We start from the raw sequence: 144,179 nt of genomic DNA, 5'->3' as shown, positions 1-144,179 counted from the left end.
CGATTCGGACGGAGTCCAAGTGCCCTGTGCTCGGTGATGGAGAAACACCGCTCCCCAGCCGGAGAGACTGGCATCCGTGGTGAGGATCACCCAGGACGGAGTCAGGAAGGACCGTCCCTGTGAAAGGGAGAGGGGCTGAAGCCACCACTGAAGGGAGTTCCTGGCCTGTGATGACAGAGCCACCAGCCTGTCCAAAGAAGAGATCCGCTTGTCCCAACAGCGGAGAATGTCCAGCTGCAAGGGACGCAGATGGAACTGGGCAAAGGGAACCGCTTCTATGGACGCCACCATCTGACCCAGCACCTGCATGAGATGTCTGATGGAATGACGGCGGTGCCTCAGCAGAGAGCGCACTGCCAGACGAAGGGACTGCTGTTTGACTAAGGGCAACTTGACAAGTGCCGGCAGCGTCTCGAATTGCATCCCTAGGTACAAAAGTACCTGGGTCGGGGTCAGAGTCGACTTGGGGAGGTTGACAAGCCACCCGAATTGGACTAGAGTGGCGAGAGTGAGCGAGACACTCCGCTGACAGTCTACACTGGATGAGGCCTTGACTAGAAGGTCGTCCAGGTAAGGAATCACTGCCAACCCCTGGAGGTGCAGGACCGCAACCACTGCTGCCATCACCTTGGTGAACACTCGGGGGGCCGTGGCTAAGCCAAAGGGAAGAGCCACGAACTGGAAATGTTCCTCTCCGATCGCAAAGCGTAGCCAGCGCTGGTGTGAAACCGCAATAGGCACATGCAGATAGGCATCTCTGATGTCGATGGATGCCAGAAAATCTCCCTGGGTCATTGAGGCAATGACCGATCTTAGAGATTCCATGCGAAAGTGCCGCACCTGAACATGCTTGTTGAGAAGCTTGAGATCCAGGATGGGCCGGGAGGAACCGTCCTTTTTGGGAACTAGAAAGAGGTTTGAGTAGAAACCTCTGAACCGTTCCCGGGCGGGGACCGGAACAATTACACCGTTGGTCTGCAGGGATGCCACGGCCTGAGAGAAGGCGGCGGCTTTGGAGCAGGGGGGGGGTGGACAGAAAAAATCTGTTTGGCGGGCTGGAGGAAAAAGGTATCCTGTAGCCGTGGGTGATGATATCCCGCACCCACTGATCGGCGACGTGTTGCAACCACACGTCGCCAAAGTGGGAGAGCCTGCCCCCGACCAAGGACGTTGCTGGCGCGGCCAGATAGTCACGAGGAGGCTGCCTTGGTGGCAGCGGCTCCTCCGGTCTTTTGAGGACGCGGCTTTGCGCGCCAGTTGGATTTGCGATCCTTGGCGGTAGTGGACGAGACTGTGGGCTTAGAGGATGACCAGTTAGAGGAACGAAAGGAACGAAACCTCGATTGGTTCCTGCCCTGGGTAGGTTTCTTGGCTTTAGCTTGTGGCAAGGAAGTACTCTTCCCGCCAGTAGCTTCCTTAATTATGTCATCCAGCTGTTCCCCAAACAGCCGTGACCCAGTAAAGGGGAGACTCGCAAGGTACTTCTTAGAGGAAGCGTCCGCTTTCCACTCTCGAAGCCACAAGATCCTGCGGATCGCGAGGGAGTTAGCGGAAGCCACTGCCGTGCGGTGAGAAGCCTCCAGGATGGCAGACATGGCGTAGGACGCAAAAGCCGAAGCTCGGGAAGTTAAGGCATCCATCTCAGGAATAGAGTCCCTGGAAAGGGAATGAATCTCCGCCAGAGAGGCAGAGATAGCCTTAAGAGCCCACACCGCCGCAAAAGACGGAGAGAAGGAGGCTCCTGCCGCCTCAAATACAGACTTGGCCAGAAGGTCAACCTGGCGGTCAGTGGGATCCTTAAGAGAAGTGCCGTCGGCCACCGCAACTACTGTGCGGGCTGAGATTCTGGACACTGGAGGGTCCACCTTTGGGGACTGGGCCCAGTCTTTAACTACCTCCGGTGGAAACGGGAAACGGTCATCTGAACTACGTTTCGGAAAACGTTTGTCAGGACAGGCCCTAGGCTTGTTAACAGTGGTCTGAAAGCTGGAGTGGTTAAAAAACATACTCCTAGGTTTCTTAGGAGAGGTAAACTGGTGTACCTCTACCAGAGAGGGTTGATCCTCTGACTCCTGTGGGTTGAGGTTCAGTACGGAGTTAATGGACGCAATCAAGTCACTAACGTCCGCATCACCCCAGACAAATCAATGGGGTACATAGAGGCAGCGTCTGAGCCCACAGTAAAGGAATCTTCCTCGCCCTGCACCTCGGCTTGTGAATCAGAGCCGTGGGACGAGGAAGGAGAAGGGTCCGTGCGTCTCCGTTTAGGGGGACGGGGTCCTAGGACCTGCTCTGAGGGCTCTGCAGAGCTCGGAGCCGCAGAGACACCCTGAGAGGGAGGCTGATGCATAGACAGCAGCGTCTGGGACAGCTGCCCCATGGAATCGGCAAACGACTTGGAAAGAGCCTGTGTATACTCCTGAAACACAAAGCGTTGAACTGGGTAGATTGTCATCCAGGGGGTGTATATAGCCCGGAGGGAGGAGCTACACGTTTGAGTGTAGTGCTTTGTGTGTCCTCCGGAGGTCGCTAGCTATACACCCATGGTCTGGGTCTCCCATAAGGAACGATGAAGAAATTTATATATATATATATATATATATATATATATATATATATATATATATATATATATATATATATATATATATATATATATATATATATATATATATATATATATATATATATATATATATATATATATATATATATATATATATATATATATATATATATATATATATATACACACACACACATACATACACACATACACAAATATATAAATATATATATATACACACACACACACACACACATATATACATACAAATATATAAATATATATATATACACACACACACACACACACACACACACACACATACATATATATATATAAAATAAATAAATATAAATATATATATATATATATTATTTTTAGCAAACAGTTACTCTGGTGGTGCCGATGGCTTTGAAAGGCAAAACACGACGCCACGTTTCTGTTAATGGCGGTTTGGTACCACTTCATCCCCCACTGATCCAGCGCGGATAACGACCCCCTGCATGGCCTAGATGTAAGCGGTGCCCATAGAAGCGTGGCTGAGCCAGGGGTACCAAACGCGGATTTACTCCTAGTTGTCGCAGTGTGCCAATACAAGCCAATAGCATGACGTGAAAAGTACAGGATGGCGTTTAGTGGTCACCCCCGATCAAGTATCAGCCCCCATGTACAAACAGAGCCATATCTGTATACATATGCATATACATAGCCATCTCTGTATACATAGGTATCCCTACCATATACATATCTGCCCTAACCAAAGTCACCAATTATCTACTAACCGCCAAAGCCAAGCGACACTACTCTGTCCTCCTCCTCCTGGACCTGTCCTCTGCCTTCGACACAGTAGACCATTCCCTCCTACTACAGATTCTCTCATCTCTGGGCATCACAGACTTGGCCCTATCTTGGATCTCCTCATACCTAACAGACCGAACTTTCAGCGTCTCCCATTCTCACACCACTTCCTCATCTCGGTCCCTATCTGTTGGTGTCCCCCAAGGATCAGTTCTAGGACCCCTGCTGTTCTCCATCTACACCTTCGGCCTGGGACAGCTCATAAGAGTCCCACGGCTTCCAGTATCATCTCTATGCCGATGACACACAGATCTACCTCTCTGGACCCGACATTACCTCTCTACTAACCAAAATTCCACAATGTCTGTCTGCTATTTCATCCTTCTTCTCTGCGCGGATTCCTAAAGCTTAACATGGACAAAACAGAGTTCATTGTCTTTCCTCCTCCTCACTCATCCCCTCCAAGAAGCCTTTCCATCAAACTTGATGGTTGCTCACTCTCCCCAGTCTCACAAGCTCGTTGCCTTGGAGTAACCCTCAACTCTGCTCTATCCTTCAAGCCACACATCCAAGCCCTCTTCACCTCATGCAGACTACAACTCAAAAATATCTCCCGGATCTGTGCTTTCCTTAACCAAGAATCAGCAAAAACATTAGTGCATGCCCTCATCATCTCCCGCCTCGATTACTGCAACCACCTGCTCTCTGGCCTCCCTTCCAACACTCTTGCACCCCTCCAATCTATCCTAAACTCTGCGGCCCGCTTAATCCACCTCTCCCCTCGCTACTCCCCAGCCTCGCCACTCTGCCAATCCCTTCACTGGCTTCCCATTGCCCAACGACTCCAATTCAAAACATTAACCATGACATACAAATCCATCCACAACCTGTCTCCCCTCTACATCTGTGACCTAGTCTCCCGGTACCTACATGCACGCAACCTCAGATCCTCACAAGATCTCCTTCTCTACTCCTCTTCCCACAATCGCGTACAAGTTTTCTCCCGTGCCTCCCCCATACTCTGGAACGCTCAGTCCAGTACACCACTGCGCAACCAGCTCTGTCCTCACCTATTCCCTATAGACTGAGCCCTCGCGGGCAGGATCCTCTCTCTTCCTATACCAGTCTGTTATGTACTGTTAATGATTGTTGTATGTATACACTCTTTCACTGTAAAGCGCCATGGCATAAATGGCGCTATAATAAATAATAATATACATAGCCATACCGTATACATACATATGCATATACATAGTCATCTCTGTATACATAATGTATCCATACTGTATACATATCCATACCATATACCCACATAGCCATACCGTATACATACATATCCTTTAATACCCGGCACTCACTTGAGTAAGAATCCTTCCGCCATCATTGTAAACAGGATGGAAAAGCGTCGGAGAACAGTAAACATGGGGAGACTGCGAAGAGAGAAGTCAGCGATTTGTTATTCTTTTCCTTTCATAAAAAGGTGATTTTATTGGTTTATGGTTCAAGGAAATGCAAAATTAGGATATTTGTGACCATTCAGGATCCCAGGGAAGCTGGGTGATCATAGGGGGCTCAGTGACAAACTACTCTGCCTTAATCCGCGTAGACACGGCTGTATCTGCGTAATCATTCATTCCTAACTTATCACTCGGTCATATCATAGGACTGAAAAAAACGCACGGGCAGAATTGCTGATCACGAGACCCATTCACTTCTGCTCAGAGAGTGAATTGAGCTCCATGGGAATCTACAGAAACGCCATAAAACATCCCTCAATGATGGACGCCAATCAGAAATGCACAAGGGAAAAAAAACACAAACCACACAAAACAAAAAACCTTTTTGGTCCACAATAATAAATGTTGAAAACAATTAAACAAAATGAGAGAAGGAGCCATATAAAGCGGATCTAGAAAATGCTCCTGCACAGGTTTCTTGAAGTGGGAGGAGGGGGGGGGTGTCACAATTTAATCTAATATCGAGTGCAGCGGGAAGGGGAAGGGGGGGGGGGTCGCTCTTACTTTAGCGCTTTTGTGCTGAACAATCCCGTGATTTGATTTCCAAAATACAGGAGAGGTAGCGGAAAAGTCTGGAAAATAAGAACATAGATTATAGAAAAGACAAATGACTAAGACAATATAAAGTGAATATTCATCTCCCGCTGGGATCATCGGCCGCAGACTATTCAGACTGGTGTGTGAAAGATGCAGATTTAGGCTGAGTTCACACGTCCAGTGATCATCCATTAGATCGGATCCAGCAGAAATCCATTGTGCAGACAGAACTTTCTCTGTTTTTAAATAAAAAACAGATCCAGATGGAATGTGTTAACGTAGAAGTCTATGGAAAATTGATCAGTTAATTAGCCATCCATTTTTCTTACATTTGTGAAGGATCAGTTTTTGTTGTTTTTTTTTTCCTTTCTTACTGGATCAGTTTCAAATGGAAGATAAATTGTGATCAGTGAATGGATCCCAGGGTTTTTTTGTTAAAAAAAAAAGAAAATAAACAACAACAACCCCACACGGATCAAGCTGAAATTGGTTATTTAAAAGCAGACAAAAAACAGTTATGTTTGCACAACTTTTTTGCCCAAGAATCTTTGCAGAATCCGTTCTGTCGAATGATTACTGGACATGTGAACTTAACCTTAAAAGATCCACGTCAGCATTTTATATATTATTTTTCAGTGTTGGAGTGGGGCTTTAAATCCAAGACCCTGGCATTATACTCACCCTCCAGCTTTTTGCTTTTTCAGCGCCATCGTGTAACTAACTTCTGACTAGCCAAAAGTCAGGAGTTGCGTCACAAGCTCCCAATACATCTCTACGAGGGCCAGGACGAGGCTCCCATAGACTTGTATTGAGTTGTGACCGCTGGCTCTATAAAACACTGAAGCTGCCAGTAGATCACAAATTGCCAGAGAGCGGCCAGAGCAACAGAAGTAGAAAGGAAGGAGAGTACAAGGCCGGGAGCAGAAGACTTACTTTGAAAGAACCATTTCAACGCCAAATTATTATATTAGTATAATATAATATAACAAAGTGGAGACATAACAAATTATATCGGGCCAAATACAATCTGTGGCTCCCATATTTTATTTTTTTATATACAGGGTGGTCCAAAAGTAGGTGGACAGAAAATAACGTGGTGTAAAGTGAAACTGACTCAGCTGCCCTTAGCAACCAATCAGATTCCACCTTTCATTTTCCAAAGCGTCTGTGAAGAATGAAAAGTGGAATCTGATTGGTTGCTAAGGGCAACTGAGTCAGTTTCACTGTACACCATGCTATTTTCTCACCACCTACTTTTGGACCACCCTGTGCATAAAAAAATAAAATATACGGGACCCACAGATTGTATAGAAAGTGGAGACATGACAAATCCGGCTTCTCTATACAGATATTACATACCGGCCATATAAACGGTGCTAAAAACTTATGCCGGTTTACAGACCGCTCCCCAGATCGCACCGTACGGTGCGCGGGACCTGGAGGGAAAGGGGTTAACTATACTGGTGAAGACGACAATCTGATGCACTGAAACAGTCACCCCCAGCATCTCCGCACATCCTGCTGGGAGTCATTTCCACCACAATTGAACATTATACAGAAACCATGGCCCGGGTCTGGACTGGGATAAGGACACCTCCAAGGCTCAGAATAAAAGTACAAAGTCCCAATAAATGCCACAGGCGTGGGGACAGGCGCGGGGACAGGCCCTCCATTGTCACCTTGTCTATTGTGTGCAGGTGTTGTCGTCTGCAGGGGGCGCCGGCCATCAATACAGAGCAGCAGGCGGCATCTACATATCTACAAGGCCAGTGGAGACAATGGGCTCCCTGTGGTTATGTACATAAGGGTGTGGGCCTCCAGGCAGGAAAAAAGCCCCAGATCACATTCCAGGGTAAATAGGGAGGTCCCGACCCATCTGCAAGGTCGGCAAAGGAGGAAAGTTTTCTTCACGGAAAAAAGTTGCAATTTTTTTTTTTTTTTAATTTAAAAGATTGTCCGAAGACCTGTTGGGAGTCCATGAGTTTCATTGACTTCAATAGGAGCCAAGTGTATGATCTCCAAAAGGAGACTCCCTAAATATAGAGGGGAGAATCAGAAGTGTCCCAAGATATCAGCCACAACAATTCAGAGGAATGTGGAGAGTGAAACGCTCGGGTGTGATTGAGTAGAGCAGATAGAAAGTCGGGGTCTTTTTATGTTTTGAGCCTGATCATCACCCAGGGTGATTCATCCACTTTGGTTTGAGCGGTCGGTGGACGTCTCCAGAATTTCATCCCCCCGCCATTAGTATTGCTCAGGGGCCATAACATAAAAAGATGTTTAGGCTATGTACCCATGGGACTCTGTATCCGCGTATTTTCCTGCAGCTAAATCCGCAGCATTCCCCCGGAATCCGTACCTTTGCATAGGAGCGGATTTGACGCGGATTTTACTTTTTTTGACATTCACTTGCATGGGCAAAATCCGCAGGTAAATCCGCAGGAATAATTGACATGCTGCTGATTTTTCCACAGGGAAATCCGCATTATTTCCGCTGCGGAAAAATCCACAGCGTGGGCACAGCAGTTCCCAAATGCCATAGAAATGGCTGGGGAGTAGCTGTGCTGCAGATTTTTGAAAAATCCGCGGAATTTCCGAGAAAAATCCGCAGCAAATTCCGCGCATTTTCCGCAGCGTGGGCACATAGCCTTAAAGTGAATCTGTAACCAGGTTTTTAACACCTGAGAACAGCATAATGTAGGGGCAGAGATCCCGATTCCAGCAATATGTCACTTACTAGGCTACTTAGTGTAGTTTTGCTTAATCAGCAGGAGATCATCATTACAGGACTACTTGGCATGCTGCAGGTAGTCCAGCATATTCATGGGCTCTGTATAACTGCTAGATCTGCAGGAAAGAAGATACTGATTTTATCAAAATGACAGCAAACAGCTCAGTAAGTGACATCGCTGGAATTAGGGTCTCTGCCCCTATATTATGCTGCTCTCAGATGGGGGAGCAAAAACCTGGTCACAGATTCCCTTTAAGGCTCTGTGCGCACACTGAGTTTTTTGGTGCAGTAATTTTTTGCACCTTTTGACAAAAAAAAAAAACAAAAAAAAACACCAAAAACGCATGCAGTTTTTTTGTTGTTTTTGTGCCATGCTTTTTTTTTCCATAAAGTCAATAGCTGGAAGGCCTGAAAAATGCAGGGAAAAAAAAAAAAAAAAAATATAATAATAATAATAATAATAATAATAATAATAATAATAATAATAATAATAATAATATGACATGCTTCTTTTTTTCTGCACTCAAAATTGCAAGGAAAAAAGAAGCAACGTGCGCATAGCACTTCAGCATTCTCATAGACTTTGCTGGGATAAGGATTGACATGCAGATTTGGGCCACAAACTGCACCAAAAATTGCACCATGTGCACAAGGCCTTAGGGTACAGTCTCACTAAACAACGTACCAGCGATTCCGACCACGATATGACCTGGTCAGGATCGCTGGTGCGTTGCTACATGGTCGCTGGTGAGCTGTCAGACAGATCTCACCAGCCACCAGCGACTCGTGGAAACGATGCTGCGCTTGGTAACCAAGGTAAATATCAGGTAACTAAGCAAAATGCTTTGCTTGGTTACCAGATATTTACCCTGGTTACCAGCGCACACCGCTTAGCGCTGGCTCCCTGCACTCGTAGCCAGGGTACACATCGGCTTACTAAGCAAAGTACTTCGCTTAGTTACCCGATGTGTACTCTGGCTACATGTACAGGGAGCCAGTACTGGCAGCCTGAGAGCGGCGTACGCTAGTAACCAAGGTAAATATCGGGTAACCAAGCAAAGAACTTCGCTTAGTTACCCGATGTGTACCTTGGTTACCAGGGTCCGCAGCTTCCAGACGCCAGCTCCCTGCACATTCAGATTGTTGCACTCTCGCTGTCAAACACAGCGATGTGTGCTTCACAGCGGGAGAGCAACGAGCAAAAAATGAACCAAAGCAGTGTGTAACGATCAGCGATTTCACAGCAGGGGCCAGGTCGCTGCTTAGTGTGACACACAGCGAGATCGCTAATGAGGTCACTGGTACGTCACAAAAACCGTGACTCCGCAGCGATCTCACTATGCGAGAAGTACCCCTTAGTCTAGTTACCCTTCAATGAGTAAGTGCTCTTACCTATGACAATGAGCTACTGACTTGTTGGGAAAAGGAATAAGGCACGAGACCCCACGATGAAGTGTTAAAGAAATTCTCCAGTTTCAGAAAACCCCTTCCCTCTGGTGCAGTTTATTATAATTAAAAAAAAAAAAATAGTCATGTCAGCAGCGCTGCAGTCAGTCTTGTGCATTGCCACTGAGCTCAATGACTGACTGCAGCGCTGGTGACAGGACATTGACGTTGCAGACAGTAATAGACACCGGAAGCAGAGGTGGAAACTAAGTGCTGGACCTGGGGAGGGTGAGTTTTCTAAAATCAGAATACCCCTTTAAGACTGTGCTAGATATTTGCCAACAGATCCAACCAATCATGGTGCCATCTTCTGACATCAGAGGGTCTATGGCCCACCATTACTGTCTGGAATAGCCCATGGATAGTGACGGTATCATGGAGTAAAGTGGAGCATAAGCCAAGTCCCCGCGCAGTCGACCGTCCTCCAGTGGAGACATCGGCCTCATATAATGGAAGGAGTAGAAACCGCTGCAGGAAAATGCTCCATTAAATAAAGATATCGGGATTTCCTTCTGCCAGATGTCATCTCAGAAAAAAATACTAATTCCTCCACGACGTCTTTAACGCACCGAGCCGCATCTTAGATCAGATTCCAGGCCTTATGTACAAGAGGCCCCGAATCTTCCCCACCCCCACTCTGAGGAGCTGGGCCCCTGGACAGAGATTAGGAGAACAGAGCCCCTCTAATCTGTGCCAAACCCAAGGTTTATCTGTATTTACTAAGCAGATTACTGCATCTATTGTTCTCTGTTATCAGCCATTTCATGATCTGAATGGGAAGATGAAAGGGGAAAAAAAAAAAAATGCACTGTGGCTTGACTGATCCAAGGATGGTGAAGTGGGTTTGGTTTTTTTTTTTTTTTATTTGTCAATGTGTTTCTGATAATCAAGTCTCCTCCTTCATCAGGACAAAAATTAAAAACAAAAAAAAAAAAAAAACAAACCACAATACATTTCATTATTTCATGCAAGAGAAAAGCCATCTATGGTACAGAAAACGTCACATCCCAGTGTAAAGATTTTTTAAAATAAATGCAAAATTGACATCATCCGGTCACCTTCCAATGATGGGGCGCTATTACAAGAAGTGGACCTTCAATAAAGAAAACTGTTAACTGGATAATTTAGTAAAAAAAAAAAAATAAATAAATGGGAAAAGATTCAGTAGAAAAAAAAAAAGGTTTCTTGCTGCCTTTATTTTACCTTCCGAGGTATGTGCCGGTCGATGTCTGGGAAGTGCACCACCCTCAGAGCCTTTCCCACCCAGAGCACGACCACCGTCGCCAGCATCTGCGGGAACAAGAGCGTCCAGTGTTAGCACCGCAACGTCACGGGGAGGAGGAAGCACAAGCGGCGGCTTCTTACTGACCTGGCCAAGTCCAACACATAGTGAGGAGGGGAACCTGAAAGACAGAACAGAGCGCCATTATTCCCCGCTGTGATCAGCCGGCGCGGCGCACACACGGTGCAGCTACATCACATCTGCTGTACACGGATAATTATGGCTGTAACATGAGTGTGAGTCTGCGGGTCAGGAATGTGCCGAGGATCAGATGCTATTTGAGGTGACGACGCCTCGGTGATCTGCAGAGACATGGTCTTTATAAGGGGACGGGAAACGTTCTGCACATCTGGACCAACGTCACTAACAGACCGGCCACAGGGTCAGAAGTGAACGTTACTGTCCCGAGCCTGAGTATCCATGTTCATAAATCCCGGAAAATAATAATAGATGGTCGTCTGCACTGGAGATCCGAGAGAATCATCCAGGATACAAAGCAGACGATGCGGTTTTATCATCAACTGATATTTATTAGCGACCTACATACTGTTACTTCTCTGGTATTTCAACGCTTTAACACATGGGTCTGCAGCAGATGAAAATGTTAAGCTTTTCCCTTGTGCGATACACAAAACTGCACCATGTGAGCTATTCCCTGTACATTACTGTCCTTTATCATCGGATAAGACCATATTGCGCTTTTGCGCCTCATCTTTTTCCTACGTTTCATAACTCTAGAGATATAGGCCCTTTTTATTTGCAGCTACTTTTTTTAATCTTTTCAAAGAAGGAGTTGCCTCAAGGAGGCCCTCAGGGGACGTGCAGCCTCAAAAGGAGGCCCTCAAGGGGGGGGGGGCGCGCAGCCTCACTGGTGGCCCTGGGTGGCGACGGTACGCGCAGTATCACAGGAGGCCCCCATTGCGCAGCCTCACAGGAGGCCCTGGGTGGGTGGGGGGGGGGTTACGCGCAGCCTCACAGGAGGCCTGGGAGGGGGGGGGGCATGGCATTAACTTCTGAATAATAACCCTGCGAGCCATGCCCACTTGCAAGACCTTCAAAATCGGTACTAAAATTAAAAAGCCCATATCTTCGCATCTTTATGTAAAAACAATGAAAAAAAAAAAAGTGAAACAGTGAGAATGAAATAGGAGAAAAAAAAACAAAAAAAAAACTGGACAGTTCTGACCTGGTGATATCCTATTTAAATGCAGAAAGACAGATATCTACACAACTATACAAAGAGCCAGATTTGACATTCTGGAATCTGGGAAAGCTGGGTGACAACCTCGGATTTCTCATGAGAATGTAATCCGGCCTCAAATTACGACCCAAACTAGGAAACGGACATTGTGAATAGGAGTCATTAGATTCGTGATCTGCGATGACTTGTGGGTGAATATGATATGAAGTCGTGAGCTCCCGCATTCAATGTCACCTTGGTGCATGCCAAACAATGACCCCATATTTCACTATACACAGGCGCAGATTACTGGGGACCCTATATTTATACAGGGCCCACAGAACCATTTTACATTACAGTCATTAACATCTCATCAGGAGGCTGCAATCCACACAGGCCACTGCCTCCTAAGGTTATGTGAGTGCAGTCATTTTTGAGGATGTCAAAAACTACAAATTTTCTAGTGGAAATCTCTTTAGGAAATGCTCTTCCTTTGAACATTTTTTTGAACCTTTCCATTTCCCGAAACAGTTTTGGAGACTTTTTGATGTCTTTGAGGATGGTGATTTCAACCAGTTTATTTTTAATTGTACAGTGTTTAGTTTGCATTTTCCATGCATTTTAGTTTGCACTGACTTTGCAAAAATGGTGTGTCGTTCCAAAGTGACTGAAACCCTCCGGCAGCACGTTGTCCAGATGAAGGCCAAAGAGGTGACCCTATCAGCCATAGCAAGAAAAGTTGGTCATTCCAAGTCTATGATTTCTAGAATAGCATCTTTACAACACCTCAAACTCTTTCAAGTGCCCCAAGAAGGCTGGTCACCCTCTAAAGACAAATTAAAGAGAAAAGGATAATGCAGAGAATCTCCAGGGTAATCTTTTCAACACTGCAGCTGGAATTGCTCGCCAGCCCAGCACTGAACAGGGTAAGGATCTGTCTCGTTATACAGTGCCACGACGTTTAAGAGCATTTGGACTGAAAGCATACTCTGCAGTGATCAAGCCTCTCATTGGCAGAAATAATCATTACAAGGCTAGACTCCGCTTTGGTGAAGAGCATGTTGTGGGGACAGAGGAAAACTGGTCCACAGTTCATATTAGTGATGAAAGCAAGTTTAATTTATTTGGATCAGATAGGAAACAACATGTTAATCAACAAACTGGGGAAAGACTGAATCCAAAGTGGGTAAAGAAGTCAGTGACAAGCGGTGGAGGAAGTGTCATTGTTTGGGGAATGTTTTCTACAGGAGGTGGACCTCTCATACAGCTACATGGCAGAGTGACAGAAAGTGTGGATCAGAACCTTCTCCACAACACGTGGTTCCTTACTTGCGTTCATCACTCAATCAGCAGCAATTTTCATGCTGGACAATGCCCCCTGTCACACAGCAAAACGGGGAAAACAGCTCCCGGAAACAATGAAATGGCCTCAGCCTACAGTCCTGATCTAAACCCAATAGAAAACCTCTGGAAAATCCTTGGTGACAAAGTTATGGCCAAGAAACCCACAACAGTAAAAGAACTGTGGAAGTGACAGGAAGAAGAGTGGACCAAAATCCAACCAGAGCAGTGTGAGAGACTAGTGATGTCCTGTGGCCGCAGATGTGCTGAAGTCATTCACAGCAACGACCTATACACGTCCTACTGATTGTGACTGTTTCCTGCAGAACATTCACTGATCATCTCTCTGTGCTACAGTCATTGCTGTTCTCTAATTATCAGCATTACATTTTGGGCAAAATAAAAGGTTTTAGGTTGATAAACTTTGGGTCTTTTGGAAAACCCTGTTCTAGTGGCATGGTGCACCCCTTAAAAGGGAACCTGTCATCAGAAATTTCGCCCAAAAGCTAAAAGATTCCCCCTCTGCAGCTCCTGGGCTGCATTCTAGGAAGGTCCCTGTTATTATTGTGCCCCATGTGAGACCAAAATAAAGCCTTTATAAAGTTCTACCTTTTTGTATGCAGCTTCTGTAAATCTGACACGGGGGCGGGCTCTCTGCCGTCCGTTATTTTGCCCCCTGGTCCTGTATGCCGCCCCCATCGCTCCTTTCCATATCTGATGCACCGCCCACTGCTCCAGCCATCCCCGCGCATGCCCAGTGCCAGTCTCACGGGACTGAGCAGTGTGACCGCTGGTGACGTGTGCGCAGGCAAGTGATTATGGGCGGGACTGTGACTGTTATCAGCAAGTACCCGCCCATAATCTCGTGAGCGCGCAAACCTCTCCAGCGGTCACACTGTGCTCAGAGTAGATGCTAGACTGTATGGGCTGCTTCCAGGGATGACGTCCCTTTGTCATGTGATAGGGGCGTGTTCAAAATACTATCACATGACAAAGGGACGTCATCCCTGGAAGCAGCCCATACAGTCTAGCATCTACACTGAGCTCAGTGTGACCGCTGGAGAGGTTTGCGCGCTCACGAGATTATGGGCGGGTACTTGCTGATAACAGTCACAGTCCCGCCCATAATCACTTGCCTGCGCACACGTCACCAGCGGTCACACTGCTCAGTCCTGTGAGACTGGCACTGGGCATGCGCGGGGATGGCTGGAGCAGTGGGCGGTGCATCAGATATGGAAAGGAGCGATGGGGGCGGCATACAGGACCAGGGGGCAAAATAACGGACGGCAGAGAGCCCGCCCCCGTGACAGATTTACAGAAGCTGCATACAAAAAGGTAGAACTTTATAAAGTCTTTATTTTGGTCTCACAGGGGGCACAATAATAACAGGGACCTTCCTAGAATGCAGCCCAGGAGCTGCAGAGGGGGAATCTTTTAGCTTTTGGGCGAAATTTCTGATGACAGGTTCCCTTTAAACAAAACCTGTTGAACAAAGATGTCATTATTTCTGAAAAAAAGCAACTGATCATACAATGTGCTCTAAGTGTGTGTAATATATAAATAATATAATATAATACATATTGGCAGCACGGTGGCTCAGTGGTTAGCACTAGTCTTGCAGCCCTGGGGTCCTGGGTTCAAATCCCACCAAGGACAATATCTGCAAGCAGTTTGTATGTTCTCCCCGTGTTTGCGTGGGTTTCCTCCCACACTCCAAAGACATACAGACAGGGACTCTAGATTGTGAGCCCGAATGGGGACAGTATTGCCAAACGCTGTGGAATTAATAGCACTATATAAATGAAATTATTATTACACACACACACACACACACACACACACACTTTACAACAGATTTCAATGGAAAATCTTTTAATCATTTGACATTCGCTCCAAACAACTCCACGTGTGCATTCCCTAAATTCCAGCAGTGATTGGAGGCATTGGTCTCCATACATTCAGTGCTTCAGGCGATGTCCTGATTGGGATGGAGCGTTCCTTCGGGTAAGGCCTAGGTCACGTGTCCAGTAATCATCCATTAGAATGGATCCAGCAGCAATCTATTGCAAAAAAGTCAAGTATGAACTGTTAAGATGCATGTACACACAAGGATGTATAGGGTCATATACTGTTACTGTACAGAGGCGTCATACACCAGGGACCTCCGTTACTGCCGTATACTGTGGTCTTCACCTGATTAGACAGGCGCTGCAGTGTCCATCACTCAGGGTAGAAGATCTGGGTTTATAAGAATTTCTCCCGATTCCTGGTCAGATTGCTGTGAACTATGAGGTGTTGTGCAGCAGAGGCCATGGATCGGCTTCTTGAGAGGGGTGGATGCAGTTGGTCAGATGGACCCTTTTTTCTATAGATGTCTTTACTGGGAAAACAAGACGATTGGAAGAACTTTCCAAGATAAAACATTAATGTCTCATGCAGTACGGCTGCATTCTAGATCCCAGACGTCTGCGCCACGATGGGGCCCCCAAGATACACTTCTAGAAGACAATGTGGCCGCATTCTGAGAAAAAGTCTCCACAATCATCACCTTGAAAGCTTGACTGCACTCAGGACAACTCTGAAGCCAATGGCTTACCTCAGGCCAGTAATATATGGTAACTGGGGGTTCTTCCATAGTCTTCCATCGGGACGGCTCCTGTCAAACAGTGGTCAGCTCTGTAGAAGGTAATTCCGAAGGTCCAGAGCGGCTCCGCACAGATGGATCCATCTTCTATAGCCAAAATGGGAAATCCTCATAGACAGGGGATATTGATGTAGATGCCTTGTATACATGTATGTCAGCCATGCTGTGGCCTGAAAAAAAACACGTCCGCCATGCCTAGCAGGTTACACCCAATCATGTACAAGAGCCACAAAGATTTGCCAAAGTATACTCTTCTTTTGGGAGGGATTTGGGGTAAGAATGGGCAAAGTGTTCTAGAATTCTTGTCCAGCGTGATTCAGCATCTGTGACTTCTTCCATATTCTAAGTGACAAGTCGCGTGAAGTTCTAGAAAATGGCTAATCAGGGGCTACTGGTCGCATAAATCCCAACAAATGAGTCGGTGCTGGAATATTGGCCCCAATTCATCATTAGTTGGGAGGTTCCAGTTGTTACTTTTTTTAGTCTTTATTTTTGCACCAACTTCTTCCAAAACTTGGAGGCTCTTCTTGACGTTTTGAGTTTGCACAAAATTGATGAAGTCACTAATCGAGATACAATCATGCCATAAAAACTGGTGAAAGTGCAAGGATTATTGCTGGGCATCGACTTAAGTAGTGAACATTTGCGTCAAGATGCAAATCCCGTGACTTCTAGAACTTCAGATATGGCCACAATAAAGTCTTAATTCTCGCAGTTCCGTAGTATATGTTACAATATTGACGACTCGACCCCCAAGTCCCCGGGTAAACTGAAGGCAATGGTCATCCTGTCAAAAAATTCCCAGAACCTGGCAGGAAACAGATTAAGACCACATGGACAATCACACATGAGACCTCTAAAAAGGGAGTACAAGAGCGATCTAACACAAGGTCACGAACCCGCAGCTCTAATAACTGTAGTTTATAGAATTCCGACAAAATTCCTAGAAGTATTCGTCATCTCGTAAAGTGATTGCACAGTAGAGCGCCCCCTGCCTGCAGATATCCGGGAACTAAACTGGGCTGAAAATAACAAGTAACCAAAGACACTGCGGCCGTCCAATCTACAGCTGATCAGGATCACACCGACTACAACTCCCATCAGCCACCAACACTGGCATCAAACTGCAGGAATGGGTGGAACTAAAAAATCCAGATTCTCAGTCAGGGATCCGAACACAAAAACCTAACCGGAATATTGGGGTCATTCCAGTGGGGGCTATATGGGGCACTCAATGACAACCCCTCATAAGATCATATTACCCCTGTACACACCAGGAGCTCCTATGGCCCGGGTCAGTCCCCAATGACTGATGGACGCAGCGGGGTTTTTTTTGCATCCATCATGTACCGGCCGCACACAAAGTTGTTTGATGCATTATTTTATGCACATCATGGGGTTAAAATTGTTATAACCTCGGAGTATTTAAAGCCTCTATGATCATCCTAATAATAGCAGGGAAGCACGGAGTTAATCCAAGGCCCTCAATAGAGAAAATAGTAACAGATTGTACAGTGCAGAGTATACAGCCCATAATAAATAGTGATACATCATCAGGGAGGTATATTTTATGGTTATAGCACTAATGACATTATACAGCAGGATACAGATATGCGGTAGATTATATGGTTATATTACACTCCTGTACATTATACCGCAGGCTACACATACAATACCAGATTATATCACTCCTGTACATTATACCCAGGATACAGATACAGCTCCAGATAACATTGTGATACAACTCCTGCACATTATATCCCAGGACAGAATATTGGTCAGATGTATATATCACTCCTGTATATTACACTGATGGATGCATTATACGGTTATACGACTCGAGTACATTATACTGCAGAATACAGATACACTACCTGATATATATCACTCCTGCACATTATACTCCAGAATATACGGTAAATATTGGTCAGATGTATATATAACTGTTGTATATTATAACATTACAGTATAACTTAGATGTATTATATCACTCCTGCACATAATACCCCAGGCTACAGACACAGTAATAGATTATATGACACTCCTGTACATTATCCTGCAGGCTACACATACAATACCAGATTATATCACTCCCGCACATTAAACTGAAATATATAAATACAGTACCAGAGTCTACTGTTCAACAACTCCTGTATATTATATTCCAGGATACAGTTCTAGTATTAGATTATATGGCTATATTACAATCCTGTACATTATACTGTAAGATACAGAGTCAGATATATATTATAAAAGTTTATATCACTTGTATATATTATTCCGAAGGATAGTTTCAGTATTGGTCAGACCTATTATATCACTCCTGTGCATTATACCCCATAATATAATAAATCTGCCTGACACATTGTATCCTGGGGTATAATGTAAAGGAGTGATATAATAATACATCTGTCTGATAGTATGTGCAGGAGTGATACAATGTATCAGACAGATGTATTATTATACCACTCCTGCACATACTACCCCATGATACAGTGTATCACACAGATGTATTATTATACCCTCATGCACATACTACCCCAGGATACAGCGTATCAGACAGATGTATTATTATACCACTCCTGCACATACTACCCCAGGATACAGCGTATCAGACAGATGTATTATTATACCACTCCTGCACATTCTACCCCAAGATACAGTGTATCAGACAGATGTATCATTATACCACTCCTGCACATACTACCCCAGGATACAGTGTATCAGACAGATGTATTATTATATCACTCCTGCACATTCTACCCCAGGATACAGCGTATCAGACAGATGTATCATTATATCACTCCTGCACATAATACCCCAGGATACAGTGTATCAGACAGATGTATTATTATACCACTCCTGCACATTCTACCCCAGGATACAGCGTATCAGACAGATGTATCATTATATCACTCCTGCACATTCTACCCCAGGATACAGCGTATCAGACAGATGTATTATTATACCACTCCTGCACATACTACCCCAGGATACAGTGTATCAGACAGATGTATTATTATATCACTCCTGCACATTCTACCCCAGGATACAGCGTATCAGACAGATGTATCATTATATCACTCCTGCACATAATACCCCAGGATACAGTGTATCAGACAGATGTATTATTATACCACTCCTGCACACTCTACCCCAGGATACAGCGTATCAGACAGATGTATCATTATACCACTCCTGCACATTCTACCCCAGGATACAGTGTATCAGACAGATGTATTATTATATCACTCCTGCACATTCTACCCCAGGATACAGTGTATCAGACAGATGTATTATTATATCACTCCTGCACATTCTACCCCAGGATACAGTGTATCACACAGATGTATTATTATACCACTCCTGCACATTCTACCCCAGGATACAGTGTATCAGACAGATGTATTATTATATCACTCCTGCACATTCTACCCCAGGATACAGTGTATCAGACAGATGTATTATTATATCACTCCTGCACATTCTACCCCAGGATACAGTGTATCAGACAGATGCATTATTATATCACTCCTGCACATTCTACCCCAGGATACAGTGTATCAGACAGATGCATTATTATATCACTCCTGCACATTCTACCCCAGGATACAGTGTATCAGACAGATGTATTATTATATCACTCCTGCACATTCTACCCCAGGATACAGTGTATCAGACAGATGTATTATTATATCACTCCTGCACATTCTACCCCAGGATACAGTGTATCAGACAGATGCATTATTATATCACTCCTGCACATTCTACCCCAGGATACAGCGTATCAGACAGATGTATCATTATACCACTCCAGTACATTCTACCCCAGGATACAGCGTATCACACAGATGTATTATTATACCACTCCTGCACACTCTACCCCAGGATACAGCGTATCAGACAGATGTCTCATTATACCACTCCTGCACACTCTACCCCAGGATACAGTGTATCACACAGATGTATTATTATACCACTCCTGCACATTCTACCCCAGGATACAGCGTATCACACAGATGTATTATTATACCACTCCTGCACATTCTACCCCAGGATACAGTGTATCACACAGATGTATTATTATACCACTCCTGCACATTCTACCCCAGGATACAGTGTATCACACAGATGTATTATTATACCACTCCTGCACATTCTACCCCAGGATACAGTGTATCACACAGATGTATTATACCACTCCTGCACATTCTACCCCAGGATACAGTGTATCACACAGATGTATTATTATACCACTCCTGCACATACTACCCCAGGATACAGTGCATCACACAGATGTATTATTATAGCACTCCTGCACATACTACCCCAGGATACAGTGCATCACACAGATGTATTATTATATCACTCCTGCACACTCTACCCCAGGATACAGTGTATCACACAGATATATTATTATACCACTCCTGCACATTCTACCCCAGGATACAGTGCATCACACAGATGTATTATTATATCACTCCTGCACATTCTACACCAGGATACAGCATATCACACAGATGTATTATTATATCACTCCTGCACATTCTACCCCAGGATACAGCATATCACACAGATGTATTATTATATCACTCCTGCACACTCTACCCCAGGATACAGCGTATCACACAGATGTATTATTATACCACTCCTGCACATTCTACCCCAGGATACAGCGTATCACACAGATGTATTATTATAGCACTCCTGCACATTCTACCCCAGGATACAGCGTATCACACAGATATATTATTATATCACTCCTGCACATACTACCCCAGGATACAGCATATCACACAGATGTATTATTATACCACTCCTGCACATTCTACCCCAGGATACAGTGTATCAGACAGATGTATTATTATACCACTCCTGCACATACTACCCCAGGATACAGCATATCACACAGATGTATTATTATACCACTCCTGCACATTCTACACCAGGATACAGCGTATCACACAGATGTATTATTATACCACTCCTGCACATACTACCCCAGGATACAGCGTATCACACAGATGTATTATTATACCACTCCTGCACATTACACCCCAGGATACAGCATATCACACAGATGTATTATTATACCACTCCTGCACATTCTACACCAGGATACAGCGTATCACACAGATGTATTATTATATCACTCCTGCACATAATACCCCAGGATACAGTGTATCACACAGATGTATTATTATACCACTCCTGCACATAATACCCCAGGATACAGCGTATCACACAGATGTATTATTATACCACTCCTGCACATAATACCCCAGGATACAGTGTATCAGACAACTCCGCTCATTGATTGCACTCAGTCCTGCAGCCGCCTCCTCTTCCTCCTCCCCTCCGCCCCGCACAGTGGACTCTGTCCCCGGAGCCTTCATACCTGCGGCCGCTCAGGACATTCTTATTCACCACGACGATGAAGAAGGAGCTGAAGCCGTAGAAGGCGGCAGCCAGCAGCTTGACAAACACGGTCATCGTTTCGGCCGCCATCCCCAGACCTTCCTCATCCCTGTGTGCGGGGGGCCCCGGGGAGGCAGCTCCTTTAACCCGGGCATGCTGACGTCTGCTTACTTCCGCCATGGTTCAGAATGGGGCGTGACTTACGGGGAGGGAGCCAATGCCATGAGAAGGATGAGGCGGAGATGGGCGGGGTTAGAACGCTGGAAGTCCAAACGAGTTAAGAAGACAAGAGGAGGTGGGCGGGGCAGAGCAGGGGGCGGTGGCAAATAGGACGGTTCTGATTTGACTATGGGCGGGGTATAACGGGTCATGTATTTGGTCTGGGTGGGCTTATATTAGAATGTGGGCGGGGCGGGTAGTTGTTACCGCCCACTTTTGGAGAGTCGCAGCCAGCATGTTACCAGGAGGATTGAGGGCCTGCAGCACGTGACTGTGGTGGAACTACAAGTCCCAGCATGCACATAAAATTATTTATAACTTTATTTTTTTCACTAATAGCTCATTTAAACTGCAATTATTAGGGAATATTTGCATCTTAATCTACGCCCGCACTTCTTCCAAGAGCCATGATTTTATTTTATCTCTCCGTGGACATCGCTTGTTTTTGTAAGAACTAGTTGTAAGAAAAATGTATATGATCCTCCTGAATTGTAAAGCGCTGCTGCATATGTTGGCGCTATAGAAATAAAGATTATTATTATTATTATTATTATTAAAAATAAATTAATAAAAAAATCTCCAAGTGCAGCAAAATGCTGAAAACAAGAACAAAAAAACCACAATTCCGCCATTGTTTTTTGACCATACAGGCTTCTTTTTTTTACGCGGTGAGCTATAGTTTTTACTGCTATTTTGGGGTGCAACAATAAAAAAAATGCATTTTTAATGTTTGATTTGTGGTCGCACCCCCAGTGTTGATCTCTAAAGGGGGCTTTACATGCTGCGGCATCGCTAATGCGGAGTCGTTGGGGTCACGGAATTTGTGACACACATCCGGCCGCATTAGCGATGTTGCTGCGTGTGACACCGATGAGCGATTTTGCATCGTTGCAAAAACGTGCAAAATCGCTCATCGGTGACATGGGGGTCCATTCTCGATTATCGTTACTGCAGCAGTAACGATGTAGTTCGTCGCTCCTGCGGCAGCACACATCGCTATGTGTGACGCCGCAGGAACGAGGAACCTCTCCTTACCTGCCTCCCGGCCTCTAGGAAGGAAGGAGGTGGGCGGGATGTTCCGGCCGCTCATCTCCGCCCCTCCGCTGCTATTGGTCGGCCGCTCAGTGACGTCGCTGTGACGCCGCACGGACCGCCCCCTTAGAAAGGAGGCGGTTCGCCGGTCACAGCGACGTCGCCGGGCAGGTAAGTATGTGTGACGCGTCTGCGCGATGTTGTGCAGCACGGGCAGCGATTTGCCTGTGTCGCACAACAGATGGGGGCGTGTACCCACGCTGGTGATATCGGGACCGATATCGCAGTGTGTAAAGTAGCCTTTATCCTATGGATGGGTGGTAAATGCTGTTTGGAGGCAAAGAAACCCTACAGGTCAATCCAGGGACAAAATAATTGAGCCATCAAGGCAGAAGTGTTGTCATTGATATGTCAGGTCAGCTAGTGCTGCCTGTTATCAGCTCCATCAGCAAAGCTCATAGCTCCAAGCTACATGAAAGCTCCATCCAAAGGTAGATGCCTTCATACAAATGCACCAACATTTAATAATTTCCATTTGCTGTTGATAAGGGGTGCTTCACACACAGTGAGATCGCTGCTGAGTCACGTTTTTTGTGACCTCATTAGCGATCTCCCTGTGTGTGACACTGAGCAGCGATCTGGCCCCTGCTGTGAGATCGCTGCTCGTTACACACAGTGCTGGTTCGTTTTTTTATTGTTGCTCTCCCGCTGATAAGCACACGTCGCTGTGTGTGACCGCGAGAGAGCAACAATCCTGAATGTGAAGGGAGCAGGAGCCGGCGTCTGACAGCCTGCGGTAAGCTGTAACCAAGGTGGTTACCCGATATTTACCTTCGTTACCAGCCTCCGCAGCTCTCACGCTGCCAGTGCCGGATCCTGCTCCCTGCACACGCTAAGTTAAGCGGTGTGAGCTGGTAACTAAGGTAAACATCGGGTAACCATACCCGATGTTTACCTTAGTTACCAGTGTCCGCAGCTTCCAGACGCCGGCTCCGTGCAAGCGCAGCGTCGCTTGCACGTTGCTGCTGGCTGGGGGCTGGTCACTGGTCGCTGGTGAGATCTGCCTGTTTGACAGCTCACCAGCGACCATGTAGCGATGTAGCAGCGATCCTGACCAGGTCAGATCGCTGGTCGGATCGCTGCTGCATCGCTAAAGTGTGAAGGTACCCTAATAAAGGTGGCTTTACACACTGCAACATCGCAAACGACATTGCTGTAACGTCACCGGTTTTGTGACGTAATAGCGACCTCCCCAGCGACATTGCAGTGTGTGAAACACATCAGCGACCTGGCCCCTGCTGTGAAGTTGCTGATCGCTACAAATCGTTCAGGACCATTCTTTGGTCCTTTGTTTCCCACTGTGCAGCAAAGTCTCAGTGTGTAAAGCTGGGTTTACACACTGAAACATCTCAAACGACATCGCTGTAACGTCACCGGTTTTGTGACGCAATAGCGATGTTGTTTGCGATGTTGCAGTGTGTGAATCCTATCAGCGACCTGGCCCCTGCTGTGAAGTTGTAATTGTTACAAATCGTTCAGGACCATTCCTAGGTCCTTTGTTTCCCGCTGTGCAGCATGAAGTTTCAGTGTGTGAAGCCTTTTCAGCGACTTTGTTAGCAACTTCCCTTTCAAAAGGCTGCTTATCAACGTCCCCAACAACCAGCTAGCTCGCTCTGCAGGTCCGGATCCGCTCACCAGAGACTTAGCAGAGACTTAGGGAGGTCGCTATTGCGTCACCAAACCGGTGACGTTACAGCGATGTCCTTTGCGATGTTGCAGCGTGTAAACCCAGCTTAAAGGGGACTTAAAACACTGGAAACGAGTGATGTGTCACAATATCTGTCAATCACTATTCTCTGTCAGTCGGTCTCTCCCTCTCAGTCTCTATTCTCTCTCTGTCGGTCCGTCACTATCTCTGTCCCTCTCTCACAGTCTGTCGGTCATTTTCCCCTCCTCTCTCATACTCACCGATCCCCGGCGCGGCACTGCACGGCATTCACACTGCTGCGGCGGCTTTTACTATTTTGAAAAAGCCGGCCGCTCATTAAACAATTTCGTATTCCCTACTTTCCCCGCCCACAGGCGCCTATGATTGGTTGCAGTGAGACACGCCCCCACGCTGAGTGACAGGTGTCTCACTGCACCCAATCACAGCAGCCGGTGGGCGTGTCACTATGGAGTATAGAAATAAATAAATAATTAAAAAAAACGGCGTGGGGTTCCCCCCAAATTTAATACCAGCCAGATAAAGCCATACGGCTGAAGGCTGGTATTCTCAGGATGGGGAGAATATCGCGCTACTCACCTCAGTTGCTGCCTGGAGCTGACCGGAGCGGCGGTGAGTAGCGCGATCAGCTGAGCTGTCAGAGGTTACCCGCGGCCACCGATGCATCCACCGCTGGATCCAGTGACAGCGGGTAACCTCAGTGACAGCTCAGCCGATCGCACGGCTGTCTTCATTAGCTGCGTGGAGGTGACAGGAGCGGCGGTGTCTTCTGCTGCTCCTGTCACCTCCATGCAGCTGAGCTGGAAGCGACCCTGGAGGTCCGTGGATTACGCCGGACAAGGAGGGCTTTTTGGGGCTGATTAAATTGGTGATGAGGGAATTTGTTTGTGTTTTTTATTTCTAATAAAGGATTTTTTCGGGTGTGTGTGTTTATTTAGTGTAATTTACAGATTAATCATGGAAGGTATCTCGGGGAGACGCCTGACATGATTAATCTAGGACTTATTGGCAGCTATGGGCTGCCAATAACTCCTTATTACCCCGATTTGCCAACGCACCAGGGCAAATCGGGAAGAGCCGGGTACAGTCCCAGAACTGTCGCATATAATGTATGCGGCAATTCTGGGCGGTTGCTGACTGATATTGTTAGGCTGGGGGGCTCCCCATAACGTGGCGCTCTAGTCAAAGTGTTTGACTAGCTAGGTCGTTCTGCAGGTCCGGATCGCTGTTGCGTCGTTGGCCAGGTTTGCCTGTTTGACAGCTCACCAGAGACTCTTAAGAGACTTTGTAGCGATCCCGGCCAGGTTGGGATCGCTGGTGGGATCGCTGAAAGTCTCAGTGTGTAAAGGGGCCTTTAAGCTGGGTTTACACACTGAAACTTTCTAGCGATCCCACCAGCGATCCCAACCTGGCCGGGATCGCTACAAAGTCTCTGGTGAGCTGTCAAACAGGCAAACCTGGCCAACGATGCAACAGCGATCCGGACCTGCAGAGCGACCTAGCTGGTTGTTGGGGACGTTGTAAAGCAGCTTTTTGAAAGGGAAGTCGCTGTAAAGTCCCCTTTACACACTGAGACTTTCTAGCGATCATGCTGCACAGTGGGAAACAAAGGACCTAAGAATGGTCCTGAACGATTTGTAGCGATCACAACTTCACAGCAGGGGCCAGGTCGCTGATGTGTTTCACACACTGCAATGTCGCTGGGGAGGTCGCTGTAACGTCACAAAACCGGTGACATTACAGCGATGTCGTTTGCGATGTTGCAGTGTGTAAATGGTTTCCATACACGGCGTCGGAGACTGGGTCTATTCTGCATCTCAGGCTTCATACAGGTTTATGGAGTCATGAGATCCCTTTTTACAGACGTATAACCCCATAAGTCTATACCTCCTAAGAGTGATTGCAGCGGTGCATGAGGGAGCCACAGTGCAGGTCATGCACTATAAACACCCCCCCCCCCCCTTTAAATCAGTGATTCAAAATGGGGGTTCCATTGAAATCCCCCAGGGGTGCCAAATGCTAAAGATGACAACAGAAATACATTGCACGGCTCTAGGCACAAAGCCGCTCATGGCTTCCTCCCGTGCCACTGATGTAATATCTTCTACAACTTTAAAACACAGATATAATATAATAAATTATCAACTCGACAGGGAACTGTGAGCAAATTTATGCTTAGTGCCCTCTACGTAAGGTAACGCTGGTTGCACCTTCATATATTCAGGCGGCACAATGTATGTGTGAGTATATATATAAAGTGAAATAAGTATTGAACACGTCACCAATTTTCTAAGTAAACATGTTTCTAAAAGTGTTATTGACATGTATTTCTCACGAGATGTCGTGAACAACTCATCCAATCCACACATGCAGAGAAATCAAACCATAGATAAATTCAGTTATGTGTAATAATGAAAAATTACACAGGGGAGAAAAGTATTGAACACATGAAGAAAGAGAGGTGAAAAAAGCCACGGAAAGTCCTGACACCAGGTGAAATCTATCAGTAATTAGAAAGCAATCCTGCCACTTAGTAAAAAATAATATCACCTGGTTCAATTGATGGCCTATAAAAAGGTGTCTCTTTACTAAGGTGCCACACAAGAAACATCTTATGATGGGTAAAACCAGTGAGCTGTCTCAATAACTCAACCTTATAATTGCAAAACATACTGATGGCTCTGGTTACAGAAGAATTTCTAAACTGCTGAAGTGAGCACTGTAGGGGCCATAATCCGGAAGAGGAAAGAACATAATTTCCTCATAAACCGGCCACGACCAGGTGCTCTCCTCAAGATTTCAGACAGAGGAGTGAAAATAATTATCAGAAGAGATGTGCAAGAGCCAAGGACCACCTGTGGAGATTTACAGAAAAACCTGCAATCAGCAGGTACAATTATTTCAAATAAAGCATTATGTACTGTCCTCCATGGCCTGTATGCATGCCCACCATTCAAGACTCCATCGCTGAACAAAATAAAGCTGGACAGCAGAAGATACACTGAAGTGACATCTCATGGTGACTGGAATATCTCCATCTGATGTCATCTCATAATCGTATTGCACTTGCGAAATATAAAAGGCCTGGCCAGGCCGAGAAGGGCAGGAGTTGGCGCCAGTTCCTGAACTAGGAAGGACGTGTGGCACTGGAGTGGGCTGATAAGCTGACGGTCACAGAAGGGTCCAAGAGTGGTTATATCCCAGAGACAAGTGGAAGTTTGTGGACACCACTACAGGAAGAACCCACAGACAGAATACCGTTGGTAGAGTGACCTGCACCAAATAGCGTCACCAGAAGAACTCAAAGACCGAATACCGTTACCATAGGAACCCGAAGTCCAAACACTGAATACCAGACGCCAACAAGCGTCAAGCACCGAAGACAGAACATACACCCTGGCACAGAATCTGAGTGAGCAGGACCATGGCTTTCTGTGGAGACTTACGATGTTAAGTGGGGACAGCCTGCCGGTATTGTGAGTGGAAAAAATTCATAACTTGGACTTGAGGCCTAGCGAATAGTATGACCCTGTTAGGGCCTGCACCCTGTTTAGTAGTATTGTTTAGATAAACTGACAATAGCGACCGTACAGTGACACCGACGCCTCCCTGGTAGAGGGATTTAGTTTATGGTCATGTTGCCGGTGACCAAACCTCTGTCTACCAGACACTTATAGAATTGTGAATTTTATCTTTAAAATAACATTGTCACTACCATCACTGGATGAGGAGACACTGCCATTATCATATCAGGGACACAACCTGAGCTCCCAGGGGTCATTGTCCTGAGAAAATTATCTGATCAGGTTGTGTGAGAGGTCTAGTTCAATAGGCAAGGAGGAATATCTCAGCATCTGGAAGAATGACATAAACAGATCACAGAAACTGACCATATACCAGAACTTACAGAGGGAGTACAAACTGGCCCCATATCTGGAGAAACTGGCAAACCCCAAAGAGCAACAAATCCTGAGCCAGTAGAGACTGGGCGCCCACAGTCTACTCATCGAATCCGGGCAGCACCGATAGAACTACAAGCCTCGAGAGAGCAGACTGTGCCAGCAGTGCCCCCAGGAGGCCGTGGAGGCTGAGGCCCACTTCATGCTGAGGTGTCCAAAATACTCTGCAGTGAGGGACACTCACTGCAGAAGACTGTCTGATCTCTTCCCAGACTTCAACTCCATGGAGGAAGATAAACTGCCCATACTACTGGGGGAAGAGGAAAGTGCAGTGGCCATCGTGGCACAATATGTCAGCGCCTATCACAGACTAAGAGGAGCCTGATATGTCATGGACATCTATATCCCACCCTGGAGGAGCCTCCATCCCCCCCACCCTGGAGGAGCCTCTATACCCCACCATGGACGAAGCCCTATCCCCATTTTTACCACTTGCTTTGACAATGCCAACATGGACTTGGACCTTTCAATAAAGCTATTTTGAATTTGAATTAGTAAGAATCTGCGGATGTAGCAGAGCTGTTGGTGTGGGGAATAGCAATGATTGGCCAATCAATCAACACCAATATGGATGTCACTTATTATTGCCACTTTACAATATTCTCGCCTATGAGCCCACATCATTGGGTCATCGTACGCACCTTCCTCCTTGCCTTATAAAAGCTATATCTATCATTTTCCAATCGAGGTGTTGTATTGTCGCTTTTTTTTTTGTTTTCAGCGTCAGCTGTAGTTTTTCTCATCACCATTTTGGGGTCAGTGCGACATTCTGATCTCATTTTATTTTCCCCAAAAAAGCAATTTTACAATATTGATTTCTTTTTCCATTTCACCATACAGGACAAATTGTTGTTTAATAAAGAAAGATTCCTCATAATTATTCATCAGTTCAGGCAGTTACACACGCGGTAATCACAAATCTGTTATTTTGTTTTAGATTTTAATTATGTTTTGAAAAAAGAGGGTGTGATGTAATTTTTTTCATTATTATTATTATTATTATTATTATTATAATTATTAATAATAATTTATTAGTTCCAATAAGGAATTTGATCCAGGGATCACTTGATCTCTGAAAAATGATGGTTCTCCTATGGAGCCCAGCCACAGGCTTCAAAGGTGTACAAAAATGGCTGACACTTGGGCCTCCACTAGGCCTCCTGGCTGCCATGACGATGATATCAGAATAGAGAGGACAGATAAATACTTGATGGCAGAGCATCCAGTCACTGCCATCTTGTACTTCATGTATTGTAATGATACGCTCCATTCCCTGTTATCCTGGTTGTGGATATAATCAGTGCACCACTATATGGAGGGCACCCGGCGGATAACCTGCACTTTTGCCCAAGACTTCTAATTAAAAGCCCGATTTTAAATTGCACCCTATTCTTTTACCTTGCGCCTTTTTCAAAGCTGTATATGCTTTCACCTGTTTTATTGTTTTGATTATTTTTTTTTTTATGTCGGTTATTGTGGACAGGGTTTGGGGTTTCCAAATGATTTTGGCTGATCCATCACAGTCCCCCCCCCCCCCACACACACACTTCTTACCCCAAAATACAGATGCTCACAACCCAACGTCAAGGGTCCTCATGCTTGTGAGTACCTACACTAAATTAAAAGCTAAACTACAAAAAGAATTATCCACAAAAATTCAAAACAAGAAAGGTCAATTTTCAGAATTTTGGGGGATAATTCCTCTTTTTGTGGTTTAGCTTTTCAATAGTGTAGGGACTCACAAGCATGAGGACCCTTGATGTTGGGTTATGAGCATCCATATTTTGGCCAAAATATCAACTAATACCTCATATATTTATCATATATATATTTTTTTGCACTTATATCCTTATACAGGAGGCAGCCAGGCCCATTAATGTAGGCCTTGTAAACTGGGGTCTCCGTTCCTGTGTGGTGCACTTATATAGTGCAGGGCAGCCCACCTAGCCTAATAGTATGGGCATCATCAATAGGCTGTAAGCCAGACACTGTGCTCCTACATGTGTGAATGGCGCCCTATACAAGCCATCCGTGTGCAATTTTAATACTATGCAGTTACCCCATCCATGGAGTGGCAGTGTGTGGGTGGCTGCTCCATCAGTGTTGCTCCTGTTGCCTCCATCTTTATTTAGGGGTGTTGCTGCATCCTGTGCATTGGATTCTGTGGCGTGGGCAGGTAAACATTATTGCCCTTTCTTGCTGTGAAGTTTTCAGAATTTTTGAGGGATAATTCCTCTTTTTGTGGTTTACTTCTTACGCCAATAGCATTATTTTTTTTTTATTCTGCGCTCAAATTTTTTATACAATTTTTGCATCAATTTAGCAGAACATGAGACCTTTTGAGCTAAAAAGTGGCAAAAACACTTAAAGAGCATTAATATTTATTATTAGAAATGTTTTATTTTGCACAAAATTGCAAACCCAAGTGCACCATTTTGAAAAATTTGCTACTAAAAACATAAAAACCACAAGACAAAAAAAGAACAATGTTGTAAAAAAAAATGTTGCCGGCCCAAAAGTTTCTGGATTTTATGGGAGTGCTGGATCCCATTTGTAGGATATCTTATAGGATTGTCACACCGCTTTCCCAGAAATAGACATACCTGGAAAATAATTGAACACTATATGGCTAATGGGGAAGGTTTCTGTGTTAGAGGACGCAGCGTATTTGCCTCGTATGTGATTGCTTGTTACTCATCTGTATGCCAGTTATGAATATACTTAATTATTTTTACCTTATTGTATTTCTTGCACCCGGAAATCTGCTACAAAGTGATAACGTGAGGATACAAGTTCACAAGACGCCACTTCCTTGTATGCCAACGGCCATGGTGTCAGCTCTGTGGCTTTCTGTGCAGATTCAGTCATTTTATAAGGCCAGAAAAGAATCACTGCCAGTAGGGGTTAGTTCTGCATAATTAATATCACAGTAACCCCTAATAATATTCACCCGGAATATACAAGTGCATCTCAATAAATTAGAATATCATCAAAAAGTTAATTTATTTCATTAATTCAATACAAAAAGGGAAACACATATATTATATAGAGTCATTACACACAGAGGGATCTATTTCACGTGTTTATTATATATTATATAGAGTCATTACACACAGAGGGATCTATTTCACGTGTTTATTATATATTATATAGAGTCATTACACACAGAGGGATCTATTCTTATATATTATAAAGAGTCATTACACACAGAGGGATCTATTTCATCTGTTTATTATATATTATATAGAGTCATTACACACAGAGGGATCTATTTCACGTGTTTATTATATATTATATAGAGTCATTACACACAGAGGGATCTATTCTTATATATTATAAAGAGTCATTACACACAGAGGGATCTATTTCATCTGTTTATTATATATTATATAGAGTCATTACACACAGAAGGATCTGTTTCAAGTGTTTCTTTTTATTAATGTTGATGATTATGGCTTACAGCTGTTAAGATGAACTCTTAACCAGAGGTCACTTGTTGCCTACTGCCTGGCCTAATTGGTGTGGATCAAGTGCATGCGTAAGGAAATCACGTCAGACACAGTCGTATGTGAAATCTCTTCTTGATCATAGTAAAGATGGCACCGAACAGAACAAGAAAGACCATGTGGCCTCTGATATAGGGTAGGGGTGTACACAATGCCCATTTAGTGGGACTGTTCATGGGTTAACCAATGGGCAGATCCATCTTGATGCTGATGGGCAGGTCTATGACGTCAGTGGATGGATCCATGGTGTCATCATCTGTGGGTTGGTCCTCCATGTTGGCCACTGGGTCTTTTCCTTATATGGTGGTCTTATATCTGGACATTCCTTGCATTCCAGGCAAGGTGTGGAGAACAGGAAATGGCAGCCATCTTTAGCTCTGTATCATATTTATGATCTGAAAACGGAATTATGTAAGGCAAATCGACATATTTCCCACAATCCAGTCAAGAGGTTAATTAAATATTTAATGGAAAGGCTCTCCTCAACACAGCCAATGAAAACCCAAATGTCATTATCTCAGAAAATTATAATAATTACCACAAAAAACCTACAAAGGCTTCCTAAGCATTTAAAATGGTCCCTTAGTCTGGTTCAGTAGGCTACACAATCATGGGGAAGACTGCTGACTCGACAGATGTCCAGAAGGCAATCATTCACACACTCCACAAGGAGGGTAAGCCACAAAAGGGCACTGCTAAGGAAGCTGGCTGTTCACAGAGTGCTGTATCCAAGCATATTAATGGTAAGCTGAGTGGAAGGAAAAAGTGTGGTAGAAAAAGGTGCACAAGCAACCAGGATAACCGCAGCCTTGATAGAATTGTTAAGTAAATTTCATTAAAAAATGTAGATCCCTCTGTGTGTAATGACTCTATATAATTTATGTTTTCCTTTTTGTATTGAATTACTGAAATAAATGAACTTTTTTAAGTTATTCTAATTTACTGAGATGCACTTGTAAATGGACTAGATGAGATGTGATTTATGAACCCACTTGGCTCTTCAAAACGCCTAAGATTGGGGTCCGAGTGGCTATAAAGCGAGTAATTCTGCTTATAAAGAGATTTTAGGAAGCTAATATTGAGCACTTTTATATTGTGATATTTGGTTCTTTTGGGTTTAGTTGCGGCATACAATTCATAATTTCTAGGACAGCTAAATCCTGCCCCCGCGTCACCTATCGGCTCGGTGATTAACGAGGTCTGAGGCTCTCACCCTAATTAAGATAGCGGACTGACAGACAGACGTCAGCAGGTGGTCGGGAGGTTTATAGTAATTTCTTCAGACTGTCCGATTACCAACATTATCCAGATTATCCACCATCTTCAGATGTTAAAGAGGCTGTAAGTGGAAATACTGACTTCCCCTTCCCCACCCTCTTCACATTACATTTTTCCTCCTCAATTTCCAACCTCAATTATTTTTTTTTTCTAGCCATAGAGTTGTATCAGGGCTTTTGGGATTTATTTGCAGGACGAGCCTTAATTTTTTACATCACCATTTTGAGGTCCATATTAATTTTATTTTTGGGAGTAAAGGCAAACACAAAACACACAGAAATTTTGCAATTCAGATTTTTTTTTTTTAGCTGTTAGAGCATAGGATAAATATTATTACTGATTTATTGTGGTAGTTCAGAGAGTTAAGGCCACTTTACACGCAGCGACATCGCTAAAGAGTTGTCATTGGGGTCACGGAATTCGTGACGCACATTCGGCCTTGTTAGCGATGTCGTTGCGTGTGACACCTACGTGCGATCGAAAAAGGTCGCAAAATCGTGAAAATTCGTTAATCGTTGACATGCTCCCCTATTACCAATTATCGTTGCTGCTGCAGTTATGATGTTGTTCGTCGTTCCTGCGCTCATCTCCGCCCCTCCTCTTCTATTGGGCGGCCGCTTAGTGACGTTGCTGTGACGCCGCATGAACCACCCACTTAGAAAGGAGGTGGTTCACCGGTCACAGCGACGTCACTAGGCAGGTAAGTAGTGTGATGGGTCCGAGCGATCTTGTGCACCACTGGCAGCGATTTTCCCGTGACGCACAACCGATGGGGGTGGGTATGCACGCTTGCGATCTCGCTAGCGAGATCGCAGCGTGTAAAGCGGCCTTAAGAGGCTGAATCAGAGCTGACAGCAGTAGCTAAGACCAAAAAAAAGTGGATTGCAGCACCTGGGTCAAAAAAACTGCATGTGTGTAAAAATACAATATTAGCAGACTAGGGGCGCACATTTACTATCAAGGGATCCACTTGCTGTAGCATACCACATAGTCTAGGATCACAGCGTCCCAATGGGTGAAAAAAATCAGTCCATATTTATTCCATCATGTGTAGCAGTATCTATGAGGCTGAGATCTGAGCTGACACAGTATCTAAGAGGCTGAGATCTGAGCTGATAGCAGTATCTAAGAGGCTGAGATCAGAGCTGACAGCAGTATCTAAGAGGCTGAGATCTGGGTTGACAGCAGTATCTAAGTAGCTGAGACCTGAGCTGCAGCAGTATCTAAGAGGCTTAGATCTGAGCTTACAACAGCACTAAGAGGCTGAGATCAGAGCTGACAGCAGTATCTAAGAGGTTGAGATCTGAGCTGACAGCAGTATCTAAGAGGCTGAGATCTGAGCTGACAGCACTATCTAAGAGGCTAAGATCTGAGCTGACAGCAGTATCTAAGAGGCTGAGATCTGAGCTGACAGCAGTATCTAAGAGGCTGAGATCTGAGCTGACAGCAGTATTTAAGAGGTTAAGATCTGAGCTTCAGCAGTATCTAAGAGGCTGAGATCTGAGCTGACAGTAGTATCTAAGATGCTTAGAAATCAGCTGCAGCAGTATCTAAAGCGGGCTTTACACGCTACAATATATCTTACGATGTGTCGACGGAGTCACATCATAAGTGACGCACATCCGGCATCATAAGTTATATTGTAGCGTGTGACAGCTACGTGCGATTGCGATTGGACGTTAAACGTTCATCGCATGCAGGTCGTTCAATTGCTAAAAATTGAAAGTGAGGTTGTTCAATGTTCCCGACGTAGCACACATCGCAGTGTGTGACACCCCAGGAACGATGAACAGATCTCACCTGCGTCCCGCGGCTCCCGCCGGCAATGCGGAAGGAAAGAGGTGGGCGGGATGTTAACCCTTTAAGCCTGCTTTACACCTTACGATTAAGCATATGATATCGTATGTGATCGTAACCGCCCCCATCATATGTGCAGCACGTTCAGTTTGTTGAACGTGTCGCACAAACAATTATTTGCCGTCACACGTACTTACCTCCCGAACGACCTCGATGTGGGCGGCGAACGTCCACTTCCTGGAGTGGGAGGGACGTTCGGCGTCACATCGACGTCACGCGGCAGCTGGTCAATATTAGCGGAGAGGCGGAGATGAGCGGGACGTAAACATCACGCCCACCTCGTTCCTTCTGCATTGCCGGCGGGAGCCGCGAGACGTAGGTAAGCTGTGTTCATCGTTCTCACGGTGTCACACGGAGTGATGTGTGCTGCCTTGGGAACATTGAACAACCTCACGTTCAATTTTTAGCAATTGATCGATGTGCATGCGATGAACGTTTTAACGTTCAATCGCAATCTCACGTAGCTGTTACACACTACAATGTACCTTACGATGCCGGATGTGCGTCACTTACGACGTGACCCCGCCGACACATCGTAAGATATATTGTAGCGTGTAAAGCCCGCTTTAGGCCCGTTTCACATGTCAGTGAAAAACACTGACGTTCTTCACTGACGTGTAAAGCACGCACATGTCCCTCCGTGTTCCGTGATTCACGGCACACGTGGGTTGTCCATGTGCAATCCGTGATCCGTGATCCCTTGATTGCATATGGACATTACTCACCTGCCTTCGTTCCTGCTGTCCATGGTGCTGAAGTCTCTGGCTCTGCAGCGTCCGCCCACCGCTCTCAGCACCTACTTCCTGGTCAGCTGTTCATGCTCTCATGAATATTCATGAGCCAGGCAGGAGCTGCCGAAAGCAGAGGCTGCAGAGCGAATCGCAGGCAAGGTAAGTTGATAATTTTGAATATTTAATATGTCCATGATTTTCTTGTACGTGTTTCACTGATCACACACGGATCACATCATAGTGTGGTCCGTGGGTCATCAGTGATGCCAGACAAAAACTGACATGTCTCCGTGCAGAATCACGGCCAAGGGTGCACACTGCACGGAGACACGTTCAGTGAAAAATCACTGATGTGTGAGCAGACCCATTGATTAGAATGGGTCTGCGTATGTCAGTGATTCTGGTACGTTTTTAAAAAAGCACATACGTACAGAATCACTGACGTGTGAAAGGGGCCTTAGATTCAGATGTCAGGTGTATAAACTGGTGTTTCTAAGACGCTTGCTTGTCTCTTGTGCCCACTCCATACATACAGTGCACACATCCGCTGTACACGTACAACATGTTGCCAATGGTACAGGTTTGCCGGGTGCTGATGCTAGTCCTTCTGTTATGTATGTATGAAAAATAGTTCTATGCTTATGTAAACATTCCTTATTTTACTTTTTATTTTACCAGTATTCCAGTGTATTCTATGCATCAGCTATAGGAACAGATCTGTGCCCAAACACTGCACCTGGCAGCTCCGTCTGCCTCACTCACAGCAGTAAATTTCGGCACATTCCGAAGTAGCTGCTTGTAATCCTGCCATTTTTCCATAGCAGCTGTTGTTCAGCTTTCATCCACCAGTCCGTCCCCCCCGAATAAGTTTGTAATTTTATTTTTAATGACTATGGGACTGACTTTTCTCAATCAGTCCTATAAACAGTCAGTGGTGCTGTAGCGTGCACAGTTTATCACACAAGTGAGTACACCCCTCCCATTTTCTAAACATTTTATTACATATTTTCATGGGACAACACTTTGATACAATGTACAGTGTCAGTGTGCAGCTTGTATAACAGCGTAAATTTGGTACCCTCTAAATATCTCAACACACAACCATTAATGTGATATGCTGTATATATGGCTACCTCTCCAGATGGGAGTTAGGACCTGTTTTATTTGTGAACAATGGGACCCCCAACGAGCCAGTCGAAGATTATGGAGACACATCATCAATAGGTATTATGACAGTAAACCTCGCTTTTATGAGCCTTCTCACCTTATTCCAGTGTTCCACCTCATACTCCTATATGTACAAGGACGCGCATAGTAATAAAATACTGCAGTATATGAGCATATATGACATCACTATGTTTATAGTAGTTTGCTTTGCTTTAAAACTCCACATAAAACTGATATGATACACCCAAAGATACAGACCTCACACCTGTTATAACAGCTAAAGTACGGAATTAACCGCATCAATGTGACCATGATTAGCGACAGCAGGAGGATGCAACCCTGAAAAGTGTCAGTGTAAAACTTCCACCGAAAGTCATAAAATTAAAGGAGTTGTCCAGGATTACACAGTTCTATGTATATCCAACAGATAAAGAAGAATGCCGACCGCAGCAGCTTCAAGTGCCGGAAAAAACTTTATTGAAGTTTCAGGTGCATTAAAAAAGCAGCATGACGGGACCGAGATGCAGGATCCCTCACCTGGGGACGACGGCCGTTTCGCCTGCAAATCAGGCTTCTACGGGTCCACATGTGAGTACGGACCTCCCTCCCTTAAAAAGGGAGTGCATCAAGACCGCATCATCACATATTAAAAACAGGGGGAATGTCAAACAGTATTTTTTAACTCTTACACCACTCTGTAAGAGACAATACAGGGTACACAGAATTATGACATTCCATTTTTTTTAAAAACAAAAAATACATACAAACAAGAAAAGATATTACAATAGGTAAAAAACCTCCCAAGGAACATACAATTCAAATACTGGGTAAGCGTACAATTCTCTTTTTTGCTTTCACAGGAATACTGCCATATCATTACGATCATTTAATCCTAGGCTACCTTGTGCCCCAAATTTTATTATTAACCTGGCCTCCGCCCTTAATAACAGTTTATGGTGGTCACCTCCCTGGGGGGGTAAATTAACTCTCACCAGGCCAGTAAAGCGTAAGCTGTCCGCTCTACCTCCATGCTCCTCACGTATATGGTCAATTAGCCTCGGGGAGCCTTTTCCAGTGGATATAGAGTTGTAATGCTCTTTGAACCGCACATACATGCACCTAATGGTTTTGCCCACATAAAACCTGCCACACAGGCAAAATATCGCATACACCACGAATCTGGTTTTGCAAGATATGAAATGTCTGACCCGGTGTACGTGCGATCCAATCTGGACAGAGTCACCCGTGAGATGTAGGTTACAAAATCTACATTGGCCACAGCGAAAATTCCCTACAGGGGAATGTTTATCAAGCCATGTGCCTGAACTGGATAACCTATTTCTCACAAGCAAATCCCTCAGGTTGTGGCACCGTCTATAGGCGATTAAAGGTCTACAACGTGTCATTTCATTCAAATCTGGATCTCTCTCCAAGATGTGCCAGTTATTATTCAGCACTTTTCTTATTACATTGTCTAGTGGGCCGAACTTGTCTGTTGGATATACCTGGATCTTTTTCCTTTTCCGACCAGCACGCTCTGACCGGACGGACTCTGCTGGGAGCTGCTTCCCTGACACGTGGACTCACCTTACCAGGTAACGCGGATGATGTGAGTGGTGCAGGGTTCATTTCTATTGTTGCTGCTTACACAGTTCTATCCCTGCAGTAATAGACACAACTTTTATAGAAACTCTAATTCTAATCCTGGACAACCTCATTAAAGCGCACCAATCACCAGGATTTTCCTATATAACCTAAAGCCAGTGCTATACTGGCACTATCATGCTGATTCTATACATACCTTTAGCGGTCAGATAGGATATATAGGTTTTGAAACACAAGCAAGTAAAGTTTGTAAAATCAGCCTCTTTTTGAATAACAGCAGCTACCAATCAGCTGATAGCTGCGGTGGGTATTTATAGTTATCCCCTCACCCTGTTAGTAAAACAATTCTATAATAGAATTAGCATAAATATCTGACTAGAAGGACCTGTGCTGATGTCATACCCATCTGACCAGAAGGGGAGGGGCCTCAGCCAACAAAAAAATAATGTTGCTTCCTGGTATCAGCTATGTTGGCTGAGGCCCCGCTTCTTCTCGTCACATGGGTATGACATCAGCACAGATCCTTCTAGTCAGATAGTAAAACGATTCTATAATAAAATTAGCATAAATAACAGGGGGAGGGGATAACTATGAATACTCACCCCAGATATTAGCGAATCGGCAGCTGCTGTCAATCAAAAAGTTGCTCATTTCATAAACTTTACTTGTTTGTGTTTCAAAATCTAAACATCCGAGCTGACCACTAAAGGTGTGTATAGAATCAGCCTGATAGTTCCAGTATAGCACTGGCTTTAGGTTATATAGGAAAATCCTGGTGATTTGAGTGCTTTAAATGATAAAATTCTGGCTGCCTGCTCCACCACTAGGGGTAGTGTGATATAAATTCACAAACAGTACATTCCCTCCAGTGGTGGACGCCAGCAGACATGAAACTGCCTGATAATATACTGTAAAGAAGAGTATGCACAATCATATATTTCAGCCTCATGTAATCATTTGAGAAGAATCCGATTGTGTGTTTGAATATATTATAATATTTCTGATTAAAGTGGCCCTATACAGTGGAGATGAAGTTGAAGCAACTCTCTAATAAATACATAATATGAAAGACAAAGTTTTTTTCCACACACTCATGGAAAAAGCCTGTGAGTCCTGCTTCCCTCGTTCACTCAGAGAAAGCCTGTAAGTCCTGCTTCCCCCGCTGACCTAGAGAAAGGCTGTGAGTCCTGCTTCTCCCTTCTCCCCCCCACTTAGAAGAAATGCCTGTGAGTCCTGCTTCCACCTCTCACTCATGGAGAAAGCCTGTGAGTCCTGCTTCCCCACTAACTCAGAGAGAAAGCCTGAGAGTCCTGCTTTGTCCATTCACTCATGGAGAATAGCCTGTGAGTCTTGCTTCCCTACTAACTCAGAGAGAAAGCCTGTGAATTCTGCTACTCCCACCCAATCATGGAAAACGCCTGTGAGTCCTGCTTCTCCACTAACTCTGAGAGAAAGCCTGTGAGTCCTGTTTCCTCCACCCACTCAAAGAGAGAGCCTGTGAGTCCTGCTTCCCCTGCCCACTTAGAAGAAAATCCTGTGAGTCCTGCTTCTCCATTAACTCATAGAGAAAGCCTGTGAGTCCTGCTTCTCCACTCACTCATAGAGAAAGCCTGTGAGTCCTGCTTCTCCTGCCCACTTTGAAGGAAAGCCTGTAAATCCTGCTGCTCTTCTGACCAGAGCATGACAGCTTCATATATTTCTATGCAGCTGTCTCTCTCTTCTCCAGAGAGCCACGGCCGGACCGCGTGGCACGGATCGCGTGGCACGGACCGCGTGGCACGGACGTCTGAAAGGGCCCATAGAGAAAGCTTGTGAGCCTTTCTTAGAACAACAAATCTGATAATCCAGTGCTTATTTATGGCACAGAACGACAATATCATTAAGGAGATACAAAATAACAATTAATTAATTACAGTGATAATATTATGTACTGAGTGTCCATGCTGTAAGTTTTGTGACTTTCAGAATTTTTAAAACAATTCCATATTCCAGAATATTTGATAATCCAGAGATTTGTGGGCCCCATTGAACTTTGGAATTAAAGATATTTTACAGGCTATCTCAATAATCAGAATTAATGATGCACATGGGGATACTGGGGGTAAGGGATGTCACCTGTAGCCTTACGGGTTGTGATCTAATTTCCCCTCCCCCATGGTATACCATGAATTAATCCCCACTATCTATAGGTGCTGTTGGGATACTGATAATGGGGGTTGCATTGAGATGCACGGGGATAACACAGTATTTCTGCTCTTGTTCCTCGTTGGAGTCGGTGTCAGAGATGGTAATCTCCGGCAACTCAGATGCTAGAGGAGAATGAATCTGACCCGTTTCACCATTTAGTTCTCGATTCCCCTCACCCTCCATCTTGTTTTCTTCTGTAGTGCCCTCAGTTGACCTTGCACGCCCCAAATATGTTCCTACAGGATTTATTTCATCAGAAGAAAATCCAGATTTCCCATTTCTATTCTCTAAAATCATAGACTTTGTGATGAACATCATCCTGGATGTCGGCAGCACCACGTCCTTCACCGTCTCAGGAGATGTAGAACCCAACGTCTTCTGCAGAGGTTCTCCAGGGACCTCCGGAGGTGATAATGGTTTGGTGATGGAGATGTAGCTCCAGTTGTTCATTTCCCTTACACTGCTGGGTCTCGAGATCTGTGAATTGGAGGTTCTCGCGCTGCTCGGACAAATGAGCCTTGATACATGGTGGGACCTTGCATGGAGAGATAGACCACAGTCTACGTCAGTTATAGGGTTCATCCCATTTATGACAGGTCCAACGCCACGCTCCTCATCCTTCGGCTCAATAGTAGGAGATATATATATTGATTTACTCTGTTGCACAAAGTTCTTTCTAGTTTCAGGACTGTTTATTTGTTTCTGCTTAGTAACGTTTCCGTCTTTGGCCATTTTCACCCTTTGCTTTGTTCCGTCTCCTGATAAGTAATAGAGGATGACCTTGGCGTTATCAGATGATGACACTTTATTGGTCTTACTCGTCTTCGGCATGCCACCCGGTAATCCCAGATGCCGATTTCTTAGGAGGGGGCTGGCTCCAGTGGGAGAGAAGGTTTTGCCCATCTGTCTTTGGGAACTTGTGACATAGCTGGATCTTTTTATTAGGTTCCTCTGGATATCGGACAAGTTGTAAATGTGATTGTTGTAAATGATCGGGTGGGTTTCACTGAGGTTCTGTAAAAGAAAGTAGTAATTTGAATATTTTTTTTAATTGAAATTTGCATGTGTATCTGTCAGGTTTCTTATCTGAGGGCAGCACAGCAAAGAGTGAGATACACATTGTCTATGGCAGAGAATACATGACTCACAGGCTTTCTCTATGAGTGAGTGGAGAAGCAGGACTCACAGGCTTTCTCTATGAGAGGCCGGAGGAAGCAGGACTCACAGGCTTTCTCTATGAGTGAGTGGAGAAGCAGGACTCACAGGCTTTCTCTATGAGAGGCCGGAGGAAGCAGGACTCATAGGCTTTCTCTATGAATGAGAGAGGGAAGCAGGAGTCACAGGCTTTATCTATGAGTGGGAGGGGGAGAAGGATTCACAGACTCGCTCTATGAGAAGGAGGAGGAGCAGGACTCACAGGCTTTCTCTGTGAGAGGCCAGAGGAAGCAGGACTCACAGGCTTTCTCTATGAGTGAGAGAGGGAAGCAGGAGTCACAGGCTTTCTCTATGAGTGGGTGTAGAAGCAGGACTCACAAGCTTTCTCTATGAGTGGGAGGAGGAAGCAGGACTCACAGGCTTTCTCTATGATAAGGAGGAGGAAGCTGGACTCACAGGCTTTCTCTATGATAAGGAGGAGGAAGCTGGACTCACAGGCTTTCTCTATGATAAGGAGGAGGAAGCTGGACTCACAGGCTTTCTCTATGAGAGGGTGGAAGAAGCAGGACTCACAGGCTCTCTATGAGTGGGAGGAGGAAGCTGGACTCACAGGCTTTCTCTATGATAAGGAGGAGGAAGCTGGACTCACAGGCTTTCTCTATGAGTGGGAGGAGGAAGCTGGACTCACAGGCTTTCTCTATGATAAGGAGGAGGAAGCTGGACTCACAGGCTTTCTCTATGATAAGGAGGAGGAAGCAGGACTCACAGGCTTTCTCTATGAGTGGGTGCAGACGCAGGACTCACAGGCTTTGTCTTTGAGAGGGTGGAAGAAGCAGGACTCACAGGTTTTCTCTATGAGAAGGAGGAGGAAGCTGGACTCACAGGCTTTCTCTATGAGTGGGTGGAAGAAGCAGGACTCACAGGCTTTCTCTATGAGTGGGTGGAAGAAGCAGGACTCACAGGCTTTCTCTATGATAAGGAGGAGGAAGCTGGACTCACAGGCTTTCTCTATGAGTGGGTGCAGACGCAGGACTCACAGGCTTTCTCTATGAGTGGGTGGAAGAAGCAGGACTCACAGGCTTTCTCTATGAGAAGGAGGAGGAAGCAGGACTCACAGGCTTTCTCTATGAGTGGGTGGAAGAAGCAGGACTCACAGGCTTTCTCTATGAGAAGGAGGAGGAAGCAGGACTCACAGGCTTTCTCTTTGAGAGGGTGGAAGAAGCAGGACTCACAGGCTTTCTCTATGAGTGGGTGGAAGAAGCAGGACTCACAGGCTCTCTCTATGAGAAGGAGGAGGAAGCTGGACTCACAGGCTGCAGATTTGGGCTTAGGAGATGTCCTATACTTTAGTATTGGTAAGAGATAATGTGGCAGAGTTACCTGCGGCCGGGCATTAATTGTCTTCTGTCTCACAGTTAGGATTTTATTGTCGGGATTCTTCATTTCGTCCTCTATGCACAGGGAGATGGCGGCTGCTTTTTGGGTATTTACCCTATGAACGGAATAAATGACAAAAATAAGTGACAATGAGCAGGATCCTACCCTGGGGGAGCAAAAATGTAGAGGTTAGAGTAGACTTAAAGGAATTGTCCAGGACTAGAAAAACTGCCTTGATATCAGCGCCGGACCTTTTCTGCAGGTTTTGCATCTCAGCCCCATTGAAGTGAATTACATAGAGCAGCAATACCTGACATAACCTGTAGACATGGGTGGCGCTGTTTTTCAAAGAAGACAGCCATGTTTTCTAAGTCTGCATAACCCCTTTAAGGATTTATTTCTGAGATACTGTAAAGATACAGAATAATTTTTCATAGTATAACAAGTCATTAAACAACTCCCTTTATTTCACCATGTCCAAGATCTCTGCTTATTTTCAGTGAATTGAAACTTTCTTTAAATGCAGAGTCTCCAAACCTCCAACGTGTCTGCGCCGACACACTGTAACGAGCCTGCAGCTCTTGTAGTTGGACAGGAGCAAGACAGTTTTTCAGCCTCTGAATTTAAACAACAATTTCCCCATTTACTAAATGTTGTGATTTTTATTATAACTGAACCTTGTTACTTTCTCTCCAGCGCTCTTCTCTGCCCCCTACTGGTGGCTGCGGGAATTTATACACACAAATGCAATGAATCATTTATTTTACCGGGAGGGATGGCTGTGGTCGGTGACGTCTTGGGCTCTGCTACATCCAGATGTTTCTGATGATGTCTTTTCAGGTCGGATCTCGTCCACACATAAAGGCACATCTGATATTTCTATTACAATGCAAAAATGGAAGAGTCTGAGATAGTCAAGATGTGAAGCGTTTATTAATTTATTCACTAAAATAGAAGTATACAGGGTCGGAGCAATGTCGGTGATGTCTCCTGGGAAATGCATGAATTGGGGAGGGGGTCTTCCCATACTTTGAAAGAAGGAAGAAGAGCTCATTTGTTATAAATGTTTTTATACTACTGCACACAAATAATACCACCATACAGTGAAAAAGAAATGCCCAAATAAAATACTATCCCACACACATATAATATCATCAGTGCTCACATTAATATAGCTATACAGTGCACATATGCTACCATCCTCCAGTGCCCACATAATAGTGCTAAACAGTGCCCATATCATACCATCGAGTGCCCATAAAAATAGTGCTATACAGTGCCCATATCATAACATCGAGTGCCCACATAATAATGCTATACAGTGCCCATATCATACCATCGAGTGCCCACATAATAATGCTATACAGTGCCCATATCATACCATCGAGTGCCCACATAATAATGCTATACAGTGCCCATATCATACCATCGAGTGCCCATAAAAATAGTGCTATACAGTGCCCATATCATACTATCATAACATCGAGTGCCTACATAATAATGCTATACAGTGCCCATATCATACCATCGAGTTCCCACATAATAGTGCTATACAGTGCCCATATCATACCATCGAGTGCCCACATAATAATGCTATACAGTGCCCATATCATACCATCGAGTGCCCATAAAAATAGTGCTATACAGTGCCCATATAACATCGAGTGCCCACATAATAATGCTATACAGTGCCCATATCATACCATCGAGTGCCCATAAAAATAGTGCTATATAGTGCCCATATCATACTATCATAACATCGAGTGCCTACATAATAATGCTATACAGTGCCCATATTATACCATCGAGTTCCCACATAATAGTGCTATACAGTGCCCATATCATATCATCGAGTGTCCATAAAAATAGTGCTATACAGTGCCCATATCATATCATCGAGTGCCCACATAATGTTATACAGTGCCCTAGCATACTATCAAGTGCCCATAAAAATAGTGCTATAAGGGGCCCATATAATACCATCAATACAGTGCCCATAATAATAGTGTTATATAGTATACATATACTAGACTCATTCAGTACCCCAGATAATTGTGCAATACAGTGCACATATAATACCAACATCCAGTTCCCATAATAGTAGTGCTATATAATACATATATACTACAGAATGCCCATATAATACACATTGCCCATATAATGCAGTCAGTGCCCCATTAATAATATTATGCATATATAATACCATCCAATGCTATATAGCGACGATATAGGAGCATCACTCAGTACCCCACATAATAATGCAATAGGGTACACATATAATACCATCATCCAGTTCCCATAATAGTACTAAATAATACACATATACTACGCAATGCCCATATAATACACAGTGCCCATATAATGCAGTCAATCAGTGCCCCAATAATAACGCTATGCAGTGCACATATAATACAATCCAATGCTATACAGCGACCATATAGTACCATTATTCAGTACCTCATATATTAGTGCTATGCAGTGTACATATAATACCATAATCCAGTTCCCATAATAGTGCTATGTAATACACATATACTACACATTGCCCATATAATACACAGTGCCCATATAGTGCAGTCATTCAGTGCCCCAATAATAGTGCTATGCAGTGCACATACAGTATAATACCATCCGATTCTATACAGTGACAATATAACAGTATCATTCAGTGCCCATGTAATAGTGCTATGCAGTGCACATATAATACCATCCTATACTATACAGTGACAATATAATAGTGATATGCAGTAGTAGAAGCCACGGGACATTTACTCCTAGTAACCTGACGCTGTGGATATGCATTAATCATTTACTAGCTTGTGTTTCTATAGCGCTTACAGATACTGTAGTGCTGCTGACATTGTAACCAACCTTTTGCCTTGGATTCTTGCACCGCGTCCCTAGGAGACACCATTAATGTTGCTCCCCCCAGACTGGACAGGACAGGACCGGTGTGCACCATGCGGCACAGAGTATCCAGGTCCAGGAGAGATTCCACCTAAAGGGAAAAACAAAAGGATCAAAATTAAAAAAATATATCACTCATTAAGAATCCGTCACCGTTCACCCGGCGCTGATGATCCTGAAGAAGGCGGCTCCGGCCCCGCACCTCACTCCTCCAACATCTCCTCCGGGTGGCAGAGATACATCGCGGCTTTGGACTCTTCTTCATTTCTCTCCCTGAAATTAGGAAACACATTATCATAATATAGAATGAACGATACATCCCAGGTGATTGAAATAAAACTTCCAGGCTGCTTTATTACAACTCTGCAAAACATACCTCAAACACAGAAAATAAACCGCCTTACAGTGCAGGAAAAACAGGACGCACAGTCCAAAAAAACCGCAATTCAATGATAGGATAGAAGTCCCAGTATGGAGACTTCACACAGGAGGCCTTCTTACCTCCACACACCTAATGATACACCTGGACTTCCTTATATTCACCATACCACGCTCCGGACTGGGAACATGTGAGCAGCCAGTCCCACCAAGCTCTCTGACTGTTTGTAAACCTGGCCCTGCCACGCCCTATTAACACTCTCAGCACTATATGTGCTAGAGCTTGCTTCCGGGCTTACATCACAGAGGATAACCAACTTAATGATACATATCTCCCCTCCATGACGTGTCCAGCTGCCATCTTACAATTATAAACAGTATATTACTAAAGTGAGTACACCCCTCACATTTTTGTAAATATTTTATAATATCTTTTCATGGGACAACACTGAAGATCTCACACTTTGATACAATGTACAGTGTCAGTGTGCAGCTTGTATAAGAGTGTAAATTAGATGCCCTCGAGATAACTCAGCACACAGCCATTCATTTCAAAATCCCTGACAAAAAAAGTCAATTACACCTCTAAGTGAAAATGGTGTATTTGGGGGTCATTATCATGTTGGTATAAGAAGGGAGGGGATCGTGCTCTGCTTCAATCTCACAGTACATGTTGGCATTCATGGTTCCTTTGTCAAGGGAGGAATTTGGGTGAAGACTGCTAATGGAGTCTTCGTTTGGGATACAGAGACGGTGCCGTATTAGCTGTATACCAGTGCCGATATATCAATGTATAAGACAATGGACACAGACGTTCTCTTTGAGCCAGCGTCATCAACTGAACTCGTGTATTGCAAGACACCCAATTATACAGTTTGCATCTCTAACCTTGAAGCTAGAACAAGGGAGTAAAGGCCCCGTCACACTAAGCAACATCGCTAGCAACATCGCTGCTAACGAACAACTTTTGTGACGTAGCAGCGATGTTGCTAGCGATGTCGCTGTGTGTGACATCCAGCAACAACCTGGCCCCTGCTGTGAGGTCGTTGGTTGTTGCTGAATGTCCTGGGCCATTTTTTAGTTGTTGCTGTCCTGCTGTGAAGCACAGATCGCTGTGTGTGACAGCGAGACAGCAACAACTAAATGTGCAGGCAGCAGGAGCCGGCTTCTGCGGAGGCTGGTAACCACGGTAGACATCGGGTAACCAAGAAGCCCTGTCCTTGGTTACCCGATATTTACCTTCGTTACCAGCCTCCTCCGCTCTCACTGTCAGTGCCGGCTCCTGCTCCTTGCACATGTAGCTGCAGCACACATCGGGTAATTAACCCGATGTGTACTGTAGCTAGGAGAGCAAGGAGCCAGCACTAAGCAGTGTGCGCGGCTCCCTGCTCTCTGCACATGTAGCTACAGCACACATCGGGTAATTAACCCAATGTGTGCTGTAACTAGGAGAGCAGGGAGCCAGCGCTAAGCAGTGTGCGCGGCTCCCTGCTCTCTGCATGTGTAGCTGCGTGCGCTGGTAACCAAGATAAATATCGGGTTGGTTACCCGATATTTACCTTAGTTACCAAGCGCAGCATCTTCCACGCGGCGCTGCTGGCTGGGGGCTGGTCACTGGTTGCTGGTGAGCTCACCAGAAACTTGTGTAGCGACGCTCCAGCGATCCCTGCCAGGTCAGGTTGCTGGTGGGATCGCTGGAGCGTCGCAGTGTGACATCTCACCAGCAACCTCCTAGCAACTTACCAGCGATCCCTATCAGGTTGGATCGTTGTTGGGATCGCTGGTAAGTTGTTTAGTGTGACTGGGCCTTAAGGAGTATTTTCACTCCCTATTTTCTCCCAGCACATTGTTTGTTTCTTGTACATTCTTTCTGTGTGAAAGCTACTGATACGACTTTTGCTCATTATTTGAAAACGTCCATTATTTGTACATCTGTTCACTTATCCTTGGTAACCCCTTCATGACTATACAACTTTGAACAGGGAGTATTATAGATCTGTGCAATTGCTACATAGACAGACAGATTATTATACAACTACATCTACATTTTGATTATTTACATACACAGATATTCCTATTACGTTTAAACAAACATACTACAGCTCAGACCACCTTCACACCTTCAACTGTACTGAACTGTAGCCCCCACAGCTGGCAGCTCTCATACTGTTGAGGAGAGCCATAAAATGAAATACTTAATTAACCTCTTGACAAGGGATTGTGGGAAATGTCGATTTGCCTTACATAATTCAGGTTTCAGATCATATACATGACACAGATATAAAGATGGCCGCTATTTCCTGTTATCCACACCTTGCTTGGAATGCAAGGAATGTCCAGATGAAAGAAGACCTCCATATAAGGGAAGACCTCTGGTCAAGCTGGAAGACATCCCAGACCAAACCATCAGCATGGATGCACCAGATGACGTCCCTCCCATCATCATGGTTTCATCCACTGGAGTCAGACCCGCCCATCAACAGCAACACGGATCTCCCCATTCGCTAGCCCATGAACTGTCCCACTAAATGTGCATATCTGAACTTGTGTACGCCCCTAGCCTATATCAAGAGGACGCATGCTCTTCTCTGTCTGTTTTTGGTGCCATTTTTCTACTGTGACCAAGAAGAGATTACACATCCGACTGTGTCTGGTGTGGATTCTTTTATGCATGCACTTGGTCCATACCAATTCGGCCAGGCAGTAGGCAACTAGTGATCTCTGGTTAAGAGTTCACCTTAACATTATTGGTGCCCAACGTGCGGCCAATAGACGGAGACACCTGAAATCCTGATGAACCGGCAACTGGAATGGCATGACGTGCTGGACACCCCAGGAAACTGATCACTTCCTAACGAGAGTATGGTAAGTCTGCTGATTTTTCATAATCTGTAGTCTTTCCGTGGTCTCGGTGGGGTGTGTGGCACTGATTGCCTGACTGTGTCCGGTTTGTTTGGGTATCTGTTGACGGGCAGACGGGTCTCACGGCTATTGGCCATATTAATCTCGGAAGAACCGTCACATATTCAGTTGCCTGCTGCCTGTTGTGTATTTGTGAAGAGAGCATGTGGGTTTGTGAGTGGTGTCTGTAAAATGTGTAAAGTATATGGTTTGTGGTTGCCTGTGATACGGTTTGTGGTTTTTGTAGTGCCAAGCTCAGATTGAGTGCAGAGCTTTTTGTAGTGCCAAGCTCACTGAGTGCAGAGCCAGATGTAAGTGCCAAGCTCAGATTGAGTGCAGAGCCAGATGTAAGTGCCAAGCTCACTGAGTGCAGAGCCAGATGTAAGTGCCAAGATCAGCTAGACTTAAGTGCAGAGCCATATGTAAGGGCCCAGCTTTAGCTAGACTGAGTGCAGAGCCTTACGTTATACATAAATCTAACCTTTTTAAAGTGTTTTCCTGGAGTGAATCGGCCGGTATAGACTCCTTGTAGTCAGGGGTGATACTAGGTGGTTTTTTATTAGGCTAGTTATAAGTCCTCCAAGAGAGGCGAATCGGCCGGTATAGACACCTTGTAGTCAGGGGTGATACTAGGTATTTTTTGTATATTATGGAACGCAGAAATCAGACAGGGACCACGTGGCAGTATAAGGAAGGATTTGGAAGTGTGTGCTGCAAACTGCAGGTTTTCTTTAGTGTTTCAGTTATGTCATCTCCCCCGTCTTTTTGTTTGTCTGTTTTTATCTGGTATGCATAGACAAAGATGGCTTGTTTGGTGTTGTTCATCTTGAGAGAAAGATGGAAAAATTGATGAAGCGGTGTCTAGTTGTGCCGGAAAGATCCGGATGAGTGGACTGTGTTGGGATGTGGGGACTCTAGGCCGCAATCCTGTGATAAACCATGTGCTAGTCATGGAGGCAGACATTTTAGGTAAGATTTTAAAATGGTGGACGAAGCACATGGCTACAGCATGATTGAGACAAAGAAAACAAAGTGAGTCAGGGGTTTGTGTGAAGAAGACCATGTGCTCTGTAAATGTTTGAGCAATGGATTGGATGGAGTACTATATACTTAGACCGAAAAATAAGTGTTTTTATCTATAATTAGACTTAGATCTAGGACATATGTGTGTGTATAAATATATATATATATATGTATAAGTACAGACTATAGAAAATGGGGAGACAGAGTTTGAGCAGATGTGAGGTCAGTTTTCCCTTTTCTCTGCCACATGTTCCTACAGATTTTAAAATGGTGGATGAAGCACATGGCTGAATGGAGTAGTACATACTTAGACGGAAAAATTAGTGGTTTTAACTGTAGTTGGACCAGGACTGTGGATATGTAAATCTGTGTGTATATGTATAGAGTATGGAATATAGGCAGGAAGGATAATTGGTTAAACTTGTAAGTTTAGCAGAAGTAAAATCAGTTTCTCCCTTCCCCCTCTCATGTGGTTCAACCGCCCTTACACAAAGAAGCCATGTGCTATTCTGGCAGTGGCCATTTTGTTAGTAAATCTGTATGGAGCCCTTCAGTGGAGCTGACAAAACTGCAGCCACTGAATAACATGAAGTGTTAGTAAATGTTTATAGCACTAAAAGATGGAATATTGTATGATTGGGCAGTTGTGGAAGACACTTAATATAGATCCAGTGTGCAGGTTGGATTGAGTCAGGACAGTCACAAGGAGCAATATCTTATTAATTAATATGCAATAAAAGAATAAGAGAAAAACCTTAAAATAAACGTACCTTTGCGGCAGATGTCATGATAAATAATACATATTCCAATTACGAATGTGGCGAATAATCCTGAGAGTTGAATGTTTTAAGAAAATAAATAAATAAATAATAATAAAAAAAAAAAAAAAATCCAACAGAAGGAGGGAAATTGATTTCACTTGTGTCCAGGGAAAATGAACAGTGTGTTTCTGGCTTTTGGGGGAAGGAGCAACTTTTAGAGATAAAAAAAAAAACAAAACTTGTAGTGCAGGATTTTTATCTCACCTTCGATCTATTGTGAGTCAGCTGTGAAAAAAAAAAAAAACAACAGGACAAACATGGGGGGTTTATCCTGCATTTAATTCATTGCAATTTATATTGGAAAAAGGTCATTGACAATAGTTTTATTTTTACTAATTTTATCCCAAAGAAATAAAAGTCAACTGTGGACATGTTTACATTCATTGATAGCTTTTCAAGCATAGAGGTCTGTTAGATGATTTTTCTATGGCAAATCAACATTTTGTTTTCCCACATGGCCAGTTTATTTGTTCTAGATTCTTTTATCCCTTCAAGTTATAGGACAGTATCACAGAGATGCTGATAATCTCTTCAATGTTTCAAATATGAACGCCCCTACATCCAATAGCCAGAGGTTGTGCTACGTTATTATTATAGTTATTAATAATAATAATAATAATAATAATAATAATAATAATAATCATAATAATAATCATTTATTAATAATTACAATAATTTGATTTAAGGAATGTGGATTATTTATGGAATTCTGTGTTTTATATTTAATGTATTGAATCATCTGCTTTCTTTTTATAGAAAGAATGATTGCAGTGCAGATTTCTGTGGTCCAAGCAAAGGTTATAAAAGCCATTGAAAGGGTTTTCCATTATTAAGTTACAGATAAAAACAATATTTCTGCTGTTCCTGATTGGGTACAATCTATACAATGTGACTTTCATGCCTAAATGTAGAGCTCCGGGGCCACACAGTTTTTGAATCTTATTATGTTTTGGATAATAGATTCAAAAAGGGGGGGAAAGATGATGTGGAAAATCACACATTATTTAAGGTTTTAATTTGTTCATCGATTGAGTTTTTCTATTAAGTTGTCTTTATATTTTTATCTGTAAGGAGGATACAGCAGTCACACATATATCTCATTATTGCTCTGCTGTAACAAGAATTGTCAGGTTTTGAACATGTCTCAGATGAGCCCATTGCTAATGCAGATTTTGAGTTTTTCTGTAGATGGATCCAGATACCAAGATGCTGGTTGATTCTGCACTGGATATGCTGAGGTTACACAACATGAGGTAATAAAAATCAAACCACTCCTCTCTCATTGGAATAGGAGAACGAGATGAAGATTTGCGATCACTGTGGTTTGTAGAGCGGAGGGGGGTAAGATAGTCAAATGTGGATATAGGCAGCAGCCGGAGGAGATGCTCGCACAGGTGCACAACAAAGAAGCAGTGAATGGGCCTAGAGTTGAGAGTCCTTATACAAAGCAGACCAGTACCTCGGTGGCTCCTGTCACGTCGTCCGTGACATTGGTCACTCCTTGTGTTCTTAAATCCTTACAGGAACAAGCGATTCAGCAAGGAACGGAGTGTGAGACAGGCAGGGAGCCAGTGACTGAGGAAGGTCTGTGGATAAAGGGCGGTAAGCTTTCTCTGCCGTGAGCGTTCTACTCAATAATGGCCCAGGTAACCCATGTGACAAAGGTGTTGGGATGCACAAGATCTGGGCGGCACCACTGCTCAGTACCCAGGTGGCCAGACACATACAGTCTTGTAAGATGTGTGCCTATTAAGGTAGAAAAACTGTAAAGACCTCGTAGAAACACCCCCCTCATCCGCTCTACTGCTCCGGTGATTGCAGATTAGTCATATACATCTACCATGAGTAGGTTTATATGAGTTTTGTGCGTGTTGTGTGAAATTCTTTTCAGGCCTGCTCTGAAACATATCCAGTATGGAAAACATTACTGCTGAAAAACTCATGGTGCTGGTGGTATGTAAAGATGGAGTTCCTAAAAAGTGGTAAAAGTACATATCCTATAGCAGAGGTCATTATAGAGGTCAGTACCTGGGGATGCCCCTGATGAACCCATCTGCCATTGTGAAGAGGGGAGAAATGCGTTGGGCTTCTTTCATGCTAAGTGTCTGATAAATATGCGTTTATTTTATTAGCCTGAGTGTGAATTGGACAGTGGAGGGTCTGTGATTGGACGAGATCTCCTCATGACTTTACCTGGCCTTATTATTATTATTATTATATTTATACAGTGGGTACATGCTATACATGTGAGATATTTAGTTTATTTTAGGGTTTGGTCCTTGAATTTGCTGTATCATATTGATTTAAGCTACAAACAGCTATGTAAATACAGAGTGTGAATATGTAATCTTTGGGAATGAATTGGATATATATAATTGCATATAGACGCCTCTTTATCCCTGTATCTCACGGTTTCTATATTCCCTCACTGACATTAGCAGCACGTATTAGCTTAGCAGTGTAGGGATAGGGAGGGTGAGCCGTCGGTGAGCGGGGGCGCCAATTCGCCTTATAGGGTGCCGACCTCCGCTGCGAGGTAGGGAGAGTTTAGGGCTATTGTCCCAATCCCTGCCCCCTCCTTTATTGGAATATTTAATTGTGTCTATAGTCACATGGGTGTATGTTGTTTGGAATTTTAATGATTATAACATAATCATGTAACGATCCACAAGATAATGGTGGACGCTGCAAATCATGTAACAAATGTTCGTTTTCCTTTAATAATTAGATCTTTATATAAGGTATTTTTGGTTTAGCACCTACAATGTGATTATATTTCTCACAGATACTGCAGATACAGTGTGATATCCTGACCAGTGATGTACGAGCCGTATACAACTGCCTATATAGTGTGTTAAATATGTGTATCCTCCAATTCCAGATCCTAAATCAATGTCAGGAGCACGTGGTCTCCAGCCAGGAGACCGGGTGATCCTAAAAAGACAAGTCAGAATGATCCCTGAGTCAGAATCAGGTGGACCTATCCAGCTTATCCCAACCACAGCAACTTCCATGAAGCTTGAGGGAAAACCCATCTGGAGACAACAGCCGCTGTAAAGAGTCATCATACCAGCAGAATAGGGGTCACAACACACATAGTGCTGGAGTATCTCACATAGAACCTTATGAAGAATTTCTAGATTGGAGATGATACATGGGAAATAACCATGATAAGGGAACAATGGGTACAGGAACATTACACAAATAAGGGCTCATGGTGGGAAAAACATTATCTGACCTGAACCAATCAATTATTTTAAGAGTTTAAGTGTGACTTAAGGATAACATACACTTGTAGGTAACTGGTATTGTTTTATTTGATGGTATTTGAAGCCGTAAAAGTGCTGCTCTGTGTTACTGAAGGTAATCGGATCCATGCATAAGGGAGATCTTGTTAAGGGCCTCCTGGTGGTAGATTATAGACCCGAGACAAGAAGAGATCCATTAGTGTTGTGATACAATCAGGTGTATTCGGGTAGAAAAGTCTCGAAGACGCGGACAGCACTCAGATGTTGACTGAGAATCAGTCTTTCAGAAACAGTAACGCTAAAAGCTGCAGCATAACGGTAAGAAGCTTATTCTTACAATTGCCTTACTCTTTCTAATCGATTAATCTCGAAATCTGAGTGAGCTCGTCAGCATTAAATAGTCTGTTCTAGTTACCTGTGCCTCTGTGAACTGTGTGTGCGGGATGTGATCAACTCTCTGATCAGCAGTCTGTATCAGTGGGGGCAAAGGCTTAGTATTGCTTGTATAGCGGATAGCAAAACGAAAAAAGGTTGCAGTTAAAGCATTAGAGCTGATGTGTTAGAGGACCACGGTAGGGTCAGAAGGTTAATAAAGTATTTAGGGGGGACTGTTGAGGAGAGCCATAAAATGAAATACTTAATTAACCTCTTGACAAGGGATTGTGGGAAATGTCGATTTGCCTTACATAATTCAGGTTTCAGATCATATACATGACACAGATATAAAGATGGCCGCTATTTCCTGTTATCCACACCTTGCTTGGAATGCAAGGAATGTCCAGATGAAAGAAGACCTCCATATAAGGGAAGACCTCTGGTCAAGCTGGAAATCACAGACCAAACCATCAGCATGGATGCACCAGATGACGTCCCTCCCATCGTCATGGTTTCATCCACTGGAGTCAGACCCGCCCATCAACAGCAACACGGATCTCCCCATTGGCTAGCCCATGAACTGTCCCACTAAATGTGCATATCTGAACTTGTGTACGCCCCTAGCCTATATCAAGAGGACGCATGCTCTTCTCTGTCTGTTTTTGGTGCCATTTTTCTACTGTGACCAAGAAGAGATTACACATCCGACTGTGTCTGGTGTGGATTCTTTTATGCATGCACTTGGTCCATACCAATTCGGCCAGGCAGTAGGCAACTAGTGATCTCTGGTTAAGAGTTCACCTTAACAATACAACCCCAAACCCCAAACCATGACCCTCCTCCACCATACTGTAGGCAGGACACACTTGTCTTTGTCCTCCTCACCTGGTCACATACGCTTGACAACATCTGAATGAAATAAGAATCTCATCAGACCATGGGACGGTTCAAGTAATCCATGTACTTAGTTAGTCTGCTTGTCTTCAGCAAACTGTTGGTGGCTTTCTTGTGCATCATCTTTAGAAGAGGCTTCCTTCTGGGATGACATGCATGCAGACGAATGTGATGCCGTATGCGGTGTATGGTCTGAGCACTGACAGGCAGACCCCCATCATGTAAAACTTTGCAGTGTGGTATTGTCTGAGCACTGACAGGCAGATCCCCACCCTTGTATCCTCTGTAGTGTACGGCATTTGATCTGAGCACTGACAGGCGGACCCCCCACCCCTGTAATCTCTTCAGCAATGCTGGCAGCACTCATACATCTATTTTGAAAAGACGACGCTTGAATATGACCCTGAGCACGAGCACTCAACTTTCTTTGGATTGTCCATGGCGAGGCCTGTTCTGAGTGGATCCTGTCTGGTTATACCGCTGTATGGTCTTGGCCACCGTGCTGCAGCTCAGTGTCAGGGTGGTAACAATCTTCCTTTAGCCTCAGCCATCTTCATGTAGAGTAACACTTCTTTTTTTCAGATCCTCAGAGAATTCGTTGCCATGAGGAGGCATGTTGAACTTCCAGTATGAGAGAATATGTGAGCGATAACCCCAAATCTAACACCCCTGCTCCCCATTCACACCTGAGACCTTGTAACACTAATGAGTCACATGACACCGGGGAGGGAAAATGGCTTATTGGGCACAATTTGGCCATTTTCACTTAGGGGTGTACTCACTTTTGTTGCCAGCGGTTTAGACATTAATGGCTGTGTGCTGAGTTATTTAGAGGTCACCAAATTTACACTGTTATACAAGCTGCACACTGACACTGTACATTGTATCACAGGGTCAGTGCTGTTCTATATATACAGTTGTGGCATTCATGTAGCAACACACACTTCTTGCTGTCGCCACAAGAGGGCGTTCAGTATCAGTGACTCATTTTGAAAAGGCAAGAAAAATAGAAACAGAGAAGGAAAGAACATTTTGTCTTCAGTCATGGTCAAAAGTTTTGAGACAGACACAAATTTACTTATGTTGATTCAGTTTTTAAAGTGGCAATTTATGTGAACTCTAGATTGTTGGTGAATTGCAAAAAAAAAGCAAAATGAACTTACAAAAACAAACATTTCTCCTGAATTTCAGCTCTGCCAAAAACTGATTTGCTTGCATCATTTCAGTGATCTTCTCATTAGCTCAGGAGAAAGTGTTAGGGCTCATGCGCACGTTGCGTAATAGCAAGCATTTACACTAAAACACACGCTAAACACTGTAGCGTAAATTCATGCGTCATGCGTCCCCTGCATAATCTATGTAGATTGTGCATGAGACGTGCGCACGTTGCATTTATGATCGCAGCGATTTTGATGCTAAAATTTTGACCCAAATCCGTGAGTTCATAAAATGAGCATGTCAATTAATTTGTGCGTTCTGGATGCAGCTCCCACTCTGTCTATGGTGGGGGCAGCATCTCGAGCGCATGAAATCGTTTTTTTTTTAACAAAAAAACTGCATTCATTATACAGTCTTCTGCAGCGATTTGACACGCACATGTGCTGTCAAATCGCTGCAGAATATTCTGCAGTTATGTGCGCATGAGCCCTTAAAGAGGACAATGCAGCTGATATCGCTCTATCATGCTGATTTAATTATAAGAGCAGACTGATTTCATTAAAATGGGTCTGGTGCTTCAAGTGATTAACTTCTGCTGTTATCCATGGTTATCGCCCATGAAAAAATGTGCAGTCATCATTGTTTTGCATCAGAAAAGCTTTACAGGCAAGGACATTGCTGCCTCATAATAGATTCCCTAACTCAACCATTTATCAGATCATCAAGAAATTGAAAGACAGAAGTTCAATTGCTGCAAAGAAGGCATCAGGGCATCTAAGAAAATCCAGCAAGTTCCAGGACCGTTTCGTAGATTAAAGGGTGCTTTACATGCTGCGATATCGCTATCGATATGGCTAGCGAGTGTACCTGCCCCCGTCGGTTGTGCGTCATGGGCAAATCGCTGCCCGGGGTGCACAACATCGCTAACACCCGTCACACGTACTTACCTGCCTAGCGATGTCGCTGTATCCGGTGAACCGCCTCCTTTCTAAGGGAGCGGTTCGTTCGGCGTCACAGTGGCGTTACTAAGCGGCCGCCCAATAGCTGAGGAGGGGCGGACATGAGCGGCCGTAACATCCCGCCCACCTCCTTCCTTCCTCATTGCCGGTGGCCGCAGGTAAGGTGAGGTTCCTCGTTCCTGCGGTGTCACACATAGCGATGTGTGATGCCGCAGGAACGACGAACAACCAGCGGTATGCACCACCAAAGTTATTATGAAAAGGAGCGACGTGTCAACGATCAACGATTTTTGACGTTTTTGCGATCATTGATCGTCGCTCCTTGGTGTCATACGCTGCGATGTCACTAATGACGCCGGATGTGCGTCACTAACGATGTGACCCTGACGGTATATCGTTAGCGATGTCGCAGCGTGTAAAGCACCCTTTAGATTTCAGATCAGTTCAACACCAGTGCAGAGCTTGCTCCGGAATTGCAGCAGCCAGGTGTCGGTTCATCTGCACACACAGTGAAGTAAAGGCTTTTGTAGGCTGGTCGTGTGTAAAGAGGAGCTATTACTATTCCAGTGGGTTGCCTCTCTAAACAACCTTTGTTTCACTGCCACTTTACTTGGGAGACAGCAGAAGGCGAAAGGGTTGGTGTTGTTGGGACCATCAGTGATTAGTTATGATGTAATGAAGTGTATAAAAAGCAAAATACCCCTGTAAACATTCATCACTGTCAGTGATAATCTACAAATTGCAGCATTAAGAACGCACCTTCACTATTGTAATCATTGGAAGTGCAGCGTGCCGGTGCAGTGAAGGGTCGCAGATATACTGCCTTTCCAAAATCGTGGTCAATTGGATACCTGGTGGGAAAAAAACATAAATTGTCAGTGTGAGGTAAATCCGGAGAGATGACGATAAATCATGATATTCAAGTATGTCAGGAAGCCCTCTCCTGGTGTCAACCCCCCTTTCCTCCACACAACTGGTTTAGCAACAAACTCCATGGCCATGTCCTGTGATATGGAAATTAAGTGGCTTTAGGACAATGGATACAGGATGACTCCCTGCCGTCACCCTGTAGTAGGAGCTGCTAGCTAGTTAGCAAGGCTATGGAAATAGCCAGACAGAACGACTCCAGTAAAAAATGGTTCATATCTCGCAAGCCATATCTCCGATAAATATGGCAACCATAACAATGGTGTCTCCGCATGTGGACGATGCTGGCACACCCTTTTTATGGAAGTAGGACATTGGGAAACACACCAAACGTGATATCAGCCATATGGGAACTCTTAGACAGGTCATGAGTCCCCTCGTTCTGCAGCTAAATTCATAACTGTCACAATGAGAGCATTGGCGTCCGCCTACGACGCTCCCAGGCACAGTTATAGCCAAAATCCCCTTTGCTGGATAATTCTGATCCATGCAGGGGGAGTGGCAGTGCTTCCCTGTGAGGTCACTAAGGTAGGAGGGGACCTGGATCTGTCCAGGTTGATAACCCTACTTCGGCCATTTTCCAGCGTTCTTCTGCTCGGGGGCCTGGTTGGGACAGACCTGTGAGAGAGTTCCTGGAAACCTGGTCTACAGCGCCCCCCTGTGGCCAGACGCACAAGGTAACTGATTGAATTGCATACCTGTTGTAAACCATGCTTTATCTGTAACTGTACTCTGACATATGTATATTCTGTAGATTCCCTATTGTATATATTGTAGTTTCTAGTGTGCTTTAGGCGATTAAATTATATAATTAATCTTGGGCTGTTCTGTTATCTCGATCTTGAATCCCACGTCTGTGTGTTCGGCTAATAGTTACCGTGAAGCGGTTGGTGGCAGCGAGTTTGTGCCAAGGATTATTGTGGGGAGGCCAGTGAGATTCGGGAAGATATTATATATTCCGCCCGCGGAGGTCGGGGGAATATATACCCTACTCTCACCGGGGACCCTTCAATAATCGGCATAAGTAGTATAGCGGCCTCCTTGCTTATTGTCGGGCAATTCCATAATTGGCCTGACTATAAGAGGGGCGCTAGAGAGCGCGTCACGTGCTCTGTCTGTCGGTCGGGAGGTATAAAGGAGGGGTGACCCCCCACTTGTTACCCCCCGATTGTGACGTACTGGTAGCCAGCGCGGGGGATTTCTGAGTGACCCCCCCGGTGGTTTGTGACATATTGGTGGCAGCAGTGGGATCGAGATAATAGTGTGTGTGAGTGTGAGACCCATACTCCCAGACACTAAAGACTGCCTGCAGCAGCTGTGGCTGCTGGGGTCTTCAGACTAGCTCAACACTAGAGTGTCAGAGTGCAGATACTGTAAGGTGTGTGGAGGCATCAGGTGTCAGTTCTGTGTCAGTGACCAAAGTCTGCAACAATGGCTGATAGCACCAGGAGCAAAGCCAAAGGAATGGCCGATGCTCAGGCCAGAGACGATGAGGAGGTTGTCCACGAGCCCTCCAGGAGCCCGACGCCAGAGAACAGCTCTGCAGAGGACATCGCACAACCTGGGACTGCTGGACAAGATGAGGAGGAGCTCGCCCAAGGTTCCTCAACGAGCCAGATGCCAGCCCTCCGCTCTGCAATGGACAGTGAAGCACCAGGCTCCGCAGCGGGCCGCAGATCACCACGTGCCATTCCACCGAGCCTGGGAGGCTCGGATAGCCTTCTTCAAATGGCTATGGCCCTTCTCCAGGCTGGAGACCGGGATACCTACGAGATACTCATGGCAGAGCGCAGGGCAGAGCGGCAGGCAGCGCGTGAAGAGCGCCAGGCAGAGCGTGACTACCAGCTGCAGCTAGCTCAGCTCCGGCCCTCATCAGCCACCCGTGACCTTCCAGACACCAAACTTCCAAAGGTCCGTGTTGAGGACTTCCCAGTGCTGGAGAAGGATGGAGACTTGGACTCTTTCTTGACTGCTTTTGAACGGACTTGCTTGCAGCATCATCTGAACAAGGACCAGTGGGCCAAATACCTGACCCCCCGTTTAAGGGGTAAGGCCCTGGATATCCTTGGGGACTTGCCTGCTGAGGCGGATCAGGGCTACGACACCATCAAGCGGGCCCTGATCCAACAGTACAACCTCACCCCGGAGTCCTACCGCAAGAAGTTCCGGACGCTACAGAAGGGACCAAAGGACTCCTGGGCTGACCACCGGCGGGCACTTGCCCGAGCTGCCGACCACTGGACCCAAGGCCTGCAGCTTTCCACCGGACCGGAGATCCTGGACTTGTTCATCACGGAGCAACTCTTGTGGAACTGCCCTGAGGATCTCCGCCAGTTCATCCGAGACCAGAAGCCAAAGGGATCCACGGCTACAGCTGCCCTGGCAGATGACTACACCAACAATCGGGCTCCTGAAGCCAGGAGAGCAGCCACCAGCAGCACCTGGAGAGGGGGTAAGATGAACTCTGCGACTGCCCCACCTGCCCCTAGACTGCAGGGGGTGTCCCCCTCAACTCCCCTCTCCAGGCCCGTGGCAGAACCAAGACGGTGCCACCAGTGCAACCTACCTGGACACTTCAAGGCCATGTGCCCTCAGCGTCCCAAGGCCCCGGCTCCGTCCCCGTCCCAAGGGCCGCCCAAGGTGTATTGTGTGGGTGGGGGTGGTGGTAGGTCCCTGGACAGCTTCCAACCTGTCACCGTCGGCCAGTCTGTGACCATAGGACTGCGAGACAGCGCCTCGGAGGTGACTCTGGTGCGGCCTGAGATGGTGTCCCCCCAAGACTTGATCCCTGGAAAAACCCTCGCTGTCTCCGGGATTGGAGGCACTGACCCGGCGCTGCCTGTTGCTGACATTTATGTGGACTGGGGCGCAGGGCGGGGGGTGAGGGAGGTGGGGGTAACTGATCGGATCCCTGCAAACGTGCTACTTGGGACAGATTTGGGGCAAATAACCTCCCAGTTTGGCCCCGCCCCAAAGGCTGAACCTTCAGCCAGTGCTGACATGACTCCTGACAATGTTAATGTGTTATCTATGAATGATGTAAGGGAGGAGGGAGTGAACTCTGATATTTCTGCTTGCACAGACACCATAGACACACACGCAGCTGCAGCTGTGACAGGGGAGGGGGTCAGAGAAAGGTGTGACAATGCCTCTACAAGTAACCAGCCTGTGAGCTGGGATCTGCTGCCCTCTGCAGGGATAAGCAGAGAGCAGGGTGCTGCAGGGGGAGGACCAGTGTGTGGGGTGGGGGCTACCACAGCAAATGTGGGGTCCCCAGAGATTTCACAGCGGGGTTCTGTTGCTGCAGGGGGGGAACAGGCAGGTGAGATTGGGGCCGGTCCAGGAGCGGAAGTGCTCCCAGGTAAGATCTCGGTGCAGGGTTCCCCCACAACCGGGGTGTCAGGAAGCCAGGTAGGTCTGCCTGAACCGGCGACTTGGTCAGGAACGGAGGAGGAGCAGGCACGACCCACGGTCGCAGCGGCTGTGGCCGCTGTCACCCGCAGTGGGAGTGCTGGAAGCCAAGGGGCCTCCCGGAGGTCCGATAGCTCTTCCCCTTCTGACCAAGTGGCAGCCGAGTCAGGTGGAGGCCAGGACACAGGTCCCGGGGTACTGACCGAAGATGTGACAGTCTCGTCGATTCTGGCCACATCTGGTCAGGGGTTTCAGGCAGCGTTAGAAGCTGACGACAGCCTGAAAGCTCTAAAGGAGCAGGCGGCACAGCCTCCCTCGGACTCGGACCCGGAGCGAGTGGTCTGGGACCAAGGACGGCTGTACCGGGCCACGGTCCAGCAGGGTTCACCGGAGGCGTGGCCCAGGGACCGACAGTTGGTGGTACCCTATCCGTTCCGGACGGAGTTGTTGCGGATCGCACATGAGATTCCGATGGCCGGACACCTAGGGATCGCTAAGACCAAGGCCAGGTTAAACCAGCATTTCTACTGGCCAAAAATGGGGGCCGATGTGGCTGCCTACTGCCGTTCGTGTGAAACCTGTCAGAGAGTGGGGAAGGCGGGGCCACACCCCAAAGCCCCACTAGTATCTCTGCCAATCATCGATGAGCCTTTCAGGAGGGTGGCTGTGGATCTGGTCGGCCCGCTGGCCATCCCCAGCAGCTCCGGGAAACGCTTCATACTGACGGTAGTGGACTATGCCACCCGGTACCCAGAAGCAGTGGCCTTGTCGTCCATTCGGGCTGACAAGGTGGCCACCGCATTGCTGGAGATTTTCTCCCGAGTGGGTTTTCCCCAGGAAATGCTCACTGACCGGGGGACCCAATTCATGTCCCAGCTGATGGAGGCCCTCTGTAAGCAGGTCCAGGTGCGACATCTGGTGGCCAGCCCGTACCATCCACAGACTAATGGCCTGTGCGAGCGGTTCAATGGCACCTTAAAGCAGATGCTTAAGATGTTGGTCGACTCCCACGGGCGTGACTGGGAGCGGTATCTCCCACACCTGTTATTTGCTTACCGGGAGGTTCCACAGGCCTCAACAGGATTCTCACCGTTTGAGCTCCTGTACGGGCGACGTGTGCGGGGCCCCCTGGCTCTGGTGAAAGAGGCTTGGGAAGGGGATTTGGCCACCCCTGGAGTGTCGGTTATCGAGTATGTCATGCGCTTCCGGGACAAAATGCAGGCCTTGACGCAACTGGTACACGACAATATGGCTCAAGCCCAGGCCGATCAGAAGCGTTGGTACGACCAGAACGCTTGTGAGAGGACCTACCAAGTGGGTCAAGAGGTGTGGGTACTGGTCCCCGTACCACAGGACAAGCTTCAGGCAGCCTGGGAAGGCCCATACCTCGTGTACCAGCAGCTCAACCCTGTAACGTACCTGGTCACCCTGGACCCTGCCCGTGGAAGGCGGAAGCCCTTCCATGTGAACATGATGAAGGCACATCATGAGCGGGAGGCATGTGCGCTCCCCGTGTGCAACCTGCCCGAGGAGGGAGAAGCGGAAACCCTCTTGGATATGCTAGCCCAGGTTAGGGCAGGCGGATCCATTGAGGATGTGGAGGTTGGCCACCAGCTCTTGGAGGACCAACGGTCCCAGCTGTGGGCCACCCTCCTCCCCTTCCGGGGGTTGTTTACCAACCAGCCCGGAAGGACTGACTTGGCTGTCCATCACGTGGACACTGGGGATCATCCCCCGATCCGGCGTTCAGCATATCGGGTCTCCCTGGAGGTGCAGCAACACATGCGCCAGGAGATTGACGAGATGCTGAAGCTGGGGGTGATCCAGGCATCCAACAGCGCTTGGGCCTCGCCTGTAGTCCTCGTCCCTAAGAAGGACCGAACCACTCGGTTCTGCGTGGACTACAGGGGGCTCAATGCGGTCACGGTCGCCGATGCGTACCCAATGCCACGCATCGATGACCTGCTCGATCAGTTGGCCGGGGCTCAGTACCTGACCATCATGGACCTGAGCCGGGGATATTGGCAGATCCCCCTGACTCGCAAGGCCAGGGAACGCTCTGCCTTTATTACCCCATTTGGACTGTACGAGTCCACGGTGATGCCATTCGGGATGAGGAATGCCCCTGCCACTTTCCAGCGGATGGTCAACCCCCTGCTCAAGGGACTTGAAGGGTACGCGGCCGCGTACCTGGATGACATTGCCGTCTTCAGTCCCACCTGGGAGGACCACCTAGAGCATCTAGCACAGGTGCTCAGGCGGATCCACCGGGCAGGTTTGACCATCAAGCCGGGAAAGTGTCAGCTGGCCATGAGCGAGGTCCAGTACCTCGGTCACCGGGTAGGTGGGGGAACGCTGAAGCCCGAGCCTGAGAAAGTGGAGGCCATCGCATCCTGGCCCACCCCCAGGACCAAGAAGCAGGTGATGTCCTTCTTGGGGACCGCTGGGTACTATAGGAGGTTTGTTCCATGCTATAGTAGCCTGGCAAAGCCCTTGACGGACCTCACCAAGAAGAAGCTGCCCTCTGCAGTCGATTGGACAATGGACTGCGAGACAGCCTTCCGGGCCCTAAAGGACGCCCTGTCCAGCCCGCCCGTGCTACAGGCAGCCGACTTCACGCGGCCGTTTGTAGTACAGACCGACGCCAGTGACTTCGGCCTCGGTGCGGTGCTCAGCCAGGTGGACTCTGCGAGCCAAGAGCACCCAGTCTTGTACCTGAGCAGGAAGCTGTTACCAAGGGAAGTTGCCTATTCCACGATGGAGAAGGAGTGCCTGGCCATAGTGTGGGCCCTGCAGCGTCTGCAACCCTATCTATACGGGCGCCACTTCATCGTGGAGACGGACCACAATCCCCTCAGCTGGTTGCACACCGTCTCTGGGACGAATGGGCGATTGTTGCGATGGAGCCTTGCGCTCCAGCAATACGACTTCACCATTCGCCACAAAAGGGGCCGTGACCACGGTAACGCAGACGGGCTGTCCCGACAAGGAGAGGTCGCGGACGGGCGCACGGGGGAACACCGGAGTGTGCTGCCCCCTAGCGCCCTCAAAAGGGGGGAGGTGTGAGGTAAATCCGGAGAGATGACGATAAATCATGATATTCAAGTATGTCAGGAAGCCCTCTCCTGGTGTCAACCCCCCTTTCCTCCACACAACTGGTTTAGCAACAAACTCCATGGCCATGTCCTGTGATATGGAAATTAAGTGGCTTTAGGACAATGGATACAGGATGACTCCCTGCCGTCACCCTGTAGTAGGAGCTGCTAGCTAGTTAGCAAGGCTATGGAAATAGCCAGACAGAACGACTCCAGTAAAAAATGGTTCATATCTCGCAAGCCATATCTCCGATAAATATGGCAACCATAACAATGGTGTCTCCGCATGTGGACGATGCTGGCACACCCTTTTTATGGAAGTAGGACATTGGGAAACACACCAAACGTGATATCAGCCATATGGGAACTCTTAGACAGGTCATGAGTCCCCTCGTTCTGCAGCTAAATTCATAACTGTCACAATGAGAGCATTGGCGTCCGCCTACGACGCTCCCAGGCACAGTTATAGCCAAAATCCCCTTTGCTGGATAATTCTGATCCATGCAGGGGGAGTGGCAGTGCTTCCCTGTGAGGTCACTAAGGTAGGAGGGGACCTGGATCTGTCCAGGTTGATAACCCTACTTCGGCCATTTTCCAGCGTTCTTCTGCTCGGGGGCCTGGTTGGGACAGACCTGTGAGAGAGTTCCTGGAAACCTGGTCTACAGCGCCCCCCTGTGGCCAGACGCACAAGGTAACTGATTGAATTGCATACCTGTTGTAAACCATGCTTTATCTGTAACTGTACTCTGACATATGTATATTCTGTAGATTCCCTATTGTATATATTGTAGTTTCTAGTGTGCTTTAGGCGATTAAATTATATAATTAATCTTGGGCTGTTCTGTTATCTCGATCTTGAATCCCACGTCTGTGTGTTCGGCTAATAGTTACCGTGAAGCGGTTGGTGGCAGCGAGTTTGTGCCAAGGATTATTGTGGGGAGGCCAGTGAGATTCGGGAAGATATTATATATTCCGCCCGCGGAGGTCGGGGGAATATATACCCTACTCTCACCGGGGACCCTTCAATAATCGGCATAAGTAGTATAGCGGCCTCCTTGCTTATTGTCGGGCAATTCCATAATTGGCCTGACTATAAGAGGGGCGCTAGAGAGCGCGTCACGTGCTCTGTCTGTCGGTCGGGAGGTATAAAGGAGGGGTGACCCCCCACTTGTTACCCCCCGATTGTGACGTACTGGTAGCCAGCGCGGGGGATTTCTGAGTGACCCCCCCGGTGGTTTGTGACAGTCAGTTTTAGGTTTAGCTCTGTGAGTGTTCTGTACCTTGGGAGAGTCATCAGACTCAGGAAATATTCATGAATTCAATGGTAATCTTACTTATGCAAGAAATTGCCACTAGGGGGAGCTCCATTCACACGGATGGATGAGCTGCGCCTGCTCTCCGCTCCCCATACTAAATGCTGCAGACATAAACCTTTTCTGCAGGGTCCTGGATTTTGAAAAAATATCCTAATGTTAACATATCTGATAAAATAACCATAATTCTGCTTTTAAAACCATTTCTGGTGGTTGTCGCTAGTTGGTTACTTGTCCTGCAAAGTTGACATCATGTCATGTACAACCACATGACCGCTGCAGACAATCACTGTAATCAGCATATATGTCACCATCACTGTTAATGGCCATTGGTCACACGCTGATACGGACAAAAGATGGAACACAGAGACTGGCGAGAGGCTGAGGGTTATAGGGGAGATTCACGAAGGATGTCACCATTTTAGTCTTGATACATTTGTATTAATAAAATACACCAAAATCCTGAATGAAATGAACAATAAATTTCAGGGCTCATTTATAACCCTTGTATTCAGATGATGACTGATGCCCCACCTTGAAGACCTCGATGATGGGGGCTTCTCACTGTCAGTTTTATCATCAGGGTCCTCCTCATTCTTCATCTCTAAATTTAAGGCCAGGGGGATTCTTAAAGGCGGGATCCTCTGCAGATAGTGAAAGCTGCATTTCTAGAAGAAACAGGTGAAATATATTTACACCGCATGAGTGACAATTCTTGTGCGTGGCTGCTTGAGATGCAAAACCAGACATTGGCCATGGAGAAGAATGGTGCTATTTAAGAAGACAGCAGACATGTTTTTTCTATCCTTCAGATTCTCTACTCTTCAGGCTATTGCTCTACGTACCAAAAGGTACGAGGTCTTGCAATCTAGGTATCATGGACCCAGGGGCAGAATGATCACAGTCGCAGGGATCGCAACCGCGACCTAGCCCTGGGGTACAGGGGGTCCACCGGTATCAGCTTCAGCTGGATGTGCATCCGAGGCTGCACATCCAGCTGAAATGAATCGCGGTGCAGAGACCCATCGGGTCCCTGTATTGCGATACACGCTGCCAGCAAAACAGAAGCCGACAGCTTTCATATGTGTCACAGTGACTGAGGGCGGCGCCGGCGCATGATAATGATGTCATGCGTTGCAATAGCACCGACACCGATGAAAGTTGCCGGTCACTGTGCGCTGGATACATAGGAGGATGCTGTGTGACATAGGAGCCAGGTACGGTGAGTACAATTTTGTTGTTTTTTGCATTAGACAGGACAGAGACATAGGGGTAGCTATATATAAGGAGGGGGACAGTAGATACCTGGAAGGGGACAGTATATCCCAGGAGTGGGACAGTATAGGCCAGGAGGGCCCCAGGAGGGTCACAGTAGATACCAGGAGGGGGAACAGTATATACCAGGAGGGGCCCAGGATGGGGACATATATACATGTATGGGGACATATATACGAGGATGTGGGTAATTTTTACAGGAAGAGGCTATATGTACACGAGGATGTGGGCTAGAATGGGAAACAAGTACTAGGATGAGGACATATATACCAGGATGTGGAACATATATATCAGGATGGGGGACATATTTACCGGGAAGGAACCCAGGATGGGGGACATTAGAACAGGAGGGGGCACATTACTAAAAAAAGGGAAGGGGGATGGACTCATAAGACTTTATAGGACTTAGAATGCTAAATGTATACATACATATACATACATCTGACCAACATGGAGGGGGGTCACAGGCCCATATTTTGCATTGGGACCCATCAAACTATTTTTACGCCACTGCAATGGACCCCAAAATTCATCCTCTATTTCCCCTTCTGTACTGTATGCGGGCGCCACTAGACAAAATCAAGGAATTGTTTTACAATGGTGATGCCCAACCTGTGGGTCCAAGATGTTGCAAAACTTATCATGCTGGGCATGCTGGGAACTGTAGTTTTCCAGTAGCTGGAAAGTCACATATTGGACATCACCATACCCCAATACTGTCTTGTCTGGGCAAACCGGTGTCAGTGAAGTGGCGTATTCCAATGAGCACAATGTGGAAATTCTGCTGGGATTTTTGGGATTTGCATTCAATATTACAAGTGTTGTGTTGCAGCATTTGGGGCTATATATATTGGGGTTATTTTTTGCTTTTTTTCAAGATTTTGGCTGTATTTCTGCAAAAGTGCATGAAGAAACACTATATGATTCCAACATGAGAAATTTAAATTCCATCAGAATGTCATTCAAAGAAAACCAGTGTAGGGAGCCTACTCCTGGCTAGCAGCAGCTCAAAAATACATGACACGAACAGAAGAAGCAGAGCAAATTGCTGCATGGTGCAATATATAAACACAGCTAAAAAACATGAGGAGTAGGTGAGGGAGGAAAAGAGGGCATGGAAAAACTAATATCGGGTAGAGACAAGGGTAATGTCTAAAAGGGAAAACTTACATATATGAAGAGCCTATCTTAAAGTGCAAATTAATATCAGGCAAATCATTTAGAATTCCAACAGTCATGCTATAAAGGCAAAAGTTTGCTCAGTATTTTCAATGAACATATAGTATGCTATAAGGGATCAAAAAGATATACGCAGAATTTGCAGAAACAGAGTATATATACAGGCATAACCATAATATAAAGTGCATGATGCAGAGGGCATTACCCAAGTATGGTGGTAAGGAGGCCCGACGTATGTTTCGCGACGTCTAGCGATTCGCTGGCCGCTTCATCATGGGGGAACGTAAAAGACTATATTAATTTGCACTTTAAGATAGACTCTTCATATATGTGAGTTTTCCCATTGTGGCATTACCCTTGTCTGTACCCGATATTAGTTTTTCCCTGCCCTCTTTTCCTCCCTTACCTCCACCTCATGTATTTTTAACTGTGTTTATATATTGCACCATGCACTTTAAGAGTTTTTCTCTTAATAAATACTGACTATAATTCAGTAATTTGCTCTTGTTTCTTCTGTATAATTCCAGCATGTGACAATACCCTGCCTTTCTTTTACCGGAGACTGCCGGTAGACATTAGATTGTCGGTAATCCCTCTATTTTCTACATTTGGTTGCCCTGTATAGTCGCAGCATGCGCCGCCATTTTTAATGTGTAATCTAATATTACAACATCATAAGTCAAAGCCAAGTTCAGAAATCACTCAGCGTATCTGCGACTGTGACTTGTGGTTAACAGCTCTGAACACAGAAACCGGGTCACCACTGGATGTCTGCACAATCTGCGCCCTATATTTATATTTCGACTTTTGCAGAAAACAAAATGGGCTCAGAGAGCCACACGGGCTTCATTTACAGTAATGGGGGCCCTAATATAAGCCCCTGATCGTAATGAACCCGGAGGGTCAAAAAGCCAAATTATCAGATGTTCTGTGTAATTGGGCAATCAGAGAAAGGTTTATACATTTTATTCACAAGGGTTAAAGCCTAAACCAACAATCTGAGTCTCGTTAAGTTTTCTGGTCTCTCCAGATTCCAGATTATTCTGTAATGGACGGAGAATTTCCAAATTATTGGATGCAAAATAAAATGAGATCTAACATAGACATTACTATTCAGCATATGGCTATTGTAGGGGGGCGTCCCCTGCTCAAAAAACCCTTTATGTCAGCGGATAGTCATCGGGTCATTCTACAGTTGTCGGTCACCGGCGCCCGCTCACAATCTGTATCACTGATTGACAGCTCACCTTTGCACGCTTGTCCAGAACCTCCTGTGAATATTTATCCAGGGCATCAAATCTGAGCAAAATCCTCTGAGCCATTTCTCCCTTAAACTAAAGAACAAGAAAATGTGAAATAGATCCGAATGTACAAATGGTGCACAGAGCAATGCAAAATATAATTAGTAACGCAAGTGCTGCACAGCGGAGCTTCAGAGAGGAGTCCTGTAAGGGGCGCAGAGGTAGGAGCCACATCCAGGCACTTGTGCAGGGGGAGAGGGACCTGCGTCACTCCAGGTCATGGTGGGATTGCCAGTAACTGAGTCTAGATGGCAACTTTGGCTACGACAAAAGTCACGCGGCCAGAGACTCTAAGGCCGAAGTCACACTTGCGAGAGACTCGCGCAAGTCTGGCATCACATCACCCGGCACGGCCAGATGCTCTGCTGGCAGGAGCGGGTCGGCTGCATGTATTTCTATGCAGCTGAGATGCTCCTGTCAGGAGAGTGTGCGGCCGTGCCGGGTGATGTGATGCGAGACTTATGCGAGCCTCTTGCAAGTGTGACTCCGGCCTAAGTCGCGGTCAAATTTGCCATAGGCTCCGTTAAGAAATTTCAACCACTTGTTTACCATGAAGTGCAAAGCACATGCCGATTATTTGGTTGCAGAATTTTCCGCACCAAATCTGTATCTCCCGTAAGAAAAAAATGCATGTTTTTGTTGCATTTTTTGCATGTGTTTTTCATGCATTTGGGGTGGAGAAACACTGAAAGAATTGACATGCTGCAGATTATTTTCTGGACCAAATCTGCAAGGGAAAAATAAGCAACGTGTGCACAAAACCTCAGGATTCTCATTGACTTTGCTGGCATAAGGATTTTTTTCCAAGAAAGCAGCCTCCATAAACAGTGCTATAAAAGCTGCGTGACAAGCTCCGACAGCCGTCATATTGCTTCTCACGTATAATAGGTTTTTTTTACAGTGTGACCATAAACTGCGGCTCCAGGAATCAGGAACATTTCTCAGTTTTATACTATGAGATATTGGATTCCAAAAATGATTACAAGAGAGATGCCTAATGATGACGTGCAATCCTACATATGGCCCCATGATAAAATTTACTGCATTGCAATGGACAGTAAGTGATTTAGCACAAAGGATCACATGGGATCAGTAGGGATTATTGTGCAGATTATACCTCAATTATTATCAGAAATACAGTTACTGCAATGATCTGCAATCTGTGGCTCTACAAACTGAGAAAAACTACAAGTCCCAGCATGGTCTGGCAGTTTCCCAGCAGTTGGAGAGCTGGAGGCTGCATGTCATAGCATGAAGGAATTTTAAGAATATTTGCACACATTATACCAGTCTGTCTGGAGCCCTGCAGATGAGTCATGTGCTGGGATGGTCACCATTACCCTGTGTCTGGATCCCTGTGCTTGGCATTCATGCCCAGCGCTGCTCTTGTATCCAGCTCTTGTGCTTTGCAACAAAGTGTCAGCAGATCTGTGCGTCCTTCTGGTTCCTATGGACACAGCACGCACTTCACGGCACTGTCCAGTAGAGGGAGCTCTACAGGAAAAGTTAATAAGTGATGAGTTGAACTCTGCAGATCATGGAGAACTGCAAATACCAGAATTTCTTGTCAAAGCTAACATGTCAGTATTATCAGTACGCTAGTCATCCATATGATTTAGGTTTGCAATGTTTTCCTGGTGTTCAAAACATGATCAATCACACAATTGTGCCAGTTTTCCAGCGTCGTAGCCGCCATGAAGGATCTTTCCTGTAACTCGACCCCTCATTCTGGTCAGAGATATTCAGTTTTTATCAATATATTGACATTTTTTAAAGAGATTCTGTCATTGGGTCCAATTGGGGCTTGGTGGCTCAGTGGTTAGCACTGCAGTCTTGTGGTGGTTCAGTGATTAGCACTTTAGTCTTGTGGTGGCTCAGTGGTTAGCACTGCAGTCTTGCAGCGCTGGGGTCCTGGGTTCAAATCCCACCAAGGATACTAACTGCAAGAAGTTTGTATGTTCTCCCCGTGTTTGTGTGGGTTTCCTCCGTGTTCTCCGGTTTCCTCCCACACTCCAAAGACATAAAGATAGGGACTCTAGATTGTGAGCCCCAATGGGGACAGTATTGCAAGTGTATGTAAAGCGCTGTGGAATTAATAGCGCTATATAAATGAATAATATTATTATTATTATTATTATATTTATTGAGGTTATTTTTTGCTTTTTTTCAAGATTTTGGCTGTATTTCTGCAAAAGTGCATGAAGAAACACTACTTGATTCCAACATGAGTTTTTGCTCATATTTTATTCTCTCTGCTCACTAACTATTCTGCTTTTTTCTTTTTTAAAAAAAAAAAAATCTGCCATACAGATCCAGAAATATGGGCCTTTTTATGTTCTCCCCTCATGGGTGTGGTTCACAGGATCCTCTGGGGCGGGTCTTTAGGCCGCTCTGCATAATTACCTTTTGGGTCACACCCACTTGGCTAGACCATAAATATTAGCATTAAATAAAAAGCTCCATATCTCTGGAACTGTATGGTTGATTTAAAAAAACATAATAAATAAAATAAGAAAGCATAGAATACTCAGGGGGGAAGTACAAATAAGGAGCAATAACCGGCCTCTTATGACCTGGTGACAGGTTCTTTTTAAAGGGCTATTGCCATATGAACAAGTTATTACCTATCCATAAAAGTGCCTCCGATGCATTCATTGGGGCCAATTCATCAATTTTCACCAGAAAAAAAAAAAGTCACAATATTTTTTGCACAAATTGTAGTTGCACAAAAATATAACGACTTTTGTTATTTTTATGACAGATCATCCAACTTCTAAAATTGGACAGTGATTAGCGGGATGTGGAGTGGCTATGCACGACCAGACAAATTCAGTATAACTTCTTACAAAAAAAAGTGGAAAATTGGTGTAACTTCCAACAAAATTGTACTCCAGTCAAAATCAAAGGACATTTACTTTAATGCAAGGCAGCTGAAAGATAATAAGGAGGCAGACGCCTTATAATGAATTTAATGCATTTTATTGTAGTGCACCTTTCAGAAAACACCAGTCTTAATAAATTGACCCAGAGTCTGTGGGTCTGCTGAAAAAGCAAAATCCTGTGCTCCGGTTTCTTTAGGGCTCGTGCGCACACTGCGTCTTGACCAGTGCAGAAAAAAGCGCACCCGCTGGCAGACTTGACACTGCGTTTTGACAAAAAGGATGCATCCAAAACGCATGTATTTTGGATGCATTTTGCATGCATTTTACATGCGTTTTGGATGCATTTTTGTCAGTGCGGTCCCCCGGCAATTCAGCTATGCTACATGCCCGCTGACAGCAGACACAGACAGAGCCGGGCAATGAGAATGAACTCGGATGAACTTCACCCGACTTCATTGTCATCCCGCGGCTCTGTCTGTTTGTCACGTCCTGATTAGCAGTCACCCGTGACGGACTCATCGGTGACCACAAATCCCCTGAGTGACTGAAGTGAGCCGCGCGATCAGCGGTGCCGTCACTCAGGTTACCCGCAGGTAACCTGAGTAACATCATCGCTGATCGTGCGGCTCACTTCAGTTGCTGCATGGAGCTGACAAAGAGCGGTCGTGGTCTGTGGCCACTCACTGTCAGCTTCATGTAGCAGAGCTGAAAGCGTCGTGGGACTTCATGTGGATTACGTCGGACCTGGAGGGGTATTTGGGGATTAATAAAGTGGTGAAAGAGGGGGTTTTTTGTCTTTTATTCCAAATAAAGGATTTTTTGGATGTGTATGTTTATTTTCTTTAACTTACAAGTTAATCATGGAAGGTATCTCGGGGAGACACCTGCCATGATTAAGCTAGGACTTAGTGGCAGCAATGGGCTGCTGCCATTAACTCCTTATTAGCCCGATTGCCACCGCACCAGGGCAATTCGGGATGAGCCGAGTAGAGTCCGCATCTAATGGATGCATCTAATGGATGCAGCAATTCCAGGCGGCTGCTGGCTGATATTGCTAGGCTGGGGGGCTCCCCATAACGTGGAGCTCCCCATCCTGAGAATACCAGCCTTCAGCCGTGTGGCTTTACCCTGACTGGTATCAAAATTGGGGGGGACCTCACGTTGTTTTTCTTTTTATTATTTATTTTACTGGACGATATAGACACGCCCACCGGCGGCTGTGATTGGTTGCAGTGAGACAGATGTCACTCAGCATCATGGGGGACGTGTCAAACTGCAACCAATCATAGCCACCTGTGGGCAGGGGAAGCAGGGAATTTGAGATGGAATAATGAACGGCCGGCATTTTCAAAAGAGGAGAAGCCGCCACAGTGAGAACGCCGTGCAGCGCCGCACCCGTGATCGGGGATCGGTGAGTATGAGACAGGGGGTGGGAGAGACCGAAAGCCTGTGTTTGTTATGTCAAATAAATATGCGGATTGCAACAAAAATGCACTGCAAGCGCACTGCTTAACATTTTGGTAGCATTTTTCAACAACTCATTGATTTCAATGGGTGTAGAACGCTGACAAAACGGTCAAAAGAATTGACATGCTGCATTTGTAAACGCAGAGATTTTATCAAATTTTTGACTTTCAAAACCCTGTGTTCAAAAAGGCAATGTGCGCACAGATTTTGCATGATTCTCATAGACTTTGCTGGGGAAGCAGAATGCTTGCATTTTCACAATGTCACACTGCAGCTTAAAACGCTGCGGAAACGCAAAAAAAAAAAGTGCACGAGCCCTTAGTCCCACAGACTATGGACATAGTGGTGGTGCTCAGGCCACGTCCCATTCAATGGAGCATTTCAGAATCCTTTTCTATAGATCGGTGAGAGTCTCAGATCAGATTAACCCTTTAATAGATCCCAATACTCAAATATTCCAGAAAAAATATGTGCAAGTAAAATAAACATGTGCCATTGTTAATGGGGCTAATCATTCCGCGGATCGGCACAGCCATAGCCCAGCATCAGCCTCTAATTTCTACCGTGGATTGTCTTGAAAATAAATTTTTTTTAATCTTGATGTTTGAACATCTTTTTTGTGTCTCAATGTAAAATACATCTGAACTCTGCAGCAGAGCTCTATGTTACTCGCTGTGCCGGGCATGCCTGCAACTGCAGCCTACTATGTTCATAGCCATGACCAAAACCACGTCAGCTGCACCTCTATGGCTGAAAGCCAGAGGCTGCAGGGAGGAATTCAAATTAATTCAAATTAATTTCCTTCTTGTAGCTGGGCTTTCTGTGTGCTAGCTGGGCAGCTTTAGAATGATATTATTATTATGCTATTTCAGATTCAGCCCATATCTAGTTGATAGTGTTTGGGGACATGACAGGATCATTTAAGGATCCTGATGTGACACCTCTATTGTTCCTTTGTCTTATGCCAACAGAAGGAATGACCTTGATAAATAAATTCTTTGCTCGGTTTTTATTATTTCTTATAGAAGATCTTGTTGAGTTCTGCAGCTCTTCCTTCTCGCCAGCTCTTCCTTCTCGCCAGCTCTTTCTTCTCTCCAGCTCTTCCTTCTCTCCAGCTCATCCTTCTCTCTAGCTCTTCATTCTCTCCAGCTCATCCTTCTCTCCAGCTCTTCAATCTCTCCAGCTCATCCTTCTCTCCGGCTCTTCTTTCTCTCCGGCTCGTCTTTCTCTCCAGCTCTTCCTTCTCTCCAGCTCTTCCTTCTCTCCAGCTCATCCTTCTCCCTAGCTCATCCTTCTCCAAAGCTCATCCTTCTCTACAGATCATCCTTCTCGCGAGCTCATCATTCACTCCAGCTCTTCCTTTTCTCCAGCTCATCTTACTCTGCAGCTCATTCTTCTCTCCAGCTCATCCTTCTCTCCAGCTCTTCCTTCTCTCCAGCTCTTCGTTTTCTCCTGCTCGTCCTTCTGTCTCACTCTTCCTTCTCTCCAGCTCTTTCTTCTCTTTAGCTCATCCTTTTCTCCGGATTGTCCTTCTCTCGGGCTCGTCCTTCTCTCAGGCTCGTCCTTCTCTCCAGCTTGTCCTTCTCTCTGGCTCATCCTTCTCGACAGCTCTTCCTTCTCCCCAGCTATTCCTTCTCTCTGGATCTTCCTTCTCTCTGGCTCATCCTTCTCTCCGGGTTCTTCCTTCTCTCCGGCTCGTCCTTCTCTCTGGCTCGTCCTTCTCTCTGGCTCATCCTTCTCTCTGGCTCATCCTTCTCTCCGGGCTCTTCCTTCTCTCTGGGCTCTTCCTTCTCTCTGGCTCATCCTTCTCTCCGGGCTCTTCCTTCTCTCTGGCTCATCCTTCTCTCCGGCTCGTCCTTCTCTCTGGCTCATCCTTCTCTCTGGCTCATCCTTCTCTCCAGCTCTTCCTTCTCTCTGGTTCTTCCTTCTCTCTGGCTCATCCTTCTCTCCGGGCTCTTCCTTCTCTCCGGGCTCTTCCTTTTCTCCAGCTCTTCATATTCTCCAGCTCTTCCTATTCTCCAGCTCATCCATCTCTCTGGCTCATCCATCTCTCTGGCTCATTCATCTCTCTTGCTCATCCATCTCTCCAGCTCATCCTTCTCTCTGGCTCTTTCTTTTCTCTAGGCTTTTTCTTCTCTCCGGCTCATCCTTCTCTCCGGGCTCTTCCTGTTCTCCAGTTCTTCCCATTCCCCAGCTCATCCATCTCACTGGCTCATCCATCTCTCTGGCTCATCCTTCTCTCCGGGCTCTTTCTTCTCTCCGGCTTGTCCTTCTCTCCGGCTCATCGTTCTTTCCGACTCTTGCTTCTCACCAGCTCTTGCTTCTCACCAGCTCTTCCTTCTCACCAGCCCTTCCTTCTCACCAGCTCTTCCTTCTCTCTGGCTCATCCTTCTCTCTGGGCTCTTCCTTCTCACCAGCTCTTCCTTCTCTCTGGGTCATCCTTCTCTCCGACTCATCCTTCTCTCCGACTCATCCTTCTCTCCGGCTCTTCCTTCTCTCCGGCTCATCCGTCTCTCCAGCTGTTCCTTCTCTCCGGCTCTTCCTTCTCTCCGGCTCATCCTTCTCTCCGACTCATCCTTCTCTCCGACTCATCCTTCTCTCCGACTCATCCTTCTCTCCGGCTCTTCCTTCTCTCCGGCTCATCCGTCTCTCCAGCTGTTCCTTCTCTCCGGCTCTTCCTTCTCTCCGGCTCATCCTTCTCTCCAGCTCATCCTTCTCTCCGGGCTCTTCCTGTTCTTCACCTCTTCCTATTCCCCAGCTCATCCATCTCTCTTGCTCATCCATCTCTCCAGCTCATCCTTCTCTCTGGCTCTTTCTTCTCTTACATGGTCTTTATCTGGTTTAGTATTTCATGTATGATCCACTAAATCAGTCTGATAGATGTGTTGAGTAATGTAAAAAACCTTATTTACAAGAAGTAGTTGTGCAATATTTTTTGCCTTTTTGCAAAGTTTCAGACAACGGCTCAGCTCCTATTGCAGGACAGTTGACAACATTAAGGTCAGGTAGTGTTATCTGGAGCACAACGTCGTCTGTAAAGGTTACATTTTGAGTATTGAGGTTACAGCTGCATTTGCGTGTATGTATGTCCTAGATTCTTGATATAAGACTTAGTAGGCGGCTGACAGAGATGAGCAGATAAAGGGGCCTTGACGACAGAGCTGGCACTTTTCCACTAGATCTCACAGGGTAAGGTACGTCTGATGGATACTGCTGTTTTTTAGGTTGCATATATAATTAGAGATTATATGTATAAATCAGGAATATAATGCATAGACGGTATGAAAGAAGTCTCTCACCTTCTCAGATGCCTAAAAGACTCTTCAGAAACTGTCATTATTCAGGGTCCACCACCCTAAACTTAAATGATGGGACCAAATTCTTATTGCTGGACCCCTTGGGAGTTGTATGATTAATGACTCTTTTTGAAAAATGAAGGGGCTCAGAAATGGCGCAGACGCATTCAATCCATAGGGGCTCAGATCATGGACCAGTAAGAAGTAGAACCTGGACAAGATGTAAAATTGTAAATTACCCCAAATGATAATGATGGGATCTTCACCAGTAGGAAATAAGTGGGGTTTTTTTTTACTGGTGAAATTTATCCGGAGGATCTCTCCCAGCCACAAGGCAGCAGTGACTGTGACTTTATAGTGGTTACTAAGAAAAAGACTGATGGCACATCATACCTTACTAATGTGAACAGGTGCAAACTGAATAACAAAACAGTAACAAAAAGGAGACAGCTGCACTCTGCAGTGCTAAGATATGTGGAACAATGAATATAGAAATATAGAAATGCATTACTGCTATGAAAAACATGTAAAAAGATACTTAGCACACAAAATTGGCCAGTTTTTATGTGAGCCCAACAGCCAACGACAAGGCGACCTCATTTTTATTGGGTCCATATGAAACTAATGCCTCTCTTTGGGTTAAAAATCCACATTTTTTGGGCAGACAGGAACCTGCAAATGTAGAATTTTTTCTCCTAGGTGACCAAACCCATTTTTTCCTCCTTAAATAGGGTCATCGTATTGTGTACGCTTTTCCCTTCGCAGCATCTCCAGAATGATTGAATATTCTCATGCTCAGTGCAACATCTTCTTCTGCATATTCTAATTTAGTTACACCCTTGCTACATATGGGATCATTTGTCTAAAAGTCTGGACCTTGATTTTCTAGATATAATTCCGCTGCCAGCTGTCAGCACCTGGGACTTCTTTATATTAAATGTATTATATAGAATGTATATGACAAGTCTGGGGTGTTGGCTATTTTTACTGCTGCATTTTTCTAAAACTGTTCAAAAACACAAACTTACTGCAAAAATTTCCATATAAAAAGCAACTCATTTGATTCTCTTTTTGGAAGTGTCCGAGTGTAGCCTTATGGTCAATAGATGGCAGCACAATTAAAAAGTGCAATGATTCACATTTATCATTTTTGCATGGATAAATATGACAAAATTAAAAAAAATTGCAAAAACATCGACAGCCTATGGCCAAGAGTGGTGCTACTTTTTGGAATTTAATTTATTTATTTGATTTTATTTATTTTATTTTATTTGATTTATTTGAATTTATTTGATTTATTTGATTGGCCAAGACCAGTGAGTAACATGGTTACCAGCAGGGTAAACTCAAAATTAAAGAAATACTAGTTGTATGACACTTTTTAGGTGAAGTTCCAGCCCAGACAGGAACAAAGGTTGGCCAGATAGTCTCATGATTGCCGATGAACCATCAAAGGGAATCTGTCACCAGGTTTTTGCTCCTCCATCTGAGAGCACCATAATGTAGAGACAGAGACCCTGATTCCAGCGATGTGTCACTTACTGAGCTGTTTGCTGTCATTTTGATAAAATCAATGTTTCCTCTGCTGCAGATCTAGCAGTTATACAGAGCTCATGAATATGCTGGACTACCTGCAGCATGCCAAGTAGTCCTGTAATCATAATCTCCTGCTGATTAAACAGTGATTTTATCAAAACTACACCAAGCAGCTCAGTAAATGAAACACCGCTGGAATCAGGATCTCTGCCCCTACAATATGCTGCTCTCAGATTAGGTGGCAAAAACCTGGTTACTTTAAGATATTAATAATAATAACTGATCTGACTGCATTTTCATTGCATGTTCAGACTGGAGATTTGCAAAGAAAATGTGCATTAAAGTGTCCCATAATTAGGAATCTGGTTTCTGGGAGCAGCGGCCATTCAGAGAATAAGTGTGAAGCCTCATCATGGACGGGGGGGGTTGCACATGCTCAAACTCTTCTCCTTCATTGTCTATGGGACTGCCAGAAATGCCGTCCCATAGACAATGAATGCAGCTGAGATTGAATATCTACACATCAAGAATGGGGGGGTGGAAAGTTACATTTTTGGCATCACTGGGGGTCCTATAGAATTGCAGATTACTTTTTATTTTTGGAATGACTCAATAAAGGAAGGGGGTATACAATGTATTCTCCTTATCACCTTAAAGAAAAAAAACTTTTGATTTGGTGACCGCAGAGGTAAAGTGGGGTTTCCTTTGTTATAGACCTGTTATGCATGCAAGACACAAAAAATATCACCTTCTTAATTTGTGGGGGTGGGGGAAGGGTCCAGCAGCCATCTGTGGTCGCTGTTTCCTGCTCCATCTCCATTATAGGGGTTTTTGTTAGAAGGTAACAGGAAAGTCTGTCGTGCTTAGAATATGTCTAGAAAAGCAGTTTTTTGGGGTCTGAGCTTAGTCAGATACCAAGCCCACCCCAATTTAATGAAGGGCGGTAGATAGTTTGTGAAGGCAGCAGATACCTGGACAAGGTAGGGCAAGAACATTCATAAATCCCAGAGAACAATGGGGTAAGAAGCAAACAATACAAAGCAGAGGGGTAGAAGTGACCTCCCCTCAGTCCCAAAGCCCCTTAGTTACTGGAGGCAGATCTAGAGGGGTCTAGAAACATTTTTTGGGGGGAATCTCATGAACAGGGGAGGATATGCTATATCATTATATGACAAGATAAAGATCTGATTTCCTTTTTCATCAAAGGCTTCAATGAGCAAAGCAACAATGTAACGGTGCTACATTGTATATTGGACTGTGACGCGTCTTATCTGCTCATCACAAACGTTCTGCACTTTTATATCAAACCTGCAAATTTACTGAAATAGATGTCACAGGAAATGGAAGATACAAGTGTAATCTGGTGTAAACGTGGATTCCTGCGGCCGTAATATCGCATATTTTGTGTTGATTTTTTCTGGACGTATTTATGAGCCGTGTCCAGTTTATATTTTATTTGATAGTAAAATTCTCAGTATCCGCAGTCACTACTCGGCGATGATTGCTGCATACTATATCATTACATTTATTGTATATACAGTAAATAAATACATTAAATGTGGAATAAATCATGTAAATTCTCTGCATTATACCCTTGCTGTCTGCTTCTGTTACAGTGCAGACCTGTATTACCAGTTGTGCAGACTTCAGAAATCTCTCGGTATCACTATCTGGCAATGTCTGCAAAGACTCCGCTATTGTCCCTGCAGCAACCATTATATAGCAATAGGAAGTAAGTGAAATATTGAATTGCATTATTCAGAGCGGATTTGTGAAAAATGTGTGTGGACTGCTTCCAATAACAACCAAAAGATTTGTGAGTGCAGCTCTGTAAGGCTGTAGCTCAGGATCAGTACAAGATAAGTAATGTACCTACACAGCAAGTCCTCCAACAAAATAGTGAGTGCAGCTCCAAAGTATTATATTTCATGTATTATATTATATTTCATGTATTATATTCAGGAGCTGCACTCACTATTCTGCTGTTGCAGTCACTGTGTACATACATTACATTACTGATCCTGAGTTACATCCTGTATTAAACTCCAGAGCTGCACTCACTCTTCTGCTGGTGCAGTCACTGTGTACAAACATTACATTACTGATCCTGAGTTACCTCCTGCATTATACTCCAGAGCTGCACTCACTATTCTGCTGGTGGAGTCATTGTATATACAGTATATTTCATTTCTACTTATCCCGAGTTACAAGATGCAATGTATGTACACAATGACTTCACTAACAGAATAGTGAGTGCAGCTCTGGTATAATACCGGATGTATCTCAGGATCAGTACAGGATAAGTAATGTAATGTATGTACACAGTGACTCCACCAGCAGAATAGTGAGTGCAGCTCTGGAAGAAGATGTAACTCAGGATTAGTACGGGATAAGTAATGTAATGTATGTGCACAGTGACTCCACCAGCAGAATAGTGAGTGTAGCTCTGGAGTATAATACTGGATGTAACTCCAGATCAGTACAGGATCAGTAATGTAATGTATGTACACAGTGATTCCACCAGCAGAATAGTGAGTGCAGCTCTGGAAGAAGATGTAACTCAGGATTAGTACGGGATAAGTAATGTGTGTACACAGTGACTCCACCAGCAGAATAGTGAGTGTAGCTCTGGAGTATAATACTGGATGTAACTCCAGATCAGTACAGGATCAGTAATGTAATGTATGTACACAGTGATTCCACCAGCAGAATAGTGAGTACAGCTCTGGAAGAAGATGTAACTCAGGATTAGTACGGGATAAGTAATGTTATGTGTGTACACAGTGACTGCACCAGCAGAATAGTGAGTGCAGCTCTAGAGTATAATACGGGGTTTAGCTCAAGATCAGTATGGGATAAAAATCTGACTTATTTGTAAAGTAACGGAATTTATGTTTATTACATCTACTGTAAATGTAAACTGTAAAATGATTTTCAACAGATGATATAGTGTGAGATTCTGTGCTGCAGTTGATAATACCCTTATGGTGCATTTCACGGTTTCCTTGATAATGGTGGTATGAGGAGAACTTACAAGGAAGGTGATATTTAGAATTGGAATATTGTTACAACCTCCTTTTTGCTGTTGCAGATGTCGTCGCTGCTCTTCATGATGTGATATGTGACATCCAGATATGGACACCAGGCGCCCTCAATGGAAAGTCATTTGGATTTTCCAGTTATTCATCATACAAGTGTCAGAAGGTGATTATCATCGTGTGTGGAATAATTCACATTTACATCTTACATTTACATTCAATCAATCTGCACATTTTTAAGCTGAATCATTGTAGTCCAACATTCTGTGTTGATTCAGTTCTCAATCAGCTTTATTGGGGTCAGAGCTTTTCTATAGTGGAAAGAAGAGTAAAAATCTGCAAAAATTAGAGAAAATGCAGTAAAATTACCAATACATTCCTTTTTTTTTAACTTACATCCCAATTAGCCATAAGTTGTAATGTGCATTAAAAAATACTTACCCATCACTATATACTACACCCTACAGGAAACATCCTCTATATACTACACCACACAGGAGACATCCTCTATATACTACACCCTACAGGAAACATCCTCTATATACTACACCACACAGGAGACATCTTCTATATACTACACCCTACAGGAAACATCCTCTATATACTACACCACACAGGAGACATCCTCTATATACTACACCCTACAGCAAACATCCTCTATATACTGCACCATACAGGACACATCCTCTATATACTACACCCTACAGGAAACATCCTCTATATACTGCACCACACAGGACACATCCTCTATATACTACACCCTACAGGAAACATCCTCTATATATTACACCACACAGGAGACATCCTCTATATACTACACCCTACAGGAAACATCCTCTATATACTGCACCATACAGGACACATCCTCTATATACTACACCATACAGGACACATCTTCTATATACTGCACCATACAGGACACATCCTCTATACACTACACCCTACAGGAAACATCCTCTATATACTACACCCTACAGGAAACATCCTCTATATACTGCACCACACAGGACACATCCTCTATATACTGCACCACACAGGACACATCCTCTATATACTACACCACACAGGACACATCCTCTATATACTACACCACACAGGACACATCCTCTATATACTACACCACACAGGACACATCCTCTAAATACTACACCACACAGGACAAATTATCTATATACTACACCACACAGGACACATCCTCTATATACTACACCCCACAGGACACATCCTCTAAATACTGCAGCACACAGGACACATCCTCTAAATACTGCACCACACAGGACACAGCCTCTATATACGACACCACACAGGCCACATCCTCTATATACTACACCACACAGGACACATCCTCTATATACTACACTACACAGGATACATCTCTATATATTACACCACACAGGACACATCCTCTATATATTACACCACACATGACACATCCTCTATATACTACACCATACAGGACACAGCTCTATATACTACACCACACAGGACACATCCTCTGAATTTGACAGATCCTTTTAATTGATAGATCATTGTGGAAATATATAACTTACTCTTGTTCTCATTTCTTTTTGCAGGTTTTGCATCATTTAATGGAGAATTGATAGTTAGACCTGCCTCATTGGTATCAGTAGGAACTAACCTTACAATAATCTGCATCAATTTGCTAAAAACTTGCAGTGGGGAATGGGATAGTACATTTATATTTGAAGTAAATGAGGTTAAGAGAACCCCAGACTGGCAGAACAGCACCGCGTCCATGATTCAGTTTGTTCACATCAAAGAAGGTTACTCTGTGGTTTGTTACATTGTATGCCGCAGACTCCGGAATGTCATCGATATGGTGCAATTAAAGGTGGGATGTAAGTGATCTGTTTTTTATTATTATTATTATTATTATTATTACTATTTATTATTATAGCGCTATCAATTCCATGGGGCTTTATATGTGAAGGGGGTATACATAATAGGGACAAGTACAATAATCATAAACAATACAAGGCACAGACTGGTACAGAAGGATAGAGGTCCCTGCCCACGAGGGCTCACAGTCTATAGGAGGACAGAGGTCCCTGCCCGCGAGGGGTCACAGTCTATAGGAGGATAGAGGTCCCTGCCCGCGCGAGGGCTCACAGTCTATAGGAGGATAGAGGTCCCTGCCCGCGAGGGCTCACAGTCTATAGGAGGATAGAGGTCCCTGCCCGTGAGGGCTCACAGTCTACAAGGGATAGGTGAGGATACAGTAGGTGAGGGTAGAGCTGATTGTGCGGTGCTGTATCAGACTGAGGGTTCCGGCAGGCTGTAGGCTTGTTGGAAGAGATGGGTTTTCAGGTTCCTTTTGAAGCTTTTTCAAGGTAGGCGAGAGTCTGGTTGTTGTGGCAGAGCATTCCAGAGTATGGGGGAGGCACGGGAGAAATCTTGGATGCGATGGTGGGCAGAGGAGATGAGAGGGGAGTAGAGAAGGAGATCTTGTGAGGATCGAAGGTTACGTGCAGGTAAGTATCGGGAGACTAGGTCACAGATGTAGGGAGGAGACAGGTTGTGGATGGCTTTGTAGGTCATGGTTAGGGTTTTGAACTGGAGTCGTTGGGCAATGGGAAGCCAGTGAAGGGATTGGCAGAGAGGAGAGGTCGGGGAGTAGCGGGGGGACAGGTAGATTAGCTGGGCAGCGTAGTTTAGAATAGATTGTAGGGGTGCGAGACCTTTAGAAGGGAGGCCACAGAGCAGGAGGTTGCAATAGTCCAGGCGGGAGATAATAAGGGCTTGTACTAGGGTTTTTGCAGCTTCTTGGGAAAGGAAAGTTCGGATCTGTGAAACATTTTTGAGTTGGAGGCGGCAGAAGGTGAAGAGGGCTTGGATGTGTGGCTTGAAAGAGAGATCCGAGTCTAGGAATACTCCCAGGCAGCGAGCACGTGGGACCGGGGAGAGTGGGCAGCCATTGACATTGATGGATATGTCAGGTGGGGGGGGTTGAGTGAGGAGGAGGAAAGACAATGAATTCTGTTTTGTCCATTTTCAATTTTAAGAATCGAGCAGAGAAAAAGGATGAAATAGCAGACAAGACATTGTGGGATTTTGGTTAGTAGGGAGGTGTTGTCAGGTCCAGAGAGGTAGATCTGCATATCTTCAGCGTAGAGATGATACTGAAAGCCGTGGGACTCTATGAGCTGTCCCGGGCCGAAGGTTTAAATGGAGAACAGCAGGGGTCCAAGAACTGAACCTTGGGGGACACCGACAGATAGGGGGCGAGATGACAAAAGTGGTGTGAAAGTGGAAGACGCTGAAAGTTCAGTCGGTTAAGTATGAGGAGATCCAAGATAGGGCCAAGTCTGTGATGCCCAGAGACAAGAGAATTTGTAGTAGAAGGGAATGGTCTACTGTGTCAAAGGCAGCGGACAGGTCCAGGAGGAGGAGGACAGAGTAGTGTCGCTTGGATTTTGCGGTTAGTAGGTCGTTAGTGACTTTGGTTAGGGCAGTTTCAGTGGAATGATGGGGTCTGAAGCCAGATTGTAGCCAATCAAAGAGGGAGCAGGAGGAGAGGTATGAGGACAGTTCAAGATGGACATGCTGTTCCAGTAGTTTTGAGTCATAGGGGAGAAGGGATATGGGGCGATAGTTTGACACAGAGGAAGGATCAAGGGAGGGCTTTTTGAGGATGGGTGTGATAGAGGCATGTTTAAAGCATGAAGGGAATACACCAGTTGTTAGTGATAGGTTGAAGAGATGGGTTAGGGCTGGGATGAAGACTGTGGTTAGATTGGGGATGAGGTGGGACGGGAGTGGATCAAGCAAGCAGGTTGTGACAAGTGATCTTGAGAGTAGAGTGGAAAGATGATCTTCCGTCATGGTGGAGAAGCTGGATTTGGAGGAATTATTTTATTTAATAATTGTCATTATCAGGTCTCATTAGATATCACACGTTGTGCATGTTATATCTTTTGCAACATTGTCAGTGTCATCATATGTAAACTTGAACGTGCCTTTTGTTACTCCGGAATGTCATTGATATGGTGCAATTACAGGTGGGATGTAAGGGGTACTTTTCACAAAGCGAGATCGCTGCTGACTCACGGTTTTTGTGACACGCCAGTGACTTCATCAGCGATCTCGCTGTGTGTGACACTAAGCAGCGACCTGGCCCCTGCTGTATAATCGCTGATCGTTACACAGTGCTGGTTCATTTTTTGCTCGTTGCTCTCCCCGTGTGAAGCACACATCGCTGTGTTTGACAGGGAGAGAGCAACGATCTGAATGTGCAGGGAGCAGGGAGCCGGCGTCTGGGAGCTGCGGACGTTGGTAACCAAGGTACACATCGGGAAACCAAGCGAAGCGCTTTGCTTGGTTACCCGATATTTACCTTGGTAACTAGCGTACGTCGCTCTCAGGCTGCCAGTGCTGGCTCCCTGCTCCCTGCATACGTAGCCAGAGTAGACATCGGGTAACTAAGCGAAGCGCCTCGCTTAGTAACTCGATGTGTACCCTGGCTGGAGCTGGAGCATTGCTTAAGTGTGACGGTACCCTAAGTGATCTGTTTATTAATTGTCATTATCAGGTCTCATTAGATATCACACGCTGTGCATGTTATATCTTTTGCAACATTGTCAGTGTCATCATATGTAAACTTGAACGTGCCTTTTTAAGCGGGCTTTACACGCTGCGACACCACTAGCATCGGCTAGCTATGTCGAGAGCGAAAGCACCCGCCCCCGTCGTACGTGCGACATTTGGTGATAGCTGCCGTAGCGAACATTATCGCTACGGCAGCGTCACAGGCCCATACCTGGTCAGCGACGCCGCTGTGACCACCGAACAATTCCTCCCTCAAGGGGGAGGTGTGTTCAGCGTCACAGCGACGTCACCGCGACGTCACTAAGCGGCCGCCCAATAGAAGCGGAGGGGCGGAGATGAGCAGGACGTAAGATCCCGCCCACCTCCTTTCTTCCTCATTGCAGGTGGAGGCAGGTAAGGAGATGTTCGTTGCTCCTGCGGTGTCACACACAGCGATGTGTGGTGCCGCAGGACCGACGAACAACATCGTACCGGCAGCAGCAATGATATTAAGGAAATGAGTGACGTGTCAACGAGCAACGATTTTTGTGCTCGTTGATCGTCGCTCATTTGTGTTACACGCTGCGATGTCGGTAACGGCACCGGATGTGCGTCACTAATGACGTGACCCCGACGATATATCGTTACCGATATCGCAGCGTGTAAAGCACCCTTTACTTCTCACATAACTAGATCGCTAGCGAGATCGCTGCTGAGTCACAGGTTTTGTGACGTAATAGGGGTCTTACCAGCAATCTCGCTGTGTGTGACACTGAGCAGCGACCTGGCCCCTGCTGTGAAATCGCTGATCGTTACACACTGTAATGGTTTATTTTCTTCAAAGCCGATGTCCTGCTGGGCAGGACGCATCGCTGTGTTTGATACCTACCAACAGCCTCCTATACAGGTCGCTGATCGTTACTGCGTTGTTGGTAAGGTCTGACTGTGTGATATCTCAGCAGCGACCTCTCTGCGACTTACCAGTGATCCTTATCAGGTTGCATCGTTTTCGGGATTGCTGGTAACCGTTAGGGGTACTTTGCACACTACGACATCGCTAGCCGATTGTAGTGATGTCGAGCGCGATAGTTCCCGCCCCCGTCGCACATGCGATATCTTGGTGATAGCTGCCGTAGCGAACATTATCGCTACGGCAGCTTCACACGCACTCACCTGCCCTGCGACGTCGCTCTGGCCGGCAACCCGCCTCCTTCCTAAGGGGGCGGGTCGTGCGGCGTCACAGCGACGTCACACGGCAGGTGGCCAATAGAAGCGGAGGGGCGGAGATGAGCGGGATGTAAACATCCCGCCCACCTCCTTCCTTCCTCATTGCAGGCCGGACGCAGGTAGGAGATGTTCCTCGCTCCTGCGACTTCATACACAGCGATGTGCGCTGCCGCAGGAACGAGGAACAACATCGTACCTGTCGCTGCAGCGAAATTATGAAAATGACCGACACTACACAGATCACCGATTTACGACGCTTTTGTAATCGTTAGACGGTGCATCTAGGCTTTACACGTTGCGACGTCGTTACTGGCGCCGGATGTGCGTCATTTTCAATTTGACCCGCAACGTGCAAAGTACCCCTTAAATGTGATTGGGGGGGGGCCTTTAGTTTCCCTGTGATCCCTTTAATTTTCAGATGACTGAGGGAGAAGAGTTTGCAAAGAAGAGTTTGCAAAGTTATTATTGACAGAACAGTGGGAGAGGATCCTGCTGTAGTTGATTGTCTTATACTCAGGTCAATGGAAAGGAGGAGGAAGGATAGACTCATAGGAAGGGAGAAGGAGAGAAATTACTGCCAATTTCTCATTACATTATCTTTATAAATAGGATCAATTTTTGTAACAGGTTTTGCCATTTCTAGAAACCATCCTCAGGTTTTTTTCTAGCTTATTTTTACTTTACATCCACTAGTTTTTATTTATTTTAGATAATAGTAAAAGTAGAAAAATGGATAGCAAAAAAAACCCTACAAAAATGTATAGAGCCTCAATGATTCATGCTATAGTAAAAAAAAATGCAAGAAAAGATTATGTAGAGTCCTCTTTAAGAAGATACTCCTCGTGGGAGAGTTTTACCAGATCCACAATTTTCAAACTCCCTATTGTGATGTCCATCACTAGGTGGCACTAGACACTACGTGTGTGCAGTGAATGGAGAGGCAGTCGGACAAGCCGAGGTCAGAAACCAGGAGGTAATGACAGGACAGTGGGAACAGACAGAGATGAAGTCAAGATACAAGCCGACCGACAGGATTCCAGGAGAGTACGTACAGGGCACAGGGAGCAGGCGAGGATGTGGTCAGGAGGAGGTCCTAGGTCAGAAACCAGGAGGTAACGACAGGACAGTGGGAGAAGACAGAGATGAGGTCAAGATATAAGCCAAGGGTCAGGATTCCTGGGGAGTACAAACAGAATACAGAGAGCAGGTGGGGACGTGGTCAGGATAAGGTCCGAGTTCAGAAGCCAGGAGGTAATGACAAAGACAGGGGTGCAGACAGAGAAGAGTCAACAACAGTCCAGAGTCGAGTGCCAAGATCAGATTACCAAACACTACGAGAGCCAAGAGCACTACTGTATAACCAGGAAGTATGACTGGTAACGTTCTGGGAGAGCATGCTCCCAATGAAGCAGAGCAATCACCAGGAACGAGCAGCATCTGCGTAGGCACCTCCCAGGACCAGCATAGAACCCAGAGCAGAGAGGCAACCCGTCCATAGGTATTCAAGTCAAACAGCAGAGCATCCAAACCTGCAAAAGGCTCTGCGTGATGGAACAGCAAGTACCGGCTCTGCAGAACAGCATGGCAAAATATAACAAGACATGATACTCCACACATCAGAACCGTGACACCTTTGTTTCCCTCTTATTGGTGGATCCACAGATTTCTTTTACTCTGGAAATCTGTATGGGGAATCGTTGCGTTTGTGTATTCGTTACACCAGTGTCTAAACAAGACATGAAAACTATTGCCCAAAATCTGAGGATATAGGAAAACTACAGAACCTAAAAGCTTGAAAAGGCACATAGGGGAGGACTTAAGGTGTAGCGGACCCCACTTTTTTCTGCATTATTTTTTAATTTGTCTATTAAATTTTCTTTCACCAACCCAGATCCTCCGGACCGACCTGTAAACATTCAATGTCGCGTGGAAGAGTTTTCTACGGAGATGATATGTGAATGGGACACCGGCCGGATCACCGGATTATCCACTCGCTATGAAGTGCATTTAAAGAAGTAAGTTTTCTGAAATAGATCTTTCCTCGTGTTGCTTATCCAGATGGATTTTCTTGATTCCACCTTCTTTAGAAATTAAGTTTTTCTTCTCCTTTTTGTCACTCAGGGGTGGCGCATGTAAAATAATAGACGCAAATGGCACCAAACACCACATTTATTATAGTTTGGTCTATTGAGTTTAAATTATGACTCATTTTTTTTAGCAAATATTTATTGGAAAAATAATTTTATGGTAAAAAACTCCAAAAGATGCTCCAATACATAAGTGAATAAAGTCATATATGTGGCGGGGTCTCACAGGATTCAGTTGTAGATGTCGCACCCAAGCCCAGGATCTCTCCCACAATCTAACCTGCAGCACTGTATATGTCTACTTTATTTATATGTAGAGACAAGGAAGCAGTACTATCTGTGCCAATGCTATTTAGATGGAAAGATTGAAAGGCAGTACTTTCTGTGTCTATATAGAAGCATTACTATCTATGTGTCGGGGCCGTCTCTGTGTATTTTAAGACTAGTGACAGGATCAGGACTAGAGTCCCTCATTGTCATCTGAGACTCTATATATTAAACGTGTTTTCTTTCTTTGGGTGCGGCAAGGGTTAATGTCAGCTTCTGACTCCTGGTCAGTTGTTTCTGGTTTGGGACCACTCCCAGCCCCTTTTTATACCCTCTGCTTCCAGCACAGGGTGCTGGTTATTCTCATTCATTTGGATTCTGGGCCTGGAGGTGGAAGGAGCTGCTGAAGTCCTTGCTGTTGATAGCGGTGTAGGCAGCAGTACTGGTGCCTGACTGCAGCCTAGTTGTTGGAGTTAGTGTGTTGTTTTAACCCCGGCCAGCTTACCTTCCCTTGGTGTGTTTTAGTGCAGGGGTGGGACTAATGATCCTTACCTTCCCATTCCCTAGCCAGGGCATACTGCAGGATCCCTCAGGGCTTCAGGTCCCGGCTCAGCAACAGATGAGGAACCTGTATAGGGACTGGCTAGGAGCACAGGGTACAGCAGCAAGTAAGTGGAAGAGGTGTCAATCTTCCCTCTTACTAGCATCAGGGCCTACCATTGTTAATGTGTCCCCAGAGTACCCCTTGTTTATCTTGGTAAAACCCCTGTCTGCTGTGTGTTGTACCTCACATAATAATAATAATAATTTTATTCATTTATATAGCGCTATTAATTCCACAGCGCTTTACATAGATTGGCAACACTGTCCCCATTGGGGCTCACAATCTACCTTCCCTAAGTCTGTGTCGTGACACGATACCTATATCATTTTCATAAAAAAAGGCAGAGAGGCAGTCCTGCTGTGCCTATATAATTTTCATCGAAAGTCTATTTAATTTACTTGGAGAGACAAGGAGGTAGTATTATCTGTGTCTATATTATTTACAGGTAAAAACAGGGAGGCAGTAGTCTCTTGTGCCAATTTGATGTACATAGAGAGATAGGACACAATACTATCTTTGCCTATATCATTTACATAGAAGAACAGGACAACAGTGTCAATATCATTTACTTGGAGAAACAAGGAGGCAGTACTATCTGTATATAATTCATTTACATGGAAAAAGAGGGAGTCAGCACTATCTATGCTGATATTTACATGAAAGAGTTGTACTATCTGTGGCTGAGTATTTTGTCTATCCTCTTTCATTATTTAATTATGAATCGCTATATAAATAATAACAGACATCCCCCCCTTAATTTGCTACCAGATCCCTCAACAGATTTCAGCCAATCACAGAGGGTCCACATTGCACATCATCATCACTGAGAAATGAAATCCTCAAAAAATATTTGCAATGTTTTAGTCGTTAGTTCTTAATTTGTTGCCTTCACCTCGTTTGCACATAAAGTCAATAGAGCAGGAAAGTACAGACGATGTTAGCACCGATGTTACACGTTGGTTCAGCGCAGAAGGTGATCAGCCCGATGACTGTCACAATTGCCGTCATATCATAGTGATTAGCGCTGCAGATTCTTATATTATCTGATACATTGATCTCGCTCCTCCTAGTTTTATTTTTCATCTTCATAAAAGTGATTAGATCTCTAGAAAAGCAAAAAGGAAACGATCAGCAATTAGAGCAAAAAGTTATCGTCCTCCATCAGAATGAAGAACGGAATTTACGGAAAATCAAGTGATATATTTCCTCATTGCGATAAGTTGATAGAGAACTCATGTGACCATAGAATGTTCTTGGAAGAAAATTATAAGAAAATATCGTACTTTTATTATTAGCCGCATCCTATAACTTCATGTACACGGCAAAGTGCGAAACATACGACTTTAGTTGCTACATATACATGGGAACTTATGACACTTCATCGTTGACTGATCTGAAATCTGAAGTCATCAGGTCATTCTGGCAAATCAGAAGATACTTATTAGATCAATATAAGATAGATGATAGATAGCGAGATAGGTATTAGATAGATACATAATACTTGTCAGATATAGTTGTGGCCAAAAGTTTTGAAACTGACCAGAAATTTTAGTTTTCACAAAATTTGCTGGTTGAAAGTTGGATTCACTGAATTACCCAAAAATTAGAAAGTAATTGCCATATAAAGATATATTTAATAAATAATAACCCATTCAAAGACAGTTGTTTAATTGCCGTGAAGAAGGTTTCATAGTACCCAAGAGAGTCCAGCAAGTGCCAGGACTGTCTCTTAAGGAGGATTAATCTTCAGTATCAGCTCAACACCAGTGCAGAGCTTGCTCTGGAATGGCAGCAGGCGGACCCAGTGCAGAGCTTGCTCTGGAATGGCAGCAGGCGGCTCCAGTGCAGACCTTGCTCTGGAATGACAGCAGGCAGCCCCAGTGCAGAGCTTGCTCCGGAATGGTAGCAGGCGGCACCAGTGCAGAGCTTGCTCCGGAATGGCAGCAGGTGGCACCAGTTCAGAGATTGCTCTGGAATGGCAGCAGGCGGCCCCAGTGCAGAGCTTGCTCTGGAATGGCAGCAGGCAGCCCCAGTGCAGAGCTTGCTCTGGAATGGCAGCAGGCGGCACCAGTGCAGAGCTTGCTCCGGAATGGCAGCAGGTGGCACCAGTGCAGAGCTTGCTCTGAAATGGCAGCAGGCAGCACCAGTGCAGAGCTTGCTCTGGAATGGCAGCACCAGCACAGAGCTTGATCTGGAATAGCAGCAGGCGGCACCAGTGCAGAGCTTGCTCTGAAATTGCAGCAGACGGCACCAGCAGAGAGCTTGCTCTGGAATGGCAGCAGGCAGTGTCAGTGCATCTGCACGCACAGTGAGGTGAAGGCTTTTGGAGACCAAGCTGGTGTCAAGAAGGACAGCAAAAAAGCCACTTCTGTCCAAGAATAACACTAAGGACAGACTGACATTCTGTAAGAAGTGCAGGGATTGGACTGCAAAGGACTATGGTAAACGTATCTGGGAGAAGTATTGGAGAAGAAAAGTTGAGCGTTGCCATGAGTCCTGTGTCTTGTCAACAGTAATGCATCCTGAGACCACTCATTTGTGAGGGCTTCTCATCTATGTAGGGGGCTCACTCAATTTTGCCTAACAACACTACCATGAATAATGAATGGGATCTAAACCTCCTCCAAGAGCAAATTCTCTGATCCTCCAGGACAATGTGACGATGATGCGTTTTCTAGTATAACGGAGGCCATGTCACAGGGCATAAATGAGAACTAATTGGTTTGGTGAACCAAACATTGAAATTTTGGGTCTATGGCCTGGAAACGCAATCTGATTGAGAAAATCAGGGTCAGTTTACAGAAACGAACAAGCAAAACCCCAGAATTGTGATAATCTCCGAGAACTGATGAGACAAGAATTGGTCATAAGTCAGGACCTGCCCAGGAGCCGATATCCAGCCGCTGGAACGAGGGGCAGAAGTCCGGAGAAATCAGCGTCAGCGCTGGGAATATTCAGTGTTACAGAAACTTCATGTATTTGTCAATAAAAGTGTAAAAACTGATACAATGTTTCTAATTGTACTTCAGTAACCAAAGAAACCAACTTCACTGAAGCTACAAACTGCTAAAAACAAAATTTGTGTCAGTCTGAAAACTTCTGGCCACGACTGTAGATAGATGCATACCATGCATACTTATTAGATTGACTGATATTTTATTTTTTATATCCGTATTCTAGAATTTCATGACACAAGTCTTCACATGATCCCACACACGGTATATGTCGTGTATATCAGTATGACACCCAACTGTGGTAGAGGTGTAACAGGCGTCTACGGTTAGGATCTCTCTTTACGCCACTTCCATCTTTTAGCATCAGCCACTTGTGGTCACACATGCAGCTGCCACAAACCATAATCCACACCATATTTTAATATTTGCATCTCTGGTTCTATATAAAAGCAAATTAACAACTCTGGAGGAATTATTATTTTAAATTATTCTTATTATTATTATTACTATTATTATTAATAATAATAATAAGCTATAAGAATGCGGGCTCCTGCTCCATCTATAGACCAAACACAATAATAAAGAAGTGTGTTTGGAGCGCCCCCTAGTGTTGGATGCAGGCAGAATTTTATCTTTTATCTTTGCGTACAGTAAAGAGATAAATCAGTAAAGTGAATCCATTGAGTCTTGTGAGACCTTCCCATCTTTTTCATTGCAGCTTTGGCATTGTCAGGTTGCCTCATAATAATAAAGATGGGGATGTCGTTGTTTTCTGACCCACTATGTGATTGGTTTGGGGCTAAATTAGATTATTCAATCTTCACCTTTTATGCAAATTATATTTTATACAATATTATCATAAGATTTATTAGATCTCTTACTTTCTTTTGTAAACATAGAGATTAATGAGTCAAAGGTTTTTAACTTGCGCTGACGAGCAAAAGGGTAACAATGTTATGTACTTTTGACTTCCAGGCTCCATATCTGATCTCATTGCTAATCTCCTTTGGCTTTTAGCTCTGCCTGAATCCTTCTGAGCTCTCGATCAGATTCAAGCATGTCTCCACCGAAATCTACTCCCAGATCTCTTCTCCACGTTCCCAGTGTTGGTGTATACTGGTCAGGTCTCTTCTCCACGTTCCCAGTGTTGGTGTATACTGGTCAGGTCTCTTCTCCACGTTCCCAGTGTCGGTGTATACTGGTCAGGTCTCTTCTCCACGTTCCCAGTGTTGGTGTATACTGGTCAGGTCTCTTCTCCACGTTCCCAGTGTCGGTGTATACTGGTCAGGTCTCTTCTCCATGTTCCCAGTGTTGGTGTATACTGGTCAGGTCTCTTCTCCAGGTTCCCAGTGTGGGTGTATACTGGTCAGGTCTCTTCTCCATGTTCCCAGTGTTGGTGTATACTGGTCAGGTCTCTTCTCCAGGTTCCCAGTGTGGGTGTATACTGGTCAGGTCTCTTCTCCATGTTCCCAGTGTTGGTGTATACTGGTCAGGTCTCTTCTCCACGTTCCCAGTGTCAGTGTAGAGTGGTCAGGTCTCTTCTCCACGTTCCCAGTGTTGGTGTATACTGGTCAGATCTCTTCTCCACATTCCCAGTGTTGGTGTATACTGGTCAGGTCACTTCTTCACGTTCCCAGTGTGGGTGTATACTGGTCAGATCTCTTCTCCACATTCCCAGTGTTGGTGTATACTGGTCAGGTCTCTTCTCCACGTTCCCAGTGTGGGTGTATACTGGTCAGATCTCTTCTCCACATTCCCAGTGTTGGTGTATACTGGTCAGGTCACTTCTTCACGTTCCCAGTGTTGGTGTATACTGGTCAGGTCTCTTCTCCACGTTCCCAGTGTTGGTGTATACTGGTCAGGTCTCTTCTCCACGTTCCCAGTGTTGGTGTATACTGGTCAGGTCTCTTCTCCACGTTCCCAGTGTTGGTGTATACTGGTCAGGTCTCTTCTCCATGTTCCCAGTGTTGGTGTATACTGGTCAGGTCTCTTCTCCACGTTCCCAGTGTCAGTGTAGAGTGGTCAGGCCTCTTCTCCACGTTCCCAGTGTTGGTGTATACTGGTCAGATCTCTTCTCCACATTCCCAGTGTTGGTGTATACTGGTCAGGTCTCTTCTCCACGTTCCCAGTGTGGGTGTATACTGGTCAGATCTCTTCTCCACATTCCCAGTGTTGGTGTATACTGGTCAGGTCACTTCTTCACGTTCCCAGTGTTGGTGTATACTGGTCAGGTCTCTTCTCCACGTTCCCAGTGTTGGTGTATACTGGTCAGGTCTCTTCTCCACGTTCCCAGTGTTGGTGTATACTGGTCAGGTCTCTTCTCCACGTTCCCAGTGTTGGTGTATACTGGTCAGGTCTCTTCTCCACGTTCCCAGTGTTGGTGTATACTGGTCAGGTCTCTTCTACACGTTCCCAGTGTTGGTGTATACTGGTCAGGTCTCTTCTTCACGTTCCCAGTGTTGGTGTATACTGGTCAGGTCTCTTCTCCACGTTCCCAGTGTTGGTGTATACTGGTCAGGTCTCTTCTCCACGTTCCCAGTGTTGGTGTATACTGGTCAGGTCTCTTCTCCACGTTCCCAGTGTCGGTGTATACTGGTCAGGTCTCTTCTCCACGTTCCCAGTGTTGGTGTATACTGGTCAGGTCTCTTCTCCACGTTCCCAGTGTCGGTGTATACTGGTCAGGTCTCTTCTCCATGTTCCCAGTGTTGGTGTATACTGGTCAGGTCTCTTCTCCAGGTTCCCAGTGTGGGTGTATACTGGTCAGGTCTCTTCTCCATGTTCCCAGTGTTGGTGTATACTGGTCAGGTCTCTTCTCCAGGTTCCCAGTGTGGGTGTATACTGGTCAGGTCTCTTCTCCATGTTCCCAGTGTTGGTGTATACTGGTCAGGTCTCTTCTCCACGTTCCCAGTGTCAGTGTAGAGTGGTCAGGTCTCTTCTCCACGTTCCCAGTGTTGGTGTATACTGGTCAGATCTCTTCTCCACATTCCCAGTGTTGGTGTATACTGGTCAGGTCACTTCTTCACGTTCCCAGTGTTGGTGTATACTGGTCAGGTCTCTTCTCCACGTTCCCAGTGTTGGTGTATACTGGTCAGGTCTCTTCTCCACGTTCCCAGTGTTGGTGTATACTGGTCAGGTCTCTTCTCCACGTTCCCAGTGTTGGTGTATACTGGTCAGGTCTCTTCTCCACGTTCCCAGTGTTGGTGTATACTGGTCAGGTCTCTTCTACACGTTCCCAGTGTTGGTGTATACTGGTCAGGTCTCTTCTTCACGTTCCCAGTGTTGGTGTATACTGGTCAGGTCTCTTCTCCACGTTCCCAGTGTTGGTGTATACTGGTCAGGTCTCTTCTCCACGTTCCCAGTGTTGGTGTATACTGGTCAGGTCTCTTCTCCATGTTCCCAGTGTTGGTGTATACTGGTCAGGTCTCTTCTCCACGTTCCCAGTGTCAGTGTAGAGTGGTCAGGTCTCTTCTCCACGTTCCCAGTGTTGGTGTATACTGGTCAGATCTCTTCTCCACATTCCCAGTGTTGGTGTATACTGGTCAGGTCTCTTCTCCACGTTCCCAGTGTGGGTGTATACTGGTCAGATCTCTTCTCCACATTCCCAGTGTTGGTGTATACTGGTCAGGTCACTTCTTCACGTTCCCAGTGTTGGTGTATACTGGTCAGGTCTCTTCTCCACGTTCCCAGTGTTGGTGTATACTGGTCAGGTCTCTTCTCCACGTTCCCAGTGTTGGTGTATACTGGTCAGGTCTCTTCTCCACGTTCCCAGTGTTGGTGTATACTGGTCAGGTCTCTTCTCCATGTTCCCAGTGTTGGTGTATACTGGTCAGGTCTCTTCTCCACGTTCCCAGTGTCAGTGTAGAGTGGTCAGGTCTCTTCTCCACGTTCCCAGTGTTGGTGTATACTGGTCAGATCTCTTCTCCACATTCCCAGTGTTGGTGTATACTGGTCAGGTCTCTTCTCCACGTTCCCAGTGTGGGTGTATACTGGTCAGATCTCTTCTCCACATTCCCAGTGTTGGTGTATACTGGTCAGGTCACTTCTTCACGTTCCCAGTGTTGGTGTATACTGGTCAGGTCTCTTCTCCACGTTCCCAGTGTTGGTGTATACTGGTCAGGTCTCTTCTCCACGTTCCCAGTGTTGGTGTATACTGGTCAGGTCTCTTCTCCACGTTCCCAGTGTTGGTGTATACTGGTCAGGTCTCTTCTCCACGTTCCCAGTGTTGGTGTATACTGGTCAGGTCTCTTCTACACGTTCCCAGTGTTGGTGTATACTGGTCAGGTCTCTTCTTCACGTTCCCAGTGTTGGTGTATACTGGTCAGGTCTCTTCTCCACGTTCCCAGTGTTGGTGTATACTGGTCAGGTCTCTTCTCCACGTTCCCAGTGTTGGTGTATACTGGTCAGGTCTCTTCTCCACGTTCCCAGTGTCGGTGTATACTGGTCAGGTCTCTTCTCCACGTTCCCAGTGTTGGTGTATACTGGTCAGGTCTCTTCTCCACGTTCCCAGTGTCGGTGTATACTGGTCAGGTCTCTTCTCCATGTTCCCAGTGTTGGTGTATACTGGTCAGGTCTCTTCTCCAGGTTCCCAGTGTGGGTGTATACTGGTCAGGTCTCTTCTCCATGTTCCCAGTGTTGGTGTATACTGGTCAGGTCTCTTCTCCAGGTTCCCAGTGTGGGTGTATACTGGTCAGGTCTCTTCTCCATGTTCCCAGTGTTGGTGTATACTGGTCAGGTCTCTTCTCCACGTTCCCAGTGTCAGTGTAGAGTGGTCAGGTCTCTTCTCCACGTTCCCAGTGTTGGTGTATACTGGTCAGATCTCTTCTCCACATTCCCAGTGTTGGTGTATACTGGTCAGGTCACTTCTTCACGTTCCCAGTGTTGGTGTATACTGGTCAGGTCTCTTCTCCACGTTCCCAGTGTTGGTGTATACTGGTCAGGTCTCTTCTCCACGTTCCCAGTGTTGGTGTATACTGGTCAGGTCTCTTCCCACGTTCCCAGTGTTGGTGTATACTGGTCAGGTCTCTTCTCCACGTTCCCAGTGTTGGTGTATACTGGTCAGGTCTCTTCTACACGTTCCCAGTGTTGGTGTATACTGGTCAGGTCTCTTCTTCACGTTCCCAGTGTTGGTGTATACTGGTCAGGTCTCTTCTCCACGTTCCCAGTGTTGGTGTATACTGGTCAGGTCTCTTCTCCACGTTCCCAGTGTTGGTGTATACTGGTCAGGTCTCTTCTCCACGTTCCCAGTGTTGGTGTATACTGGTCAGGTCTCTTCTCCACGTTCCCAGTGTTGGTGTATACTGGTCAGGTCTCTTCTACACGTTCCCAGTGTTGGTGTATACTGGTCAGGTCTCTTCTTCACGTTCCCAGTGTTGGTGTATACTGGTCAGGTCTCTTCTTCACGTTCCCAGTGTTGGTGTATACTGGTCAGGTCTCTTCTACACATTCCCAGTGTTGGTGTATACTGGTCAGATCTCTTCTCCACATTCCCAGTGTTGGTGTATACTGGTCAGGTCTCTTCTCCACGTTCCCAGTGTTGGTGTATACTGGTCAGGTCTCTTCTACACGTTCCCAGTGTTGGTGTATACTGGTCAGGTCTCTTCTTCACGTTCCCAGTGTTGGTGTATACTGGTCAGGTCTCTTCTCCACGTTCCCAGTGTTGGTGTATACTGGTCAGGTCTCTTCTCCATGTTCCCAGTGTTGGTGTATACTGGTCAGGTCTCTTCTCCACGTTCCCAGTGTTGGTGTATACTGGTCAGGTCTCTTCTCCACGTTCCCAGTGTTGGTGTATACTGGTCAGGTCTCTTCTACACGTTCCCAGTGTTGGTGTATACTGGTCAGGTCTCTTCTTCACGTTCCCAGTGTTGGTGTATACTGGTCAGGTCTCTTCTTCACGTTCCCAGTGTTGGTGTATACTGGTCAGGTCTCTTCTACACATTCCCAGTGTTGGTGTATACTGGTCAGATCTCTTCTCCACATTCCCAGTGTTGGTGTATACTGGTCAAGTCTCTTCTACATGTTCCCAGTGTTGGTGTATACTGGTCAGGTCTCTTCTACACGTTCCCAGTGTTGGTGTATACTGGTTGCTCACTTGGGTATGTATACAGCTTTTTCTTCACCCACAAGTGTTGGTTTGGGTTAAGGTCTGGGGACTGTGGGGACAATCCAGCTCCTCTACTTCATTGTCATTGAACCATTTCTTCTCCAATCTCGGCGTATGATTCGGGTCACTGTTCTGCTGGAACACTGTCGTCCTTTTCCTACCCATAATACTCGAGTGTATGAAGTAATTTATCTTGTAGGATCATCACATATAGCTCAGTGCTGAGACCACCATTCATCCTGGTCAAGTATCCAACGCCTTTGGCTGTGAAACCCCCTGACAGTTCCCTCATTTTCTCGATCCGTTCGCCCCTTTTCCTCTTGTTTCTTCCAGAACCATTTCCTCCATTTCCTCCCATCAGAGCCGTCTATTGACTTTTGTCTCATCTCTCCAAATCACCTATTTCTAATTTTCCACTTTTCGTTCTTCTTTGTAATCTTGAGCTGACGCTTCTTATGACGATATTCAAGTCTTGGCTTCTTCACATTTTTTCGGGCCACCATTCCAGACTTGTGTAACATGTGACGCTCGGGGCTTGCATGGATGTCTGTAATCTCACTATTATGGGGCAGACGAGCCGCCTCCACTGCCGGGTGTCACCAGAATTGATAGACCTTGTGATGAGGCGACTTGTTGACTATGATATTTTGCCTGAACGTCACCTCTTGGCTTTTGAATGGATGGACGGACTTCATTTCTTATTCTTCCACCTGTCATGGCCTCACATGATGCAGTTTGGCAATTTTCTTGGCCAACCGCTATCGATGAGCTGGATGACGCTGTTTCTCTTTTCTTGGGAAATCTTCTTCATGGCTGCTTCTTGATTCAAACTAGTGACTTTCACTTGGGAATCAACCTAATAACACACTGAGGTAATAGAGAATGTGAGAACAGGTTGTAATTTGTAGTATACAGGAAGAAAAGAGCAAAACAGTAACAATGCAGTGACATGACAAGAATCTGCATAACTAATCATATGTTAAATAGCTGCATCACATTTATGTATGAGATAGACAAGATGATTGTCTATAAAATGAAGGTCAAAGATGCAGTGGATGGTGAGATATGGAGCCGGAAAGTGAAAAGTTCAAAACATTGTTACCCTTTTGCTCCTCAGTGTAAGTCTAAGTGAGGCTAAAGGCTGGAGCTTCGGGTATGGAGTTAACAAATCATATTGTCTATTGTGAAGTGAATGGAAGGTCCTGGGGGATTCTAGGAGAAGAAGCTGCTTTATTATGTAAAAGGTCTATTCATTTACAAGGAAATCCTAACCGTCTCATAGTGCAAAATGTATTAATGATAGATTTCTAATATGATGATGCTTTAGTCTGCAGACAGGAGGAGACGATGCTAAGAACACGACTGTCGCCTCTGTGCGTTTCCCTGTGAATGTGACTCAGAACGAGACGCGGCAGATTCAGATTTTTGCTTCAAACCAACTGAATCAAAGTGAATCGGAGATTGTAAAATTCCATCCGGCAGATATAGGTAATTGTGATACTTAACCCCCAGTGACATGATCAGATCTACTCACCTACATGATAAAACCAGAAAAATCTCATCTCTTTTATCTCTGACGTTATTGTCGTCTGCAGAAAACAAAGCTGAAAGTAACAGTCACGTAACTAACGCTCCACCACAACCTGACACATTGTGTCCAGAGGACGGACAACGACACGATTATCGCTTCTTTGACGTATTTGTAATTCTGATCTATTATTGGTCTTGTCCTCCATAGTGGTTCCCCGGCCCCCGGTGATCAGGAAGATGAATAGCTCTGATACAAACCTCATAATTTACATAAATTGGAGAAATCAAACGTCAGAAAACCAAAACCATTGTGAAGTGGAGTACAAGACCCTGAAACGGCCGAACTGGACCCTGGTGAGTGACGCTCCATTCTCAAACGTGCACGCAACATTATGTTATCTCTCTCTTTCTTTCTCTCTTTTTCTCTCTCTCTTCCTTTCTCTCCCTCCCTTTTTGTTTCTCTTTTTCTCTCTTTCACTTTCCCTCTCTCTTTCTCTCAACTCAATTCAATTCAAATATGCTTTATTGTCAGGACCTTTCTTTCTCTCTCTCCCTCTTTCTCTCTCCCTTTCTTTCTCTTTTTCTCTCTCTCTCCCTCTCTCTTTATCTCTCCCTCTTTCTCTCTCCATTTCTTTCTCTTTCCCTCCCTCTCTTTTTCTCTCTCTTCCCTCTCTCTCCCTCTCTTTCTCTTCCTCTCCCGCTCCCCCTCCATCTCTCTTATACACATATATATTAAAGGGACAGTTCCCTATTAATTTTAAGCTCTGTTCGACTTTTGCGATCACTAACCCCCTATGGAAGAAAAGCATTTTGGTCTTTATGACTCTGGGATTTTCTTTCTGCTTTTTCCATCCTGTCTTCTCAGAGCTGTAACTTCTTTGTTTGCGGTTTGAGGCTTTCTTTCTCTCTCTCTTTCTCTTTTTTTCTGTCTCTCTATTTCTCTCCCTCTCTCGTTCTCTCTCTCCCTCTTTCTCGTTCTCTCTCTCCCTTTCTCTTTTTTCTCTCTCTCCCTCCCTTTCTCCCCCCTCTCCTTCTCTCTTTCTCTCTCTCTTTCCCTCGCACTCTCTCTCTCCCTCCCTTTCTCCCCCCTCTCCTTCTCTCTTTCTCTCTCTCTTTCCCTCGCACTCTCTCTCTCCCTCCCTTTCTCGTTCTCTCTCTCCCTTCTCTCTTTCTCTCTCTCTTTCCCTCGCACTCTCTCTCTATCTCTCTTATACACATATATATTAAAGGGTTCCCTATTAATTTGAAGCCCTGTTAGACTTTTGCGATCACTAACCCTCTATGGAAGAAACTCATTTTGGTCTTTATGACTCTGGGATTTTCTTTTTGCTCTTCCATCCTGTCTTCTCAGAGCTGTAACTTCTTTGTTTGCAGTTTGAGGCTTTCTTTGCTTTCTTTGTATTTTTTAAAGGCCCAATATTATTAAATTGAAAAACTTTTCTGTTTGACTTTCATTTTATGGCGTTTACTGTATAAATTAAATTACGTGCTTCTTGATGAACGCAAAACCAAATTTATACAGTTTCTTTTTGTTTTAATAATTTTATACAATCAAAATAACAAAAAAAATACATATTTGTTTTTGAGTCACTAGGACGATTATTTTATTGTTGTCTTTTCTTTCGAATGACTATGGACTTTAGAACAAACCCCAAAAATGAATCACATCAGCAGCCCCGAGCGCAGCCACTAAAAAAAGACCCTGTCTTCTTACAGAAACAGTAGATTGCAGTGTATTTCTATGATTCGGGGGTATCGGGGGCCGGCTCGTCAGTGCGGGCGTCGGCCGTGATCCGCTTGTTTCAGATACTGTGAATGTGGTTTGTTAATTCCCATTTACAGTTGAGGTTCCCAGAAAACCCCCGGGAGGCCACAAACCGCCCCCTCTGAAACCGTTCACCAGATCTAAACTGCTGTTTTGCTGCTGATAATCGTCCTGAGCTGTAATAACAGGATATGACGCCATTATGTCATGTTTCCCACGTCCACAATGTGCAGCCTTCTCAGCTAAATCCAGGATTAAATCCACAAAATGGAGATAAATGAACAGTAAAATATATTTTTTTTTAACAAAGTTGAAATGGCCTAAATGTATACAAGGATGTATGGGAAGAGCAACACCAACTCTGTAAGGTGCGGCCTCAGCACCAAAAGCTGCACCTGTCATCCCACATGTGCAACCTAGAGGGCACCACTGAGCTGACTAAATAACTGCACAGCGAGTGTAAAATCTAGAGAAGGGTCTCATTACTGTCACAAAGTCTGGCTCCAGGTTTTCATGAGTCCCGGGCAAAATAGTCTCCGTGGGTCCCTTTAATTGTTAAAGTTTAACACATACCATGAGGGTGAGGAATGCTGTGTCCCCCCCACCCCCATGCATTATCTCTATCTCCCCTCTTGCACTGTCTCCCCCAATATGCTAATCTTCCCCTTGTCTCTGCTGTCTCTGCCCCCACATGTGCAGTCTGCCCCCTGAGTCCGCTGTTTCCCCCCAGTGATCTGTCTCCTCCCCCCATGCACTGTCTCCCCCGGTGCTGTATCCCCCCAGTGAGCTATCTCCTACCCATGTGCACTGTCTCCCCTTGTGCGCTGTCTCCCCCCGTGCTGTATCCTGTATCTCTTCCAGTGAGCTGTCTTCCCCTCCAAGCTGTCTCCCCCCCTACTTTGTCTCCCCCTGTGCTTTGTCTCCCCCCCAGTGAGCTATCTCCTCCCTCCATGATCTGTCTCCCTCTTGGTGCACTGTTTCCCCCCCGATGCGCTGTGTCTCCCCCCTTATATGCTCTCTTCCATGTTTGTGTGTAATAATAATAATAAAAAAAAAAGTAAAGACTGTTTATTGGAGGTATCTCTACTATTACAGAGTGAAGCACAGATACATCTTATGTCAGAGTCTGAAGCATTATCTGGGGTCACTTCTCTTTCATTAAAAAAAAAACCAAAAAAAAAAACCTCGATTATATATGACAAGTTTTAGCATTAATCATGTGCACCAGTCCATTGTCACCACAAGAGGGCAGAGCTGAGCTGTCTAATCTACTATTTAAATCAGTGTCAGCTTTTTACAGGTCGCCCCCTAGTGGTAAAATATCTTTTGTTTTTACATACAAATATGTATCAGATCTATTACAAAAGTGCTGATAATGAATTATGCGGCAGGTGCAGTATATGTTATGTGCATTTACTCTAGAATCGGACCTGTTTCTGTTGAAAATGATCACATTGCAGTTAGTATTATCTGTGTTAATAATTTTGGATTATGTGAGCAAGAAAACTCTGGCATATAAGAGCTCACATAGGGTAGACTCGGGGAGACTCTATTTGGGTGTTTGTCATGAAATACTAATATAATCTGGTGAATATTAGGCTCTAATGTTAATTCTTGCATCCATTCCATAGGCCGGGGAAGAAATGAATAAAAATAATGTTATTTTATTAAAGAAAATCCGTAAAGCAGATTCCTTACGTGTTCGATGCAGAGAGAAATTTGGAAAGCGTTATTGGAGTAACTGGAGCTCCCCCCATACGATACCACCTTCAGGTATGCACTTTATGGCCACTAGGGCGCTCCCAAAGGTGACTTACTGCAGCCACCACTAGGGGGAGCAGTGGATTATATGAAGCAGTAAGCTCTTAGGCTCCCTCTAGTGGTGGCAACTTGGATGAGAATTTGGAGCACTACAAATACAAAAATTACAAAAAATAAATAAAATAAAAATGAAAAAAATCTACAAAGAATTTAAGACCTAAATATAAGATTTTATAAACCCACTATCATTAGGTTGAGCAGGTGATGAGCAGCCGCCTGACAGCTCTGGAGCTGCTTATCTATGAAAGAAACAGAAGGAATGGACAGGAGAATAAATATGTGTTTCCATCAATAGCAATAAAATGCACTGCAAGTTATATATTATGGGACAGATATTTTCCCGTTTACCGTTTTTCAGCTTTCCATCAGTATATTTAGAAGTAGCATAGTTTTTTTTGACATTACTATAGGAGACTTGTGGTGGAAAGCTACACTTTTGGGAAAAAAAAAAGTTTAAAAAAAAAAGTTTCATTTCGGTTTGATCACTTAGACTTTATCACACAGATGTGAATGCTGCCGCCATCTGCTGTTCACATTTGAGTATTGCAAGCGATTTATTATGTAAGGTCTAAAACAGGGGTGGGCAATTAATTTTCCAATGGGGCCGCATGAGAAGTTGGGATGGTTTTAGAGGGCCGGACTAATATAATTAACTCAGTTCTACTATATATATATATATATATATATATATATATATATATATATATATATATATATATATATATATATATATATATATATATACACACACACACACACACACACGCATATATACTGTGTGTATATAATATATATACACACAATGTATACATACATACACACACACAATCCCCATATACTACATCACTACACCCTCCACATACTACATCTGTAATATACATCCCTATACACTACACCTGTAATAAACTGCACCTCTATATACTATACCACTATATACTACATCACTACACCCCTATATACACCTGTCATATACTACATCACTATATACTACACCTGTAATAAACTGCAGCACTACATCACTATATACTACACCTGTGATAACCTACATCACTACACGCCTATATACTACACTTGTATTATACTACACCACTACACCCCTATATACACCTGTATTATACTACACTCCTATATACTACACCTGTATTATACTACAGCACTACACCCCTATATACACCTGTATTATACAGGTGTATATAGGGGTGTAGTATAATACAGGTGTATATAGGGGTGTAGTGGTGTAGTATAATACAGGTGTATATAGGGGTGTAGTATAATACAGGTGTATATAGGGGTGTAGTATTATACTACACCCCTATATACACCTGTATTATACTACACCACTATATACTACACCACTACACCCCCCCATATACCACACCTGTAAAACTACATTCCCATATACTAAACCACTACACCCCAAATATTTGTCAACAGTTAACCCCCCGCCTGCCCGCCCCCCATTGTCCCCGCAGGTTACTAGTAACCACTCACCTCTCTTCTTATTGTCCCCTCCTCAGGCACCTCCGTACGAGCCCCCCGCTGAGCGGCTTCTCTTTCACATGCCCAGGCTGCGCCGACGCTGTATTCCTAGGAGTCGCTGCTTCTCTCCATACAGCCCCCGCCGCTGCAGCTTCTCCTGCTGGGCGGGAACTTTTTAAATGACACACGCGCGCCGTACTGACGATATCAGGGCACGCGTGTGTCACAGAGAAAAGTGCCGGACAGGGAACAGAGGAGAGATTTCTGCGTTCCGCTGCCTGCACTGACTGTGCGGTGCTGCAGGATCTGTCCTCTGTTCCCTGCCCGGCACGCAGCGTGTGATGAGGGCAATCTGACCACGGGCCTCCCGGAGCCTGGAGCTCCGGACAACAGATCAGATTGCCCTCATCACTGACCGGCCAGCAAGGACACCCTGAGCCAGGCGGGCCGGTCACAGAGAGTAGGAGGGCCGGATGTGGCCCGCGGGCCGCCCCTTGCCCAGGTCTGGTCTAAAAAGAGACTCAATTTAAAAATATGAGGACAAATTTTTCTGCAGGGCCAATTTTTGGTATCGTGTAAGGACTGCAGTAAATCTGTGGGAGGGGTGACCATATTTTTGCAAATGATGAGATTGTAGTTAATTATATATTTTGGAAAGGATCCGAACATTTTTAATTTTTTTCCTGCAGCTCCTGAGGAAATTCCTAATGTGTGGCGGCTTCTTGGTCCGCAGTTCCCTAATGGAAGTCGGGAAATCACCATCCTCATTATGGTATTATAGAAAGTTATAGCACCCGGATGATATAACTAAATGTTCATAGAGTCCTCTTATTATAGAGAATGTGATCTGAGCTGCAGTACACAACAATGGCCACTGCATGATGTGGGGCGCTGTTCTGACTCTGTACACTGTTTAGATCTCAGCTAATCGGTCTATTGATGACTAAGTTTAAGATTAAGTCCAGAAAATCTCTTTAATATAGCTTTAATTAATCTTTATCCCACGCCACTTATTAATGTGATGCTTTTGTATCTCAGCCAGATCCCAATGATCCACCATGGATAAATGTCTCTGGTTATAAAGCATATTATTATAATGAAGGGATACCGACTGGTCTGAGCAGATGCCCCTCATCTGGGGTACAGTGTGCTGCTCTGATACCAAAAGGAGTTCAGATGGTCTTCATCATCGCGTACAATCCATATGGGATTTCCCCAGCATCTGAGCTGTCACTCCAAGAAGAAGACGCAAATGGTGAGAATGTCATGGATAGGGAAAAGCTGCACAATTTTGGTAATAGAGCTTTAACTTTTGCCTTAAAATCCCACAGCCACCACTAGGGGGAGCTCCCTGTATACATACATACATGATAAGATTCTGTCTGCAGCCACCACTAGGGGGAGCTCCCGGTATACAGAGATACATGATAAGATCCTGTCTGCAGCCACCACTAGGGGGAGCTCCCTGTATACAGAGATACATGATAAGATTCTGTCTGCAGTCACCACTAGGGGGAGCTCCCTGTATACAAATATACATGATAAGATTCTTTCTGCAGCCACCACTAGGGGGAGCTCTCTGTATACATACATACATAAGATTCTGTCTGCAGCCACCACTAGGGGGAGCTCCCTGTATACAAAGATACATGATAAGATTTTGTCTGCAGCCACCACTAGGGGGAGCTCCCTGTATACAAAGATACATGATAAGATTCTGTCTGCAGCCACCACTAGGAGGAGCTCCATGTATACAGAGATTCATGATAAAATTCTGTCTGCAGCCACAACTAGGGGGAGCTCCCTGTATACAGAGATACATGATAAGATTCTGTCTGCAGCCACCACTAGGGGGAGCTCCCTGTATACAGAGATACATGATAAGATTCTGTCTGCAGCCACCACTAGGGGGAGCTCCCTGTATACAGAGATACATGATAAGGTTCTGTCTGCAGCCACCACTAGGGGGAGCTCCCTGTATACAGAGATACATGATACGATCCTGTCTGCAGCCACCACTAGGGGGAGCTCTCTGTATACATAGATACATGATAAGATTCTGTCTGCAGCCACCACTAGGGGGAGTTCTCTGTATACAGGGATACATAAGATTCTATCTGCAGCCACCACTAGGGGAAGCTCCCTGTATATAGAGATACATGATAAGATTCTTATCTGCAGCCACCACTAGGGGGAGCGCCCTGTATACAGAGATACATGATAAGATTCTTATCTGCAGCCACCACTAGGGGGAGCGCCCTGTATACAGAGATACATGATAAGATTCTTATCTGCAGCCACCACTAGGGGGAGTTCTCTGTATACAGAGATACATAAGATTCTATCTGCAGCCACCACTAGGGGGAGCTCCCTGTATATAGAGATACATGATAAGATTGTTATCTGCAGCCACCACTAGGGGGAGCTCCCTGTATATAGAGATACATGATAATATTCTGTTTACAGCCACCACCAGGGGGAGCTCCCTGTATATAGAGATAAATGATAAGGTTCTGTCTACAGTCACCACTAGGTGGAGCTCCCTGTATACAGAGATACATGATAACATTCTGTTTACAGCCACCACCAGGGGGAGCTCCCTGTATATAGAGATACATGATAAGATTCTTATCTGCAGCCACCACTAGGGGGAGCGCCCTGTATACAGAGATACATGATAAGATTCTTATCTGCAGCCACCACTAGGGGGAGCGCCCTGTATACAGAGATACATGATAAGATTCTTATCTGCAGCCACCACTAGGGGGAGTTCTCTGTATACAGGGATACATAAGATTCTATCTGCAGCCACCACTAGGGGGAGCTCCCTGTATATAGAGATACATGATAAGATTCTTATCTGCAGCCACCACTAGGGGGAGCTCCCTGTATATAGAGATACATGATAACATTCTGTTTACAGCCACCACCAGGGGGAGCTCCCTTTATACAGAGATAAATGATAAGGTTCTGTCTGCAGTCACCACTAGGGGGAGCTCCCTGTATACAGAGATACATGATAAGATCCTGTCTGCAGCCACCACTAGGGGGAGCTCCCTGTATACAGAGATAAATGATAAGGTTCTGTCTACAGTCACCACTAGGGGGAGCTCCCTGTATACAGAGATAAATGATAAGGTTCTGTCTGCAGTCACCACTAGGGGGAGCTCCCTGTATACAGAGATACATGATAAGATCCTGTCTGCAGCCACCACTAGGGGAAGCTCCCTGTATACAGAGATAAATGATAAGGTTCTGTCTACAGTCACCACTAGGGGGAGCTCCCTGTATACAGAGACACATGATAAGGCTCTGTCTGCAGCAACCACTAGGGGGAGCTCCCTGTATTCAGAGATACATGATAAGGCTCTGTCTGCAGCAACCACTAGGGGGAGCTCCCTGTATACAGAGATACATGATAAGATCCTGCCTCCAGTGTTGCTCAGTCTATGCTGATGTTTTCTAGGACCACATGATGTCACCGTGACGCCTGTAAATCACACATCTATGTTGGTACACTGGCAGCACTCCGCCAGCTCCGCAGAGCCAGTTAGATGGTACGTTCTTCAGTGGATGTCTGATTCTTGTGATGGAAAACAAACAAACATACTATGGCAGAAAACTGGGAAGGAGCAAAGAAACGTTACTATACAAGGTAAATGCTACAAAACTGCAGTGTCTTCAGGTGTGTACAGGGCCAGAATATGACTATGATCTGTTTGTAAGCACTATATGGCACTCTTATGTTTTTGGTTGTCTCCAATATGTAAACACTATATGGCAATATCATGGGAGAGCTATATGGCTCTTGCATCTATACACCTTACAGTTCCAGTATGTGAGAACTATATGGCAGTAATATGTGAAAGCAGTAATGCACTGTTTACTAGAATGCTCCAATATGTAATTAGTATATGGCGATATTATATGAGCACAATAGAGCACTCTATTATGTGGGAGCAGTACAGCATTTTCATATGTTTCTTGAACTGCTCACATACAGCGGGTGAAATAAGTATTGAACACGTCACCAATTTTCTAAGTAAATTTATGTCTAATAGTTCTATTGACATGAATTTCTCACAAGATGTCGGTAATAACCCATTTAATCCACACAGGCAGAGACATCGAACCATAAATACCCATAAATTCAGTTATGTGCAATAATGAGAAATGGCACAGGGGAAAAAAGTATTGAGCACATATAGAAAGAGGTGAAAAAAGCCACGTAAAGTCCTGACACCAGCTGAAATTTAGCAGTAATTAGAAAGCAATCCTGCCACTTAGTAAAAAATATCATCTTGTTCAATTGATGGCCTATAAAAAGGTCTCATTACCAAGGTGCCACACAAGAAACCTCTCATGATGGGTAAAACCAGTGAGCTGTCTCAAGTCCTTCGCAACCTTATTGTAGCAAAACATACGGGTGGCATTCGTTAAAGAAGAATTTCTAAATTACTGAAGGGTCCAGTGAGCACTGTTGGGGCCATAATCCGGAAGTGGAAAGAACATAATTTCACATAAACCATCCATGACCAGGTGCTCCCCGCAAGATGTTAGACAGAGGATTAAAAAAATCATCAGAAGAGTTGTAAAAGATCAAAGGACCATCTGTGGAAAGCTATAGAAAGAACTGGAATCAGCAGGTACAATTGCTTCAAAGAAAACAATAAGTAATGAACCCCCCCTCCATGACCTTTACGCACGCTCCTGTATGCACACTCCTGTACGCACGCTCCTGTATGGACACTCCTGTACGCACGCTCCTGTATGCACACTCCTGTACGCACGCTCCTGTATGCACACTCCTGTACGCACGCTCCTGTATGCACACTCCTGTACGCACGCTCCTGTATGCACGCTCACCACACAAGGCTCCATTGCTGAAAACAAATCAGGTAAAAGACCATTTAAACTTTATTCAACAACATTTAGACAAGCTTGAGAAATACTGGGAGAATATAGTCTCGTCAGATGAGACCAAAACTGAAGTCTTTGGAGGCCATAATACACACCATGTTTGGAGGCCAAAAGGCAACTCACCCTCAAAACCCCAACAGTGCAGTGTGGAGGTGGGAACATCATGGTGTGGGGCTGTTTTTCAGCATACGGCACTGGCAAACGTCATATAATTGAAGGAAGGATAAAGGAACAAATCTATAGAGACATTCTAGATAGAAATCTGCTGCCATCTACCAGGATGATGAAGATGAAACGAGGGCGGATATTTCAGCAGACGATGATCACGAACACACGGCCAAGGAAACTCTCAACTGGTTTCAGAGAAAGAATAAAGCTGCTGGAATGGCCGAGCCGATTACAAGCATTAGAAAGGTATGGAAAGAACTAAAGGTCAGAGATCATTGAAGGAGCTGGGACCTGCAGGATGTGAGGAGTGTGTGTGGAAGAATGGGCCAAAATCCACCTGAGCAATGCAGGCAACTAGTGTCTCCATACAGGAGGTGTCTGGAAGCTTCGTCACCAACAAAGGCTTTTGCACAAAGTATTAAATATATTTCAGTACTGTGTTCAATACTTTTTTCCTGAGTCATTTCTCATTATTACACATAACTTAATTTATGGACATCTATGGTTTGATTTCTTTGCCTGTATGGATTGGATGGGTTGTTACTGACATCTGGTGAGAAATTCATATTAATAGTACCTTTAGAAATATATTTATTTAGAAAATTGGTGACGTGTTCAATACTTATTTCGCCTAGTGTAGGTAAGGAATATCTGGCAGTATTTTGTGAGATAGGATGGCACTCGTATGTGTTCTCTGGACGTCTTCTATATGCGAGCACTATATGGCAGCATAATATGGGAATATTGTGGATCGCCTATGTGTTCATCTTATTGGTGGAACATGGTCAGGGGAACATTTTGCTTTTTGCTCCTCTTTCTATTATCCATTTTTCAGGATTTTCCGAAACTAAACAATGCCGGTTTCTTCCGACTTATTTGTTCTTCATTCATACCTTTTACCTTCATTGATTTTTGTGCACATTGTATTGTAGAGAACGTCGTTCCAGGACAGCGCGTCAGTATTTCTCTATACGCAGTATACAGCACTGGAGTCAGCACACCGCGGACCGTCTATGGGTACAGCCAAGAATTAGGTAGGTCCAGTATGATATAATGTTACCCTCCGCTACACTGTGCCTCCATCCACTGCACACTCTGATATATAGTCCTCTGGTACACTGTGTATCCATCACTGTAAATGTATACGGCAGCATAAATAAGGGAATATTATAGGGAGTTATATGCAACTTTTCAGGGGAAAAAAAGTCATGTGGTCTGCTAATATGGCATAAAATTTGCGCAAAAAACATTTCTGTCATATAAATGGCATGTATCATTTCTAATTACATGTTCATATATACACTGGAGATCGAAATTAGAGCACAATGTCTGATCAGCCGCTTTTTCAGAAATAATGTAATCTCCATTGATGAACATTTGCAGGTTTTCTATAAGGGGTGCACTATGCCACTAGAACAGGGTAGGGGGGGCACCATGCCACTAGAACAGGGTAAGGGGGGCACCATGCCACTAGAACAGGGTAAGGGGGGCACCATGCCACTAGAACAGGGTAGGGGGGGCACCATGCCACTAGAACAGGGTAAGGGGGGCACCATGCCACTAGAACAGGGTAAAGGCCGCACTATGCCACTAGAACAGGGTAAGGGGTACACAGTGCCACTAGAACAGGGTAAGGGGTGCACCATGCCACTAGAACAGGGTAAGGGGTGCACCATGCCACTAGAACAGGGTTTTACAAAAGATCCAAAGTTTATCAACATAAAATCTCCATTTTGCCCAAATTGTGATGCTGATAATTAGAGACCAGCAATGACTGTAGAGAGAGATGATCAGTGAATGTTCTGTCGGTAACAACAGTCACAATCAGTAGGACGTGCACCGTCCGTCGGTGTGAATGACTTCAGCACATCTGCGGTCTCAGGACATCACATCTCTCACACTGCTCTGGTAGGATTTTGGTCCACTCTTCTTCCAGTCTCTTCCACTGTTCTTTGACTGTCCTGGGTTTCTTGGCCATAACTTTGTCATCAAGGATTTTCCAGAGGTTTTCTATTGTGTTTAGATCAGGACTCTGGACTGTGGCTATTTAATTGTTTCCAGGGTCGGCTTTCCCAGTTTTGCTGTGACAGGTGGCATTGTCCTGCATGAAAATTGCTGCTGATTGAGTGATGAACACAAATAAGCAACCACGTGTTGTGGAGAAGGTTCTGATCCACACTTACATTCACTCTGCCATGTAGCTGTATGAGAGGTCCACCTCCTGTAGAAAACATTCCCCAAACAATGACACTTCCTCCACCGCCTTTCACTGACTTCTTAATACACTTTGGGCTCAGTCTTTCCATAGTTTGGTGAGGAACATAATGTATCCCCTCAGACCTAAATAAATTAAACTTGCCTTCATCACTAAAATGGACTGTGGACACTTCTCCTCTATCCACACAACATGCTCCTCACCAAAGGTGAGTCTAGCTTTGTGATTCTTTCTGCTAATGAGAGGTTTGGTCACTGCAGAGTGGGCTTTCAGTCCAAATGCTCTTACACGTTGTGACACTGTATGACGAAAGAGATCCTTCCCTGTTCAGTGCTGAACTGGCGAGCAATTCGAGCTGCATTGTTGAAACGATTATCCATGGAAATTCTCCGCATTATCCTGTCCTCTCTTGCATTTGTCTTTCAAGGGCGACCATCCTTCTTGGGGGACTTGAGTTTATGATGTTGTAAAGATGCAATATTCCCAAAATCACAGATTTGGGACGACCAACTTCTCTTGCTATGGCTGATAGGGTCACCCCTTTGGCCTTCATCTGGACAACCTGCTGCTGGAGGGTTTCAGTCTCTTTGACACGGCACACCAGTTTTGCAAAGTCAGTGCAAACTGAAAAGTTTGGCTGCCAATTACATAGGGTTTGTCAAATAATTAAGGAAATTAGCACCAGATGCAGATTAACAATAATAACTTGCAGGTATATGAAAGTGTTCTCTAATATTGATCAGTGTTTTTTTTCATTTATCTCATTTACATTTTTATTATTTGCTTTACAATAAATTCAATGTATGAAATAAACGAAAAATCCTGGGAGTTTCCTCATGTGAGGATCTAATCACATAGGACGACACAATGACCGCAACATTCAGGAAATCATGTCATCCTCTAATTTTGATCTCCAGTGTGTGTTATATAATAATAATAATAATAATAATAATATTTATTCATTTATATAGTGCTGTTAATTCCACAGCGCTTTACATACAATGGTAACACTGTCCCCATTGGGACTCACAATCTAGAGTCCCTATCTGTATGTCTTTGGAGTGTGGAAGGAAACTGGAGACCCTGGAGGAAACCCACGCAAACACGGGGAGAACATGCAAACTCCTGCAGATGGTGTCCTTGGTGGGATTTGAACTCAGGACCCCAGCGCTGCAAGACTGCAGTGCTAGCCACTGAGCCACCACAAGACGGCAGTGCTAACCACTGAGCCACCACAAGACGGCAGTGCTAACCACTGAGCCACCACAAGACGGCAGTGCTAACCACTGAGCCACCACAAGACGGCAGTGCTAACCACTGAGCCACCACAAGACGGCAGTGCTAACCACTGAGCCACCACAAGGCGGCAGTGCTAACCACTGAGCCACCACAAGACGGCAGTGCTAACCACTGAGCCACCACAAGACTGCAATGCTAACCACTGAGCCACCACAAGACTGCAGTCCTAACCACTGAGCCACCACAAGGCTGCAGTGCTAACCACTGAGCCACCACAAGGCTGCAGTGCTAACCACTAAACCACCACAAGACTGCAGTGCTAACCACTGAGCTACCGTGCCACCCTGTATATATATGGTATTGTTGTAAATATTTTGTATATATTGTTGGTCATCAAGATATCAAGATTAGGTTTCCATGATAGTTTCACCTTCATTAATAATAACAATTAAATAACTTTCCCATCATCCCCTACAGAACCGAAGACAGGTCCGAGTTCTATAAAAATAATTAACCCCTCTTTGAAAACAATAATGATTGAATGGGCTGAGATTCCACTGTGTGACAGACGAGGAATTATCTCTGGATATACGGTGCATATAACACAGATCCCAAAAGGAACATATTTCACGTACGGTGAGTAAATTAATGGGAACTAGTTGGGTAAATCAGTAGAAGGGTAGGTGCATTCTGCTATTTCAGCACCAGAGGGCAGTGTCCTCAATCTCAGGAATGTGCAGCTATAGCAGCAATGTACAGCCATGTGCGCATTCAGCGGCATTTATCTTCTGGTTGCAGTGTGATATTTAGTCATATTATTAAGTATATACTATATATAGTATTAAATTATATATACTCCGTAATCCGACCCTGCAGCCATGTCTCGATGGATATTTGTCTATAGAGAGAAAACAGATGGAGTAATGCATAACTGTGGAGACAGACTACATGCACAGCTTGTTTGTTGTCTGTTGTTAGGGAGACACATAGATTTTCATAGGAGCTGTATACACAAAACGGTAGGAGATAACAAGGGTGGGGATAATGCCTTTCACACATCCACTTCTCTGTATAGATGTCTCTGGGTCAACAAGACATTTTCTGTTCAATAAATTTAATCCAGAGGATCAGTATTCTGTCTGCATTTCTGCATCCACGAGCGCCGGAAAAGGGCCGACCCGTCACTGCACGAACTTTCAACAAGGTAGGAACCATTGGGGAATATTTACCTGCAGGTTTCGGGGTGCAAAAATTCTGTTTCTTTTTTCTTTTCTGTGAACAGGGATTTTAAAAATTCATGAACGTACAAAAAAAAAAAAGCAAAACATTTCAGATGTACAGGAGTTTAATGGGGATGTTCCCATTTAGAAAATGTAGTTCTGTAGTTTGCAAAAAAAAAATTGTTGACAGAAGAAAAAATTCCCCCAAAAGTGAAGTGGATGCAATGCAAAATGTTGTATTAATTTTATATATAGCGATGTCGCTGCATGTAAAGTGGCATTTAGACAACTAGAGCAAAACTATGAAGCTGTCATTGCTTGTAGTCACCACTAGAGGGAGCTCTGATGTGTAAATATCCCATTGGAGCTGTATAACTTCATTACGTCTCAGCTCCCCCTAGTGGTGACAGCTGGCAGAAAAATTGTAAAAGACGAGGAATTAAAGGAATTAAATGGAAGATTTATCTCCCCTTCGTCTTCCATATACCTTGTAGATGCTCCTAAAGGTAATATTGCTATAGGGGGAATCGATATACTATAATAGCTGTAATATTTGAGACCTCACATCATGACAATAGCAACTTAATACCTTTTCTGTTTTGTTTTTTTTTTTAGACAATGATTTTACCGGCTATATAGGCCTCCTGGTGGGAATGGCTTTTGGAGTGATGGTTTTGGCTACAATCATTATGGCTTTATCAGGAATGCAGGAAAGGTATATAACCATATTCTCACCACTACAGACCTGATATATGCAGCACAATTATTATTTCTCTGTATACACATTTAGCAAAGCTATTGATTTGCTTCGGGTCATTATAGAAATTGCCCACCCCTGAGGAAAAAAGTCCTGCAGCGGTGTGTAATGTATATACCATAAGGATTTGGCTTTTCTTGTTTGTTCCAGCAGTCGTCATATGATCAAAAGTATATAAATTGTATGCAACAATGATCCAAAAAGTGGGCATGGGGCGTATTACAGACAGGGTGCACAAACTTTTGCTCATGTGTAATCTGAAAGGACTAATTTCTGACAGTCATATAAATGGTTTAGGAAAGCATGCCTGCATTACCAGCATTCGGCCAGCAGAGGGAGACATGTATCTGGTCCCTGACTACGTGCACTAATGAATTCCTGATATAAGGGGCTTAGCACGGTGACGTGATGGAGGGATCATATTGACGTCAGCAGAAAGTACAGCATGTAGGAGAAGGGTTAACAGCGCAACATTGAGCAGCCGTCAGCAAAAAATAAAAGAAAAATCAAGAATATATATGTGTATACATATATATATATATTATATATATATACACACACACACACACACATATATATATATACATATATATATATATATATATATATATATACACACACACACACACACACACACACACACACACACACACACACACACACATACTGTGTATGTATATGTATGTGTATATATATATATATATATATATATATATATATATACATAGCAAAAAAACATTTAATATAAGTATATTGTAAGGTGTTTTGACTTGTTTTCCATTATACAAAACATATGTGTATGTGCACTAATATATACACATTGAGCACTAATATGCTTCTGATTATACACATCAGTCAAGCAGAACAAGCATAGCTGCAGTGTAAAGCAAGGGGAAGTAACAGATTTGACAACCTGACATTTTTTGCAGGACCATTAATGCACTTCTGATGTCACTTTAAAAAATAAAATGTAACTCCAGGCATCCAGTGATTAGAACTAAATTGAGTGGAACAAGCAGAGCTGCAGTGTAAAGCATAGGGGGGGAAAAAGTCAGATCTGATGAAAGTTCAGACAAGCTCACAATGATAATATCTGTCCCATTTGAGATATTTTCTATAAGATTATTTTCCACATAACGAGTCATTTTTCTTTATTTTAGGGTAAAAAAGGCTTTGAACCTAATATTACCGAAATGCCTCCATAGTAAATATCCGGATCTGAGGAAGAGTTCCGCTGTGAAGTCTCTGCAGGTGAATATTCTGTATATAATAAGACAGTGATTACTATTTGTCTTGGGTTCGAGCCCTTAGTTAAAGGGATTTTTTTTTTACATGTTAATGGTAATATTTAGTTAACAAAATTGCACCAAGTGTCAGCCTGAAATCCTAATTCTTTTATTCATTATCAGACCCCCTGATACAAGTGTCAATTTTTTTCTTTTGTGAGAGTGTCTCTCCCAGTAATATAGGCTGGATGTGAGCTCTCTGTCTCCCCCAGTAATATAGGCTGGATGTGAGCTCTGTGTCTCTCCCAGTAATATAGGCTGGATGTGAGCTCTGTGTGTCTCTCCCAGTAATATAGGCTGGATGTGAGGTCTGTGTGTCTCTCCCAGTAATATAGACTGGATGTGAGCTCAGTGTGTCTCTCCCAGTAATATAGGCTGGATGTGAGATCTGTGTGTCTCTCCCAGTAATATAGGCTGGATGTGAGGTCTGTGTGTCTCTCCAAGTAATATAGGCTGGATATGAGCTCTGTGTGTCTCCCCCAGTAATATAGGCTGGATGTGAGCTCAGTGTCTCTACCAGTAATATAGGCTGGATGTGAGCTCTGTGTCTCTCTCCCAGTAATATAGGCTGGATATGAGCTCTGTGTGTCTCCCCCAGTAATATAGGCTGGATGTGAGCTTTGTGTCTCTCCCAGTAATATAGGCTGGATGTAAGCTCTGTGTGTCTCCCAGTAATATAGGCTGGATGTGAGCCTGTGTGTCTCCCACAGTAATATAGGCTGGATGTGAGCCTGTGTGTCTCTCCCAGTAATATAGGCTGGATGTGAGCCTGTGTGTCTCCCAGTAATATAGGCTGGATGTGAGCCTGAGTGTCTCCCCCAGTAATATAGGCTGGATGTGAGCCTGTGTGTCTCCCCCAGTAATATAGGCTGGATGTGAGCTCTCTGTGTCTCCCCCAGTAATATAGGCTGGATGTGAGCCTGTGTGTCTCCCCCAGTAATATAGGCTGGATGTGATCTCTGTGTGTCTCTCACAGTAATATAGGCTGGATGTGAGCTCTGTGGTCTCTCCCAGTAATATAGGCTGGATGTGAGCCTGTGTGTCTCCCAGTAATATAGGCTGGATGTGAGCCTGTGTGTCTCCCCCAGTAATATAGGCTGGATGTGAGCCTGTGTGTCTCCCCCAGTAATATAGGCTGGATGTGAGCTCTGTGTCTCCCCCAGTAATATAGGCTTGATCTGAGGTCCGTGCGTCTCTCTCAGTAATATAGGCTGGATCTGAGGTCTGTGCGTCTCTCTCAGTAATATAGGCTGGATATGAGGTCTGTGTCTCCCAGTAATACAGGCTGGATGTGAGCTCTGTGTCTCCCAGTAATACAGGCTGGATGTGAGCTCTGTGTGTCTCTACCAGTAATATAGGCTGGATGTGAGGTTGGTGTGTCTCTCCCAGTAATTAAGACTGGATGTGAGCTCTGTGTGTCTCTCCCAGTAATATAGGCTGAATGTGAGCTCTGTGTGTCTCTCCCAGTAATATAGGCTGGATGTGAGGTCTGTGTGTCTCTCCCAGTAATACAGGCTGGATGTGAGCTCTGTGTGTCTCTCCCAGTAATATAGGCTGGATGTGAGGTCTGTGTGTCTCTCCCAGTAATACAGGCTGGATGTGAGCTCTGTGTGTCTCTCCCTGTAATATAGGCTGGATGTGAGCTCTGTGTGTCTCTCCCAGTAATATAGGCTGAATGTGAGCTCTGTGTGTCTCTCCTAGTAATATAGGCTGGATGTGAGGTCTGTGTGTCTTTCCTAGTAATAAAGGCTGGATGTGAGGTCTGTGTGTCTCTCCCAGTAATATAGGCTCGATGTGAGCTCTGTATGTCTCTCCCAGTAATATAGGCTCGATGTGAGCTCTGTATGTCTCTCCCAGTAATACAGGCTGGATGTGAGCTCTGTGTGTCTTTCCCAGTAATATAGGCTGGATGTGAGCTCTGTGTGTCTTTCCCAGTAATATAGGCTGGATGTGAGCTCTGTGTGTCTTTCCCAGTAATATAGGTTGGATGTGAGCTCTGTGTGTCCCCAGTAATATAGGCTGGATGTGAGCTCTGTGTGTCTCTCCCAGTAATATAGGCTGGATGTGAGCTCTTTGTGTCTCTGCCAGTAATATAGGCTGGATGTGAGGTCCGTGTGATTCTCCCAGTAATATAGGCTGGATGTGAGCTCTCTGTGTCTCCCCCAGTAATATAGGCTGGATGTGAGCTCTGTGTCTCCCAGTAATACAGGCTGGATGTGAGCTCTGTGTGTCTCTCCCAGTAATATAGGCTGGATGTGAGGTTGGTGTGTCTCTCCCAGTAATACAGGCTGGATGTGAGCTCTGTGTGTCTCTCCCAGTAATTAAGACTGGATGTGAGCTCTGTGTGTCTTTCCCAGTAATATAGGCTGGATGTGAGCTCTGTGTGTCTTTCCCAGTAATATAGGTTGGATGTGAGCTCTGTGTGTCCCCAGTAATATAGGCTGGATGTGAGCTCTGTGTGTCTCTCCCAGTAATATAGGCTGGATGTGAGCTCTTTGTGTCTCCCCCAGTAATATAGGCTGGATGTGAGGTCCGTGTGGTTCTCCCAGTAATATAGGCTGGATGTGAGCTCTCTGTGTCTCCCCCAGTAATATAGGCTGTATGTGAGCCTGTGTGTCTCCCCCAGTAATATAGGCTGGATGTGAGCTCTGTGTGTCTCTCCCAGTAATATAGACTGGATGTGAGCTCTGTGTGTCTCTCCCAGTAATATAGGCTGAATGTGAGCTCTGTGTCTCTCCTAGTAATATAGGCTGAATGTGAGCTCTGTGTCTCTCCTAGTAATATAGGCTGGATGTGAGCTCTGTGTTTCTCCCAGTAATATAGGCTGGATGTGAGCTCTGTGTGTCTCTGCCAGTAATATAGGCTGGATGTGAGCTCTGTGTGTCTCTCCCAGTAATATAGACTGGATGTGAGCTCTGTGTGTCTCTCCCAGTAATATAGGCTGAATGTGAGCTCTGTGTGTCTCTCCCAGTAATATAGGCTGGATGTGAGGTCTGTGTCTCTCCCAGTAATATAGGCTGGATGTGACCTCTGTGTCTCTCCTAGTAATATAGGCTGAATGTGAGCTCTGTGTCTCTCCTAGTAATATAGGCTGGATGTGAGCTCTGTGTTTCTCCCAGTGATATAGGCTGGATGTGAGCTCTGTGTGTCTCTGCCAGTAATATAGGCTGGATGTGAGCTCTCTGTGTCTCTCCCAGTAATATAGGCTGGATGTGAGCTGTGTGTGTCTCTCCCAGTAATATAGGCTGGATGTGAGCTCTGTGTGTCTCTCCTAGTAATATAGGCTGAATGTGAGCTCTGTGTCTCTCCCAGTAATATAGGCTGAATGTGAGCTCTGTGTGTCTCTCCCAGTAATATAGACTGGATGTGAGCTCTGTGTGTCTCTCCCAGTAATATAGGCTGAATGTGAGCTCTGTGTGTCTCTCCCAGTAATATAGGCTGGATGTGAGGTCTGTGTCTCTCCCAGTAATATAGGCTGGATGTGACCTCTGTGTCTCTCCCAGTAATATAGGCTGGATGTGAGCTCTGTGCGTCTCTCCCGGTAATATAGGCTGGATGTGACCTCTGTGTCTCTCCCAGTAATATAGGCTGGATGTGAGCTCTGTGTCTCTCCCAGTAATATAGGCTGAATGTGAGCTCTGTGTCTCTCCTAGTAATATAGGCTGGATGTGAGCTCTGTGTTTCTCCCAGTGATATAGGCTGGATGTGAGCTCTGTGTGTCTCTGCCAGTAATATAGGCTGGATGTGAGCTCTCTGTGTCTCTCCCAGTAATATAGGCTGGATGTGAGCTCTGTGTGTCTCTCCTAGTAATATAGGCTGAATGTGAGCTCTGTGTGTCTCTCCCAGTAATATAGGCTGAATGTGAGCTCTGTGTGTCCCCCAGTAATATAGGCTGGATGTGAGGTCTGTGTTTCCCCCCATTAGCTTTCTTCCTTGTCTGCAGTCTGTTTTATCGCCCTCCCAGAGACTGTAGATAATTTTCCCCTCTCCACTGCAGGTATGTGCACAGCCCCCTCCTTGTTACTATCTCTATCACTGAGAGAAGGGAGGGGTAGCACAGAAATCCATCAGAACAGACTAGGATCTGTGATGAATTTGCAACATTTTTGCGGCTCTTTGACCTGGATAAACGTGCTACAAACAGCTGCAGCAGCAAATTGGTATAACTTTTTAAATTAAGACTAGAGATGGGCGAATAGTAACTATTTGTGTTCGGATTATTTGTAATAAATCTCAAAATACTTAACGCGAATAACGAACCTAATGGAAGTCTATAGGGAACCCGGGCATTTTTCTTGTCGAAACGAATGCTGGAATATTACTCGGTATTTGGTAATCATTTTCCGAACACGAATCGTTACTATTCGCCCATTACTAATGAAGACAATTATGAAAGTTGTTTAATTTTGCATTTAGGATGGAAATGAACATATAAGACGTCCTGTAAATAGCCTTTAATTACAGGTGTCAGAAGGGGTATATATTATGTATTCAACGTTTACATAGTATATTTCATTTTACCAATTAAACCGCTGATCTTCTGCTTTGTTTTTCAGGCAGATAAAGAGAACCTGGTTCCTTCACATAATCTGTTGCTCTTAGATCCAGATATTGTGGACATCGAAGTGATGCCAAAGAAAGTGACAAGTCGCCCAATCCCATTAGAAAATCCAGCCCGAGAAACTAACAATGGTATAGACGTGGAGGAGGCTCCTCTTATCCCAACCGCTGAAATTGAGGTTCCTGACACCACATTGGGGTACAGACCACAGATCGCAAATGTCACCTCCCAAAACCAAAGTTCCTACTTTAGTCCCACTCACATGCTGGATCGACAGATCACCACCTCGGAATCGGGAAGCTCAGAGATCCCAACCAACGATATGCTCCTATTGAACATTGCAGATGATATTTTTAAAGGGATGAATTTGACGGTCACAATGGGTATTAATCTGGATGATGAAGCTCTGCAGTCATCGTCCAAACCTACACTGCAAAGCCTATGGGAGAATCAGACATTCATGGATAAGCTATTCATGTCGGATGTTCCCGGTGATCAGGATATCTGTAGTCCAAGTCTTCTGGAGGAATTCGATGATACAAAGTTTTATTTTCCTCAGATTTACACCGGTGGATTATAACCGCGTGATATTAAAGGCTGAACCTCTTCTCGGACTGGATTACTTGGTTTGGCTGATCTCGGACTCATAATCCTATTGCTGCTGAATATAATGGAGATCAGGACAGAAGGAACCTCAGGGGGTCACTGGAACGTCGCTCAAAAGTTTCAAATTTGATTAATAAAGTTTTTTTTACACTTGAAAATTGGATACATTTTAAAAAATAGAATCTTGACAATCATCGGCTCCAAATGTTTATTGAATTGTAGGAAACGTCCCAAATAGGGATGATCGAATACTTTGATTATTCGGCTTTGTGAATATTTCCCGAATACCTCGCCACTATTCGACTATTTGTGAATATTCGATGTGCAATGTAAGTCTATGGGAAACCCGAATAACAACTATTCGGAACTATTCGGGCTTCCCATAGACTTACATGCGCATCGAATAGTTGAATAGCGGTGAGGTATTCGGAAAATATTCGCAAAGCCGAATAATCGAAGTATTCGATCATCCCTAGTCCCAATGCATTCTGTGCACCAAAAATATATAAAATAGTAATGACGTCTTCACGCGGGTGATCCGTGCTACACCTATAAGGAGTTAATGAGCATCGGACCATTTTGCAGGAAACCAGTCAACAGCAATTGTAAATATGCAAGTGAAAACGAATGTTTTGTGGTCGCCCCGCACCGAAATGGGAACAGCATGCTTCATGGGTTTTATAGACTTGTCTTAATATAGAGACTTGTTTTGGGCAGCGCAGGAAGGAAGCGGTTTACCGTACGACGAGATGCAAATGCTGAAACAATCCAGCACCGGCCGTAGCCGTGTCATTCAGTAAGTGCAGTCACTACAACGCCGGATCCGTGCAGAGCAAAACTGCAAGAGCAGCCGATAATGCACAGAGCAAACTGCCGGCAGTTAGAAGAACTGCGCCGACAATTACTAGAAATGTCCCCAGTGCGATCCGCCTGGAAATCTCATCAATAGATCGCAGGCTGTGTTTTTCGTGAATTGTCTTCTTTGTGATCTTTTAAGTAATTTTTGCATTGTCATTGTCTCTGACGTCTTTTTTTTTAAAGTTCAAATATAAGTTATCGGTGACTTCCAAGTAGAAGCCGCCGGCAGAAAGGTCAGAGGTCCGGGCATCATAGCTGCGTCTGAGCCTGAAAAGGTTAAAAGAAGTTACAGAAGACAGAATGCGTCATTTGGACATTGTCATGTGCACATATCCTAAAGGTTCTCTACATAGGGACTTTTTTTCCAACTTTCTATTACATATTGATATAATTAGTTACTTTTGCTAATTGCTTTCTGACAGTGAAATGATCTACTATGATATATCGACAAAAGTATGTGCACCCTCCTCCTCTCCCCTGGTGGCTTTTCTAATCTCCATCTTAAGCCAGCTTTACACCTTACAATTAGGTATGCGATCTCGTATGCGATGTGACACGCCCAGGTTGCATATGCGATTGAATGAGATTGCACGTAGGTCGTTCATTTGCTGTCACACGTGCGTTAGTAGCCTATGTTAAATTGATCAATTTTGTGTGCGATCCTTTAGATCATGTGTTCTGTGACGTATGCATTGGGCACCCTTTTTTTTTATTTATTGACTTGCCAAGCGTGTGTAATGTGTAGGGATGCGTTTTTACTATGTCATCTGCCATTCAGCTCTGCTACATGGCCGCTGACAGCAGACACAGACAGCCATGTAGCAGCGGTGAATGGCAGATGACAGCAGACACAGACAGAGCCACACTGTCAGAATGAACTCGGGTGAACTTCACCCGACTTCATTGTCATGCTGCGGCTCTGTCTGTGTCGCGCCCTGATTAGCGGTCACCAGTGAAGGACTCACCGGTGACCGCTAATCCCCTGAGTAACTGAATTGAGCAGCCCTCTCTCATATACTCACCGATCCCCGATCCCCGGCGCTGCACGGCATTCACACTGTTCCGGCGGCTTTTACTGTTTTGAAAAAGCCGGCCGCCCATTAAACAATCTCGTATTCCCTGCTTACCCCGCCCACCGGCGCCTATGATTGGTTACAGTGAGACACGCCCCCACGCTGAGTGACAGGTGTCACACTGCACCCAATCACAGCAGCCGGTGGGCGTGTCTATACTGTGTAGTGAAATAAATAAATAAATAATTAAAAAAAACGGCGTGCGGTTCCCCCCCAATTTTAAAACCAGCCAGATAAAGCCATACGGCTGAAGGCTGGTATTCTCAGGATGGGGAGCTCCACGTTATGGGGAGCCCCCCAGCCTAACAATATCAGCCAACAGCCGCCCAGAATTGCCGCATACATTATATGCGACAGTTCTGGGACAGTACCCGGCTCTTCCCGATTTGCCCTGGTGCGTTGGCAAATCGGGGTAATAAGGAGTTATTGGCAGCCCATAGCTGCCACTAAATCCTAGAATAATCATGTCAGGCGTCTATGAGACACCCTCCATGATTAATCTGTAAATTACAGTTAAAAAACACACACACCCGAAAAATCCTTTATTAGAAATAAAAAACACAAACAAATTCCCTCATTACCAATTTATTAACCCCGACAAACCCTCCATGTCCGGCGTACTCCACAGTCCTCCAGCGTCGCGTCCAGCTCTGCTGCATGGAGGTGACAGGAGCAGCAGAAGACACCGCCACCCCTGTCACCTCCACGCAGGTAATGAAGACAGCCGTGCGATCAGCTGAGCTGTCACTGAGGTTACCCGCTGTCACTGGATCCAGCGGTGGATGCAGCGGTGGCCGCGGGTAACCTCAGTGACAGCTCAGCTGATCGCGCGGCTGTCTTCATTACCTGCGTGGAGGTGACCGGAGCGGCGGTGTCTTCTGCTGCTCCTGTCACCTCCATGCAGCAGAGCTGGACGCGACGCTGGAGGACTGTGGAGTACGCCGGATATGGAGGGTTTGTCGGGGTTAATAAATTGGTAATGAGGGAATTTGTTTGTGTTTTTTATTTCTAATAAAGGATTTTTTCTGGTGTGTGTGTGTTTATTTACTGTAATTTACAGATTAATCATGGAAGGTGTCTCATAGACGCCTGACATGATTAATCTAGGACTTATTGGCAGCTATGGGCTGCCAATAACTCCTTATTACCCCGATTTGCCAACGCACCAGGGCAAATCGGGAAGAGCCGGGTACTGTCCCAGAACTGTCGCATATAATGTATGCGGCAATTCTGGGCGGCTGTTGGCTGATATTGTTAGGCTGGGGGGCTCCCCATAACGTGGAGCTCCCCATCCTGAGAATACCAGCCTTCAGCCGTATGGCTTTATCTGGCTGGTTTTAAAATTGGGGGGGAACCGCACGCCGTTTTTTTTAATTATTTATTTATTTATTTCACTACACAGTATAGACACGCCCACCGGCTGCTGTGATTGGGTACAGTGTGAGACCTGTCACTCAGCGTGGGGGCGTGTCTCACTGTAACCAATCATAGGCGCCGGTGGGCGGGGTAAGCAGGGAATACGAGATTGTTTAATGGGCGGCCGGCTTTTTCAAAACAGTAAAAGCCGCCGGAGCAGTGTGAACGCCGTGCAGCGCCAGGGATCGGGGATCGGTGAGTATATGAGAGAGGGGGATAGACTGACATGGACAGAGAGTGAGGGACAGAGATAGTGACCGACTGACAGAGATTAGTGAATGACAGACATTGTGAGGCGCTTCAGAACGCAGCTTTTCAGCTGCGCTCTGAAGCAGACCTTTTTTAAGCTGCGGTGCAGAGCGCACACCTGCGCACATAGCATCAGACATCAAAATCGTATGAGGGATGTCACACGTTACAATTGACTAGTTTCGTACTACCAAACGTCCAATGTATGAGGAATAAACGACGTGTATGCGATCACCGTATTTTCGTTCAATATCGATCGCATGTAGGTTTCACACGCAAACACGTCACGAACGATGCCGGATGTGCGTCACTTACAACTTGACCCCGACGACGGATTGAAAGATTTATTGAAGTGTGTAAAGCAGGCTTTACACCCATAGACATTAATATGGAGTTGTCCCATTTGCAGATATAGTGGCTCCTGCGCTTTTCTTTTTAAAGGTTTTCTCCAAGATTTTGGAGGTGTCTGTGCTGTTTTTTTGCCATGTCGTGAAGACGAGCATTTGTGAGGTCAGACACCGATGTGGGGGAGAGATCAGGCTCACAAGCTCCATTTTAGCTCAACCCTGAAAACCAAGCGCAGAGCATCACCCTCCTGCTCCAAATTGTACTGCGGCACAATGGAGTCAGGGGGTAATGTTCTCCGTCCACCAAACCCAGACTCCTCCATCAGACGCAGAGAGCAGTGAGATCTGTAGAAAACTCGTCTCCTCCAGAGTACACTGCTGGCAGCTTTACACCGCTGCTCGGCATTGTGCTTGGTGATGTACGACTGTTGCATACATTACATGTCTCTTCAAGAGTCCATCAGTGGTGGCTTTACACTGCTCCATCCAACTCTCAGCATTGTGCTTGGTGATGTACTGCTGTTGCAGACAGGACATATCTCCTCCGAGTCCAGTGGTGGCAGCTTTACACCACTCCATACGACGCTCAGCATTGTGCTTGGTGATGTACGGCTCGGCATTGTGCTTGGTGATGTACGGCTCGGCATTGTGCTTGGTGATGTACGGCTTGGCATTGTGCTTGGTGATGTACGGCTCGGCATTGTGCTTGGTGATGTACGGCTCCGCATTGTGCCTGGTGATGTATGGCTCGGCATTGTGCCTGGTGATGTACGGCTCGGCATTGTGCTTGGTGATGTACGGCTCGGCATTGTGCTTGGTGATGTACGGCTCAGCATTGTGCTTGGTGATGTATGGCTCGGCATTGTGCTTGGTGATGTACGGCTCGGCATTGTGCTTGGTGATGTATGGCTCGGCATTGTGCTTGGTAATGTATGGCTCGGCATTGTGCCTGGTGATGTACGGCTCGGCATTGTGCTTGGTGATGTACGGCTCGGCATTGTGCTTGGTGATGTACGGCTCGGCATTGTGCTTGGTGATGTACGGCTCGGCATTGTGCTTGGTGATGTACGGCTCCGCATTGTGCTTGGTGATGTATGGCTCGGCATTGTGCTTTGTGATGTATGGCTCGGCATTGTGCTTGATGATGTACGGCTCAGCATTGTGCTTGGTGATGTACAGCTCGGCATTGTGCTTGGTGATGTACGGCTTGGCATTGTGCTTGGTGATGTATGGCTCGGCATTGTGCTTGGTGATGTATGGCTCAGCATTGTGCTTGGTGATGTACGGCTCAGCATTGTGCTTGGTGATGTACGGCTCAGCATTGTGCTTGGTGATATACGGCTCGGCATTGTGCTTGGTGATGTACGGCTCGGCATTGTGCTTGGTGATGTACGGCTCGGCATTGTGCTTGGTGATGTACGGCTCGGCACTGTGCTTTTTGATGGACGGCTCGGCATTGTGCCTGGTGATGTATGGCTCGGCATTGTGCCTGGTGATGTACGGATCGGCATTGTGCTTGGTGATGTACGGCTCGGCATTGTGCTTGGTGATGTACGGCTCGGCATTGTGCTTGGTGATGTATGGCTCAGTATTGTGCTTGGTGATGTATGGCTCGGCATTGTGCTTGGTGATGTATGGCTCAGCATTCTGCTTGGTGATGTATGGCTCAGTATTGTGCTTGGTGATGTACGGCTCCGCATTGTGCTTGGTGATGTATGGCTCAGCATTGTGCTTGGTGATGTACGGCTCGGCATTGTACTTGGTGATGTACGGCTCAGCATTGTGCTTGGTGATGTATGGCTCGGCATTGTGCCTGGTGATGTACGGATCGGCATTGTGCTTGGTGATGTATGGCTCGGCATTGTGCTTGGTGATGTATGGCTCGGCATTGTGCTTGGTGATGTACGGCTCGGCATTGTGCTTGGTGATGTACGGCTCCGCATTGTGCTTGGTGATGTATGGCTCGGCATTGTGCTTGGTGATGTACGGCTCGGCATTGTGCTTGGTGATGTATGGCTCGGCATTGTGCTTGGTGATGTACGGCTCGGCATTGTGCTTGGTGATGTACAGCTCGGCATTGTGCTTGGTGATGTATGGCTTGGCATTGTGCTTGGTGATGTATGGCTTGGCATTGTGCTTGGTGATGTATGGCTGTTGAATATAGAATATGTCTCCTCCAGAGTGTAGTGATGACTTTACACCGCTCCATCCGACGCTCGGCATTGTGCTTGGTGATGTATGGCTCAGCATTGTGCTTGGTGATGTACGGCTCAACATTGTGCTTGGTGATGTATGGCTCAGCATTGTGCTTGGTGATGTACGGCTCAACATTGTGCTTGGTGATGTACGGCTCAGCATTGTGCTGGGTGATCGACAGCTCGGCATTGTGCTTGGTGATGTACGGCTCAGCATTGTGCTTGGTGATGTATGGCTCGGCATTGTGCTTGGTGATGTACGGCTCGGCTTTGTGCTTGGTGATGTATGGCTCGGCATTGTGCTTGGTGATGTATGGCTCAGCATTGTGCTTGGTGATATACGGCTCGGCATTGTGCTTGGTGATATACGGCTCAGCATTGTGCTTGGTGATGTACGGCTCAGCATTATGCTTGGTGATGTACGGCTCAGCATTGTGCTTGGTGATGTACGGCTCGGCATTGTGCTTGGTGATGTACAGCTCAGCATTGTGCTTGGTGATATGCGGCTCGGCACTGTGCTTGGTGATGTACAGCTGCTGTATACAGGACATACAGTATCTCCTCCAGAGTCCAGTGGTGGTGGCTTTACACCACTCCATCGAACGCTCGCCATTGTGCTTGGTGATGTACGGCTGCAGCTGCTCGGCCATGAGGCTCCCGGTGTGCGGTGTTTGTGCGGAAGTTACCAGACGTGGTCTGGACTCTGCAGTTATGGTGTCAGCAGAGCGGTGGGGACTTTTCTCTCCTCTGCTCCTCAGCACTTGGTCCCCCGCTCTGTAACATTACGGGGTCTCCACTTCAGGGCTGAGTTGCTTTGGTTCCTTCCACTTCACAATAATAATCACTTGCAGGTGATGGGGGAAGATTCAGGATGAAATGAAAGGAGCGGACTTGTTACCCCTGTGGCTCCTATTACAGGACTGCACTGGTATCAGTGAGGTCTGGATCACCGGTGTCACATTAGTAACGGCAGACAGCATGACGGGGGGGCTGGATATTATACACGGGGGATGAAGGGCCGTATGTTACATTCCAGGTGGGCGATGGGACTAAAGAAAAAGCTGGAGTTGAAAACTTTCCTTCCGATATTCTATTTGATTAAATCCATGAGCAAAAATTAAAAGACTTGGCTCTACAGAATATTTTGTTGCAGTTGTTTCCCGGTCCAGGGTGTTACATTCGATCAGCCTGAAATACAGACATGTTTATTCACTGATTAACGTGACTTGATACAATTGTAACAAACCTTCTGTGCAGAACTTTAAAATGAATTGGAGTTAAAAAACAAACAAAAACAAAACAGAAACAGAACGGCACCTGGATGTGAAATCCACATAAAAGCAGAAGTTTTTTTATTTGCCGTTTTCATATTTTACGGTGAATTTTGTTTTCGGCGCTTCAGTTACAGCTGTTTTGTTGGGGGTTTTTTCACTTCTGCCCATCCCCCACGTTTCACTACCTTTTTACACATCTTCTGAACATTGTATTTGTTCTTCTTCACCTTGAAACATTTCCTCTTTTGCTCATGGAGGTGAACAGAAAGTTCAGGCTTTGTGCGCACGCTGAGTTTTTTTGGTGCAGATTTAGTGCAGATTTGATGCAGTTTGTTATCCAACTCTGTATGTTCTATCCTTCTGCCAGCAAAGTCCATGTGCACGTTTCTTATTTATTCCTTGCAGTCTTGGGTGCAGAAAAAATCTGCAGCATGTCAATTGTTTGTGCATTTTTTTCCCTGCGTTTTTTTTAGCCCTTCCAGGCATTGATTGAACAAAAAAAATGCATGGCACAAAAATGCACTATAAACGCATGCATTTTTGGTGTGTTTTTGGTGCATTTTTTGGAGCAGAAAATTTCTTCAGTGTGCGCACAAACCCTAAAGAAGCGACACCTGGAGCTGACCTCTGCCACCGTGCACTATGCTCCCAAAATCCAAATCGGAACCTGCCCATCTTCACTACAGAAATGTCGTTCACAACTGAAAGGGGCTGTCCTTTTTCAGAAAATCTTTGTCTTCTACTGCAGTTTGTTTTATATATACATATATATATTTAAAAAAAAAAAAAACAGACCAGGCTTTACTTACCATCCCCAGGTCCAGCACTGAGTCACTGCCAATGCTTCAAGTGTCCAGTATTGTCAGCAGCGCTGATGTCTCGCCGACAGTGTTGCAGTCAATCAACGAGATCAGTGGCTCTGCAGGGGGCACTGCGCTACATGGGTAGAGCCAACACGGTCGGCGTGATAGTGCCATAGACAGTACTGGACTTTGGGAGAAGTGTCAGAGACTCCATGCTGGACCCGGGGATGGTGAGTAAAGCGCAATTCGTTTGTTTGTTTTATAACAAACTGCAGCTGGGGTCAAACATTTTCTGGAAGGGGTCAATCCCTTCAAAGCTCGGAAAGTATGATCAAAACAAGTTTGAGCTTGAGTCGTCGAAATTCCTTAAATTTGACGTCAAAGGTAATATTGGATTAAAGTTTAAAAGTGATATCTAATGCAAGGAATATAATCCAGAAAAGCTTGTACCTGTTCACACTTGCTTTATTATGTAAGGAGGTGCAGAGATTATTTCTTCATTGTGGCTCACATTTGCCTCCATATCTGGCCATCTCCTTTTCTTTCTATATGTTGCAGTCACAGCAGTTTGCACTTGTTCACACTTGCTTTTGGCTGTTGGTGGCCGATCGTTCAGGTTACAGCCGTCTCAGCCTACTCTCCTATACACAGGAGCATTAGTCCTGTCGATCGCTCCTTTGTCCTCTATCAGAAAGCTGCTCACTAAGGCTATATGCACACGCTGCAGTTTTTGGTGCTTTCTTGTCGCTTTTTTTGGTGCAGCTTTGTTGTCCGCAAGTTCTGACTTTTGACTTCCCAGCAAAGTCTATGAGAAATCAGATTTGCTGTGCACATGTTGCATTTTTTTTTGTCTGCAGTTTATTTGTCACAAACTTCTGACAAAAAAAATGCAGCAAGTTCATTCTTTTTACTTTTTTGTCACAGTTTTGTCACACTTTCTATACTGACAAACACATGAAGTAAGAACTGACAAAAACGAGACAAAAAAAACACCAAAAAAGCATAAAAAAAAGCAACAAAATGCACCATCATTCATTACAAGCGGTTTTTATGACATTTCCAGGCTCTCTCTGACAAGGTGCAGTTTTGGTTGCAGTTTGTGTGCAGAAAAAAATGCAGCGTGCGCATGTAGCTTAATACGTCGGTCAGCGTCGGATCCATCAATGCAATCAACAGTTTGCAATCAGGCAAGTGCGATTGACGTCCCTCCTGAACATCAATCGCCCATCGCCCCCATACATATTATACTCTATTGGTTGGTTCAGTCATCATTTGGCTAATGTGTATGGGGGTCTAAATTGTGTAAAACCTGAATCTTCACTTCCATCTTTGCAAGTCTTAATGACAAATGTTCATTTTTAGTTACTGAGTCTGTTCCCAAATGCTGGCAGGTTCTCACTCAGCTCCAAGGCATTATGATCCATGTTGGCTTGTTAGCTTATTTGATTATATTTGCATCTTATTGTCTCCTCCAGTCTTAGGCCTCTTTTACACGTTCGTGAAGAACCACGCACGTTTCTCACGGACGTGTCAGAGGTGCGTTTTGCCCTCCGTGAGCCATGTTTATGGGCTACGTGTGTTCTCTGTGTGTTATCCGTGATAACACACGGAGAACGGGAACTTTCTGCTCACCTGTCCCTGGTGTCGCTGTCCGTGGTGCTGATCTTCAGTCTCTGGTCCTGCCGACTCCCCTCTGCTGCTGCTTACGACCGCAGTGAAGTGAATATTCAATGAGCATAATGAGCGGCGGTCGGAAGCCACTGACAGCAGCGGCAGAGACATGTAAATTGTTTTTGCCATTTGGGTTTTGCACTGCAAAGCTGAGTTTTTGCCACAAAAAGGCAGCATTTTGAACTGCATAGTGGGGTTTAGAAACTCAAATTCCCATAGACTTTGCTTGAAAAGCAGAACACAACCATTTTGGCATTAAACGCTGCAGTTGAAAAAGCAGCAAAAAAGCAGGTAAAAAGCAACGTGGACACATAGCCTTAAAGCGCAAGGAAGTTTAACATGGCAGTTAAACAGTAAGGCTATGTGCGCACGTTGCGTCGGAGTACCTGCAGTTTTTTCTGCACGTTTTCCTTCCCTTGGCTCTTGACCATTTTTTAGCGCTGAAAACGCATGCGTATTTACCGCATTTTAAGTGCGTTTTCAGCGCTTTTTACCTGCGTTTTCACCTGCGTTTCTGCAGATGCGTTTTGTAGATCAAAAAACTGAGAAATAAAGTTGGAATAGTCAAAAAGAATGAAAAAAGAGAAAAAAAGGATAAAATTAACTTTTAATAAAACTATATGGAAAATTATCAATTTTAATGAAATAATAGTGGTTATGCACATTTTAACAGAAAAATAGGTAAAGTTTATTATTTTTTAGCATTTAAATTTTCGGTTATTGTGTGTGTGTAAAGGAACATTATAACCCTTTAATTTTATGCCAGAAAAGCATGCGTTTTTGAAGCCAAAAACGCAGTGGAAAAGCAGGTAAAAAGCATGACAAACGCAGGAAAGTTGATTTTGGTTGCATTTTGCCATTTCTCATTGACTCCAATGTTAAGGAAACGCTGCAGAAATGGCAAAAACAACTGACATGTGTTACGACCGGGTGGTGGAAACACTGGACCGTACACCGATTTCCCCTGAGGAGGCAGCCAGGCCGGTCACCCCACCAGAGGGTCCTGATGCACGGCAGCCGAAGCACAATTGGTAGCTGGACAGTCCGTAGAGGAGCAGGAAAGGTGGATGGCGCAGAGCACACAAAGTTCTGGACGGTAGCCCGGGTGACGAAGCTCAGGGTCCGAGGCCGGGTTGTAGGGTCAGGCGGGATGCGGAACCTGCTGAGCGATGGAACGGGTCACCGAACGGAGCCAGGGACTGGAGACTGGCGGAGCTGCAGAGGTGGTGGGACATCCGCCGAAGTCACCGTCAGGGTCCAGGGATGGACTTGGTTCGGAGCGACTGGCGTGGCAGGGCAGGCTCTGCGAGACAGACATGGTTAATACAAGGCAAAGCACAGGCCAAAGCAATACGGGGACCTGAACACTAGCTTGCTAAACACGTAGAACAGGCCCCGCCCACCAGGAAAGTGCATCTTAAAATACCCTGTACCTGTCTATGCAATTTCCTGTTTCTAGGTGCTGGCCCTTTAAGGAAGGGTCAATGACCGCGCGCGCGCCCTAATGTGCATGCGCAAGGCCCGAGTACCAGAAGCCAGTCCAGGGAGCGGTGCGGAGGAAGCAGGGGTGCCCGGCTGGAAGTCCCACGTCGCAGAGGAGCGCCGGGAGCGGGGAGCTGGACGCATGGAGGCCGCAGGCGGGGAAGAGGAGGCCGGGACCAGAGTGGTGAGCAGGGGACGCCGCCGGGGAGCGGGGAGCGGGCCACGGGGACCGGAGAGCGGGGCCAGGGGACCGGGAAGCGTGACAACTTTCTGCTTCTTTTTCAGCATGGTTTTTGACCCAAAATATGCAAATTAAACGCTGCAGAAAAAAAAAGCAAAGTGCAGACAGGATTTCATCTTTTCCCATAGACTTTGCTGGAAAACAAAAACGCATGCGTTTTAGCGCAAAAACGCTGCCGCTAAAAATGCTGCAGAAACTCGGGTAAAAACGCAACGTGCGCACATAGCCTAAGAGACAGATAAGTCATGCAACAAACTTGTTTCTTGCTCACTTGTGCTGCATTTGCATTTACCACATCTTTTTGCATTAGTTATGCTCTTGGTGCAACATTCCTTCATATCGATCACCCTTTCACACACCATATATATATATTGACACTGCCCGCGTCTTTCAGCAAAATGTGTTTTGTTTTTTTAATACAAAGAAATATCCATCTACCAGAACTGTGCTGCTAACTACAGACCGGTCTCTAATCTCTCCTTCATCTCTAAACTCCTAGTACACCTGGTCTGAGCCAAGTTCTTCCATGTGTAGGAGGTGCAGCTTAAGGGCTAAAGCGCACGTAACTGCTGAATATTCTGCAGCGATTTGACAGCACTTGTGCGCTTCAAATCGCTGCAGAAACACTGCATAATGGATGCAGTATTTTTGTTAAAAAAAAGCCGATTTCATGCGCTATGGCTGCTGCCCCCACCATAGACAGCGTGGGAACTGCATCCGGAACGCACAAATAACGTAATTGACATGCTGCTTTTATGAACGCACAAATTTGGGTCAAAATTTTAGCACCCAAATCGGTGCGTTCATAAAAGCATCGTGCGCATGTATCATGCACAATCTTCATAGATCGTGCAGGGGACGCAGGATGCATGCATTTACGCTGCAGTGCAATACGCAGCGTAAATGCATGTAAGTACGCAACGTGCGCATGAGCCCTTAACCAGGGCATTCTGCAGGGTTTCAGAGAAGAGTGAGGACAGGGGAGTGAGGAGAATGGGGCCAATGATACCTGCAAATACTGCATAGGTTTTTGGAAATTTATGGCACATATATCCCTCAAAGGCTATGTGCTTTCGCTGCGGATTTACAGCGGATTTGCTGCAGAAAATGTTTCTAACATTTCTGCATTCATTCCCCAGACAAACCTATGAGTATAAAAAAAATGCTGTGCGCACACCGTTTTATTTAATACCTGCGGATTTACCCACGGAATTTCCGCTGCGGAATAAATGTGCATGTCACTTCTTTTCTGCAGGTACCTGCAGTTTTTGCCATAGATAATGGTAAAAATCCACAGGGACCAACCTACGGAAAAAAACACAGCAAATTTTCACCCAAACCACGGCAAAATCGCATGCGGATTTCGTTGCGATTTTGGTGCGTTTTTTTACCGCAGGTGCGGGATTCTTTAAGAGGGTCTGGATTTTCCTTAAGAAAAAGTCAATTTCTAGTGCACACATAGCCTTAGTGTGTACAATATAAACGTATCTCTCTCACCCACATAGCTCTCCACACTTCGGCACCTACATCCCCTCCATTTTCTCTGTCTACCATCTACTCATGCCCTCCATTCCACTAATGAGCCAAGACTTACATCCTCTATAATTTGAACCTATCAGTCTCGTCTCCGGGACTTCTCTCGTGCTGCACCAGTTCTCTGGAATGCACCATCCAGGGCAATCTAGTTAAATCACATTATGCACAGTTTTAAGCATACCCTAATAACACATTTCTTTAGAGTGGTCTATGTGAGGAAAATAAATGAAAGCAAAGTCCAAACTAATATCCAGAAAGTCATCTTGTGAGTTTGGGCACAGGGTGTCACTAAAACTCCCAGAACTACCATGTGTGAACAAGGAATAAGGACCTCTGCAAACCAGTGGTAATAGCTGTTTTCCAATTCCTAGGACTTTATGTTATATTTATATTGTAATTTGGGGAAAATATGTCACAAATTCCCTCTTTTTTTTGTTATGAACAAAAGTCTGAATCCTTTCTAGACTTAGGGGTACTTTGCACGTTGTGACATCACTAGCATCGGTTAGCGATGTCCAGTGCGATAGCACCCGTAGCGATAGCACATGCGATATCTTGTGATTGCTGCTGTAGTGAACATTATCGCTACGGCAGCTTCACATGCACATACCTGGTCGGCGACGTCGCGGTGACTGACGAACAATCCCTCCTTCAAGGGGGAGGTGCGTTCGGTGTCACCGCAACATCACCGCGACGTCACTAAGCGGCCGACCAATAGAAGCGGAGGGGCGGAGATGAGTGGGACATAACATCCCGCCCACCTCCCTCCTTCCGCATTGCCGTCGGGACGCAGGTAAGGAGATATTTGTCGCTCCTGCGGCTTCACACACAGCGATGTGTGACGCCGCTGGAGCGACAAACAACATCGTATCAGCAGCAGGAGCGACATTATGAAAATGAACGACGTGACACAGATCAGCGATTTTTGACTGTTTCACGCTCGTTCATCGTCACTTCTAGGATTTACACATTGCGATGTCGCTACCGGCGCCGGATGTGCGACACAACAACCGTGACCCCGACGATATTTTGGTAGTGATGTCGCAACGTGCAAAGTACCCCTTATGCCACATTGGCCGTTCTGAATGGAGCCAACCCAGCTGGATGGGGGTGACCTGCGATACCAGACACAGTCCTTGTATATGATGGGTGACATTCCATAACATTATGTCATATAGGGGAATTGTACTTTGAGCGATTCTCCTCTGGAGTTTTCTCGTATAGAGTCAGTGCATTATATTGTAGACCCGCACGTGCTCAGGATCGTCTGTTCTGCTTATGAGAAAGGTGGAGACTTGTGTTTATTACTTGTGGTTTGTAGGTTATGACTGATCCTCGGCGCTGCTCACGCCAGACAGTTCTGCAGCCTGAGAGCGGCGGTTATGTCTCCAGTGTGGATGACAGCGGATAAGGAAAATCTCCAGACACGGGGGGCCCCATATTATTAGGACATTGCACCTGTACAGCGAGGTGACCGCAGGCAGGTAAGAGCCGGACCCTGCCCTTCTCCAGCGTCATACAGACACAGCATCTGCAGATGTTTCCTATAGAAATGCATCACTAACACTGGATGACAAGACGTCTGGTGACAGGGACTTTATATAAACCCTAAATATTAGGGAACTGCAAAAGTGAGATCCACTAAGAAGCCATGGTCTACTGCTTATATCCTCCAGGACACAGGTGATAGAGCATTAATACAGACAGGAGCGTGTTCACATGGGATGTATTACTGTATTTTTCAGATTAGAAGACGCAATTTTACTCCCAAAAATTTGGGAGGAAAATGAGGGATGTGTCTTAAAATCCGATTCCAAATGTAGCTTACCGGGAGGTGGAGAATTGCCGAAGGGCTGTCCGTACGGCTCTCTGTGCAGGTGGCCAGGTGCCTGTCGGTGTGTGCGGGCGGCTGCCTCTCTGTGCCGGCGGACGGCTGCCTCTCTGTCCGGTGGGCGGGCGGCTGGCTAACTGTGCAGACTGCAGTGGCTGTGTGACGGGTGTCCTAGATGGTTTGTTCGCGGTCCGTGCTTCAAATGATGGTGCCCGGAGTCAGCGCGTGCGCAGATGGAGTTCTTGGATGAGAGCTCAATCTGCGCAGGCGCCGCTCCGGGCGCCATTTCTTTGAAGCCCGGACCGCCGACAGAGCATCAGGGACACTAGCCGCATCAGCCTGCCCCACTATACAACCACTACAGCTTGCACTGTAAGTACAGACCCGTCGCTGCGCTCACTGACCCGCCACCGCCGCTAGCACTAACCCGCCACCACTGCGAGCTCTGATCCGCCACCAGCACAGCCTCTGCCTCCTGTGACCCCGCTCCACCACCGCTGCTGCCCCCCTCCCGTAAGAGAACACCGGAGTATAAGACAGACCCCATTTTTTTTTAACCTTTTTTTTAATCTCTAAATTTGGGGTGCGTCTTATAAAACGAAAAATACGGTATAAATGCGGATATATATATAGACAGAAAGATAGAATATAAAGAGATAATTGACGCCAGCTTAGTAGAGAGAGGTTATATCTGCACAGATGGATATGGCATTATTTACGGTAGACTGAAAGATACAAGACAGATATATAGATAAGATAGAAAGATATAAGATTTGCATAAATAGATATTGCACATCTTTGTATTTATATATGTCTATTATCTATCCATGTATCTATTATCCATGTATTTATTCATCATCTCAATCATCCATTTATTTATCCATCTATGTATTATCTATCTCTATATACAGTAAATCTCATATACGTCCATCTAATATAAATATATAGAATATTGGATAGCTCAGGGTGTTTAGATCATTGTTGCAGCCGCGCAGAGGTACGGGGGGTGGGGGTGGGGGGGAGGTCGTTTCCTCTTCCTTCTCCAAATCAGCAAACAACTTCCATCATAGAAACAAAAATGGATGTATTATTGTCATCCTGAGCTATTGGCCGATATACTGTTATTGCACAGGGGCTTCTGTCTTTGCTTGCCATCTACTGTATATCTGATAGATATAATATTGGGATGCAATATATTCCATATAGTTTCATTGTATACAGTTTGATCTGATTTGTTTTTGCATTTTTTTATTATTTCATTATAGTTTGGTTATTGTGTTGCAGCATTAATTATACATTGTATCGCTGTGTAATATGTAGATGATATCTATAGTGAATATGAGCCGTTCAGCTTTTCTCAATGGTGAATGGACGCTGGAGATAAGACCGGGATGTAACAAAAAGGAGATAGTTGCCCTCTGTAGAGCAAGATGTGTGTAACAATGAATATGGGAATATAGACTTGCATTACTGCTATGAAAAACACACAAAAATTGAGATACTTGGTACACAAAAATGGCCAGTTTTATGTGAGCCCAACAGCCAACGGCAAGGCAACCTATCAAACTAATGCCTGCAATTTATGGGCGGACAGGAACCTGCAAAGGGAGAATTAACATAGGCTCAGGCTGAAGAGCAGGAGCTCAATCAGAAGGCATTGCTACTATGTATCACGTTCACGTTGCACCTGTTAACATTAGAAATGTAGGATGTGCCATCAATCTTTTTCTTAAATCACAAGACCGGGATGTAATCACAGAACATATAGTGCTGACAGTTGTCCAGTCTATAACACAGTAACTGCACAATATTCACAATTCTACTCTAATTTGTTATCTATGGCTGCACCATCAGCACCATCAGAGGTAAATCGGGAAGAATCCCATGGGTGACTATTAGGGGTACTTTGCACGCTGCGACATCGCTACTGCAATCTCGTGGGGGTCAAATTGAAAGTGACGCACATCCGGCGCCGGTAACGACGTCGCAACGTGTAAAGCCTAGAAGCACCGATAAACGATCGCAAAAGCGTCGAAAATCGGTGATCTGTGTAGTGTCGGTCATTTCCATAATTTCGCTGCAGCGACAGGTACGATGTTGTTCCTCGTTCCTGCGGCCGCACACATCGCTGTGTATGAAGCCGCAGGAGCGAGGAACATCTCCTACCCGCGTCCCGCCGGCAATGAGGAAGGAAGGAGGTGGGAGGGATGTTTACGTCCCGCTCATCTCCGCCCCTCCACTTCTATTGGCCGCCTGCCGTGTGACGTCGCTGTGAGGCCACACAACCCGCCCCCTTAGGAAGGAGGCGGGTCGCCGGCCAGAGCGACGTTGCAGGGCAGGTAAGTGCGTGTGAAGCTGCCGTAGCGATAATGTTCGCTACGGCAGCTATCACAAGATATCGCATCTGCGACGGGGGGCGGGGACTATCGCGCTCGGCATCGCTACAATCGGCTAGGGATGTCGCAGCGTGCAAAGTGCCCCTTAAAGTTATAATGCAAAGTCACTAAACCCAGTCTAGTGATCACTTACTATGCAGAAAACCATCCGTGACTGAAAAGGCCGAACTCGCCAAGGATGACAGATCCATCAACAGCGGCTTGTCGATAGTTAATTTGCAAAACTATCATAAAACTAAGAAATAAGTGAAGAAAAAGCCATAAAGTGCCGATGTCAGATTTGTACTGAGGACTCTGTGGCCAGTGTTAATCAGAGGAGCCGCGTCTGAGAACGGAGGGTTGGTTATGACATTTGCAGAATGAGCGAGTTTCGTTTTCAGTCGCTCATCCTTCAAATATGGAACTTCTAGGATGACGGAACATTCCGGAAATGTAAACATCACACTCATCACTCATCTGTGCCCAGAAGGTGAACTGTGTGCACACTGAATTACAGGTAACCTGTCAGCATGTTTTTTTACATATGGAGGAGGTGGTATATGGCTGCTGCAGGCACATTTTACAGTGATAAATGTATTTATTTTTTTGTTTGCAGAAATCTGATTTGCCTGCCACATGCAAATCATGGAGAAGATACAATAGGGGTATGTCAATGGATGTGTCACGCTAGGTAAAGGGAAGTACCAAGGGAATGGCGAAAGGGAAGGGGAATCCTGTGTCTGGGAAAGTAGGAGACAGGGAAACTTACCATTGGTCCCTGGGGTCCCTCACCACCCTAGATAGGCTCCGCACCTATGCGCCGAGCCGGATACCTGGCCCTTGGTATCCCTAATGCTGGGCCCTAAATGGGGAACGGGAGGAATGAGCTCTTCATCAACCCCACTCAACACTAAAGAAGACACAAGGAAGACACCCAGGGGGGAAATGCATGAACTACTTATTAGATGACTCAGGTAGAAGTTCAGTAAAGTTTCAGCAATAACACTACAGATGAGTGCAAGCCACTTGCTTGCAACCACAGCTAGAATGAACTGAATAATATCATCAGCACCAGTCCAGAAAAGATGGGAGTATTTAAGCACCAGGGGGATATTGATAATCAGCAGCTGGATGGAAGGAGAGCTCTGCTGGGTCCTAAAGGGGAGGAGATAAATGCAGCAGGAAAACTACCTATACCAATGAACACTGACAGCAGGAACAATAGAAAGTCAGGGAGCATTTTGCACAGGAAACACTGTGACCTTCTATTGCCAGAAACCACATGTACTGTATGTCTGTCACCTGTCACAGTAGGGGTACTGCTGCATGGACACGCCCCCAGTGCACTTCCAGCCTGATTTACATATGGCTTCCTCACTTGATTTCTCATGACTGGTACATTGGATCGCTGCAAAAAAAAACCACAAACTAATAATTGTTATCAGTTTAAAGGAATCTACACGGCAGTACCACTGCCTCAATATGTAAAAACATGATGAAAGATTCCTTTTAACCTTTAAGATGATGAAGACTTTAGTTAAAAAAAAATATACAATGCAACAATATTTAAAAAAACAAAACAAAAACACAACAAAACGCCAAAATATAAAATATCTTTGAATTCCATTTTTTCGGATGCAGAGCTCCACATCCCATGATCAATGTAAATGGAGCACAAACTCCACGTCAATCTATAACATTGTCCTTAAAGCCTTCTGTCCATAAAAAAAAGCCAGCGCCGTCCAGAACATGTTCACTGATAGTGGAGGAACCAGATCAGCCGCCTGCATCAGCCTTGTCCGCATGGGAAACCAGTGAAGGCGCAAGGTTCATTGATTTGGCTAATTGTATATGTGTGCCAATGGGGAGAGGGGAGTCAAAAATCTCCACATACAACTTAATATATCCTTTTTGGTGAACCTGTTTTCATTTTTTTTTTAACATTATTCTATCAAATCACATGACTAACAAGAAGACTAATCCATATCTTGCACGTTATACTTGTGAACCGTGACTAAGACACACACAACCACATAGCCTCAAATGGGGAATTTTACAGCTAGTGTCTGTTATGTGAAGAGCCTGAAAGGAACAGAAGAATAGAAATCTGCATTACTAATCATAAGCTAATTAATTACAAGTCAAATTTATGTATGAGATAGCCAAGATGATTGTCTATAACATGAAGGTCGTCTCACGCTCAAAGCTGTATTGGATGCTGAGATATGGAGCCTGAAAGGCAAAAGTGCAAAACATTGTTACCCTTTTGCTCATCAGTATACAGTGAGAGAAACAAGTATTGGGTACGTCATCAATTATCTAAGTAAATATATTTCTAAAGGTGCTACTGACATTAAGTTCTCACCAGATGACGGTAACAACCCATCCAATCCACACAAGCAAGGAAATCAAACCATAAATTATGTTTAATAATAAGAAATAACACAGGGGAAAAGTATTGAATACATGCATAAAGAGGTGTAAAAGCCATGGAAAGTCATGACACCAGCTGAAATTTATCAATAATTAGAAAGCAATCCTGGTACTTAGTGAAAAATAATATCAGCTGGTTCAACCTATGGCCTATGAAAACTTGTCTCATTACTAAGGTAGCACACAAGAAACATCCCAGGAGGGGTAAAACCAGTGAGCCGTCAAGATCTTTGCAAACTTATTGTTGCAAAACATACTGATTGCATTGGTTACTGAAGAATTTTCTAAACTACTGAAGGTTCCAGTGAGCAATGTTGGGGGTGATAATCCGGAAGAGGAAAGCACATAATTTTACTATAAACCGGTCCCAACCAGGTGCTCCCCACAAGAAGTCAGACAGA

The 144,179-nt window shown here is 45.2% G+C and overlaps 2 protein-coding genes across 2 annotated transcripts in view; one reads left to right on the top strand and one right to left on the bottom strand.

Moving 5' to 3' along the window:
• The window catches only part of SLC35D1 (solute carrier family 35 member D1), a 37,634-nt gene extending 15,994 nt beyond the window's left edge, over positions 1-21,640 (bottom strand). Inside the window, exons 1-5 of the mRNA XM_075321138.1 lie at positions 21,441-21,640; positions 10,965-10,998; positions 10,799-10,885; positions 5,386-5,453; positions 4,723-4,794 (exon numbers count right to left, since the gene is read on the bottom strand). Coding sequence (XP_075177253.1) covers positions 4,723-4,794; positions 5,386-5,453; positions 10,799-10,885; positions 10,965-10,998; positions 21,441-21,640 — 461 coding nt within the window. The remainder of the gene's footprint in view (positions 1-4,722; positions 4,795-5,385; positions 5,454-10,798; positions 10,886-10,964; positions 10,999-21,440) is intronic.
• A 59,590-nt stretch (positions 21,641-81,230) lies between these two features.
• On the top strand, positions 81,231-124,094 carry IL23R (interleukin 23 receptor). Its single transcript, XM_075321137.1, has 16 exons — positions 81,231-81,337; positions 82,697-82,809; positions 84,218-84,502; positions 90,307-90,430; positions 101,755-101,915; positions 102,166-102,311; positions 105,354-105,495; positions 107,712-107,794; positions 108,061-108,277; positions 110,489-110,677; positions 113,043-113,144; positions 116,042-116,200; positions 116,640-116,768; positions 117,400-117,499; positions 118,702-118,792; positions 123,384-124,094. The coding sequence occupies exons 2-16, from the start codon at positions 82,740-82,742 to the stop codon at positions 123,966-123,968; spliced, it is 2,583 nt and encodes an 860-aa protein (XP_075177252.1). The 5' UTR covers positions 81,231-81,337; positions 82,697-82,739; the 3' UTR covers positions 123,969-124,094.
• Positions 124,095-144,179: the final 20,085 nt, after the last annotated feature.

This window comes from Anomaloglossus baeobatrachus, chromosome 8, assembly GCF_048569485.1.
Source record: "Anomaloglossus baeobatrachus isolate aAnoBae1 chromosome 8, aAnoBae1.hap1, whole genome shotgun sequence".
NCBI classification, from domain to species: Eukaryota; Metazoa; Chordata; class Amphibia; order Anura; family Aromobatidae; genus Anomaloglossus; species Anomaloglossus baeobatrachus.
This window is presented reverse-complemented; position numbering and strand designations above follow the sequence as displayed.

Bases quoted from the DNA above. Each gene is read 5' to 3' on its own strand.
- IL23R (XM_075321137.1), top strand. From the start codon at position 82,740: ATGGACACCAGGCGCCCTCAATGGAAAGTCATTTGGATTTTCCAGTTA. The intron at 82,810-84,217 runs GTGATTATCATC...TTCTTTTTGCAG, and splicing joins CATCATACAAGTGTCAGAAG to GTTTTGCATCATTTAATGGA. The intron at 118,793-123,383 runs GTGAATATTCTG...TTTGTTTTTCAG, and splicing joins CCGCTGTGAAGTCTCTGCAG to GCAGATAAAGAGAACCTGGT.